Source organism: Labrus bergylta, chromosome 12, assembly GCF_963930695.1.
Source record: "Labrus bergylta chromosome 12, fLabBer1.1, whole genome shotgun sequence".
NCBI lineage: Eukaryota > Metazoa > Chordata > Actinopteri > Labriformes > Labridae > Labrus > Labrus bergylta.
This window is the reverse complement of record NC_089206.1, coordinates 9382304-9523319: the sequence shown is the minus strand read 5'-3', so window position 1 is coordinate 9523319 and position 141016 is coordinate 9382304. Positions and strand designations below refer to the sequence as shown.

The window sequence follows — 141016 nt, the reverse complement described above, 5'->3', positions numbered from 1 at the left end:
TTTCAAGAGACCTTGAGTGATTCAGTGGAAAAAGAACCGGATTGAGGTTTGGGGGGGGGGGAATAAGGTTTAGATAGAGAAGGTAAATTGGGAGAAAAAAAACAGAAAAATAATATAAGTAAGGTCAAAGCGTTATCATAAATAAGGCCATAAAAACTTTAAATTGGTTTGATCTGTATCTGTGCATCATACTAAAATGTAATCAACACCAAAGACACCCTCTTGAGCACATGTTAGAATCAATTGTATTTATTTTAATTGATAAAATCCAAACAGATATGAATAGGCCAACACATACTTGTTCTAACCGAACAACATTTGTAAAAATGATCTAGAAGGTCTTATTTTGGCAACCAAAGAGTAGACAAAGCCTCTCCAGGTTGAGAGTTAATGATCCAGACAATGTGGGTTTGATGATTAAAAAATCTCAAAAGGAATTCAACTCATCAAGTTTGTCTGACATCACGGATAGAATCAGTGTGGGGTTTTTTTTTCTTCTGAGTAAAACAGAATGTAAACACAGTTTTTGTTTTCAGGGAGACCCTGATTAGGAAAGCAGATTTGTGATGCACAGCTACAGGGCAAACATGTGTAAATACATAATGATGATAGTGCTGTTCAGTGAATAAATACTTCTGTGTTATGTAACACACTTAATGACATATGAAAATAAACAGTGAAGCAATATGGCAGAGCAGACTTAAAAACTTTTGTGAAATGTACTCTATTCCTTTTTTTTTAAACTCAGTCTGCTGTCATTCTTACCGATAGTCAAATGATCCCTCCTGATCTTTGTCATCCATCGGCTCCAGTGAAATGTCTTTCTTGTCTCGAACTGAAATTGAAACAAGCAAATATAAAATATACAATGTGGTGCTTTTGGACATCATTGACTATGAGTAAACAGAAATGTACCTGGGTATTTCCCCCCTCTGCTCCTCTTAATGAAGCACACTATGAGTAGGATGAGCACAATGAGAGCCACAGCACACATAATCCCGATGAACCAGCCCTGAGTGGTGATGTCCACCTGGTCCGTAGCATACGCTGAGATACACACAAGAACATGCGCGCACCTTTTAGTCCACACCGAATCTAAGTCAATGCTTTGATTAATGATAAACTAAGTGTGTTCATTAATGGAAAAGGAGAACATTACTTTCAGTGGTATAGTGAGGTGACTCCTCAGTATGCCACTCTCCTATCCCGAGCCGAGTCCGAGCAGCCACAGAGAATCTGTATCGAGTGTAGCGGTCGTATCGCCGCATTGAGAAACTTGTAACATTTGGAGGAAAGTCCTCCACCCGCAGCTCTTCTCCCCTGGTGGCATTTACTGTGGAGAAAGTAGAAATTACAGAGCGTTAAGGAGGAGCACTCTTAATGCTGGTAGAGTGCACACAGTTGAGCTATTAAGTACCTTACTTGTTCAGAAAGAGCCTACATAAGTGTTCATTACACCTTCAAGTACACGCTTCAGTGCTACTTAAGTCTTTGAGTGCATATTAAAGTCTGCCATTATATACTGCAGGGATGTGGACCCAAGTCTCATGTGAAAACCTTTTTATATCTTTGGTAAAATAAATCATTTCTTCTTCAGTTTCTCCTTGGACTGAAGAACACATACGTTATGCTTTGAAAATGAAGTGTGTGATGACAGAAAAATCTCATGGGGGATTGGAGTGTTTCAGATGTAGGGATGGCGTACCGGTCTGGTACTTGAGGGAATATCCAGTCACAACACCATTGGGTTCAGCTGGCAGCTCCCAGTCAACATAAATGCTGTCTAAATGCCGCTGCTGGATCCGGAAGGATTTTGGAGCAGATGGTACTACGGACAGAAATGCAGCAGGAGACAACAAATATTAATTTGTGATCCGATAGAGGGCATGATCCCTTGTTATTGGATGGTCATTATGTGACTTAATTACCTCCTTCAGGTGTTGAGAAGTGTATGTAATTACTGGGCGGACCTTCGTATCGATTGTTCGTTACCACTATATACATCTTGTAGTTGCTGTAGGGTATGATTCCTGTGAGGACGCCAGAAGGCTCTGGGCCATTCTCTGGAAATGATTTGGACTTCATAGCTCTGTTGACCCTTAGCCACCTCAGCTGGCTGCTGTCCCTCCAGTAGTACACCTGAGAGATGACAACAACACACACAGTATTTCAACAGTCTGGGAACAATAGATTGATATTTTTATGATAACTTAAAAGAGATTACTTTTCCAAAGCAGCACAGTATATCCCCATTTCTTGTTATTTATCAACACAAAATTAATTTCCATTACCAATATTTGTGTCACAATAAACTCACCTTGTATTCCTTCAGTTCTCCCATCATAGAGTTCCGTTTCACTGGGTCCCAGTGCACGGTCACCTGGGTGCTCTCGATGTCAGACACTCTCAGGTTCAAGGGTGCAGTTACAGGACCTGAGGAAGACAGGAAACAATCAGCACTATCAGTGACAGTTTGTCTAGCAATAACAATACTGCTATGCATGTCATAACATAAGGAGAAAAAGTGTATGAAAATACAAGTAAGAGCACAAACATACAAAATTTTGCATGTGAAGATAGATGTATGCAGAAAATACACACAAAAATAAGAAACCTATAGTCTTTTGGAAAATATAATAACTTGGAAAAAAAACTCTCTCTACTATGAGAGACTATACTGTAAATAAAAGAGCTGACGATAAAGAAAACTTGTTTTTTCCTTTTTTTTATTAAATTGTGTGGCTTTTACTGCATTTATCTTAATGTAATTAAACAAAACAAAATATTAGGAAATGATATGTCTTTTTTTAATTAAAGAATTAATCAAGAACTGGAATGTCCTTCTTTACATTTAAACTGCTCAAAACAAAGTTAAGTGCAAATTAAAACAAGAAATAGAATTACAAAAGAAATACACCTTGATACGCATTTTTATTTGCTCCCATATATCAGTTAATATTTAGGTTAAGATGCTTTGAGAAAAATATTTGGTTTCAAGTACTTTCCATTGCACATATTTCAGCCATCATAAAAATTGTTATTTGTAAGATGTTTGGACAAACAAGTGGAAGTTTTGAGTGTGTAGACGACTAAATAACATTTTATTTGACATTTTATTGGTTTTACTTCCTTTTTAATGATGCAGCAGACTGAGGTACTCACGGTCTTCTCCTGAGTAACCAGTCACAACAGGAGACTCGGGACCCAGCCCAAAGTCATTGACAGCCTGTACTTTTATATCATAAGGAGTGAAGGTATCTGCATCGTAGATGTAATATTTCAGCCATTTGGTGGTTGCATTCTTCCACTCCTCTCGAGAATCTCTCCTTTTCCACCACACCAGATACTTAAGGTGGGGTCCATTCCACTCTCTGTACGTCAGAGGCTGAACAAGGGACCAGCATTGAGTGACATCACAATGGTAAACATTGATTAAATGAAAAGTAAAGACAGATAAGACAGTTTTACAGTTTTAGTCTTTATTACCTCCCAGCTGATCTCCATATTGTTCCTCCATGTGCCAACACCCTTTAGGTTCTTTGGAATAACATCTGGGGCTGTGGGGGAAATAAATATCAGTTTTCAGATCATTGGTTTTAAAGGACTAGACAAGCATTTCAGGAAATATGCTAATTCACTGTATTTTTTTGCATCAGTTATATCTTATAGCTATAGCCAGAAGATATAAGCGTTCCTAACATAAAAACTGGAGCAAAGCTACATTTCCCCCACTAGCGTACTTTTAGGATTTTTGCGAGGCTATATTAACCATCTCCTCCAAAGCTTCTTTAACATTACGATGTGAGAGTGGAATTGACTTTCAAATACAACTCTCAATTGTAAATCGAACCCTGTTTAGGAAAAATAATCCGCTAAACTATCTGCTGCTCCATTCCTTTTGTCACTATGCTTTGCTAAGCTAAGCTAAGCAAACTGTCTTCTTACGAGCATAACTATAAGCGTACAGACATGGGAGTGAAAATGATTTTCTCATTCAACTCTCAACTTTTAATCAAAATAGTCAAACATTTCAAACAGTTCCTCTAGATTGTGCCAAAACTTAGCTTTTTGCTAGCTTAAACCTGTGTCTGACAAAAATAAATGTATTTAAGAACCAAACCCACGTGCACCGCTGCTCTGAAAGCGCTTAGATGGACGACTGGGGCGACTCATCCCGATTTCATTGATAGCGATGACCCTGAACTCGTAGTAGGTGAAAGGGGTAAGATGCAGGATGACCGAGTTAAGGTTCCCCGGGTACGTTGAGAGGTTCCTCCACTTCCCAGGTAGCCAATCATCATCGTCATATTGTACTAAGTACTCTGTAACAGGGTGGTACATGGAGAAATGTCTGAAATAATATAACTCACAAAATGTTTTAATCTTTGTAAGTTTCTGTAGTTGAATGGCTCTGACCTGTAACAGGGTTGTGGTTGCTGGCTCCAGGAATCCAACTGAGTCTTACACTACGTTCATATGGATCTGATAACTCCAAGTTAGTGGGAGGTTCTGGACGGTCTGAACACAAACGAAATGAACAATTAAAAAGCTAACGTGCTGTATGATTGATGAAATGTCGCTCTTTTTAAGCATGTCATACCCATCACCATTAGGCGTGCTGAGGCAGACTTCTGGTCCAGTTCACTCTTGATGATACAGGTGTAATTTCCCTCATCGCCTCTGTTCACATTTGTGATGACCAAATTTGATTCATCCAGAGAGATCCTGAAGATTGATTAGATGGAGGCAAAAACTCAAAATCAGAACGCTCATTGGTTCAAAATATATAAAAGAAGGGGTCTGTGTCAAAAAAAATAAATCTGCATGACTGCTAATGGCCAGCAAGAGGCATCTGTTTAGATTTACGAAACCAGATATGAAAATGAGCCTACTTATTCCATATTATTTATTATACCGTATAAATATATCATCTCAATGACTAGTTTCCAGTTTTTTTCAATACTTATATGTAAATCTTGGTCCCATTTTGATTAAATTTGAATGAAAGCAGGGTGCGCTTTAAGGAGTTGCAACCTGTGATTGACAAGGTCATAAATCCGGGTAATAGATATAGCAATATGTATTTACCCCATTTTTACTCCTTGCTCCAAAGACTTGGAAGGCCAATATGTGACAAACCAAAAGAAATGTTCACAAACCAATGTGTAATGTCACCAAGGCTACATCCACTTCTTATATCCAGTCTGTGGTTCTTACTGGAGCATTAATTTAATTTAAATTGTTTAGAACCATTGCATGAATCTTAAAAGTCATACCTCCAGCCATATGTTACCATCCTTTTGTCTTTCATCCATGAGGTGGTGACAGGAGTCGTGAGATCTGCTTTTACACCACACTCGAAGCGCACATCAGTTCCTCTGATGACTTTCATACTCTGTGGTCTGGTTACAATTAAAGTAGGCTCTGAGAAGAATTGAAGAAAAACATGATGGACCCAACAATCAAGAAGTTTAAGGGCAAGATTTTTGGTAATAAACGGTATCCCCCACACCTTTGACCTCTACTCGGATCTGACTCTCATCTCTTCCTGCCAGGTTGCTGACTATGCACAGGTACGTTCCCTGGTCCTCTATCCGTATGTGTCTGATCTCCAGAGTCCCGTTACTGTGGGTGTTGAAACGATTTCCTTCAAGATTCCCTTGTCCATATTTGGACCTTGGTGAGCAAAAGCACACAAAAAACACTTAGGTCACAAACACTTTGAGCTAATGGCTTAACTCTCTCTTTTACATGCAAGTATTAAAACAGCACAAACTCACCATCGCAAGTCAGGTACTGGTGAACCAAAGTAGCGGCAGTCTAAGAAGGTATGACTGCCCTCTATAACCTTGATGAGTTCATTCCTTGGCCCAATAATACGAGGCGTTGCATCTACAAAACACATTTAAAACCAATCATTTATTTCATTATAAAATATGAAGCCTTTACTGTATTGTTTTTGTAACCTTTTTCCGTTAATCTTGTAGACCAAGGACTGCATAGACTAAAACATAAAAATGCTTAAAGCGCCTGTGAGGAGTTTTTATCTGGTTATGAAACAGGCTGGTATCAATGTCAATGCCTCTTTATGAGCTACAAAAGCAAACGAGAACATCAGCACAAAGATTGACTTTTCTATTGATGCCTGAAACAATTGCTGGGGGTTTGGTGTCAAACAAAGTGATTAACAGCACACTGCTGGAACAGCCTTTTTTATTAACCCTTTTTTGACAGCAAAAATTCTCAATGAACAATGTGTTTGACTGTTCAAAATAAGCAGTTTGAGCTTTAAAATATTCCTGAGAATAGATAGTTTTAGGGATTTTTATTTGCAGATTCCTTGGTAAAGCTCTAAAAGTCTTTCACTACGTATGACTGTGAAACACAAGCTTTTACACTGTAGAAATCATGGATTACAGAGTGGTAACGTACGTAGCACGTTGACGAAAGCATTGGCCAACAGGTAGCCATACTGATTGGAAGCATTGCACTGATAGACGGCATTGTTTGCAGCCGTCACACCACGCAGAATCAGCGTGTCTCCTGACACCTGTCTATTAGGCTGTGGTGTAGAAGCTGTGAAACAAATCAAAAAAGTAAAAAATACAGTGATACATAGATGATATTATCTACATGAACTTAGACTGCTAGGGGGCCTGAGCTCCATGAACTTACTTTCAATTGGTTCCCCGTTAATGAACCAGCTGATTGTGGGACGAGGAATCCCATCAGAACGACATACCAAGTGTCCATTTTCCTCAGGAGCCAAAACTAAATCTGTGGGCTTCTCCAACCAGAATGGAGCAGCTGAGAAATAAAAGTATGTTTCTTGTTTTCAAATTATTAAAGAAAAAAAAAAAAAAAAAAAAAGAGAGAACATGGTTCTGAACATGCCTTACCTTTGACCTTGACCATTATCGTGTGTTCAATGTATCCAATCTTATTGGTGGCAGTGCAGACGTATTCTCCAATATCATCAAAGTCTGCCTTTGGGATCTGAATCATCTTGTTAAAGTTTTTCACTTTCATTCTCGGTGTCACTACCAGGTCCTCACCATCTTTGGTCCACGTAATACGAGGAGTCGGCCTTGATGGTGATAAAAGGGTCAACAGGATTACTCTCATGAAATCACAGAAACTTTACCGAACAGAAAAAACATTTGTCACATCATTTTTATATCTTTTTGAATTATTGTTAAAAAGTAGTAACAGTGCATATTATTATTTTGGTTTCATACTCACACTCCTGCAGCGATACACTCCAGTAGTAGCTCCTCCCCTTGCAGGACCAGGATGGAGCTGGACGAACCTGTGGGAGACAGCCAGGTGGGGGCAGCCTCAGCCACTGTACGAGCTGTTTGGTAACACAGCAGAAGACAGCAGTCACCCACTTTTCAATAATCCACTAATTCCAAACAGTGCAAGCAAACTATAACACAGGAGAGGAAAGCTGCAGCAGAGCACACACACACTCACCACAATTAGTAAGTTTAGTTGCAGGACATGATGATTCTTTTTAGAGTGTGGTCTAAAATAAAATAAAATGGTTAAATACAGTCAGAAGACAGAAAGTTATTGCAATACTTTAGAAGTCATTGTTGTAAGTGAATCTATTTAATAAGTTAAAGTCAGGTTAGTACAGCTAACAGAAATGTAAGTGCAATTACAGTTTAAAAGTAATAATGGTAGGATTAATATTATAATAGTGGTCAAAACTCCTTGACCTTAACTTAGCATGTGTCCAACATAATATTTACTTCATCTTGTGCATTATGATGTAAACATGTATCAACACATGGAACTAAAAGTTATTCTTTTTCCCTTTATTACATAGGACAGCTGAAGAGGGACAGGAAATGTTGGGAGGAGACAGTGGAGGGATGGAATGCAGCAAAGAGCCGAGGTCAGATTTGAACCCTTCTGCGAAGAGGACTACAGCTTCTGTACATGAGGCGTGCGGTATAACCGCTGGGCTATCGGTGCTCCCATTTTCAATCTATTTTAAGCTAATTTGGCGAAATATTTCATAGAAATATATATTTAACTGTGTCTGGCCTAGAATGGCTAGAGAGTGGATTTTCTTTTCTTTTGCTTTGACTGGCCTTTTGGGACTCATATATACTGGTTCATGTGACCCACAAAAGGCTATAAAAACAGTGACACACACCAACACTGCTTTGATTATGTTTGTCCTTCCATGTATTTCAGAATTGACAAGTAAATTGTATGTGGGGTCTTCAAACATTATCGCAGCAAAATAAGGCAAGTATACAAAACTAGACCTAACAGCAGTTGTATAATCATACTTACTGGTAAGTACTTTTACAACCACAGGCATCTTCTGCTGGATGACATTCTTGTATGGGAAGCGAGCATTACAGCAGTAATCAGAATCAGAGTCATTGAACAAGACGTTTGAGAAGTACAAGTCTCCATTTACTCCCATGGACACCCTGCGGTCCGGCCGCACAGGCTGCATGGTGGGGAACGCCGTCTGAATTGGCCAGTTGAAAGGTCTCGCGTAAGAGCCTGTATTTAATCATACAATTTAAAAAGCAATCAGTTTACAGAAGAAAAAACATACAGCTAGAAGGTTTTGTTAGCAGTTTATCCTTAAAACGATTGATATATATCTTTAAAGTAATTGTTGAGAGACACTAACAGCTGGACATCCAGTAGGTTTCAGGTTTAGGCGGGCCAGGTGGAGGGTCACACGAGAGGACCAAAGGCAGGCCCACGCTGACCACCACGGGCTCCAGGATCTCTCGTGGCCACACAGGAGCTCCTACACAAACATAGCAAGTCATATGGTTTTCAGTGTCTGAAGGAAGGTGGTCCTAAATAAGTAGATTATCTCTAAGGGCAAGTCTGCTTTTACTCTATGTTGTTGTAATTGTTAATAAATCTCACGTTGAGACAAAAACTATCAATGAATCTATTAACTTGTATAAATCACCTTTGTATCTAAAGACTGATATTATGTATTAATCTGTGCTTAGAGCTACAGTTTGACAAAACTCCCAGTGCGCCATGGTAGCACTGGGAGCCATGTTACTACTTAATGATAGGCCCACCTGAACCTTCATTCTGCTGCTGTCATGAAAACAAATATGTGGCTTACAATAGTCCTTAACCAGTGCAATACTTACTCCTTTTTTATGTTTCCTTAAAACTGCAAAACCCAGCTATTTTAAGAGACTACTGAACTGAAAAAACAACATGTAGACGGATCACTTACGTCTCCAAAGATCTAACGCTGCTGTAGGAACTAGTGCGGCTTGTAGAGGAACATCGATAGAGTGGAAGAGTTTGATGGTGGTGAGAGTCAAACCGACACTTTTTTGAAAATTCAGTCTTTCACAAGTTATACAAATTCTAAAATATAGAATTTATAGAAGTTGTCAGGTGTGTTTCTTTATTGTCCTCTGTTGAGGGGAGTCGTATTGTTTGTCTTCAACACTTTTATGTGGGACTACAGATGGAAATAAGCAACTCGCTAAATCCGTTGCAACCATCTTTTCATTCTTTGTATAAATGATCAATGTTAATTAGCAATTTACAAAATGTCCATATGCAGTATGTCAGTAGTAAATCAGTGGTTGATATTTTGTACACATCACAGTGATCTTACTGTAGAGTCGTAGTCTGATCTTGTTGGAGTATGCAGACCCATATTCATTGGAGGCAATGCACTGGTACTCTGCCTCATACTGTTCTGGATTGTTCCAGGCGTAGATGTCCAGCGTCCCCGAGCGCCTGCGCACTGATGCTTGAGGGTCGCGTGCTACATTGAAGTACTTCCCATTACGCCTCCATGAGAAACTTCATGATGGACATGAGAGAACAGACAGAAATCAGGTTGAGGTGTCTTGTAGATAATGTCAGATTTAATACACCGGGTGTCATCAGCTCTTACATGGGATGAGGGTTTCCTTTGGCTTCACATTCTATGACCATGGTGTCTTTGGGGTCAACAATGTGATCCTTCATGGACTGCTTTATGATGGTCGGAGGCTGTCTGACTGCAGGCAGAGAGATACTGTACATCAATTTGGAAAATGTGAAACTTAAATAAAAATACAAGAAAGAAAATAAAAATAACAACATGAAGATTCACTCACTTTCCAGAGGGATGTCCAAGCTCCAAACACTCTGCCATAAAAGTAGCAGCAGCGCCGGTGAGAACAGTGTCCCCATCTTTGCAGTGCATGGAATCCAGCTACGCTTTCCTTCACCAACTATCCTGTTCAATGAAGAGTAATAGAAGACTGAACAACACATGCATTCGATTGAGTTAAACCCAGGACTTTTAAATGTTTGTAAAAGGTTTGTTTTAGGAGGAATAATGACGGAGTTGATGCTGATTAAAGTATTCATGATGTAGGTGATTTTGGTGATGCAGCTGTTGATGTTGTTGATGATGATAATTGGAAAAAAAAAACACTATTCTATTCACCCTGTGCACTGCCTGTCAGCACATGTGTCCAATCAGACTTAAAGCTGTTGGTTGGCACTTACTGATTCCGTCTTTCTAATTCTGCTTGTGTTGTGCTCACTCGCAGTTGTATATTGTTCTTGACAAAAGTGTCGGCTAAATGAAGTTGTAGAATTTCAGAACTGTTGGAGCAACTTTCTCCAATCTATTCTTTTTTCCCATCTTTGTGTGAACACAGATGCATAAGTGAAGTAACCCTCCCCCAACAAAGGTTGGGAACATCCAGATCAAAATATTACAATGTTATTATCATTATAATGAGTAACCTTATTTGTCCCAGTGGGCAGTTGTTTTTTTTGCAGCAGGATGTATTCACTTAGAACACAAATAACACAGGGCACATGAACACCAAGGCCAGAAAAAAATAAACATGATTTACAGAAAAACTTAAATTAAAACACTTTGTTAATGGACATAAAACATTTTCTTTCTTTCCAGAGGTCAAAGTGGAAATGGGAGAGAGGGTGAGGAGGTTAGATCTATAAGCTCTAGTCCATGAAAGTCTCTTTTTTATTAACCTTGCACAAAAAAAAAAGGAAAAAGAAAACTTTGTGGTTTCAAGGATAAATATCATCAATTTAAAAGAATCTCAAATGCCTCAGAACTTTACAAAAGTACAGCGCTTGAGTCATTTTATTTAGTTATTAGAAACAGAGACACATTCATTACTCTCTGAATCTGATTATCAAACACTATAATTTATCGTCATCAAACTGAGTGAAAATGTTTCCCCCTGATATGTAATGAACCTTGAAGTCATGCTTCTATGAACAGAACAAAAGGTTGTCAGTACTTACCTCTCTCATGTTAAAGTCCAATCAGGGCGCTCTCCACCTCATCTCTGCAGCTTTCCCCCAATGCACCAATAATCCCCGCAAAATTATTCCTGTTTGTGCAGTTTACCAAAATAATTTCTCAGACCTTCAAATATCAGGTCAAGAACCCTCGAGGAGTTCATTCACTTCAGTAATAGAGTTTCTGTCTGTCGCTGCCACTTACACTCTGCCCACCCATCTCATGAATAATGAATGAGCGTCATACACCGCCTACTCCTCACCCACTTCAGTGCGCTGTTCTGACCGGCCTCTCATAACTCTGAACAAACAATCTCAATCAGAAATAATAAGTTTGAGATCTTTAAACATATTAAAGGTTTATCAGCACAGTAAACAACCAAGAGTACAAAAAATGATAACAAATGTTTGGTTTATTGCTCTTAACTTGAGAATTTTCTGACTTTACATAAAAAAAAATCTGCAAGCCTCGTGCCTGAATAATGATTGCTTTGACCTGGTTCAGTTTAGCTAAATCAGATTGCTTTGGCCGAGTGAAAGCACAAAACAATTTGCATTCCTGCTGGTTTGATGACATCAAAATGAAGGCTTTATTGTTGACTGAAGAGAGCTGGGGAACAGAGGATGAAAGCAATGTTTGTTTCTTTCGTATGAATTTTACATGTGGCAAATCTCAAGTCTGATGACTCCCAGACCAAAATATCCAACATTTAGAATTTTCCCACGACAAATGCCGTTATTTAAAAATCTTAAACTCCCTCCAAAAACCTCATCCTGTATTTTCCAGTTCCTCACATCTCCTGTAATAATATTCAGAAGGTTTCCTCTGTTTTTCTTCAGACAGACATTTTGACAATAACTCAATAACTCGCCTGTCCTCTTGCCTGGAAAAGGTCATTTCCATTCAGCTAAAATAATCCTACAGAGTCAAGGAAGGTTTTTTTGAAACATTGCCAAACACACAGGAGGAGCTGTATTTGTGTTAAACAAAAGCCATCTTAACACCGTTGACAGAGTCCTGACCTGTGTAGGCTTTCAGGCATCCACACAGGACTGAGTATACAAACCAGCATTGACTGGCTAAACAAAAGCCTGGTGTTGGGGATGGTGTGGGTACAATAAGGTAAAGAAAATGTTGTCATTTTAGTTTGAGTAAATCTACCGCTCTTTTATTAAAGATTTGACATCCTTCATTTTTATTTTTAGTGTAAGAGCAGCTACAATAAGGACTTTATATTATTACAGCGCTGATGCCCTGCCTTCTCTGGCCCTGTTCCTGTCCTCTGTGCTCACAAGCAGAAAAAAACTTGACTTGCCTCACATGGTGAACAAGGCAAAAAGTGGTATGTAGAGCTTCTTGGCTCTCTGAATGGACTTTTTCCAGCCTATACATTGAACTGAAGCAGGCCTGGCAGTGAGCAGTGATCAGTGCCATGCACCAGATTGCACAGTGAAGAGGCAGAGAGATGGACAGAGGCAGCTCAGTGACGACAACAAGGTCTCTATGCTCCCAGGGTCTCCTTTGGCACGTGTCGACCAGGGCTTGGGTGAGAGCAGATGGCATGTGGGAGCGCTCAACACTGCACAGGCTGCCTGTTCAGTATCCGAGCACCTATCATATGCAATTTGACGTCACCGCATCAGGGAAAGCACAAGAGGAGGCCAGAGAGAAATATGCCTCTGACACATTAAGTCATCCCAACTGTGCAGTAAACCTTCAACTTCAACTGCAACCAAAAGACATTTCCAAGAGCTGAATCCACAGCCTTGCTAGCACCTGAATGCTAATTTCCCTCTGGAATCATGCTGAGAATAACATTGCTGACATACAAATGAAAATCAGTTATGTTCTTAGTTCACATATCACGCTTACATCTACCAATTAGCATGAAACACAAAGAACAGTTAGAATTTTGTAGAAATTGAGGTTTTGACAAAATAATTGTGCTATTTGAAATGTTAACCGAGAATTAAAATCACAGAGTGTCTACTGAAAGAAACATGAATGTTCTTCTGAATTCCATGGCAATTCAACAAGTACCTCAAATTCAAAATACAAATCGTTCCAACTTAAGGCTAATGCAAGGTCGCAGAGTTGTCCTGCTTTATGTTGGGCAGGCAGGCGCCAAACATTGGCAGTTAGATTGTGCTAGCGTGCGGTAGCTTGCAGTGTAGGTACTAGAAGTAAAAATCCTCCCTACATCCTTATTTATGTCCAAGTGTTAATTTCTCTGATTTTTTTTTTTTTTTTTGACAAATTGGGCTCCTGCCGCAATCTTTACCACATTAGTGGAGTAGAGGAGGAAAGAGTCAATACGAGTCCTTAGACTTTCTATAACCAGAGTGCCTGCTTCAAATCGGCACAATATTTTGTTGTGCCGTACCAACCTAAGGGAAATAATATATCAGGTAGGTTAAAGGAAGAATGTGTGACCAGCACTAAACCAAAACAAACTGCTGTTTCCTGTGGCATCCCTCTAACCCCTCTCCACTCAAGTTTGCACGGAGGAGTTATCAATCAGAACGCATCGTAAAAGCACAATTAAGAGCAAGCCGCAGACAAAATTGTCCTTTGCTTGAGCTGCAATTGCGTGTGGCTTGCGTTGTTGTGTTAGCAGGCTAATGTTAGCACACTTTGGTTAACTCACATCTTCATAAATTGACACGGAATGACCGTAATCTAAAGACACTTATGTGACATCCACATAAGCAGTGAGTAGGCTATGTTATTCTACTTTTCTCTCGTCCTTGACTTAAACAGCTTTATAGGCAAGGCCGTCCCGTCCATGTAAACATGATGTAAACAAGGCTCTGACAACAGTGCAGCTGGCGGGACTCATGCTTCTCACTCATTGTAGACAATCATGACTAAGAGAGACATTTATAACGGGCACTAATATGTCAGAGCCCATTATTTAGTATTTTGTCTCCAGTTTTGTACAACAGAAAGAGATAGAGACGCATTGTCTTTGTTTATATCCAGTTAATGGTCCAAACCAAAGAGGTGGAAAAAACTGTCAGTGCAATTGTGACACTGCTAGCATAGCTAAGTTATTTTCCTACCGTTAGATTGTAAGATAAAACAGTTCATAATGTACACACCGGTTGTCGGAATATTGACTAATAAAAAATGTGATGTAAAGTCATCTAAATGGCAGGTATAGCAGAACAACGTGTAGTTCCAACTCAAAAATCTGATGAAGCAGTTTTAGATCCGTCCCACTTCTCAACTCAGACAATGACATCATTCAAACCTTGACTTCCATTGATAAGCATCTTGAACTACAGCTTCAGGGATTAAAGCACCCCTTCATGGGTTGATACACTCTACAGTGCTTTTCTTAAGTGTCTTTCTTCACTTTATTACTGTGCACTTTATAAACAAAACCACATATTTAGAATTGGCTAAAAACCTTTGTACCTACCTTTGTGTAGTTTAAGTGTCGTCTCTTCTCTTTGCTCCCCCTTTTCCCCTCGTTGCAGCGAAAGCAAACTCTTACTTTCTTCTCATCTTCTTTCCCAGTGGATTGACAACATCACCCTCTCAGTCAGCTTCACTTTTCCAGAAGCATCCAGTTGTGATGTTGTCACTTTTTATTCCTAAAGCAGATGTCAGGCAAGATAACCGTTGCCCATGTTGCCCACCAGGATGGCTTCCCTGAGTTTTGGTCACAGGGTCTGTTATAATAAATCCATTGTGAAATCCACAAACACATATAACGTCATCTTCATTGTGATGGGAGAATAATACAGAACGCATATGTCTAGAACTACCTCATGGATTAGGTTAAAGGTAATTCAACTTGTATCTTGCAACATGACCTACGGCATGCATACAAGTTCAAATAATTCAGAATGTTTCTTGTGTGTTCTGTTGATATTCAGAGTGTTTGACGGGGGTGGGTTACTGACCTTGTATCTTCACTCTGGCTGGCACGAAAGCACGCTCTTTCACACAAGGCCTTTCTGTCTGGAACAAAGTCAGTCTATTGTGGACAGGGGAGGCTCAGCTTCCAGAACACATGGGGGGGATTTAGCCCGTCACATTCAAGTGATTGGATGATTTCTCCTTCATTGATAAAGTCTTACATCATTTGACAAGACCAGATTGACCAAACTGGTCTTTAAGGTGTTTCATAAAGAGGAAGCAGTGTTAATCATAAATATCCATTTATTCAAAACAAATAAAATCAGCCAGTAATGTACACAGCCATTATGTCACATGGAGGTATGATTTAAGCTTGTGCTCAAATTAAAAACACTGAGAAAAGTGACTGATGTCACATGTTAATATTAGTGTACACAAGTGTTTTTAAATAAAGTGCATGAAAAGTGCTTACTTCATCAATCAAATGCTTAATGTAAGTAAAGTACATGACACAAAATGCTACAGAGGCTCAATAAAAAGGTAAATATTGAAGGGACTAACACTTTGGCCTGATGGTGCGATAAAGTGATCAAGATTTTGATCACAAATCATCCTCAGGGGGGCATGAATGTCTGCAACAAGTTTCAGTTAAATTGGTAAAACAATTGAGATGATTTTTGACTACAAATGACAAATGCCATCATGAAACCGTTAAACAATGGTCATGGATCACAGAATTCAAACTGGGTCCATTAAATGCCATTTCATGGCAATCCATTCAATAGTTTTTTGAACAACCCACAGAGGAACCCAACGGAAACCTTAAAGGTCTCAATAATCTCGGAACCCAAGTATCCCATTGGACATTGTCTCACAGCAATATAGCCCCTGGGAGATATGGCCAACTTTTGGAACTCTGGTACTGCCAGCGCTAAGGGACAAGGAATTAACCAGCCAAGATCTCCTTTTCCATGTGTTGTCTTTGTTCTCAGTCCAATCAGCAACTTGTGAAACAACAAAGAAGTTGGGGTTGTGAAGCGACTAAGAGCAGATTGTTAGCTGCACTTTTATGCAGATATCTGTTTAATGTTAAGTCATAAGTGGATGACTGCCAATGGTTTCCAGGATTTAATTTTTGCGGGATTGCATTCTGCCACTTTATCTCTACACACAGGCATTGTTTTCCATCACTCTGCCAGGTCTTACTGTAAAACTAAGGGGCGATAATACTTTAAAGGCAAAAAGAACCAGAACACTTTTTTAAGAAACATTTTCTTAAAAAAGGTTTTCTGGTTCTTTATGTTCTTTTTGTCTTTAAATCTTTAAATGCCAGCAGAGGGACTAGCTGTTGTACTTTAAAGGTGTTTCTTTTCTTTTTGTCATAGTCTGTAAATGTATTCATCTGTGTAGACAAGTCTGATAATGTACCTACTCAAACCCATCTCTGCTTCACCTCCCAGGCCCTCTCACTCATCCAGTCCTTAGTTCTGCTCACAGCTGATCTCTCCGCTCCAAGCACCAAACAGAGCCTGGCCAGTTTGAGCCTGTTTCTCTCAAGGTAGCTCTGGGTGTCACTCTGCAGCTGGTCCAGAGCCCTTGGCCGACTCTCGTCAAGGGATACCAAAGCACTCAACATGGGGTTGAAGCGAAAATACACGTCTGGGGCCAGGAGGTCGTCCAAAAGAGTGTGGACCCCTTCAGTGTCAGTGGCACTGCTGATCAGGTTGCTGATTTTGGCCCTCAGGCTAGTGGAGGTGGCAGGTGTCCTCTTCACGTTGTCAAAGCGACCCGTGCCGAGGGACAGCACACATTGGAAGGGCTGATTGGGCCACAACAGACGACTCTCATGGACAGCCAAGGCACAGGGATTGTTCAGGATAATTCCTCCATCCTAAAAAGACAGACAGAAATGAATCATTAAGTTTGAAAGTTTCTGGCAAGACAGTATGAAAGGAATCGAGACAGCCACAAGGATGTTTGTGGACTAATGATTTGAAGCCTTTTGGCATTTTGGCCTCGGCAATCTCAGATTTTTTTTCTTAGCCAAAGGTGACCATAGTTGGAGAAAGTGTGGATATGCCTTTCAGATTCAGTATTAGGATGACAGCCAAGGTAGTAAATGTATGAGACCAGCTAGCGTTCTCATCAATTTTTACTCTAAATGGGACAGTCATTTTATGAATAAACATCTTCATATATTGAAGAAGACTTTAAAATAGCAAATGAGACACTCAACACCTTGGGGAAATGTTAACTGAGGTTACTTTGAAAAGGATAATTTATTCAGTCTTCTTTTCTCATTTAGTGGAGTCGCCTCCTGTTGGTCATTAGATAAAATGCAGATTCAATGCACTTATTTTATACAGGACCCTACCTGGTGAATGTCACTTTGTAGGGTGAACTCCTGGAAGTATCCCGGTGCAGCTGATGATGCTCGAACTGCCTGCCACATCTGGCAGCCTGAGGCTCCCGCGTAGCGACTGAGAGAGCCTGGTTTGTGGTTGTAGTTGCGAAAGACAAAGGCTTTTGGACTTGTTCCCCAGTTTACTACTGCGCTGACTGCTGAAACCTGAGCGGATACAAACAGCACTCTTTACATTACAAACCCTGTGCCAAATGGGACATGAATGCTGGAAAGGAGGTAATTTAGGAAATACTTTAGCAACTGTAGTCTCAACAAGGGGACACTATTTTATCAGTGCTATGTGCCTTATGATCATTTTGTTGTCAATAAACATTGTGAAAGCCATATTCTTACCTTGGGACTCATCTCATTCCTGGCTGTTTTAATAAGTACTCTATCTCCCAACTTTTCTCTAAACAGAAACAAAAAATGTAGTCACACAAGATTAAAATGCTATGTTATTACATGTTGAGTGTGTTGTTGTAACCTATTTAGGGCTTACTGTAGTATTGTCTCCCAGGTCTCTGTGTTATAGTAAGAGTGACTCCACCCCATCTTCACGGTGCCAACCAGCGGGTTCTGTCGAAACACCTCAGAGCCAAATCGACGATACATGTCAGCACACTCCTCCAGAGAAAAATGGGCCAGACCCAGCATGAAGGCTAGAACGGCACCTTTAACGAACACATGCAGAGACACACAATGAAACTACATATTTAGAGGGAGAAGCACAGGGATTTTATAGACTATATGTCCCGGGTTTATTTGAAAGAACTTGCAGGTCTGTTGTTTCTCACCCGTGCTCACTCCACAGATGTAGTCAAACAGCTGGTGGATCTTTTTGCCCGTCTGAGCTTCCAGTAGCTTTAACAACTGCAGAGGAACTACACCTCTGGATAAGGCAGACAAAAATAAAAAATAAATGTAAAAAGTCTGAGTGGTACACTGGGCTTTAGCCATAGATATAAAATATGGAATTATATATACAATAGCTAAGCACAGTGATCGTCTCAAACATGGTTCAGGGATTTGTTGTTCTAAATGATTAGAAGATAAATTTACTCGGCAGTAAACAGAAAACAATACTGTAGCTAATCATTGGTAGTATTGCTTAATCCTTCAGGTAAAAACTACAATAATTACCTCCTTTCCACCTTTTGAAACTTCTGTCTTATATGACAGTAAGCTATATATATATATTTTGGTTAATAAAGTCAAAAACAATTAAACACCAAAAAAAAATCATGGTTACGTGTACAGCATGAAATCAGAATTGTTAGTGGCATATCATTAACTAATCATCAGTTTTCTTGTTACCTTGTGCCACCACCATCAATGGAGAGCACTCTAATTCCCCGACCTTTGACTGGATCAAGATAACCGATTAGCGCCAAAGTTTCTCTCAAGGCGCTCTGAAGCATCAGGTTATCTCTGTGAGCCCGTCGCTTTCTCAACAGTGTGACTGCTATTTTCTCCTGGAAACAGAGACATCTTTAAGAACTCACTTGGGTTAAATGAGTTGATAAAACCTTTGGAAAGTGTGATTGTTCCACTTCAACAAACCTGCCACATTACAGCTTTGCATGATGGGTAACGGATGAGATGTTCATTCAGTGTGTCCACACAGGCAGTCAGAGCTTCAGGAGTAGAAGCCTGTACCAGAGCGCCAATTAATTGTTGAGTCATTTCCTCTGCCCGCCTGTGACTCAAGAAAAACTGGAAATAAACAACCAGACATTACTCGTAACATCTTGATTTCATTTTATGTGTTAAGCTAACGCTACAAGAAACAGACTGTGTAGCTTTTATGCTAACAAGCAATTCTTTCAATACTTTTAGTTTTTCATATTCTGGTTCAAAGTGATGCTACTCAACATTTTACCTCAACTCACCTTTTTGTTCAATATTCTCTCTGGTGAAGTTCTCGCAGATGTTGACTTGGTCTGGGCCCTTGGGTTAAGATAAGCGCCAAGCAAGTCGGGGATGGCACTTGTCGGGTGGCGAAGGCAGTCCATAAGCGTCACAATCTTCAGTCCCTCTGGGGTAGCAGATCCAGGGTCCAGCTCTAGTAGGAGATCTCTATCAATGTCCTCTTCTGATCCACTTGGACCCTTGAAATACTGATTGATGTGACCTGCCATTTGGAAAAAGTTCTCCCCAAAGTTAGTGTCATTACTGCTGCTGTGGAAAAGGCCTCCACCTTCAGGGACGATAGGTTCATCTTGCTTCTGTTGTGATGAGGGAACTTGAGATTGCGAGTTAGATTTTGTTGAAAGGTGTTTTTTGTAAGTGCTATTATTTTCAACCTGAAGCTGTTCTTTCGTCGTGTGACCAGTAACTTTGGCACCAAAGTATTTATTGATGTGTCTTGCCAACTGAAGATAACCCTCCTCCCAGCTGCTCGAAGGACTGTTGGGCTCCGCAGCTACCTGATTAGCATCAGATGTCCCTTGAGAGATTTCAGCTTCTTTTGAGCTCAGGATGATAGAGTTTGGTACTTTTCTCATTTTTAGCCTCCTCGTAGTCCCTCTAGTGGGAGATAATGTTTCAGATGTCTCCTGTGTTTGAACCATTGCGAAACCTCGAGAGAAGGCTGTGTTAATGTGATTAGCAACGTAGCTGTAGCTTTCACCGAATGTTGTCGCCAAAGAGCTGATGTGAAAAAGCTGCAGTCCTGAATAATTATGTGCTGAAGAAGCTGTTCCAGAGCTCTTCTGTTCCTCCTCGCGCGTCAAAGTTTGCGTTGTCCGTTTGCCCTCAGTTTTTTTGCGCTCCCTTGTTGCCCAATGGCTTTGACTTCGCCTCTGTGACCTGCCAACGTACTCTGGAGTCGCTACAATAAGAGTGGCATTTTCTGGTGACAGTAAAACTTCCCTGTTCTTGAAATAATAGTTAATGTGTCTGGACAATCGGTTAAATGATTGACCAAGACGTGCTCCAAGTGAGCTCAAATTTAAATTGCTCTGAGACTCGTCTAAGATCCCAATTGGAGCTTCAGCTTTGAATGTGTTCCTGTTTGAGGAGGAGTAAAAACGCACAACCTGAAGGTGTTTCACTCCTTTGGTAAAATCTCTGAGGAAGAGGTAAGATGTAGAGCCTCTATCATTTTGATTTAAACTTTTTAGAGTAGCATTTCTTATAAATGTGGAAGGATGACGAGGTGACAGTGGTGAATTTCCGTGCAGGTCCAGACAGAGTGGTGCTTTAGTGAGACGAGGGTGCTTTCTGAGAAGGCTCATTAGGTACCTAATTTTGCAGTATGACCTCCAAGTCTTGTTCAAAGAAATTGAACATGAGTTGGTGCTGAGGTAGCGACCCATGTTTGACCCGATGTTGTGAGCAGCAATCAATCAAAGTCCAAATGTCAATCTTCAGCTTGCATTGATTTAGACCTTAGCAGCCTTTTCATCTAAAATCTAGAAGAGGAAAAAAAAATTATGTGTTAAAACAAATGGACCACAGCCATACTAGCATCTCATTGAATTTGGTTTTGGGACAGTGGTGTCTTCTTGGATTGAATGCTAAATCACAATACAAACATGCTCACAGCAACAATGCGAGCATGCTGATGTTTTAACCTGTATAATGTTTAGCAGGTTCGTCTTAGTTTACAGTGTTAGCCTGTACTGTAAACATGTGTCTGTGAGTATTTAACAATGTTTACCTGATGATAATTGTCATTTTTGTAAAAGACAATTTTGACAATGACATTTTATTCTGTAGTCAATAACACCAGTGGTTATAGAAACACTCAATAAGAACCAACAATGTCAACATGCTGCATGGCGACACAAGAGGAAAGTCAAGAAATCAGTCGGACAGTCGGAGAAGTAACCTGATAACCATGAGTGTGTGTACAAAAATGTATTCCAGTCAAATAAAAAAATATATATGCTGTACTGAACAAGATATGAATTAACCTGTTGGTATCACAAGTGGATAAAGTCCAGAGGATTCCTCAGCAACATGAATAGATGGACCAAATCTCACAATAATCAGTTTAACAATGTGTCAATTTTGCAGTAAGAATGAAGTATGTCATCCATCACAGAAGTCCACAGGATTCACTATCTGGGCACCTTGAATTTCTTTAAGAAGTTACATGACAATCTAAGCAATAGTTGTAAAGGTATGTCTACAAGGCCAACTAACAGCCCAACATGGCATACCTCAAAGCTGCTAGCATGGCTAAAAACATGTATTTCAAGTCCAATGTAGCCTGTCACCTTTCGGAACAGTAAGGACAGACACTCACACACACAAACACACACAAATCAAAGTGTCCAAGAATCAGGTCAGTTTGGTTATTAATATCTTAACTGCATGCCTATGTGGAGCAGGAACACATTGTCACCTCTATAAACATGTAACTATTACTGGAGAGTTCAGAGGGAGCAGATTGTGTTCAAACATTATGTTCCACAACAACCTTTGATTTCCACAGTTTAACTCTGAGGGAAACCTCAGATGTAATACGTCAGTCCAAATAGCTTGTGAATCACTCTGCACATTCTGCCAAGAGAAAGGTATGTCTGCAATGTCGCCTGGAAATGTGAGAATACAGTCAGCTTTGTCCTTAGTTGCTCTTTTATCCTTAACGAATAGAAAAGCGCCGTGTGACTATGTGAAAATATGATGCATCCATTCACCCCTTTTTGTGACTACTTCAGAAAGAGAGGAGTAACAAACGTGGGTATGCAATAACAAAACATCTACTGTGGTTACTTTCCTGGTAAGTGGGGGAAGGTCATGAACCAAAGCAGCTTAAGGCTCCTCTAACCTTGACAGAAAATGTCTAATTAAAACAGTCACTGAAGATTTACCTGTCACCAAACATCTAGTTCTTCTGTGTTCACAATCTTCTTCAGCAAAGCTTCTGTTATTGAAATGCAGACCCCTCTTTTGACAACTGTCAGAAGTACTATTTCCACTGTGTTTTGATACTTCATTCAGTCCTGTTTTCTCCTGCAGTACTCTAATCTCATTGGTTGAGCTGGGCTGGGAGGGGGACAAGCACGGCCAATGCTTTGTTAGGCCACACAAGCTTAAGGTCATGTGCTTCCTCTGCCGAATGCCAGACTGGAAACACTTGTCTAAAATTAGGGGAGGGGGGCGATAACTTAAGGGTCTCAGCGAGCTGGAGTTAGCTTCTTCTTATGTCACAACACTAACACACACACGCGCACACACACACACATCCCTCCAAACCAGAAGGAGCTGTCAAACTGGTCACCTGCTCTGTAATTCTTGGAAGCTGTGGACAGTTTCCAAAAGGTACATGTGATCAAAACAATAACAACTGTGCAAAAAGTTGTCTTTAGAGAGTTTGTTTTGCAAAATGTATACCTTTCTTCTTGTTTTTTAAAAAATAAATTTGTATTGTTTCTATTTATTTAAAAAACAGGTTTGTCATTAGAAAATGAATGATAGAATAAAAAATCATTGTAAATACCAACAAAGGTCTTCATATCCAGTTACATACATAATGTAACCGATATTCATCATACATTTTGTCATTTACATCGCTCTAAAACACAAAGTTATAAATCAGTTTTCCACTTTCTCTTGTGCAAACACTAGGTACAAAGTATTTTATTTTTCTCTATATAAATAATTACCCAGTCGTTTTATTAGGGTGAAATTTCAAGACTTACCTTCATCATTTTGATTGTGCAAAATAAAAAGAGAAATGTAAGAAAAAAGGGGTTGTAAATACATCTAAACAGCCTCTGCAGTGAGGAACAGAGTATGTTTTGTAAATATCACTTGTCCTTAAAGCCCCACAATAATACCTTTAACAAGCACAAGCTGTTCTGCACTGTTGATTACACACGCTCACTTCAGAGCCTCCTCTGAGATGGACACCACCACCGACCTAAATAAGTTACTAATGCAGGGTAAAACTAATGAAAAGTGTCATGAAGTTCAGTCTGCATTTCTCTCAGGTTCCCTTTGTTGTCAGAAAATTGTTTACACGCTGAAAAAAAACCTGGCAACCTCAGGAGACATGGCAACCTTCGATGAACAAAGGCAGTCATTATCTTGTCAGAATGTATGGCTGCCAGTAGAAATAATAATTCCTAAGAACACTTTCACCTTCACAGCTGTTATTATTTCAGACTTAGAATGACATCTAGTGGCAGCTTCCTGACACTTTTGTTCTCAATCTGTTTTTGAAAGAAATCCGATCTGTGTGACGGGAAATTGGCTGCATTTTGCTTCAGCGATTTTCTCTGTATTGTATATTTGTCAAAGCGTGACATGTTTTATACACAGCACATCACAACGCTCGCGCTTTTGGAGTAAAGCTTTTTCACTTATGGTGTGGCTTCAAAACAAAATGTTTCAGTCAAATGTATTTTGTCTGCTCATTTGTCATCTTAAGAGTTGTTGGTAGAAGAAACATACTAATTTATACCAAAATGAGCTTTCTAAATCCGAACAGACATCAATTATAATATTAATGAATGCAATTGGTCCATGATCTGTAAAATAACCTTTGCTATTTGGCAGAGGTGGAAAGAGTACTAAAATATTCTACTCAAGTAAAAGTAGCATTACTTTGATGAAATTTTACTACAAATAAAAATTACAAAAACATACTCAAGTAAAAGTGAAAAGAAGCTTGTTTTTACATAAGTTACTTTGTAAAACAATAGATCTCTCCTGTGTAGGGTAACAGGAGAAGAGGATTTAAATCTCAAACAAGTTGTTTTTAATTAAAGGCAATAACAAAATAAAAGAAGTCGACACAACATTTAAAACCCTTAGGGAGGTATAATGTGTCATTTGAGTTGAGACCCACCATAAAACTTTTTCAAAGTGGATTCTGTAGAATCTCTTTCCTTTCTTTTCTTCACCAACAAACACCAACAACAGATATACTACAAATATACAAAACAAAACTGGTCAAGGTCAGAAGTGTTGTGATTTTCCCTAAATGACCCAAGGAAGACCAAAATCTAAGTACAAGGGGCGTTCGAGATGTTTTAAAACTGCAGTGGTTGTTATTTTTATTCTGTGGTGTTTAGTGGAAGTTGACACTGCAGTTGTTTCTCAGGCAATTTTTTTCCGTTAGTTTTTATTTAGGTCTACATTTTCTTTTTTACCAAGCAACAGATGTGATTTATAATGTACAAACAAATCAAACTTAAGTAACAGTAAAATTGCAGATTTTAAAAAATACTTAATGTACGAGTACACAAAAAAAACTACTCAATTACAGGAATGCGAGTAAATGTAATTTGCTACCATCCACCTCTGCTGTTTGGACATGCTTTCAGGATGTTAATGTTGGAGCTAAAATTTAGCACAATGTTCTTGTTATTATTCAGGGCCGTTTATAGTGGATTGAAGAACCTTGTTCCTTGTGGATTGGAGTTTATCAAAAATAAACAAAGACATTTTTTGAATATTGTTTCAGTAGATGTTTACTCAACAGTCTTTAAGGAGAGAAACTCTGTGTTGAACTGATGGCTTTACAAAAAAAACAGTTAATCATGCAGCAAATATTTCCTTCTGCTAGAAATACTCTTGGACTCTTCTCAGACATATTTATAACACACCTGATGGTTTAACAGGACAAACCATTATGTGGTTCTTATTCACAGTTAAGTGACTTATTAAACAACCTTTTTCTTTCTGTGGGTATGAGTCAGTTTGTTTTCTTTTCACAGCGTCCGGTGGTGCACTCGTCCCCGCGTCCAGTCCACTTTAAGCGGTTTTTGGCAAAGATGGTGTAAGATTTATCCATAAACGGTCTGACAGGAGGCCACATCATGAAGCGGCCCAACCAGCCGAGTCCCACTGCACTGTACATGACTGCAAAGGCCGGGACCCCACAGTGCACCTGACAAAACACAGGAGTTTAGTTGAAAGGCATGTGAAAGCTTTCCTGGGAAAGCTTCCAGAACGACAATTTGATTCACAGAATATTACAGCGCTGGTTCATTAGTTCAGTGGAATACAAGTTTACCTCATTTTTCTCATCAATCACATGCATTTCACCCATGGCCATCTCATAACTGACACCCTTATATTTCTCTCCATCATAGCCTGGCAGGGAGATGTCGATAAAATCTACTTTCCCAGGCTTGTCTCTCTGCAGAAACTGGAGGAACCGGATCTCCGTCACACAAATGGGACACAGCCCATCATACAGCACCTGAAACAGAGAACACACTAACTGACAGATGGCAAACGTTCATTGGAGAAAAACCCTTGAGACATGTAATGACAACCAGCCTTTTCAGAGACTCCATTCATTGTAATTGTATTATGAACAGAAAAAAGTTTTACAGTAACGGTATCTGTTCAAGGTCATTACAGCTGAAATATTCAGCTGAAATAAGAGGAAAAGAAAATCTTGGGGAACGAAAACAGAAAACATAAAGGAAATATATGAATAATTTAAGAAAGTAAGGAAATGGAAATTCCATCCCTTTAAGATTTTATAACCTAACCTAATGTGTTTTATGTGGTTCTTATTCCAGTAGTCCATTTCTACCAGGAAACAAAAATAAAATATAAAAAATATCCTACATGTATGATGAAACAATAAAAGTAGTATGTTAAGTCAAAGCATTACACAATAAGTTGGTTTGCAATGAGACTTAAGTTAAACTGAGATGGTAGGTCATAAATGTCACTTATGTATCAGTAAATAAGTATTTTTTAAGTCATAAAAAGCCTCCACTTCATCATCAAGCTTGACTGATTGGCGTAATATATTCGCCCACTTGTGAGATGACAAACGACTTGCTGTCACTTCTAGTATTTAGAAGTACCTTAAGGATATTCTGTGGATCCAATGGTTCACACAGTTTCCAGTTTCATTCATTCCTGCTAAGCTGAAGTCCGTTTGCGCCGGTGATCCAGAAACAGAGCTTTTAAGGTGAAATACTTTAAATATTTACGCTTGTTTTAAAGTTCGGTCAACTGGATAGACATGTTCAGCCGCTGAATGCAATGCTTTGACAAGTCTCCAACTGGGTTAAGCAACTTCTAGTTGTACATCAGGAAATGCGCGTACACAAAATGTTTACAAATCAATGTAAAACGTTCACTGGTCAGCGCGTCATGGCCGTGACTGACGTACCACTCTGTTATTATTTGCAACAACAAAAATGACAATCACCTAAATAGTTTAATATGACAACGACAGAGTGGGGGTTCTTCGTGTAGCAAAATCTTTGGAAGACACTCAGCTGAGAGCATGTTGTGGTGCATTCACGTGATGTCGGACACGTCGGAAAAATTAATTTCCGAGATGTAAAATGTACATGACTACGTGCTCATGTCGGCACAGCAACTTGGAACTGTCGACTTACCGACAAGACGTCAGAATCGTCATCAAATGCGGGGCAAAAATACGTTTTGTTAATGTTAACATCCTACTTTTTATTAATTCACGTATTGCACATCAACTTTTTGCTCCAATATCAATTTTTTACAGTTAAATTTCACTGATCTTCTTCGTAGCATCGACGCTTGTTTGTGCTGTTGTTACAACATTCAGACTTTCCGAACTGAAATCACAATGAAGTCGGAAGAACGACTTTCCAACTCGGAAAGTTGGACCACCCGAGCAGCACATGAAGAGCAGCGTTACAACGTTATCGGTTTCTATTTCTATAGATGAAAAATTTACCTTGACATCTTCTGACTCGGAGCTGAAAGTCCTGTGCTGGTGTCTGCAGAGGGCAGGTGTCACTCTTATTGCCCTTGAATTTGCAAAAGTGGGCAATCTGACCAAACCTGAGACCAAACCTGCTCTCACGTTGCAAAACATCTGCGAATATTCTGAAATCAACAGAGAAAAAAAAATGTTTATAAAAGAGCCAAGTAGCAAGCTACACTGCTATAAAGAGAAGAAATGTCTGTCTGATTTTATTGTCCCAGCTCGCTTAGGTAGACAAAAACCATACAACTCATGTTACGAAAGCAGTTGAGTAACGTCAACACGTGTAGAGGTCGTTGGCTTATATTGTTCAAGAAATTAGAGACACAAACACCTCTATAGTTACACTTCACATTTCTTGAATTAACACGTTGAACTATTAGTTAGATAAAACCATGCAATCTGTAAAGCAACAATATAATAATAACAGAAGCTGACCAAATGATGTGACGGCAGAGGGCGTGGGAAGTGCTGGCGAGATCTCAAGTGTATAGAGATGTCTCACTCCGTTGTTTTTTTACGAAGCCAAATGTTATCGGAACGATTCTGAAAATGCCATCGATATTTTGCAGAGCTACGGTTTATAATTGTAGAAAAAACAAACATGTAAAGTAACATTACAAAAGTATAAGCATTCAAATTAATACCATAAGTAGGCCGACTCATTATTTAGAATGATCCCATTTGATAAGATTGGACAATATTTTGATGTTGTGGTATTATTTTTATCATCTTTACTGCCTGACAATATACTACATGGCAGCTTGTACTTGTCCCCCAGGGAAAACAGTTCCTCATTATCAAAATACATTAATCAACATTTAATTATTAGTTGACTATTCTATAATGTAGGCCTACAGATTAAATTAAAGACAATATTATTCCATTAAAAGGTGAATTAGATTTAAGTTTGGTAGAAATTTTAAGAAGCACAGAATAGAAATTCTCCAGAAAAGTATAAGCACCTTAAAATTGTACTGAAGCACATGATGGTATGTCATTATGGAATTCCTACAAGATGATAAACTCTGAACTTTGATACTTGTGGTGCAGTGCCATTAATTTGCGGACAATTGCATTATTGCCAGTCTAATTGCATTGCGATTAAAATACTATTTACTCTTACACATAATGTACATAATCGTCTTTTGTCTTCCGCGGCTGCTTTAAGTAAAAGTTGGTGTTTTTTGAAGGAGTTGGTATGGACTCTGCAGATGCTTTATTTCCTTTCTGGCCAACAAACTATAGAAAAAAATGGCACGTTTTGCATTCCATTTTTTATTATTGTGGGTGCAAAAAGGTTTCCTCGATGTCTTTTCACCTCCCAAAGATTTGTTATGTTTCCTATATAATCTTATTGGTGCTTAGTGTTAAGATACTTAGAGTACAGAGAGGTTTTATATTGTAAGTCTGTATTAATGTGCTTTAACAGCTCAATATATTCTCGAAAACTTTCAAAACATGAGTTTTTTCCAGTTGGAAATAAGCTCTGTTTCAATTACCCCAAGCAATGGTTTGGTCCGAATTAGGGCAGGGCCTGAAGATGTTTGAAAAATGATTCAGACATTGTTTGGAGGGAACTGCTGTTGGTGGCAGCTTGGTGATGCTGTTCGTTTCTGTTTTGTATGTTGAGATTTCTTTGCTTTATGTTAACTTCACAAGTTGCCGTTTTTGCTCACTTTGTGCATTTTTTGGTCAACAAAACAAATCTGCTTTTTTCAAAGAGTCTGCCTTTGCACCAACATCTTTTTACTCACCACCAGTGCCAAACAGCCATATTTATATATCCCATTTGAATGTAGAATTACTATCTGTAATGCTGAAGTGTCTTTTAGGGTTCAACAACCACAGCTGGACTTTGCTTGAAAAGAAAGTCATAAAATGAAGTCCTTAATCTCTCACCATTAGCCTCAGCGGAAGCCCCAAAAAGTTTTCCATATTGATGACAGACAATAGCCTGTGGGTTCAGTGATAATAATGATTTTGATGGTGAGGATTCAATGACTACTAACCTCAACAATGACAATGCTAAGTTGTTGGAGGACACTGTGATGCCCAACATGGAGGATGAAGAAGGCAACTGCAGCTGTACAGGCTTCTGTAATATCCTAAGTTAGTGTCATTTACGTCTAGTTCTTCTATGTAGGCCTACTGTTTGCTTATATTTTCTTTGTATATACAGTTAAATAAATAAAAAATAAAAAAAGGCTTACTGTTTGCTTATGACTTGCATTAGCTAATGTTACAGCTAGGTGGTAATAGCTAGCTAGCAGGAGTTGTGTGTTGGTGAGTTCCATTGTTCTATTGGGTGAATCTTTTCCACCATTTCTCGCACAAGCATGTGCCACTTTAGTCTTTGTCCACAGCTGTAAATGTATATTCAGTTGGTTGTATTATCTGATCATTTCCTCATTTAACTAAAAGTTATTGTGGCCGTCTACAAAACATTCTAACAGAAAGCACATTTACTGTAATGGCTGATTAGATTTGAGCACTTTGAATGAAGTTAAAGACGGCTTTGTTTGTTTGCATTGAACCAGTACAGTTCTCATGAGGCCTTACAGTCACCTATTTGCCTCAGTCTAAAGCAATATTGCTGTTGGATGTTTGCGAAATAGTTTTTGTCCTCAACTGATGAGGTGGTATTTTTTGACCAGGGAAGTTGTAGTAACTGATAAACCTGTAACCTTTATGCTAATTTATCTCAGAAGATGAAAAAGCTCTATTGTCTTGACCCAAACTTCAGCTTTCTCTATTGAGAATCACAAAGTAACATTGAAGTGTCTCTATCTATCCTTCCATCCATCTCACTTACGTTACCATACTTGTATGTAAGCTTTCCACAACAAAGTTGTAGTAAACAGTAGCTGGTGACGTTGGTGGTATTTTATCCATTTACACACAATGCAACACTCATACAATGCTGAATGACTTCACCCAATTTATTGTTTGGACAAGGTATTAGTCTTATTTTTGTAATCCTGTTGGATAATTTACCCAGACAGGTCAAATCTATCCAGTGCTAGACACAACAAGCTTAAGTATTACATGTAAAACTGACTCAAGTGTATTAGTAGTTGTAAAAAATGTTACATGTATACTGATGGAGAAAGTCTGCAAAATAGAGGTACATATACCATACTTTAAATTAACTCAACTACAAGCGAGTGTCCTAAAGTACTAAGGTTTGATCTTTTCACAAAGGGCTTCATCAGGACCATAAACCTTTTACACAGACAAATGGGTGTACTTTTACTTGTCAGCCATTGGTACACATGTTTGTCTGGTCATGTTGTTTTTCTAAAGCTTGTCCATTCATAGTTATAGGCTACATATTAATCGCAGGCTGTAGCAGGGCTATGGCTCTGTTTGTGTGTGGTCACTTGTATTTATCGAGCAAGCACACGTGATGAGATCAAAGACCTTGCTGCAGGGTCTTTCTGAGGGAGAGAGTCTCAGCTTAGTACAACTACAGAGTTTGTAGACTTGGCAATACGGTTTCAAGAATTATACAGAGGTGAGTTCTTATTTATCTGTGTCTGATTGAGGTTCTGTGTTATGATATCAGTACCATAGCTTTGAAAATGTGCCGCTGTTTTATACTTCTGTTCCCGTCTTTTACCTGTTCCCACTTCACAGCCGGTGAATAGAAAATGCCCCCCGCCGCAGCAAGCAATCTAGACTACACCCCACCAGATGGAGGTTGGGGCTGGGCTGTCGTCTTTGGTTCTTTCATCTCCATAGGATTCTCCTACGCCTTTCCCAAGTCGCTGACCATCTACTTTAAGGAAATTCAGGAATATTTTTCGGTTTCCTACAGCCAGATTGCCTGGGTGTCCTCTGTCATGCTCGCCTCCATGTATGCAGGAGGTCAGTGTCCATAATACATCTTCAAAGTTTTTACACATCTTGACTGAGAAAGTACTTTTAGCAATATTTTTGTTATTTATTTAACTAATGCAGGTGCAGCCGTAGGAGAGTAAACTTTTAAGGAAATAAGGTACCAAAATAATGAGATGCTCCTCCCCTGTGTACAGGACCTGTGAGCAGTATTCTTGTCAACCGTTATGGCAGCAGACCTGTGGTTATGGTTGGTGGGGTCATGGTCAGTACTGCCATGGTCCTTGCTTCTTTTGGCCGTACAATCATACATCTGTATCTTTGTGTTGGAGTGATTGGAGGTAAATGCTGTTTATGTGTTTTCATTTGTTATTATTTTTAAAAAGTGCACTGTCTATAGATTTATTTGATGAATTTTTCTACTGAGGTTGCTGCTCCTCTCTGAACATTTGCTTTACGTTGCTTGATTGTGACTGGCTGACACAGGAGGATGCCACTAACTCCCATTCATGAGGAGGTTTGTCATTATCAGGGTCAGTCCACTATAACCCTTTGTGCCCCTGTTTGGAGTTAACCAGGGTCACATTGTGCAATGTGTAAATATGTACTCAAATCACTATGAAAAATCCAAGCACTTCAAAGTCATACTAGATTTTGGTAAGCTTTTTATTTTTTCGAAACGTGTGATTGGATCAAATGAATTTAGAAAATCCCTGCATCTTTGGTGCGTTCCAAAGATCACATGATCTTGCTACTAACAGTGAGTAAACAAACTTCTTAGACTTTAAACTGTAAGTGTGTAGAGATGCTCCACCCACTGGGGGTTTATTTGGACCACTGTGCACATAAAACATGAAGTCAGTGTTTGGAATTTGGGCTGCAACAATAATGTACAATCTGCAGATCATGTACTCAACAAAGTGAGTTTTTCCGTCCCCAAGAGTTTCAGCGCAATCTTTAAAAGTTGTCAAAGTTTGCTGAAGTTAAAGTCAAGGATAACCTCAAACCTGCCTCCTGTATCCTGTGTTTAACAGTTGCTTTTGCTTTTGTGTTTGATGACCATTTCATTTTTTTAAATTGCTATTCATATTTTATAATGCTTCTCACACAATTCTTCGATTGCTTATAAATTCAAATCATATTGAATCCATATAGCAACTAAATTGTCATCATCCAACTCCCTCAAGACGGACCTGTTATTTTAGTTGTATGATCCACCTTGAAATTAAAACCAAAATCTTAATTCCTTTCCAAACAATGTAAGCGAATCACTCTTATAAGCTGCTGATGAAGGAGGTTTGTCAATGTTCCCTTTAGGTAACTGTCATTTCTTTTATAGTTTGATTCTGTTAACGATGTAACAGTCTCAGTGTTTCACTATCTGTCTTCAAGTCCTAATGAGACGGCATTACGGTCAAAAGTTTTACAACATTATCATATTAATTTATCAAAATCATTTTTTTGTGTGTTTAACCACTTCTATGTTCCAACAGGTCTTGGCCTTGCCTTCAACCTGCAGCCGGCTCTGACAATCATTGGTACCTACTTCCAGGTCAAAAGGCCAATGGCAAACGGGCTTGCTATGACGGGAAGTCCAGTTGTTCTTTCCACTCTGGCTCCTCTCAATCAGTTTCTGTTTGATTGTTTTGGCTGGAGAGGGAGCTTCCTCATCCTGGGATCCATTGTTTTGAACTGCTGTGTGGCTGGTTCTTTGATGCGACCAGTAAACAAAAATGCCCTACCAAAGCTAAAGGCTGAACCATCGGAGTGTAACGGGCCCGCTGCTGAGGAAGCTGCCAGTGCACCATCAGCTAACCTTTTGACTGAGGAAAATCAAAGTGAGAGCAGGAGTCAGGGCTGTGTGGACAAACTCATTGATGTCTCTCTTTTCCGACACAGGGGCTTCCTCATTTACCTTGTTGGCAATGTGGTAATGTTTTTTGGCTTTTTCGCACCTGTGGTTTTCCTGGCTCCATACGCCAAACATCAAGGGATGGATGATTATTCAGCTGCCTTCTTGCTCTCTATTTTTGCTTTAGTGGACATGTTTATCAGACCAGCAACTGGCCTCCTAGGCAACACTAAGTGGATCAGACCAAGGATCCAATACTTTTTCAGCTTTGCTGTTTCCTACAATGGTGTGTGCCACCTTTTATGTCCACTGGCGGATGGATATGTGGGTCTGGTTGTTTACGCTGTCTTCTTTGGTTTGGCATTTGGGATGGTTTCTGCTCTGCTCTTTGAAGTTCTGATGGACCTTGTTGGGGCTCATCGATTTTCCAGTGCAGTTGGACTCGTCACCATCATAGAATGTGGGCCAGTGCTTCTTGGACCTCCAATTTCAGGTTTGTGAATAAAAATATAAAAAAAGAAAATTCAGATTAAAAATGCATGAAAAATGTAGAAAATCACAAAACAACATCTAAATCAGTTTGCATCTTCTCTTTCAGGAGCTCTGGTTGATATATATGGGGACTATAAATACATGTACTATGCGTGTGGAGTGTTTATGCTGGTGCCTGGCATATTTTTCTTCATCATGCATTACTACAACTACAAGAAGCTGGACGAGGAGCGGAGGCAGGCAGTGGCTGTGGATATGAGGACTTGTGAAGAGGCAGTGGAACTTAAAACAAGCCAGGATGAGAAAACAACGCATGAAACGGATGGATAAACTTGCTGACTCTGATTCCATTATAAGTGGAAGATGACCCCACAGAGGCCTTGCAGCAGGGCATACAGTATATGGGGTATTATTGATAAAAATATATATTTTCTACTTTGGATGAGGTTGTTGGACTCTTTGGACCTTTGTTACATACTTTTAGATCAGCATTTGGTATTTTAATGGGTATTTTATGTGTGTTATTATTATTAGATTATGTGGCAAACATAAACTCTTAAGGGCTTCATTCATAAATCATCAGGCAACACCTCCAGTACAATTATCGTAATGTCTCTATAAACATTTACAATTCCTATTTGTTTCTTTAGTAGCTGAATAAATAGTAATTTTCCTGGGGGACTGATATGAAATAATGAGTCAAAACCTCCATGGAGCCAGTCCACAGCTGTTTATTATCCTACTTTTCCACTAGATGGCACTAGTCACTCTAATGTGAGAACTAAAGGTGCTGCACATGCTTCTCATTAAACTGGAATTTAACAAAGGATATCTTCATTGGTGTTTTGGGTTTTTACAGCATAGCTTTCAAAGTCTGGGTCGTGACCCTCCCATGAGCCTCCAGATCTAATGACTAAGGGTCGCTAAAGGCACAGCAATTAAAAAATGAGAAATGAAATGGCTGTTGTAAAGACTACGGAATATTTCTCTTAGAATACCTGCCCTGAAGCCCCCCTCATACTGCTCATAAATGAAAGTCTCGATTTAAGAGAAAATTCTTCATTCATTCTTAAAGTTTTAGTCAAAAGTAAAATTCATTTTCTATGTCTTGGGGATTTGCATGAGTTGTTTCACTGGGGCATCACTTAAGTACATAATAAAAATTCAGTTTGCAGTTGTGTTTTTGAAACTTTATCAAGTAAGTTTGGGGACCCTACGTGCATTTAATATTCCGGTCGTCTCCGTACAGGAACATTAGGGATTCGATCCCTAGCTCCTGCAGCCACATATCCAATGTGTCCGTGGGCAAGACACTTTACCCCAAGTTGCTCCTGCTGCTTCGGTGGAGGCGTATGAATGTGTACGAATAGGATTAGTTAGTACCGATGGACACTATACATAGCATCCTCTGCCTTCAGTGAGTGAATTGGTGTGAATGGGTAGGTGTGACCTGTGGTGTAAAAGTGCTTTGAGCAGTCAGAAGGTTAGAAATGCACTAAACAATCTCTAGTCCATCTACCATTTCAAAGTAAGACACCATTTGCATGTGAAGGTGAAGGGCTGAAATCTTAAACTTGGCCTCATTGACATATTAAGTATCATACGTAACACATAATGCATTTACCACTTTTTTTCCACTAATTCAAATCGCTTTCTTTAGTGACACTTTCTCGAGTGGAACACATTTGTATTCTGTGCACCGTGAAGAACTCCAAAGATTCTGACTCATCTACCTTAAGAGAATATTCTGACTGCAGATACAATCTGTCATTTTATGCCAGGTCGTCTCATCCTACCACAGGTCAAACTTTATATTCTAAACTTTATATGCAGACATATTGCATGATTACACCCCCTTAGTGTCTGGCCTTGAGCACCTACCACACAAGATACATGGAGGAGCCAAGCAGGAAAAGAACAATGCCATTATTAGAGAGATCTGCTTAAAGGATCCATTTTTATCACGTCCCTGCAAGGTGCTTATTGACTTCCTTTTGTAGATGGACCAAAATTGCTAAAGTGAACAAATCAATATGTTTATTTATAAGCTAAGATAACATTATCTGGAAATGAGATTAACAGTGTAAGCTTGTGGCTTCTGGTTTGGGTTGCCTTCTCTTTGGATCCTGCAATGCTGCTCCTCATGTTTAATGTTACCCAGTGTTCATGTTATCTTTCTATATTACTGTTGGGTTATTTATTTACCTAGACTCAATTGATTTAACATAGCAAAGTCCAGTTTCACCACAGACCTGGAACGCACGTATTCTTGATGTTTAGACATTGAATAGTTAGGCAGTGGTTGAGGAAGAAAAGAGATAAAAGTAACAAAACCACATTTTAAAAATGACATATTTTGAAGTAAAGGTCTTAGAATAAAGGACGTAGGCTGAGTAGAAGTACATAACATCAGAAACATGCAAAGTTTCTTAAGTTAAAACGCAACTGACGAGAAATATGTGAGAGTGTATCATTAGAAAATCATTAGAATATGATGGATTTTGAATGAACTTCCAGTACTTCACCTGACTGCAACTAAAGATCATTCATTAAATATACATGTATGTATTTTCTTGCTCAAACATTTAATTGAGTGGTTTGTAAAATCTAAGACAATGGGTACAAATGCCAAAGAGCCTCAGATAGCATCATCAAATGTTGTTATCAAGGCTGAACTTAAAAATCCTTTTGTGCTACTTCAATACAAGGAATAGTTATCAATGTGTTTAGGAAGATGAAAGTCATTCATTTTCATTTTGGCCATGTACTTTTTTTTTAACAGTAACTTATTGTACTTCTACAACAGGCTTATCAACTGAACAACTGATCTTTAAAGCTAAAGTTTTATTCATTTATGATGGTTAGTTTTGTTTCTATTACAATGGAGCGTTTTTGTAAACTCAAATTTTTGGACTAATTTCTTTTGATAGCTGTTATATAAATCTATTGGAGTAAAAAAATATCAATTTAAACCATAAATAAATAGTGAAATGTAAGTTTAAACCAGCTGGAATAGAGGCAATTGACACCCATATCATTTGAGTGTTTTAAGGGAGATAATGTCTGTATCAATATTATAGTGCCGATATGTGGCACAGTACTACAGCTGTCATTAACTTTAATGGAAGCATTTTCAGGTTAATGAGGAGACACAAAGTGAGAGAGTGAAAACCTCCAATTAATGGCAGCTCCCATAAACTCTGTGTCAACTCCTCTGTGAACAGCTTGAGCATAATCACTGTGATGAACTGTGACTGATGTCACTAAATCTCCCTTTAATTGGGACCAGAAAGATTGAATCCAGGCAGCGATGCGTCCAATCCCCACGTCGACTGCCACCCTATCGAGACGCCATGTTTGAACCGCCCTGCTGGTTCAACCCCGAGTTCTGTTTTAACTGGGATGTCTGTAAAGACGGGAGTGATACTATTTAATCCTACATGTTTGTTAATAATCTCTGTTAATCTTCTTTACCCACAGCGGCAGAACTAATCTGTCTTCACAATGTTTACACTTGGAGGGAGGGCAACGTCATGCAAATAGCAGAGACTTAAGAGTTTATTCATCAGCCCTGTGGACAGAGCTATTAATGACACACCGCTGGTCGAAAATAAACATCCATAGACAGGGCTGCTAACACGGACACACACAGGACGTCTTGATATGTTGCAGATAGGGGTGCGATTGCAGTTTCATTCTATACAAGGAGCTCTCAAGGACTCAATCACACCTTGTGGAGAGTAGAGACACTTTGTCCTGTAGTGTGTCTTAACTGACTGCTGAAACACAAGATTTACTGAGATCATTTGGGGGAAAACGAGGCACAGAGTTCCCTACTCACAAAATCGATAAGCTTTCCAAACAGCCACCATAACAACGATGGAGGTCACCTTGATATTTACATAAGAGTACAATTATCTGTGTTCTCCAGATATTCTTAAAAAATTGAGACAACATCTGAATGTTTTGGGTGAAAAACAGAAGAAGTCGAGATTTAGTTTCACAGTCCTCTGAGCCAGAATCAGAGTGCTACAAAATTCTCAGACAGCTGATAATTCTCATTGTTAATATACATATTGAAGATACATTTGTAAACATATATATATAGTGAGCTGTGTGTACCAGTTTTGGAAAATAACAACAAATATACTTAAGCACAACTAAGAGGTACTTTTAATTTTCTGCAACTTTGCACTTCTCTTTTATGTTACAGAAGATATTTACTTTATTATTCACTTTTTTGCGGAGCATTTTACAAGTGACCTGCAAAGTAGCATTTTACCTAAAAATAAGCCAAAAGCTCATAAAATACTATGCATTATTAAAGATAAAACTAGGGCTGAGACTGATGAATATTTATATGGAATGAATATTTATGAATATTCATCGTTTAGTCTTCAAAATGTCAAAAATCAGTAAAGAATTTCCATGTGTCACATTCAATCATTCTGGACTCGTCGTGTCTTTTTGGCACCACCAACATCCATAGGCCAAAGATATTCAGCCCGCAGTGGTTATAAAACAGCGAGGAGAAGCAAATCCTTAAATTACACCAGCTGAAACCTGTATCTTTAGGGGCACTTATGATCAAATTGTTCATTTCTTTAATGTGAGTTTATTAATCAACAACTTCGGTCCCAAATTACCCAAGAATATCCCATGATTATTTCATACTTAGCTGCAAGCTCAACCTCAATCAAATGCACCATTAAAATGCAGCTTAATCTATCAATCACAACCCAAGAATGTAATATATATTAATATAACAATCAGAAGGGGGCATTATACATAATACGAGTCCATGCTTTGGATACTTTGTGGACATTTTTCTTCTAATACTTTAACTCTAATTTAGTTTGACCTGAACCACAACTGTATTTATTGTGGGGGTTTTTGTTTTGTTTGGCCACATGGGGGCAGCGGTACAGGTTGTGAACCCTACATCGACATAAACTCCTGGGAGAAATATGTTTCCAAAGCTCTACAATGGTTGATCTGCTGGTGGGACTGCTAGTGCCAAAGACAATCACTACAAGAGTGTTGAGAGTGGATTAAAGCAGTAATGGCAGGCCTGACAATTAAAGAATGAACTGAAACTTGATGAAAAGTTTTGTAAAAGCCCAGAATACCTGTAAACTTTAAAAGTGATGCTTTCTATTCGGTGTGCATGCATTGTTATTTAAACAATCTATGGTTATAAAATGTTGTTGTATCTTTATAAAAAATGGACATAGCCACAATGACATTAGCCATTGGTTTGTGCTTTTAATTTGGCATTCTGGCAGTTGTAATCTTTTTTTTTTTGAGTGCAAAGTAACCATTTTTTGGTTGAAATGGGGCAGGGACTGTCAATTAAATATAGCCATGCCCTAAAACAGACCATGCTTTATTGTTAATTTTACTCCAAGTGTAATTTGTGTCTTCCAGAGACCAGGACAGTTTGGTAATACAGACACTCGACCAGGCGGAACTGTGCCGCTGCTGCAGCTGGTCATCAGGCATCCTTGTGGAATACAAATGTGACAAAGCAGATCCCTGATGAACACGGCCATGTTTTAAACTCAGACAAAAGAGGGAACTTAAACCCCTCAAACTACTCAATCATGACTAATGCTTGTAAAAGAAATTGAGTCGCAAAGCAAAGAGACTTAATGAGATTATGTTACACATAATTAACAATCTGTGAAACACATTTCCCAAAACCGAGAACAGTACGTCTTTTTTGTCCGCCGTCAAGCCTAAGAATGTGTGAATTATCGTCCAAACACACATTTAGCCCACTTTTCAGTGTTGACAATGCAGAGCCCCTGACCAATATGCTTAATCTGCCACTCAAAATACATTTAGCCTTTGTGAGAACAAATGTGCACCACTGAAATTCTGGTCGTAGAGACTGTCTGCTGCCTATTAGAACCATTGTTCCTCTTTATCTGGCAAACACAGACAACCACTGAAGCTGGCATGTCGGGGGACGCTGGTGCTGTTTTCTGCATATTACAGGAAGAATAAAAGGATTGTCCTGTGGATTATAATCTATCCTTTGAATACCACACTAAATTCCACTGCTTTATGAACAGTTATGATTGAAGAGCTAAAGGAGTGGATGACAAACTACACACAAGCACAGTAGCAGCTTCACATTGTGCACAAATGCAGGCAGATGCAATCTGTGGCATGTGGATAATAAAAAGTAAATGGCTTGTGTTATCAGTCTATCAGGGCAACACACTTGAGTGACCAATTCGACCAGAGATAACATTGTAAGATTTCATTTAATTCCCCAGTCATGATTTGGAAAATTGTATTGAATCTACGATAGTTCCCAATCTCCGTCTGCAGACGCCCGAGATAGGCATTCCAGCTCGCATATCCTCGGGGATCGACGACCAGGCTGCGGCTGAGACTGAGAGCATGACAGAGAAGACTGGGCATGAAAAAGAGAGAGGAGCAAAAATAATTATAAGAGCAACTGAGGCGTGTCGGCTTGTCCTTGCCTCAAAATGAAAAGCAGGATGAAACATGATGGCACAAATCAACTGCAAGCCCACGTACAGTACCTGATTCACTCCTAACATCTGTGTAATTACACATCTGAAACCTTGTAATACTGGGAATCTGTTGCTAAATTGTGTCATCTGCACATTTCTGGCCAGGACCCAGAATCATTAAGTGTATGATTAGTTTGAACTGAAATTGTTTATGAGCAGGGAGCAGGGAGCAGTGATTACGACATTTGGAAAGTGGGAGGAATAAATGACGAACTTTGATATACAGTGCAGTATGGATTTTGATTGTCAGTGCTGGAAAGGTTCTAAGTATTCCGGCCTTTGTTACCAAGAATGAGCGCTACATTGGCTAAATTGAATCAATGTCAATAGAGGTTCTTTGTGTTTCAAGGACACTCTCTTCTGAGCCTCAGACTGACATGGCGAGGTTGTTGACTGCCACAGCTGCCTCGCTAAGCCCGCCAAAGGTGTGTGATTAAATTCTCATTCTTTTCCAAAAGAGAAGTGAAGCCATTCAGAAACCTATAAACCATATGGACAAGTCAATAAAGCGTCTTTAAAGTAGACCTTATTGGTTCTCTCAGAGGAAAATGACAATAGAAAGTGGATGTCTTTGTGTGCAGCACATACCTATAGAGTGTGTGCACAATGGGAGTTTTTTCTTTTTTAGGCTTTACATATTTGTGAGTATTTGTCAGTTTTAATGGTGTTTTCAGTAGCTACACAGGTGGGGGGAAAGTCATTCAAAGCCTCATTTTCTAGTTTTGTAGATTTCAGAAGTATTTTACGACTATCAACACATGGTGAAGTTCCAATTGTGGGTTTTTTTGGTACATAAAGGACTGGTTAAGGTTTAGTAAAAAGATGTTTTGGGATTATTTAGAATTGGTTACTGAAGGGGGCTTTGGAAACCTGTTGGTGGCAGTCGCCATCCTGGAAATGCTGTCACAAGCTAACTTTCTGTGAACACCAGGCCAAGAGCTGGAGCTGAGCTTAAGCCTCCTGCCAAAACTTAACACTGAGAAGCCCCATCAGTCAGGTCAGCCAAGCACCGCTTATCCTTAAAACTCTTATCCTTCATCTCTGTCCCATCCCCCGAACAGTATGTGCAGATAAAGTCAATATGATATTTAGACCAATTATGTTATTTGAAACAGGCTGTAAACATGTTTATTTCAGCTGTAAAAATGGGCATTTTTAAATCGGTGTGTATGTGACTTCCGGTGCTTCAAGCCGGCCTCAAGTAAGCACTTGATAAGCTGCTGTTTTTTTATACTTTCCCACTGGCTTAATTTTTTAAGATTGGATGTTGCCCCTTGACAGGGGGGTAAGGGAAGGTGGAGTTGGGATGGCATACTGCAGGGAGCTCGAGGCTGCCCGGTCGAGATCTGAGCATCTGAACATAAAGCACAAACTTTATCCTCCAGGGCAAACCTCATGCACAATTTTTGATATGACTTAAATTAACGATCAGATACTATGCAAAATCTATATTGTAAGCTGTCTTCTTAAAGCTTAACATTGACAACTTTTTCGTGATTTAGACCTGTCTCCTTGATAAGTCTCCTGTTAGTTTCACTTATTTGTTGCCCATGAACGTTGCATTAGTCATCCTACTTCACTTACGAAGAGTAGAGCATCATAATTAGATTTTTGTGGCACAGCCTGAGCTGCTGTTGTTAAGGATTCTAAATGAGAACTTCATGAAAAGGTTGGACAAATGTTTTATGCTTTGGTTTATTGATATGGCATTTAAAATTATAGGATATCACCATATTTATGCATGATGCACAGAGGTTGTTCTGGTAGCTTCCTAATACTACTCACATTTCTTTTTTTACCGTTGTATTCTTTTTTGTTGTGTTTTCCCTCTGAATCCGTCCAGTCATTCCTCTTCCTGCCAGGCATTACAAATCAAAGATTAGCCTCAAAAAGAGTACGAGAACATTTGGTTATAAAGTTTCAGTTGCATTACTTGTGAGTAGGCTCTGATAAAGCATTAAGTGAGAATTACAAGTAATTTCTTTTTTCTTTCGTGCAGAAAATGTAATCTGAAAGAGTTATTTGACTTATATTTTCAGAGATTTTTTTGCAAACATTTGCCGCAGTGTCTATAATTGTAACACAGAGGAGAGTTAGAGCTAATGCAACCGAATGACAAACAACATAACTCACAAACTGACTCCTGTGCAGCCAATCAGCTTTAATGTATTGTAATATATTCATAAGGTCGTTCAGTGGTGATGGATTGGCCGAGCCTCAGAAAGAGGGAAGCTAATAAACAAATTTGTTAAGTCTTTATCTTCCGTCACTGGTGCAGCTCAGGATGCAAAGCCACGTGTCCAACTTTAAATATGACACTCAGACACATTTTTAAAATTAAATTATCAAAATATCCAATGTGGCGACTAGCTCTGCACGTGTTGGCATCAAGAGGGCATAAAACCTAAATTATAAAAAAAAAAAGGCCAATGTGATCTAATAATGATTCACAAAAGAATTCGAGAAAACACTCAGCTTGTTCTGCAGTCGAATTTAACTGCTTATATAAACAACAGAATAAGCAAAATATACACAAAAGACTGAAATTAACCTCATCAGGATAGAGTGAAGAGCATGATTGCATGCGCAGGCAGCAGTACACAAAACCACGTTTCCAAAAGCAGCCCTCTCAGCTGTCTAAATAGGATGATTGCTGCTGGTCTGAAGGGTCCTTCAGAGAGAGGAGCTTCAGAGGGAAAAAAGACACAGAGAAAAAAGGAAGCACATGTGGGAGGTGCCATCACTGATTAACTTGTTTAGTACTATGCAGTGGTTCTGATATGCGAGTGTGTTGTAGCCTATATGTAGAGCTATAATTTGTGCACATCCCGATGTCAGAAGATGGCAGCTTTACAAGCACTTTTGCTAACGGGAAATGAGAGATGGCTGAGCCTCTATCCGATTTTTTTTTTTTGCCTTCTCTTTGAACAGCTTCAGTGCTCACAGCCAGGTGAAGGACAGAGTCAAAGGAGGGCATCCTTTGTTGCAAAAGGCTGATTCTTATTATCCTTAACAACATGATGATCTAATTATCTCCCCGTGTAACTGCTGAGAATATTGCTAATAGCAACCATTTATCAGGATGTATTAATTGAAGCAGACTCCTACAATTAATCAGTTGCTCTGGCGGTTTTAATGTCATGTATTACTTTAACACAGCCTTCTTCTTTTTATCAGATCATAGAGGTAATCAGATTTGAATATCTAATTTCCATTCCTTTCACATGATTCAAAGAGGTTTATTAATGCAAATAACTTTTTTCTTCCAGGTTCCACTGCACAGTTTACCTGCGTAATGACAAACGAGAAATCACTCTTGTCTCTGGTTAGCTTCTTGCTCATTACGGCCCACATATATTCAGTTAGACCCACGTAAACTGCTTCATGACCCAAAGTTTAATCGGATGAGCCTTTTTTTTGGGATTCAGCAGGGGAATCAGTCTTTAAAAGTGTGTTTCTTATCTTTTGCCTGTTAGATGTTTCCCGTCAGGAAGGCCTAATGAATGGTTTTATCATCATCATCATCATCATCATCATCATCATCATCATCACCATCATCATCATCATCATTCTTTGAGAGGGTTCAGAGTTGTTGCTTTCTGCTTGTCAATATTTTCTATTTAACAGGTGAAACTCCTCATAAAAAAGCGTTATATAATAAAGTGGGGAAACAAAAGAGAAACTCACCCTACACATCTACTGTATACTGTATGTGTTGTTTTCTAGGGTTGAGTTATGGCGGAAGCACACAATGGATGATAGGACCATAGGCTTATCAATAATGCATAAGATAGTAAGAGAAATGACAGGCACTCTGCTGGTAGGTTCTCTGCAGAAGCAAGCCATAAATTTGCAGGGCAATAATAATGACTCTTCTCAGGGAAATAAAGGCCACCCTCTGCTCCCCGTAGTCATAAACCTGACTCACTCTTCCATTGGTTGCAAGAAAAATGCCTCCTCCCTCAACCACACAGGAGTCATACACAGGAGGTACTTCAAGCAGCCAACTTGATATGCAATCATCTCTCTTTACAGAGGAAAGAATTACAATTTCAGTTTTTATATTAGCTATTTTCCTATTACGCCTGTGGAGGTGGGGAGAAGCGCAAAGCTCACTAATGGTGAAATGAAGTTCACATGAACAGGTCGGGAAAATATTCCAAAAAAGATTCTGAGTAATTTAAGCTTTCAGCCTATTCTAATTATCCTGCTGTATAGTGGATTTATCTATTCTACCCTGGATTTTTATTTTGTTATTATTACAATTACTGATGATAGTTTTTTGGTGGGCAATAAGTTTACAAATTACTTTACAGTTCCTCTATAAAAGTTACAAGAGAAGATCAGTACAAATTTTATACGTACGTCTGCCGCCAGGATGAGTTTAGCTGAGAACAAGATAAAGAGGAAACAGCTTTTTTTTTAAACTTTAAACGTTTAAATGATCAAGTTGTACAGAAAGCCTATTTATTCCCATTTTTGTGCTAAGCTAAGTATAATTGGCTAGTGTTACCTTATATTAACTTCCCTTTTTTTGAAAATTATACATTTGGGTGGACCAATAGTTTTTTTTATATTGGAGAGTAAGTGCTAGTGTGTCTAATAATAGGTCTACCCATTTCCTAGCTTGTCAGCTATAAGCAAAGAGAACTATACAGCCAGGCAAACTAGCTTAAACTAGCTCAAACTAGTACTTTGTGGCAGACATTGGTCGACGTTTTTGCAGGCTTACAACAGATGATGGATTTTTCTTTGTTCCTTTTTCAGAGCATGTGAATTATTAATTTCTGTCAAAAGTCTTAAAAAGTGTATCTGGAGAAAATTACCAACCATGACTTTAAATGGAAACTTGTAAAATAGTCACATTTTACGTGTCAAGTAGCTAGCTAGTTTAGCCTGCTAATGTATGCACTCAGTAGCACTTCAACACTAATATAATGGTCAAATTCAAGTAGTCTATTCCAACCCTGTAAACAAGTAAAAATCACTGCTTCTGGAAAGCTGTCAGGATTCACTGAGCTGTCTTAACTATTCATACCATTACTTGTGAGAGGTCTTAAATTTTTAGATGGCACTTTGACTGAGACTGGTCTGAATACTTTCAAATCTACACCATTTAGCAAGCGTTATATGATTTCTTCATTATACTATTCATGTGGATTTGCTTGAAATATCAACGTTAGAAAAAATATATATTGAAGCTTGAGTTTGGTTGCTTTTTAATTATCTTGAGCAAAAATCATATTCTCCACACAGGATAACAGAATGCCCTTATCATCTGTAGCAGTGTTGCCTTATACTATACAGTATATTCACTTTTGACCCTCCAACCATTAGATTAAAGAAATTGCGTTAATACATATAGAAAGGTTTGCGGTTGACCTCTGCTGCTGAGGTCCCTCCAGCTGTTCACGTCATATTCAGTCAGCAGTGGCCCAGAACAAACATTGTGAGATGGAGAGAGCTGGGTAAGGTCTTCATAATCAGCTCCGGCAAGCTGCCTTTGGAGTTCAAACAGCAGGTATAAAACAGTTTAGGGTCCATTTGTTGTGCTGAGTGCTTTCCACAAAAGGTTGCTGGAGACAATCTGACCTTGTCGCACTGAGATTTGTCCTGAATCCCTTTAAAACTGCGCCTGGGACTGGTAAAGATATGGCATATCTTACCCACGTGTTCCTGAATCATGTACCTTTTAGGTTCTTTACGAAATACAAAACATTACAATTGTCTGTCTCTGATTGAATGTCTAAATGTTTAGAAGGGTCAAACTTCTCCCTGATTAGCCAGTTTGACTGTTTGCAGTAGCAAAAAAAACGTCATCTGGTTGTGCGAGGATCCCTGATGTCAAGCATCTACTGTTACAGGAACATGACTAAATGATTATGTTCATGCCATTCATGTGCTAATGCAAACATCTGAAGGGCCAATGTGGTTTCATCTCAGGAGATGAATGCAGACATCAGAGGAGGACTGGCAGGTTCAATTACAAGAACGACCACAATTTTTTGGGTTGTCATTTGATGTGATAGAGCCAACATGACTTCAATGCGCCATGTCAACTATATGCACACTGAGGACGCACGAAGGGGAAGGGAAAATGATTGATTGTATGGCTTTGTGTCGGAAATGTCTTCCCATAAGATTTCCTCCCCTTTTCACAAATCTCCCGAAGATCTCCCCGTTTGATATTTTTATATCTGATTTGACAATCTTAAAGAAAGGAAATGCAAAAAACGCATATAACGGAGATGGCTGCTGATAGCTGGTGACATTTCTAAAGAGAGAGAAAAAATCCACCTTTTGTGTTTTTTCATCACCTGGATGCCACGAAAGAGAGCAGGTTTTACAGTAGCAAATCTCAGGATGCACAGAGGTGGTTACTGGGATGGAACAGTGAAGCTCAGAGCCAGAAGGCAACAGCATCTGCTCTCTCTGGAGACTGTCATCAGCAGTTTGGGCCAAAAGAACGGCTACTTATGTTGAAATGTCCATGCGCAAGCTCTGTTTTTTCTTTCAGTAGCGTGATTCTCTTTGTTAATTTGAAAATTTCCCAACGTGCATGCAATGACATTTGGCATAATGGCGGGATCAAATAGTGTAGCTCTCAGTAAATGTCAATCGGACTCAGAAAATAAAAAAAATAATAATCCAGTTTTGATTATACGTAAAAAGGAAAAAACAACAGTACCGGGCATGCGTTTGGATAGCAAACTGTTAGGATTTCATCCTGCTTCTCACCTGAGTTTTCTCATATCACACCTCAGGTGTGGAAAGGTTTGTGTCTGGGAAGTTAATGAGCTGCCTCGCCTGAGAGAAATGTGCCCTGCTCTTATCCACAACAAAGATATAATGGAAAAGATTAATATCCTTAAAAGAATCTATTAAATGTTAAGATCAACTGATGTAAAAGGTGAGATACCCAATTTCCATTAAACATGAGGGGCTCAGCGAATGGAAAAACACACCACTCAAGACTTCAGTTATTATAATAGCAGTTCGGGGCTGATTCTACCCGCTAAGACATTAATACTCTACTGAATAAGATTCAAAGGCCAGATTCTCACACTGCCTACTATAAAGATAATCTTATTTCTTACTTGGCTGAACTTGAGAGTTGGCTCATGCAGATAAGGCAGACACCAACCGATTCCCATTGACCTTTCCAGAAAGGAGCGGAGAATGCTTCAGAAAAACAAAAACACTCAATGAAAATGCAAATGAATCACTTGAAAGGCGTCCCTCTCACTCTTTCACTGTAAGTTCTTTACTGGCAGTGATTTATTGATCTCAGAGAAAATATATTTCAGTAGTTAAACAAACACCAAGATGTTATCTTCTTCTATTACTGAGTCTTTGAAGCTGGTGTCGTACCACTTGTGTTTTTGGTGTCACAGCTAGCATCCAAACAGCCTGTGTGAATGAGAGGAGGTTTTTCTTTTTTAATTAAAGCAGAAATGCCTGTAGAAATAAATGACTTTTATCTACAACCCCCCCCCCCCCCCCCCCCCATTCTTCCTTCTCTTTTATTTTTCAAAAGGCATTGCTTGGTGATGCATGACGTGATCTACAGTATGACATGTTCTGTGTCTGGTAGAAACCGGCCTCCTGGGAACAGCGTTGTAATCAACAGTAATATCGTCTTAAAATGTCACATCTTTTTTAGGGCAGCTAAACCTTTAGTGATCCCTGTTATGACAAGAGTCGGCACAGCTGAGGGGGAAGCTAAATGGAAAACTGCTCCATAGTTCTTCCTGAGACATCTCCTGCTCTCCCACCCCGGAGCGAATCATAACGATTTATTGACATTTTTACTCTGCTTAGCCACCCTCAGCATAAAGAAGCGACCAACACCTTATCTCGCAGGCATGCCATTTGGAAAAGGAAATTCGACATGGAATCAGACAGGCGTTAAGAGTACACCAATGCTCCTGCCATTATTGGTAGAATACGTGACTTCATGTTGTCTTTCTGCAGATGTTAGAAGGAGCATGGTGCTGGGGACATGTCTATGGGAATCTCATCACTCTTGGTCCGTAACTTTCTGGCCAAAAGCCTGTGGGTGTGTTTGGCTGTCTGCTTCCTGGCCATATTTGTTCAGTACAGGTAAGATTTAGGGGAAAAAAACTTTTGTGAACATTCTAACAAAACTTGTCTTATTCACAGGGTCACTTTTCAGAAAGCAGCCGTCAGAACCTTTAAGGGAGGATCCATAGAATCAGTAGTGCATGAACCTTCTTCAGACAGAAACTGGTGGTCTCCAGGTAAGGAAGAACATCTTTTTGATTTGTGGTTTCTTGCACTGCAAAGATGATGTGCATGATGTGTATGTCAAGTATTGAAATCCTTTCACAAATAAAGATTGCATTTTGCTATCATGAAAGTGACCAAGAGTCACTAAAGCTAAGAAAACTACGTTGCTATCGAACTTTGTAGACATGTAAGCAGAGAGATGTGTCATAGGAAAGCACGACTTGAACGCAGTCCAACACATTCAAATGTCTGCAAAGATAGAGTTGTTTTTTTACAGTGTTTACCAAGCTTCTGTCAAGAGAGGAAATCACATATCTGTAGAAATATTCCAGCTACCACAAACATTAAACAGAAAAGCAAATGACTTACGTTTGATAGCATCAAGGTAAAGCGACTGTTGGCCCGTAAATAGAATTGAACAACAATATACATATGTTCATTAATACAGCTAAGTGATAGTAGTAATATCATTTGAAAACATATTTAACGTATTTCAGTATGTTTACTTTTATCTGCATGCCTCTTAGTGGCTGGCGGGCTCCGCCATTGGATCGTCTGAGAGCTGCAATGCATTTTGGGGTGTGCTCCCGTATCAAACTTAAAAAAATCAAGCCAACCTAGTTTACTTCCAGACATTTCTCTTATAACAAAATTGCATATTATGATTAAGGAACATACTTCATATTCAATGTGATGTCATTTTAGAAACAGTGCAGCCATCTTGATTGTTTATAAAACTGCCTCAACAGCACTTAAACTCCATAGAAGACGAAAAAGGTTGTGATTGGCTTGACCTAAATCAGGTCGGATGGAAATCTAAGTCTAAACTGGGGGGGCCAGATGCATCTGACAGAACAAATAAAACATGAATTCAAAGATTCGTCTCGTTCTTAGGCTAAAGACCCAATTGACTACACTTTACTGGATAATTTCATTTTCTCCAATTATTGACAATAATTGAGTTTTTCTGTTACATTGTATCTAACTTTTGAAACAAATGTACTGTGTTAACCCAGTCATAGCCACTTATAAATGGTTGTTACACATTTGGAATCAGGAGTTTCTTTCTAAAATGATCAGGAATACTGAAAACTAGGGGCATTGGTAACCTAGCGGTTATGACACATGCCCATGTACAGAAGCTATAGTCCTTGTCGCAGATGCCGTGGGTTTGAATCCGGCCTCGGGCCTTTGCTGGAAGTCATACCCACTCCCTCGTACCCACTCCGAGCATTTCCTGTCAATCTCCAGCTGTCCTATCCTATAAAGGCATGAATCGCCCAAAAATCCTTATTCAAAAGTTAATTTTGAAGATAAATAATCTTTGTTGGATAATAAATTGTTGCAATATTGGATAAAATATTCTACTTTAAAATCTCTCTGTTTCACTTGTTTTTCATTTCCTTTTTGTCAAATTAGTTAAAAAAAACATTGAACTGGAACCCTGCTCTTGATTATCTGCCCTAACAGAAAAAAACCTGAACATAAAATAACCCAGCAACTAGACTTTTCGAGAGATATCAGTATTTGTTTTTCAAGCCAAAAAATAAAATGTTTTTTTCCAAATGAGAGATCACAGATATTATTGATTTTGGACACAAGGCCAGGAGTTCTACATACACCCAAACAAACCTCTATAAAACAGGTAGCTTAAAGGGCATACATTAGATCACTGTACCATTGTATCAAAGCACAGTATCAACATGGGGGAAAGTGCTGAAACAATTAATAAATGTCCCTTCTATGGGATCTATTGTTCCCCTCCAGAACAACTCAGCAATTTATTAAATTTGGCTTCCCACTATATGTTCCAATTCCCCTCTGCACAGAGTTGAAGCCGCCAACGTGTCAGACATTAATGCCGTGTTGTAAAGTGTTCCTACATCTCAAGCAGTGTCTTGCTGTTCCTCTCACTCCGGGTTTTCTTCACTCCTTGCTGAACTGGGAATGCACCCTGTCTTCCTGAGCGAGCATCAAAATAAAAAGTGAAGTCTTTATGCCGTAGAGATGGCAGTTTGAGCTGCAGGCCTTGGGCATGTTCTGCATGCAGGTGATAAAAAAATAAATAAAAAAACTCCAGACACAATGCGAAAGTAGAGCTCACCTCTTAGTGAAGGTGACGGGGAACAGGAAGGATGGAGCTGTGTCCCCACTTTTACAGATCTGAGCTGATTTACACCTAATAACAGCTCTCACCTCCCCCTTCTTTGCTCTGATCACCATTACGTCTCCATCACACTCCCCCATTGTAGGCGAAGATGGCCTTCAGATGAATGGTTATTATTATTTTCTCAGCACAATCCGCTTTCAATTTTCCTTTTCTGCTCAGCTCGTGAAAACACAATCTTTCTTAATCTTCTTTTATGCACCGTCCTCTAACAATACCAAAATATGCTAAGGATCGGGGTGATGATTTTGCCTTCTCCTACTGCATGCTTATATCTGCTATTATAACCTCCTGAATCCTTGGTTTAGTTGATTTGAATAACCTTACATTATTTAAAAGACATGGAGCAAGTTCTTGGCTTTCTTTATGCAAGTAAAAGAAGAACCTGACACCTAAAAATAGGACAGAAATAAAAAGAAATATTACCTTTGATAAACAAGAAACCTTTCTAAATGTAAATAATTGTTGATCATGCGCTGCCAGTTTCCCTGATTTGCATGTCTCTGAAGCATATGATCAGGTGGAGCTCTCACCATGCCATCTAATCCGGAGGCAGTCTGGCTTTAAGACATGTGATACAGTCTTTACACTCAGCCAGCCTGTACGGAAACATTTGTCTCTTAGTGCTCACTGAGGGGGGGACTCAGCGAGCGAGAGCCGCTGCTCAGAGGCTGCCTCTCACTGGAAGGATGCAGACGGTGAGAGAAGAGATTCCACTACAGTTAATTAAGGAGCACTCTGCACGTGCCTATAAATGCGAAGGGGCAAATGAATTCAGTGTCAGTGAGAGCAGCTCCTCGAGGGGAAGCAGTGATATTTCAAAGGTGGAATTGAAAGAGCTGTAAATCTATTTCCTGACTCCGGCTTGACGGTCATTTCTGAATCACTGGACTGTTGCTATCAAAGTGTGGAGCAGGCAGGCAGAGTCAGTGGAGTTTCCTCCCCGAGCCAAATTCAAGACTTATTGGATGGGATAAACATGAGCAGCATTATGGATGGATTTATGTCATTCTGCTGAGATATTTATACACTCATTGTCTGGTTGCTCAGGTAAGATTTTCTTCTTTTTTCTCTGGGCAGAGAATAAATCATGGCAATGTTGAGAGATGAAGCTTTTTGCATGAAAATGGCAAATTGGACTTTTACCATCAAAATCCATTTGAATTCAATTACAAAGTCTAAAATATAAAACTATAACTAAATGGTATATTGTTGTGGGAAAAGAGCATCTTTCTGTACTCTTGTTTCCTGATGTGATTTATTATTGATCATACTAAGAATTATTATTTTGTTTGAGATGTTTAAGAGCCACTTAGCCATTTTCTAAACTATTTTATTGCTACTTTAGATGCCTTGAAGCACAATAAACTTGTGAAAGGAATGAGACGTCTTCAGTTTAACTGTATTATTCATTCATTGAAAAAGGTTCAACTGAAATAATACACACCTGAAATGTTTGATAAAACTTTGCATGCATTTGGAAATCACAAGAGTTATTGACAAGTTTAAAAGTGTTTACATTATATATATATATATATATATATATATATATAACATATATATATATATATATTGATATATATATTGATATATTGATATATTGATATGGTGCATTTGATACAATGGTGAGTAAACTGATTCTTTCAGGCAGTTTTCTGCTGTGAATAAAACTGCTGTGAAATGATTTCAGGGCTGAAACATTTTGTATTTTCTCCTTCATAGATTTCTTTCCCTCTATGACCAGGAGCATTCCTCGCTGTCGTTCTATATCTCTTTTTTTTCATTTCTTATCTAAACAGCATGGTGAAACATTACAAGGTTTTTGATTCCCATTACTGCTGTGTGACTGTCACATTATTCTGACAGATACAGAAAAACCTCGGCAGACAGCTGCTCACAAAATCTTATCTTTCTTCAAGTTTAGATTTTTTCTTTTTTTTTTTTGGTTCTGAGGCAGGAGCACAGCTCAGGAGTTGAAGGGAGTCAGCCTGTCATGGGAAATCTCTGCTGCATGGGGGGAAAAACTCCCCGGGGATCACTACACATTTGCAGCATTGTGGCTCAGGGACAAGACAGGGCAAACTAAGAAGAGAAAATGGGGAAGAACTCATACTTATATAATCATGTAAATGATAAATTCGATGACTAAAACCCCACTGAGGAGCGATAAGGCCAATTATAGGCTTGAATGCTTGTAAAAAATCTTGAAGTCCTTTTTTTTTTGCTCATGACTCCAGAAGTGTGTGTTTGCGTGAATGTGTTGGAGGCATTTGGGGGGCTTAAGGTCATAGGTTGGGAACATTTTTTTACGAGTTGACTCTACCTCTGCCGGTCCTCAGCAGATGTGTCCTGTCATGTCCTGGCTGCTCTGCCTGTGCCTCTGGGTCAGTGTGACGGCCATCCAGCTGTGTCAGGCCACTTTCTACGACACCATCCAGCAACATCATGGGACACGGCCTGGACGAACCACCATCCACCAGATTGGTGAGTCCTTTCAAAGCACTTAAAACCACAAAGCAAAGGTTCTTAATATACTGTTACTGAGGCAATTAAAGGTTTGATTGCTCATCTGTTTAATTAGATGTCACAAGCCTTGTTTTATGTCTCCTTTTTGATTTTATTTAGTCATTATTTTCCCTTGCTTGGGCTGACTAGAAAGGGCATTTTACAGTGTTTTCTTTTTCATTTTGATTTGGCCTTGATAGCGTCAGGGGCGTGTCCATAAGTTTTTGACCAAAGGCCTTGACACACCAAGCAGATGAAAAAAAGAAAGAACTAGTAGCGACGAAGGCTGCCTGTGGCATCGCCTCACGTCTTGGCCAAACTGTTGGTGAACACACCGCAAAGACTACAGACGACGGCCAACCACCACGTGGGTTCTGCGCATGCGTGAGAGGAAATAACTCTCCATGCCCGCAGGCGTCGGTATGATATGAGAAGACCACTTGTAAAATAGCCTACTAATCGATCTTGGTCTTTTAGTGGAAAAAGAAAAGGAGAGGCGGAGGCGACAAATAAGGAGAAACAGCACTAATGGGTGAAAGCATGGATGGACTCCAGCGGCATTCTCAAGGGGCTTTCCCAAACTTGTGTCCTCTCAGCGACCGCGATTCAACATGTCGAATATCGACGGGTAGCGACAGAGCCGGACACACCGCAAAAACTGGGGCAATGACCGCTCACCGACAGTCCAACTAGGACCGACGGCCGACAATCTCCTTGGTGTGTCAGGGCCTTAAGATGGCCAAACTTGGGCAACTAATGTAGGGGTGACATAAGGAAGTTTGCACAGTGGTTACCGTTTATCTCTACTAATCTCGTCTACTTTAACTGCTGATATAAGGTTATCATACTATGTTGCATTCACTTTAATAGATTTATTTTTAATTCAATAAATAGCACACCAGGTTACGTAAAAATCTCTGCTTTTCAATTGTTTCAGGACTTAAACAGTGACGAGTCTAAAATAAGAAACATGGTACTGATGAAAAGAGATGAAAACAAATGGCAGCTTGTGGCAACAAAGCCCAATAAGCTCATCTTTGAATAGTCATCTAGCCAATCATAGTTTATGGGGTGGCACCGGGGGTGGCCAATCAGATTTCAGGGGGCTGATGCCACCCAAGACCACCTTTTTGAAATGCCCCTGGATAGCATGAGAATTTCACTCCTGAAGATCACAAAAGTAGCGAGTGAACGCTGTTGCAGTTTCCTTTTTGAGTTATTCCAGTTGATTTTCATGCTACACTGCTCCTTCTCAATTTGATCTGAGCGATTGTGGTCTCTGTGAAATTACTCTGGATAGAAAATGATGGAAACATTGCTTTTGAACCTTTTTGTTTTTTGTAAGGCGAATGGGAGCTGCGGTTATGGTAAATAATTATGATCTAAGGGTTCGACAGAGGAAAGGAAGCTGAACTTCAAAGGGAGAAGTAGATGCATAAGTGTGTAGGTCCTTGGTGTCTGATATTTCCTGCACATCAGCAAGGGGTCTTTTTCAATACTCTCAATATTGAGAGTCAGAAGACTTCCTGTTCCAACACCTTCATTTCATTATTCCCATCTGGCAGACATGTATTGGAGGAAGAATAAACCTTACCAACAAATAGGTTATCTTGAAGAAAAGTGGTCTCATGTCAACAAAAGGGAAATGGATTTAATATTTCAAATATGCATTCAGGTAACTCTGGAGGAAACAAGTACAAAGCGAACATTTCTAGTCCTTCAGGAGCCTCTGCCACTAAAAGTGTAAATGCCCTGTCATTCCATTTACCATAGCATGGCTAACCCTCACCCTGGATAAATGAGATGCCAGGTTTATGAGAGGAGGATGGGATGCCTGTCTGGATTGATTCTGACACTGGGACATTTGTTGTGCGCTGGGCGTTGTGTGCCTGTTGGATTGGCGGGAGGATTGAGGTTGACGGGTCATGAATTGGTGGCAAGGAGGCCATTGGTTGCAGACCATTCGGCCAATCATTTAAGGCAGCTAAAATGCCACAAGTTCACGGCAAATGGTATTACCAGAGGAAATCGAGATTACAGAGGGCGGCGGATCAGTTGTGTCCTTGCCAATAGAAGTTTAGATCTTTGGGGAGGGATTGTTGTTTTAGAAAAAGCAAGTCAATCATGTGTGTTGACTTTGGGAGCAGCTGAATTGTGACCTGATCTTCGTATCCCTTCAACAAACACAAACTTGAGATAAATTATTGGTTGTAAATAGAAGCACCTGTAGCATGACAAGGGCGTACGCGACAGGAAAATTACAGATTTATCAGCAGCATTGTGTTTCCAGCTCCATATAATAATTTCTTCTGACAGCAAATAAGCAACTGTTCCACTTGTGCTCCGAGTTATTGGCACAGAACGTGTGTCCAGAAGTCCATTAGCCGGATGACCCTTGAATAGCTGCTTGTGTGCGTTCAGTGATTCGGACAAGGCAGCCTGCTTTACAGCCTACAGCTCTACTTACAGATTGCTGCCTGCCACTCTTTCAGATACGCTCTGGGCTTTTCTCTCTCCCTCTCTCCCTCTCCCTCTCTCTGCCTTCCCTGGTGCAGGCGGTGTTGCTCTCTCTGCGGCATGATTCATAAGGTGCTGTATTTATTTGGTGCAAAGAGCATGAACTGTGCACGAAATAGAACAGATTGTGTTTGTCGTGCATCTGTAATGTGGCGAGCAGAGATGCTGCCTTTTTTTTGGGGTCATGCTTTTCTCGACCTCAGAGGAAACTGCGGGAGGATTTTCATTGTCTTAAACACTGACTTGCAGAAGAAAAATGACTTGCATTGTGAACAGATCCTGCCGGAAGCATTAAAATCCACTTTTCATTGTACTTTCCTGCAGCTGTTATCAGACATTTAGTAAAAACTGAAATGAATGCTCACTGCTAAAAGAACAAAGGTGCAGTGAGTGTTTGGAGCAGCTGTCTATTTTCTAGCTGAAGAAACAGTGCCATTGGTGATGCAGAGCGTGATGTGGAGGTGTTAGCAGAGCGTACGACAAAGAGTATAGTGGCTGCCTGAGGTGGGCATGCTCTTCTGTGAACTCACTCCTACCAACAGCCGGCTTTGCAAGGTCAAACTGTTCATAACTGAAAGGTCATTGTATGGAAGCAGCGTGTGCACATCGGCCTCTTACCTTGTAGTTTGTGCAAAATGTGTAGCAGCAAGTGAGTGAATGTGCATAATAAGATGCAGAGAAGCTGAAGTGGGGGATACGGATAGCAGAAGTTATTCACTTGCAAGTATCCACTGTTTATTATAATTTATTCAGACTTGGGTCATAAATACTTAACTCTGTGTGGTATCAATTTTACAGCCTTTCTCTTTCCTTACACTCTAAGATATGATGATCGATCGCTGTATAGTAGCTTTACATACCCTACCTCCTCATCTCTCTTAAAGAAATACCTTCAAGCTAGAATTTACTTTCACTTTTGGTTCCTTTTATTTGAATTATTTTCAATATATGCAGTACACCTGTATTTTTTTTGTTCCTTTTAAAAGCTAAAATGCCACTACAATCCCTCATGTCTTGCTTTCAGGGGCTTTAGAGAAGCACAGGATCAGTGTTTTTTTTTTTTTAATGCGCTCCAACAAAAGAACCCACTCGCTGCTGAAGCTCACAATGCAACAAACATGAAAAATGGATTTTCGCCTGTCACAAACAAAGGTTGCATCCTCTTTGCACTGTTTTAGACAGTGACAATTTAATAGCCTTATATAATGCATCCTGCAGGCACATTATTTTGACATACATCTTCCTCCTCCCCTCCCGTAGTCCTCCTCTCCGCCATGCACTCGCTAGTGTCAGCGTTGCTCCGCTGCAGCGCCAATGGGAAGTGGCGTGCGGCCTCAGCCCGCGGCCCCTCCACATCTGGAGCTTGACGAAGCCACTTTGTTCTGCTGTTGTTAAACATGCCAGTGTGACGTCGAAGGACCCCTGACCACTCTGTTAAACTTGAAAAACAGAGTTCTGTGCTCTTGTAGCTCTGAGAGGCAAAGCTTGTTCAGCCTGTGTAGTATGATATATTTCACAGAAATAAACTATTCATTTCATTTCCTTGTTAAGCCCTGAGAGTAAAATATATACTTAAGTAAATGAATCTAAGGACAATCAAGGCTCTAATTATTACAGTATACACAGCTCACAGCTACAAATAGGTTTTACATATTTCAATATTTCCCATTTATTCTTTCTTCCAGGCTATGAATTATTCATCAGGGAGAGCTCCTCTAAGCTGGTGGATATTTGTTTATACAGCATGTTTAATTGAAGTCTTTCAGCCAATTCTGTGCAGGGGCTATGGTTTGTGGTCACAACGCTTAAATGCAAAATGAATTTCTGTGGCCCACAGCTCAATTAATTAGCCAGCATTCTCTCTCAAGGCTTCAACAGCTGTTTCCCGTCTTTGCCAGTATCCCCGTGTATTAATAACAGGGGTGTTAACAGCAGCTCACTATGTATGGCTGTGTCAGTGTCACAGGTGTTTCTGGTACATTTCTGTCATTTTATTTTAGGAGTGCAGGAGTGAAGCTTTTTCTACCTGGAGGTTATAGGGAGCAATTTACTATTCAACAGAAGTTAAGCTTTGAATTGACATAATGTTGCTTCTACATTTTTCAGATCTTACTAATGACAATCGGAATCCCTGAATGGACACATGCATTAAACCAGTGGTTCTCAACTGGTGGGTCAGGACCCAAACGTGGGTCGCGGAGCTATTTTTAGTGGGTCGCGAATTTGTGCCTGGAAGAAAAATGCTGTCAAAAAGTCTATGAAGCGCTTTTTTTAAACAAGTTTGTTTTATTCCGTTTTTTTTTTTGCTCTATCACGCTTTGTAACGTCTGAGGGTCAATCTGCACAAGTTTTCTTTAAATAAATCTGATTGACCTTTTGCTTTAAACAATGAGTTGATCAACATCATCTTTAGGCACGTCTCCTTTGATAATCCTGAAACAGTTCTCGTGTCTGTGTTTTATTAAACAGTATCAGTTACCAGGGGACAAATAAGGAAGCTCAACATGACCCGCCGTTGCCTGCTTCCTGCATTCCTTAATGAAGATTCATCCAGTAGTTAATCAGATAATTAAACTATTTATATAATACTACATTTGCAAAAGAATATACATGGGGAAAATGTGACTGACTGGATACAAAGCCCAGGTTTTAATTCAACCCTTTGGCTCCTTTCCCGAATGTCATTCCCCACTCTCTCTCTCTCTCTCTCTCTCTCTCTCTCTCTCTCCCTGATTTCCAACACTATCCACTATCATATCTCTCGAATAAAGGCACAAATAAATCTTTGAAAAAAAACATATAGGCCTAGAATTTATAAAGTTAACTGAAAATGAATTGGAAATGGATTTTTTTCAATCTAACAATAAACTATCCACCTGTAGTGATCACAGAATGTGTCCTATTTTGTGTTGTGTTAAGTGCTCAAAACATAAGAAGTGGCCTTTTTTCATTTAAATCAAAACCAATAACATGATCTTCCCTTTCCCTTGCAAATTGATTGTATTGCATTAAAAAACCACAGGCCTTGACATGAGCCCAGGACTCTAGTGTGACAATCCTGCAACTTTAAAGGCCCGCCATGTATCCCAACAACCAACAACCATTGAGTCCAGACCATAACTTTACACTTTTCTTTTTTTTAAGATTTATTTTTGGCTTTTTTGGGGCCTTTATTAGAGAGACAGGGCAGTGGATAGAGTCAGAAATCAGGGAGAGAGAGAGAGAGAGAGTGGGGAATGACATGCGAGAAAAGGGGCCACAGGTCAGATTTGAACCCGGGCTGCCCATTTAGAGGACTGTAGCCTCCATATGTAGCCACCAGCGCCCCAAATTGACATATTTTTGATATATAAATAAAAACTTGGTTCCAATATGCTTAGGAAAGTAGTACTGTAATTTATAGATTTAATTTCAGGAAGACAGGGTTGCACTGAAGCACCATAAGGAGAAGTGAGGGGATCAGAAAAGTCGTTGGGCTTCATTTGTTTGGACCTGTGACTGTCCATACAAACCGAGTTTCATGGCAAGATATCCAGCACATGTTGAGGTTCTTCTGTCTGCACTGACTGCATCCCTACAGAGCATCCTCAATGAATATGCTGTATTAGACCTCGAGTCTGTAAAGAGCTGATGTTTGTGTTTAAAGTGTCATCACTTCATATCAGAACACGAGCTGGGCTAGTCGGTTCATTGCCGTAAATAATTCCACGGTTTTATGGATGGGACTTTGACTTTTAAATAAATGTTCTGCAATTTATGAGATGTAAAATGTAAGGAGGATACCAAGTCTGCAAATGCTTGGACCACAGGATGGAGTGAAATGGATTGTCAAACGTTTATTTTTATGTGAACATAAATGTATGAATTGCGGCCTCGGGCTAATTGTTTCTGCTGAAGAATCCTCATGACTGCACATAAAGCATCGTTGTCATCGGGAGACATTTTCCCTTTAATAACAGCTGAGAATAGAGAAACATGTTTCGCCTCAGACCGGCATTAATAATAGTTGATCGTTTCAAACCACTTTGCCTTTGTTGTGCTGAAGAAGCAGAGCATCCTCTCGGGGTCCTTACCAAGATTTTTAAGACCCCTTGTTTTGTTTTTGTAGTTAGCAGCTTAATATGTTGTTGTGACAGCTGACATCACTAAAGGAGAGTTGACTCTGAAGCCCTGAGTCCTGATAAAAATGTTCAGTCTGCTTTAATCCCGAAATAGTCCAAAAACAAAGCTCAGCTATCACAGATACTCTTCTTCTTTTTGTTGTGCACACAACAGAAAAAAAAATGAAGTCAGGGCGTTTGCTAATATTAAACAAAGCTCTCTGGGAAGATATTGTGCCTGCTGAACATTCAGATTCATCTGCAGCAACAAAATGAATGAGTGGCTTCTTAAGAGAGTTTATGGATTACATTAATGTTTCATATTAGTTAATGTGTAATGATGATGTTAGTAATGAGTGTTAAAGTTTAATTACAGTGAATTATGCATCTGAATTAGTCCAGGGGGCTGGGTTTGGAAACTGGAGATAGACTGGGGAGCAGTTTTAAAGAACTGGGGCAGATTTATAAAATAAGAATGAATGATTTGCAGCTCAAATGTTAAAGCCCTGGTTCTTGGCATTAATACATTGTACATTATTAATGGTTAGGTTGCTTATTCATTAAAATAAATTACACTGACATTTTTTTAATCAATACTAATATCAACAAATTGCTGCTATTTGTAACGCCAAATATCCCACAGCCAAAGACAACATGCACATTTAAAAGGCTTCAATCCCCCCTAGCAGGACACACACTCCCCTTATTACTTCCCGTTATTTCTCTTGTTATTTTGCATCTCTTTTTTTTTTTTGTTCATTTTTCGGTCTGCTCGTAGTTGTTTGACATCTTGTTTTGCACCTCATCTGGCACCTCATCTTGCTCCTCCTTGTGCATGACATTTTGAGTCTCTTTACTGTTCTTCTGAGTCTCTTTGTCCTCGTTTTGCATCTCTCTTTTTTTTTTTGTTCCATTTTGGTTCTTCATCTCTTTGTCGTTTTACTCATCTCTCCTGTGTTTGTTTGGCATGTCTTATCAATGTCCATCTCTTTGTAGTGAGACATCTTTGTTGTCATTTTGCACATCTTTGTTGGTGTTGTGCATCTGGGTTGTCATTTTCCATCTCTTTGTGCACCTCTTTAATGTTGTGAACATGTTGTATCTTTATGACGTCGCCTCTTTGTTGCTGTTTCACAAAATTTCATTTTCAAACACTCTCTGCATCTTGCATCTCTTTTTAGTCATTTTCTACCCCCCCACCCACCCACCCTTCTGTGGTCCTTTTTTTTGTGGTACTTCTACATATTATGCTAGTTGTTGTGCTTCTCTTTGTTTGTTGTTTTGCATCTCTATGTTCAATTCAATTTCATTTGTATAGCACATTTCATACAAACGTAAACTCAATGTGCTTTACGGAAGATAAAGATAAACAAACAATACAAACTTGTTTAAAGAAATGAACAAAAAATGAACAAATGGATTCAAAAGCTCACCTGTTCCTATTGTGTGCACACAGGTTGTCATTTTCCATCTCTTTATCATTTTTTAGCATCTTTTTCAGTCAGTTTCAACACTTTCTTAAGTTGTTAAGCATATGATTCTGATCGGATCCTATCTCCTTTGTGTTCCTTGTTCATCTCTTTGTAGTACTTTTGCATCCTTCTCTAGTGGTCTTCATGTCTTTGTTGTCATTTTGTCAAAGTAGTTGTTTTGGATCTCTATGCAGTGACTGTACTTGTGCCTATTTGTAGTTGCTTGACAAATCTTTGTTATAGTTTTTAAAGTCTTACATTTGTTTGTTTTTGTTTGTTTTTTGTAGTCTATTGCAATTGTAATTATTTCTATGTTGCAGTTTTGTTTCTCTTTGGGGTTTTTCATGTCTCTTCATAGTCGTTTAAGTGAACCCTCTGGCCTGCCTTTGCATTTTCACTGACAAATTCAACACTCCCTACTGAGAATATTATACTCCTACAGCTGGACTCTACATGTTGAGCCTTGGCTTTCTGTACTCAAAGTCACCCCCTCAAACCCACTAAGGTTCAGGATAACAGACTCACAGTTCATGCTGTGTCTCCACAGTGACAGCACTTCCAATTTCTCTTGATTAATAAAATGAAGAAAAAAAAACATCAGTCCAACCTTTTATCTTTTGTTCTCCTGCGAGATAATCAAAACAAGCCCTTACAATGGGAAGGATCCCAGCGTCACCGCTCTCCACAGTAATTGCTGATGTCAGTGGTTGCACAAGCCTGTGTGGGTTCACAAGCAACACGGCTCCTCTTTAATTCAACACTTTCCCCATGTGATAAAAACTACTGTTAAACTAATGATGGCTTCATGTCCCCACTGTTTGTAAATATTAAATGAGAGAATCCAGAACTTTTTTGTCTAATGTGCTATGTGGATTGTCTCAGCAAACTCGCTCCCTGCTACGATAAAAGGCCACCTTGCTGCTTGGTTTTTTTGTTAACCATAACATAATTTTGAGTGAAGCGCTGTAACTAGTTCATCACAGGGTGCCTTTATCTCTCGCTGCCTTTTTTTTTCCCTGTGAAGAATTTTCAAGGTGTGTCAGCCCTCAGGCTCCCATTGCCCTGAAAGGGTTTTTTTTGTCACTTCACTGTTGACCATTTGGAAAGGAATTTAGCAGCGATTTTGATTATTTAGTGACCCAGTTGTGGGACACATCATCTTTTAGAATATTATTAAAAACTGAGTCTGTGTACTCTGAGTAATTTCATGTGACTAACCCCCCTCCGCCCTCCCAAATGGAATCAGCATGAAGTAAAAACCGCCTCTATTAATTCATCCAGAGAATTTGTAGTGAAGAAAAAGGGACCTCATTTAATCTTTTCTTTTCATTTTCTCAATGAAAGAAGAAATACTCCTCGCAAATGGGAAATATGCTTGAGATCATTTCATATTTCAATATCTTTGTGGCTTCACTCGTCCTATTTTAAATGCTTGGCAGGAAGATGAAATGCATTATCATTACTTAGACCTCATTAAACTGAAAAGAAGCATCTCAACTTTCTAATTGGTTCCAAGGGGGAGGGAAAACAGAGAAATAAGCAGAGTAATTAATATTGGGTTTATTGGGCTCTATTGCAGAATTCTGCTCTAGTATCTCCACTGTGTGCCATAAGTCTTCTTGCATATTTACACTGCTGATCCAATTACATTTTTGCTGGGGAAACTGGCGTATGCATACATGGAAAACTGGGACAGCAATGGGAAGATAATTTGGTTTATATGAACATGATGAAAGGGTTGACTGAATCATTTTATTTCCTGCATAGTTAAACTACAACAAAAAGAAGCACGTCATGCTTTTTTACGGTTATGATTTGATATTGTACTTTTATCCGAGCACATTAATTGAAATTTCATCGTTATTGCATTAGGAGGATTTGAAATAAACAGTCTTAAGTCTTAATGTGACGCAATTAATAAGAAAACATGTAAACAAGGAAGACTTTCTGACTCAGCATATGTGCATTTTAACCATTGGATGGGGGCCAATGCTTGGAGTGGAAATTTTATCTTGATGCAGTCAGATGAAGCCTAGGCAAACTCTCTGCTACTCTGAGATTTATCCTTGCCAATTTACTGGTGAAAAAAAACAGCTTTTTGTTGTTTATTTTGGATTCAGGACTTTCTAACTCATGTATTGTGTCAAAGGTGAGTAATAGCAGATAGACATAAAACTTTGAGTTATAGCCAAGTGACAACCCCTGGTGTTAAAAAATGAAGCCTATGCAGAATTGCAGTAAATTAGCTTTCCTTGAGTGACTGCTTGAGGTTGGCTCCAAAAGCCCTTTTCAATGTCAAAATGTCCATTTCCACAGGAGAAATAACCATGATTACTTTGGTGCGTTCCATTTACCTCGGAGCTTGTAATGACATCACAACCGCGGTTGTTGTGAGTTTGCAACAAGTTGGGCGAGCAACATGGACGACTCAAGGAGTACCTTTGTTTTGTTAGCTAATACCTGGTGTTAACAACACTACGTGATAGTTCACGCGCGAAAATAACATGACAACATGTCTACAGATATAACTAGCGCAATAGTTACAGTTTAAACGATCTGTTGATGCACATTGCAACCATGTTGGATTTGAACTTGGACTACTGAAGCTGCTCTGAGTTTCCATGTTGAAATTCCGACTTCAGGAGGGCGTTCCTGATGATGTATCAGATCCGCAACTCTGAATTTACTGACTTTGGAGATCAAATTGAACGCAACAGCCTGGTACGGAGAACAACTTTTGGTCCATTACCTCATGTCTTTATCTGCACACACTTTAAAGGGGTGGGGTGTGTTTTTGTTATTTACAACTGGATTTATTTTTACCCTTTGAAGCATATGAGTATAATGCATAGTTAGGGACATTAGGGTGAAAGCCATCATTGGGCTTCAAAACTGTGCTTCAGAAACCAATGGGTGATGTAACTGACTCTATGTCCAGGTTTATATAGTCGGTAATGTTAATTTACTGAGGCAGTAGGTGAAGAGAAACATCCACAATGTCTCATAGTTGTATTTAAAAGTATCACATGTCATATAGTAACAGAAAAGGAGTAAAACATCTTTTTAAAGATTCTTATTATGATCTGATATTTTGAAGCCATGATTAAATGAGGCAGTCTTGTATATGTGCTGGACTTTATAGCAACAAATGTTCCATACCGTCCTTTTTTTGAAGTGAGATGTAATTAAAATGCTGATCATGTGCCACAATCAGCTCTGTTGTATCAGACTGAATACGTTAAGAACCGTCTGTGCCAATTCCAGCTCCCAGGTGTTGCATAATCACCGCCGTCGACCCTTCGGAGCACATGTCATACAGCATGAAAGGTCATTTAGCCCTTTGTATTATGCATTATTACACAGTTTACATGTTGCAGGCTCATTGGCACACCGCAGCCGGCAGCGAGAAGGGGCCAACAGTCACATCAGAGGCGAAGCAGCTGCTCTCTAAAGACTCTCTGCCTCCTCTCTATCTCTCTGTTTCCCTTTTCTTCCCTTTGAATGTAACTGTTTCATCAGACCAGGCGATCTAAAAATATGTTATACCAGTTCTGGACGTTTGCCAGGCGGGGGGAAAAGGGCTGAAATGACTGACAGGAACAGCGTGACATTTAAAAGTGAATGACATCACACTGACAGAAGACATAATTTAACACCGCAGTTTCTCTGTTTGCCCATTTCTAAAAAAAGAAGGAGGTTAGAGGAGGATAACACAGATAGAGTGACTTTGATTATTTCTGTTTAATTGACATGAAAGCTCTTTTTTTTAAGTGCAAAAGGCTGTCGTGCTCCACAAGCCACACATCTCAACTATAAAAAACAAAACAAATCACCACCGTTGTTTTACATGTGCAGGTCTTACGAAGAGTCTGAGAAGATTTTATGTGCTTGATCAGGTCCTATCTTGAATTGTCATTGAAATGGGTGTGTGTGTGTGTGTGTGTGTGTGTGTGTGTGTGTGTGTGTGTGTGTGTGTGTGTGTGTGTGTGTGTGTGTGTGTGTGTGTGTGTGTGTGTGAGACCACAGAGACAACACACTCTGAGGCTCACATGCAAATGCAAAAAGAAAAAAACCCTTTCCTTTCTATTCCCTGCTTCCTCTGTTCCATGCAGTTTTCATGCATCTTAAAACAACAGCAGCGCTGCTCTGTGACTTGTCATTTTGCATTTCAATAAAGTATCACTTTCTTTCTTTGGATGACTGCACAGGACCAATCTTACGGCCTCCTCGTGTGACACGCTGTCAAAACCCGGCAGCCATATTTCATGAATTTTTCTGCTTTTGTTTGTCATGGTGAGGGCTTTTTTTTTTTTTAAAAAGAAGAAGCAAATGGTAGTTTTGCTTTGTAAATGGTTTCCACTCTTCTCTCCAGTGAGCACATGCACTCATGAGAGTAAACTCAGAAAACACACTTGCTTCAAGGGGGGGAAAAATGGTTTGTTTAATCCTCATGTGTTGACACCTTTAATATCTGAAGCTTTTCCCAAAAACTGCTAATTCCCAAAACATTTCAATTTTTCACAAGCCGTTTTTAATTGTTTACACCGACACAAAAGTCCTCCACATCCTCGTGCTGCCTCAAAACAAATTTGTCTCACAGTTTATCGAGCAAAATGTCACTCACTCTCACCTCGCCATTTATGTCTCGAATAACATCAGTACTACAGGGACTTCAAATGTTTTCGCGGAAGGCGGTGGGGGGAAAGAAAATAGTCACTCAATTTGACACCATGCAGTCACACATCTTTTTGTGCCTCTCACTGTCTTCCATCTGCATTAATTTGACATTCTCTAATCTGCCGCTCCCATTTCCTGTCAGAGGCAGAACTGCTGCACAGCCTGCTGGCTTGGATGTCTGCAGAGAGAGCGAGCATGCACGGAGGAAGTGGGGCCTATTATGGGTCACCTTGGATGCATTTCCCATTAAAAGGTGACAGGCATGCTGCTCTGAAACAAGGACTGCTGCTGGTCTGAAGATCCGGGCCTGCTGTCTCTTGTAAATGACTTTTAGACTTCACAATAATTAAGCCCTGATAATAGGGACTTTGCAGGGACAGGCAAGTGACATGAATTGTGAGCTTGTTGGGAGTTAGTTGAATGTAACGTAGCTATCAGATTATACTACGCAGCTGGGCTGAATACTCAATTCTGAATTTTCTCTACAGTACACTGATGCAATGAATAAGAGAGCACTGCTGGGGAAGTAGCTCTGGTAGACTTTGGGGATTAACTTTAATCATATTAACTTGCAAAAAGAAGTCTGATATATATTTGATGTTGCTCTGTTTACAGTAGGGGAAAAGGGAGAAGAAAAAAGCAAAAGCAGAGATTTCATGAAATACAAAACGCTGTTGGCAAGACAGATAATACGTCTTAATGAAGAAGACACATGAAGTAAAAACGTAATAAAACATGATATGGGATACGACAGTGAATGCTGAATGGAAATTCAATTGTTTACAGGTTTTAACAGTGACAACACAAGAAACCTCAACCAGGTGTGGCAGTGATTCTTGCTGTCCCGTTCTCCTTCTTTTTCTCAATCATTAATGGAAGAGTTTCATTTATTTAATAAATAATATTTATGATGTATAATCCCAGAGGGGAAATTCTAGTTTTTACACTCTGTTATTGAGAGACATGCTTCTCACAAAGAACGGCCCAAAATACGAATTACACACAAGCAAAAGTAGGACCTCAAGGGCACCTCTCCATCAACCAGACCAACTTACATGCTTTAATCTGCACCAGGACGTGAACCAGCGACCCTCTGGTTCCCAACCCAACCCAAGCAGTACCCAAACAGCTGAGTTGACCAAATGTAAGGATGCTACAGAGTTGGCCGCAGCAAATGTAAAGTCAAGGGACTACTTTTCTCAGCGAAAGAAATGAATCTCTTTTGAATCAGTGAAAACATTTCATAGCCAAATTTTGTGTCATTTCATTAACTTCTTTAACAAGTGGTTGTATAATAAGTGAAATAATGTTGAGGGTGAAACAAGCTGCTCTCCCTGTTCTCAGCTTTAATAATTGGCTCACGATACATTTCACTAGCAAAGAACACACCATGTGCATGATGCAATTTGACAATTATTTGTCAGTTGTATTGGAATGACGATGCTGAATCAGGTGATGTTGGACGGTCTGCTGGTGTTGGTTTGGGGAAGTCTCTTCTGGGTTTTGTTGCACAATGAACCCCCTTTAGGCATCTATGGAAAGGGGCAAAGAACGAAAGAGAGAAAAGAGTTGACAGGAAGCGGTGCGGAATGCTTGACCAAAAGTGGAAGAGTGGGTTGGGTTTAAATTTACAGCAACACTGGAAGAGACGCGGCTGAGAGGTGGTCCTGCTCCTGAAACTTTACTGTATACAATCACATAACGCAGCTTCTTAATTAAGAAATCAATAATTTGACAGAAACATTGATTGGTAAATGATTTCATTGATTTAATTGCAAATTTACCTTCCATAGCATGGCGTAACTCTGTCACCTTCTTAAAAGGTTACCACTCACATTAGACTGAACATTAACACCGATGACTTTGAAGTGAGACAAGTTGAACGAGACCACACGTATCATCGCAGCTCCTGATTGATGCTTTTTGTCCTGTCCCTGTCAGAGTCTGTTGACATTTTCTTATCCATTCACCTGTGTCTGAACTCCGCCATATCCCATACCATGTTACAGGTAGTGTTTACCTCATGTGTCATCTTCAATTTAGTAGATTCCTCTCTCGTAGCCTACAGCTTTGTGTATCCTTTAACTTCCACCTGCTGTTTTTTCATAGCAGTGGTCCTCTTTAGAGAAATAGACTGTGCTGTAATTGACCACCCTAGGTCATGTAACAACACACCATAATGACCCGCTCACTGTACATTACACCTTACGTATCGTCACATGGCAATTGAATGTGTGTGTAAGTCAGTAAAGCGTCCACATAGTGCTACTGGCTGCCAATCACTGGAATCCTAAGCCTCAGGAGAGAGACAGGTTACTCACTAAATTGAGTCCCCCAGGCTTTCAGTTTGGTTTGTATATGGAGTGAAAGAGTGACTTCTCTGACTGTTATCGTCTCAGTCATATGCTGCATTCATTAAGCACACATATTTCATTCAGATTAGTTTTCAACAGAATAATAGATTGCTTCAGAATCCCTCTATAAAGTATTTTTTATGTACATATTGTGTCAAACGCCAGAAACAGATGGCAGAGAAGTGTTTCCATTCAGATGGTATACTTTCTATCAGCGTCTCCAGAGACATGCACACAGTCTGGGCTCATTACAGTAGACAGCGAGTCATTGCATACTTATTGCACAGTGACATTTCTATTGAGATAGACTGACCATTCTCCTCGGCGCTATGGCTTTTTCATCATGTTGGAGGAAGCGTTTACTGGTCCCACCTGAACTCTGCTCACATTCATTAGTGCAGACAGAACCGCAGACCCCGCTGAAACACAGAATCAGTACAATACTCGCTCATGTCACGCACGATTTGACAGAATCCGCCTTCATCCAGGCTCGCTGTCCATAACTCAAACTGATTTTTTATGTTACCTTCAGAGTGACTCATTGTGCCGTCGCTCTCCAATCCAGCTACAGAGACACTCATGTTCATGCCAGGTGTTGTCGTTTGTGTAGATAATAGCAGTACAGTCAAGTGCTTTGACAGATTTTTTTCATGTGATAAACAGGAACAAAGCAGTTCTCCCGCTGTGAGACGTCATGTAGAGTGCAGGAGGGTTTGTTAGGTCTCACGAAGCTGTTTTCTTTTCTCTGTTCAACTTATTTCACAGCGACGGTCAACATACTGTTACATCTTTATTTGCAGACATGAAAGTGTCTGCAAATAAAGTGTCTTTATGACTGGCAAAAATAGAATACAATACAATGAAATAGAAAATAAGTCCAAGGCAGACTGAAAAATCTGTCAAAATGAGTCCAGAGCTGATCTTAAGTGAAGTTCTTTTCTATGATTCTTCAAGTGGTAACTAAGTTTGAGCTTAAAAATTTGACCATTATTAAACCATTTATTCTGATTCTCAACGGTAAAAAACATTATTGAAAACATAAGAGAAGTGGAAAAACAGAACAGAAGTAATCGCCATTTAGATTTGTCTTACTCCCCCTTCTCTTGTTTTTGCAAAAGTGTAAAACAATATTGCTGACATTGCTGGAGACGTTGTTTGGAGCCAGAGTCTATGCATCAGCAGGGGGGGACATAGTGTTTTGGTGAGCCGAAGGGGCGGGACATCAATACCGACAAAATGGAAAGGATGTTTGTGTCGGTCTGGAGCAGACATTCAAGGTTACAATATGTTGAGTTAAATAAACATAGTTTCACCTCACTCCTCTTTTCTTGTATACCCGTGCAGAGCTCTGCATGAGCCTCATTTGTTGGAAGGGCTGTCAATCATAATACCTACAGTATTTTGATAGCATCAGATAAAAGATACATCCTGCGGAAGTGTTGGGCTGCATTTTCATAGGTTGTTTGAGGTCTCGCTACATCATACACCCTCCCCTGAGTGATCAAGTCCCGACTTGTGTCCAAGCAGCATCACCCCTTTCATCCACAGCAACCTGGAGCCTTTCTTTGTTGCTTCTGTTGCAGACCATGGCTGGTCTCCTCTTATCCCCAGCCGGGTGTTGAGCCTTATGAGAGAGTGGCCTGCAAAGCCTCTGCAGCCTACTTAAACCTGATAGCAGTGTGCTTTCCACGCCTGCTTCCAGCTATATCTTCGAGAAGTCCCTGGTATTTGGCCAGCTTCTTTTTCGAAAAGCCTCCTCAATACTATCTTTCCAGGGAACAGTCAGTTCTATCAGGGCCTCAGACAAAATGACAATATTTGGTCCCAATGGTGTTGCTGTGAATTGTTCCTGAAACTTGAGTTTCTCGCCAAGCTCCACCGCACTGGACTGGCAAGTCCAGTGCGGTGCAGAGTAAGCCAGCTGCAGAAAAGCTGGCCTATTCTGTAAATGTGTTTTTAGTCAGCTCTCCTGCTTTGATAAAAAATTATCTGCTAAATGGGGAGGCAGTGGGGCCCATTGTTTTGTTTTTTTGTGGCAGAGGAAACACTCAGCAACTATACCTCCAGCAGATGTTCATGGCGCCAATGTTTGCAACCATCCCCCAGGGCCTTCAGGCCGCTGCTCAAGATGTGCTCATCCGTCCCTCTCCCAGAGCAGAGCAGGGGAGGACGATGTATTAGACTTTCCCCATAGCTGGAGGTTTGCTGGGCTAGGTAAGATGTCATAAACAGCTTGGATTAGGTATTTTATTAGCTGGGGCTCAGCTTGCCAGATGTCAGTCCAATTGAGCTTGTGTTCCATCCATTCTTGATCTTGTCTCACCCACTGCTGCACTGACTTCTTCCTGGACAAGCAACCTTTTCTCCTTGCCCTGGACCTTATTGTACCAGAGCAACAGAAATGTGTACAGGCCTGATATTCACACTGCCCCCACCATTGCCTTGCACCAAACAACAACTCTAATCGGCATGAAAAGATCTGACTTTATTGCCAAAGACAAGATTTGAGATACATTTATTTGATGTGTATTTGGATTTAAAAGTTTGACCCATATCCCATCTGTTAATATGGGGGAGGCGGAGCTAACTTCTTAAACCGCAGCCAGTCAACATTGGGCAATCAAGATGTTTTGGCTTCACTTTGGGGGAGCTATCTCATCAGCCATATTTTAATGTCTCTGGTGTATTGTCTATGTATTTGTCCATGGTTTACTTACATGAGGAATCTGCCTTTTTGTTTTCTGTACATGACAGTAAACATACAAATAGAATATAAAAAAAGACAACAGTGTAAACAGCAATATGCCTACTATTAGGAAACTAAATTTAAACTAAATCTATATGTAGATAGAATGGTTTTGTCAGTGCAGGAATTTGACACATTCACATTGTGCAAAAAGAAATCCCCCAAGTTAAACCCGAAGGCAATCAATCCATGAATGTGAAATATGAGAACTTTTTCTAACATTGAAAAAGTGCCAAAGTTGTCAGACAGCTCCAAAGTTAGTAAGACAGGCAATCTTGACAGCTCGCAATAGCTTCAGTTGATGAGAAAATCACGAGACAGACCGACTATTCAGTCTCTAATGACTGGCTCTGAGGTGTGTTATTCATCCTTGACCTTGAAAACAACAGTTGAGTAAATACTCCCACCACAAGGTTTAATTGTACGCCATTCCTCCTTTTTCCTTAGGCTGACTGCTGACTTCTTCTCCTGACTCTGCATTAACAATTCAAATGAGTGTTTTATAAACAGTTAAATATAGCAGTGATGGAGTTATAAAAACCAGCCATGAACACTGGGTCCGCTCAGCTGCTTTGGATCACTTCACATTATTCTCATCAGCAGACGGAGTTAGTCCGTTCATTTGAAATGCAAAGAAAGACAATGTCACATGTTAAAGTCCTGCATTGTAAATCACAGACATTAGGATTTTTACTAAATACATAAAACAAACTGCAAAAAATAAAACCATAAAGGCTGAATCTCAACTACTAGACTAAAATGACTTGACACAATCTGCAGGGAACAAATGAACTCATGATTTAAAATATATATTGTATTTCTATTTTTCATTTTTTCATCATTATTTAACAAATTAAAAGTGCATTCCTCTGTATTGTAGGGGTGTTGAAGTATATTCATTAGGAAACTAAAACAATGATCTGCTTAATCAAGTGAAATTATAAGAAATAAAAGTGCATGTGATGTTTTATTATGATGGGTATTAGATTGTAGTTTGTTATAACTGGTGCTTAAACCTGTAAAAAGGATTTTCATGTTGGGTCGGGTCCAGTGGGAGCGTAAATGAATATCTTATACTCCTAAATGATTTATTCTATGAACATAAATCCTACTTTATAATGCTGATTTTTCTATTTCGTTGTTTTTCTTTGAATATTAAGTCTTTAGTTATGTTAAGCTTATAACCCAGTAACTATAACTAGTAAAGAAGTAGCATTAAATGATAATACACAAGTATCTACCACTTACCTGTATCTAAAGCAGCATGCTGATGATATCATCAGAGTTATAACAATTTGGGCTTCAAAATGTTGAACAGATAGCGTTACCAGCTGGAGGTGTGAAGTTTGAAAGTCAGGAGATTATTTACCACAGAGCATCTAATTAGAGATGCTGTTGAATAGCAATGTAGGAAATGAAAGATTCTACATTGTGGAGTTTTGCCCATATTAGAAACTACAGTGGACAATGTCTAAACTTTTGGGGCACAAATTTGGAACTTAGAAAAAAAAAAACCTGTTGTAAGTCAACTTACATAAGTACATTCTTATCAGAGTGGTTCATGGCCTGATTAAGTGCACATACATAACTTTCCAGAAATGTTACAGAAAAGAAAACTAACTTTTTGTCGTAATTCATTCTTTAATGAACATGTCATCCATGAATTCCATTTATAATCATTTATAAAAAAAATTGGGATGTTATCTATTGAGCCTGTAAAAATTGCACTTGACAGTGAACAGGTTTTTCAATCTACGAGTAAGCCGAGGATGATAACAAGCTCTGATGTAAACGAGAAACGGAAACTTGGAGTGTTGATTGCAGAAACGAAAACCGCAAGAGTTCATTGTTCTCATTAGGAATCTCGTTTTCATTTCAGAGGGCAGAACCGATCAACAACAGCAATACTAGCACAGGAAATAAATCAACTTCACGCACAATATCTTTTTTTTTTTATTCAAAAACACCAGGAACAAATCACCCCAGAAAACATGACAGAATCTCCCAGTTGTGCAGCACAAAGTTCTGAGTTCCCCTGTTCTGAGCTTCTCTCAGCCCTAAAAATAAGCTGTGCCCTGGTCACCTCGTTTCCTGACAGCCTCCGCTCCTAAGCTCACAGTAATGAAGAGACGGGAGCACGGAGCATGGAAACAAAAACAGGGCAGTTCCAGTTGAGACCCTCTGCTTCTGTGTGACTTTTGCCCTTCTGAATGACAATTTCTGTGTGACCCTTGTTCCCTGTCAATCAATATGTTGCTGGAGAAAGAGCACACACGCTGAAAACGCACACACACACACACACACTCTCTCTCTATACACTGCAGCCATTTGTCTTGTGGCCGACTAGCTTTGTTCGTAGTCCCTGATAATGGGGGCGGGGATGGAAATACAGAAAACAATTATACCCTTGTATGGCTCCAGCCTTCACCTGATGAGAGCCTTCATCTCCAACCATGTTGTTCTCCGTCTCCCTCTGAAATATTTATAAGGCAAAGACGGGGTCTCGGAGCGTGCAGCGTGTTGTTCTGGCAGACTGAAACCACGGGTGAACCTGAAGAGTGGTCGTCAGTGTTGCGTAGCTTTTGTTTAAAGGTACCCAGCACACCTGCCAGCTGGAAATACCACACTGATTTGCATTTTTATTTGATTTTAATGTATTCTTCTGAGGTGATGATTTCCAAATATAGAGCATCCCGATTATTTTCCTCTGTTTGCTAGCAACGAGCGATGCAAGTTAATTCTGTTGAGTGGTGTGTTTTTAATAGATCAAAGAGGAAATCTGGGGCTGTCTTATGCAATTAAGGAGACGCATTAGGAAGAACAAACCCCTGTGGGCTGTTGTTTTCAAATGATGCCCCATTGCTTCCACTGGTACATCACGATTAACGTTGTGCAGACATGCCCTTTTGTTGAGTGCATCAGACAGCACAGAAACATTCTCCCAGACCGGCTACAAATTCTGGATATTTTTCAGTAAAACCAAAGGCTGTTGATGTTTTCTGAAATGCAGAGCCTGGAGTCAAGATAAGCCGAGAAACTCCACAGACTTGGCAGGAAGCGGGGAGAGCACAAGCTTTCTTAAGTCTTGCCTCACGCCGGATTAAAAATTGGCTATTAATTTTGTTTCTGAAAACTCACATATCCAATCAACACCCCCCCCCCCCCCCCCGACTATCACGTTCTGTACATTAGAACTTGTTTCTTTAGCTCAGCGGGAAGCAGATTCTACACCAAAACCACCAGGGAGAAACACTGAAGCCTGAATGAAGTGCCTCCGCTTGATCAAAATTTAATTCTAACGTCTCTGGAGGTTTTGATGCACCTACAAGAAGATATTTCTTTCAAAAATGCGATGTGGCAGAAACTAGAGAACGGAGTGTGAGACGAGCCCTCTGATATACTTCTAACCAGCGGGTCAAGTAGGGCTGTGCTGGTAATCCCCACAGGAGCTCACATGATGGCTCAATTATATCCAGAAACTGACACACAACTCTCTCTCTCTCTCTCTCTTTCTCTCTCGCTCTCTCTCTCTGTCACTTTAGAATTTCTGCTGCTTCATGGCTGTATGGCCGCTCTGAGAGATTCTTTGAAACAGAATGATGAAAAACCAAATTGCAAATCTTGAAAGTTATCCCAATAGAAGTGTTGAGATACAGGATGTAAAGCTCAACTACAACAACAACAACAAATACAACGCATTAACAAAACTTAGCGCTGTCTAAATTTAAAGTCGTATCTAGAAATCTAGAAAATAATTAGCAGATTAAGCTAGAATTGTAACTTCTCTTGTGGATTAGCTGGTGCTCAAGCTGTTTATACCTTCTTGATAACAAAGTGTCACATTGCTGTAGGCACCATCACTTTCTACTTATGTGTGACATTACAGGTCACACCTGTTGTGTTCACACCCATTCACACACTGATGGCAGAGGCTGATATGTAAAGTAACTAACATTCATACACATTCATACACATTCATACAAAGCAGCAGGGTTAAGTGTCTTATCCAATGACACATTGGTCATGTGGTTGCAGGATCGAACCCCGACATTACAGACTTTACCAACAGAGCCACAGTCGCTCAACTGAATTAACTGAATACATTAGACAGAATATTGCACTTTATGATAGGGATTATAAAATATAAAATATTTAAATAAATAAATCAAAAAGAATATCAATATAAATCAAATCTTATTTTTTTAAAGTCCTTTGTTTGGTCACCTGCCAATAAAACCTTCACTTAACCTTATTTGTCATTAACAGACAGTATGTATAATCACTAAAAGAGTAATTATCACTCTTTAATGCAGTGGTACAAATCAATAGACCGATCAATACACCATGTTTGTCAGCTTTGCGGGGCTTTAAAGCGGCTTCACCTAAATGAGTTAATTTTTAGAATAATGATAGAACTTAGAAAAGTAAAAAATACTAAATTTAAGAAGTAATAAAAGATACATATTTGGAATTTTGGTAACAGAAATTATGAATTGTTTCACAAAAAAAGAAAGATTTATCCACTTATGACTTATTTACCCATCGCTTCAGTTCACATTTAATATACATCACTGAAGCGTTGTATGTTAAAAGCATAAATAGTTCATACAGCCTCTAGTTTGCCTTCATAGAAGATGTTATAAAGGAGGCACAATAACTACGAAGAAATACACGTGTTTTTATGTGTGCTTGCAACAGTTTTAGAGTGTGTTTTATTCTGCTTACAAATGCTGATGAGCTAATCTTGAAACAGAGACTATTAAGTGTCACAGTTTGCCTTCCTTATTGATTGAGTTATGCCTTCACGCCCTACAGGCATTTGAAGTTGTTTGCTGCTTCTTACTGATGCAGGTTTTCTGTGGAGATAGTGTCCACTCTGCTTTTTCCTTCTTTTCTGCATCAGGGTGGCCTCAAAAAACAAAAAATATTGAAATGTAGACTTGTGATACATGCAAATGAAGACATGACACATTCGACAAACCTACAGCTCATTGTCAAACATGACTTCAAATCACTTTGCCAGCAAAATGCTCGATACCCCCTTCTCTCTCTCTCTCTCTCTCTCTCTCTCTCTCTCTCTCTCTCTCTCTCTCTCTACAACCTCCTTGATCTTGTGTCGTGCTGACGGGTGTAATTGTCAGATGGCCCTTTGCTGCACAGCTCTCATATGTGGAGAGTCTGCGCGCAGTGGGTGGGAGAGGCCAGCGGTTGAGGTGGGTCAAGGTTGTCGGTCTGGTCCTCTCATCCTTTGGGCCATAGCAGCTAGTTTGGTGATAATTGCGCGGTGGAGTTACTGTTCATATTCATGATAGCCCTGAAGCAGGCCTCTCTCCTCCTGCAACTAGATGTCTTTTTTTCTGGCCGCACTCACACATTTCTTCATCTTTATCATTTGAAATTCAACGAGCTGCAGGCCTGCGTTCACTCAGAGCGTGTAAAGGACTATTGTTCTTGTTTATGGGTTACATTTAGCAAATATCTCCTTGTGATCTGCTAGCTGTTGTTGTGTGAGCACTTCCATTAAACAGTCAGATATCAGTATTGTACAATGTATAAAACATGGACGTAGTCCCTGTGATGTCACTCAAAGGTGAAGTAGCCTGATGAAGCCCTACAAAGGCCATTCATTGGCTTCTGCAGCCAGTAGAGCCACAACTAGATTAAAATCTACAGTATCTTGCACTCCCACCTCTGCTTCTTTCTCTTCAGTTCTCAAGGTCACTATTCAAACTGATTCCCAATTCACAATACATTAACTATTTGTTACGAAGGGGGGCTTATTTGAGGATCTATTCCAGTCTGCTGTGCAGGCTGCTAATTACTATTTAACATTTTTAAAACATTTTGAATACTTTCAAGATAAAGCAGTTTTAGTCTAACGTTTTTATCAGCAGATTGCAATAATGTAAAATAAAAAGTAAAAGTAAAAAATACATTTATTTCTAGTGATGTAGACACAAACATGCGATTCAATAAGAACTTATTTATAATTCCCTCTGGGGGAGTTTGATTGGAACAGCTTGTTCACAAAACAGTGACATACAATCAGCAACAACAAAAAAAAGTTGCAGAAGGTCTAATTATGGAGTAGGATCTAAAAATATCACAGACAAATCGGCTGATAAATAATGCAGAAATATTTGTATAGTACAGTACTTGAGTCAATAAACTTGATAACTGTGTTCAGCCTCTCTTTCTCTCCTCACTTTCTCCACACACTGAAATGTTTGGATGTTTAGAGGAAGCAGAATGGGGCTTTTTGAACATAACTTCTGTGTCTTTATTGTCTATTTCTTCTTTTCAGAGGGGGGCACATGTGAAGTGATCGCTGCTCACAGATGCTGTAATAAGAATCGCATTGAGGAACGGTCGCAGACGGTCAAGTGTTCTTGTCTGCCAGGGAAGGTGGCTGGAACAACGAGAAACCGACCTTCATGTGTCGACGGTGAGTGTTTCAGCAGAAGATGAATAAATTCAATACCAGGTCTAACTACAACACTTTCAAATGCTGCATGATGAAAAAAAATTGATTCTGCTTTCATTGAAGGGAAGGAATGTTTTCCATTTTTATATTGATTTCAGCGAGACATGGCCTCTATCACACAATAACAGAAATTCTTCCAGACAAAACAACATTTTTTTTAAGAGATACAGAGATTTGTTCCAATAAAAGCTCAAGACACACATGTAATACCTTGTCCCAGATAAGATTAACATTACCTGGGATAATGTCATGACCAAATTTGGTTGCTGTCAGTGAGCAGAATATATCTGCAGGGGTGGCTTTACTGAAACAGTAGACAAAAAAAAAAGGAATAACAAAGTAAAGGGATGCAGAAGGAAACTGGCTGTTGATTACATGGGATGCTTTTAGGTATTTTATGGTATTTTTTATACGGGCTTTGACAAATGTCTGCTACACCGGCTCAATCCCTTGTAAGAAATGGATTTGGCGCTGGGTTCTGACACAACTAAAGCACATATTGGCTTTAGCTAAACCTCTCACCTGCAGCTTTTATCTTAAATCCTTTTGCAAATATTACTGCAATCTCCGAGCAGACTGGGGGAATTTGAGGTTTTTTCGATGTCAGCCCTGACAGATTCTTTTCCTCAGTCACACATTACAAACCATTTACTGTCTACTTACCCTGTATTTAAGGCAATTTTCTCTCCTGACGGCAGAAATGTGGCGCGCATTAAAGTCAAGTCACAGTCACACCTACCCATCCACTCACTCAATGAAAAGCCTCAGTTCAACCCTCCGTATTCCTGTGTGACTACATGTTACAAAGAAACCACATTAGACCAGGCAACAGTTTTGTATGAACTGTAGATGTGACACATAGAAGTTCATGTCACCTTTAATAAGACACATTTCATAATCAGGATTAGACCCTCACCTTGTTCAAAATATTCACACTCGGCCATTTTTCCTTTGATGTCACACTCCAACTGGGAAGCACATTTTCTGTTATATTAATATTTGTCTGAACTGTAGGTTTATAAATGTAGGGCAGCAAATCATCTTAAATAAATTGCATTGCTTTCCTGCTGCTATTGACTCAATTAAAGACAATTGATAGTAAAATATTGAGGGTACTGATAAACAGCAGCTAAAGTTAACATAGTCACATCCTAGCTTAAACTTTATACAATATTCATTCCCTGTTGTAATATGTAACACTAACAAACAGTAATGTATGCTAACACCCTCTAGCTAGTTCCTGGTATAAGAGAGTAAGTGGCTGAAAGTAACATTAGCTAGGACATGTCTGAATGCTAACCTAGCTGTTGTCTGAACAAATAGATATTCAAATATGGCCAGATTTCCCTTTAGTATTTTCATTGTCACATAAAAATCATTAAAAAAACAACTTCAGTAATTAATACTAAGGGCACTCTCATACAGCCAACATGAAGCATCTTGGTGTGCAAGTGCAGGTGTCGCTCCTATTTTCCACCAATATGGATGTAATTTTTACACCCAGCGCTCATGTTGTTCATTGAGCTAGTTATTGCCCAGGGGTGTGCTTGTTTAAAAAGTTTGCTAGGGACGCAAAGTTGGTGCATTCCCATCTTGAGGACACAGTAAACGACTGCGCCTTAAAACACCTAAAACCTGGTCTAAATCTGGAGGTGCAGTATGGGCTGCTATTTAGAGGATGCATTATCAAGATTAGTACGTTGGAAAGTTCACTATGCACTCCTTCAGAGCTTGTTCCACACACAAGATGCACAACAATACTACTACTCCACATTTTAATGTCAGTGCATAGGCTGATACATTCAGACTGAGTTTTCAATAGGATATAGAAAGAAACCTTTTGTTTCTGTTTCTGATTGTTTCCAAGCTCTCCATGTGGGCTCACTTCAATTTGTGTTCTGTCCAATACATGTAGAAACACACACACACATACACACACACACACACACACACACACACACACACACACACACACTCACAAGCTCTCATGCAACAGAGAGTTGGATGTATAATAGTTCTTGTGCAAAGCTATGAGTGCCGCGGACCATATAGCCCATAGGTATTAATACAGACTGTCCAGTGTTCTGTACACACACATGTTAGACGATGTAGCAAAGGATTCCAGCAGAGAAAATAAGTAAATACATTTTTACAGATCCTGTCCGATCCTGTCAGCCTGTCTGTAGATTTGAATTATTAATAAGGATACACTTTCGTGCCTCATGTGGAAATGTTAAACAGCGTCTTTTTGAATGTTTCTCATGTTGTACTGTAGGAATGCTTCAGCAAAATATATATCTTCAGTCTGCCATCAACATGTTTCATACAGTGTCCTGTATGTGTTCTGTGTGCTCAGGGGAACAGTGAAGCAAGAGCACTTAAATGATCTGGCTAGAGTTCAGTCTATTTCAGAATAGAGAATAAAGTCTGCCATGTATAAACCAATATCTAGCATACCAATATATAATACCAAGCAGATAGCATGCACACACCTGACTCTTAAAGGGAATGAGAGCTGACATTTGGGTTAGTTTGATTAAGGTTACCCCAGAATACACTTATGTATAATCAAGTGACTTCTTCCAACCTCTTTGTGCTCTGTGTTGAGCTTTGTGCAAAGTGTGTGCGCTGTGAAACTAGCTAAATGTAATCAGACACGCCTGAAATCACTTTGCCCTATGTGCTTTAGACATCACACTTAACACTGTCAAAATAGGAGCCTTTTGCCTTTGCTGTGATGGTCCCAGGGGCTTTCTATGCTAACAGGTTATTTATCTTTTAGATATCATTATGAGCCTGAGCGTTTGTTTCATCTTTTATTGCCTCAGTTTTACTTGAGATTGAGACATTTATTTAATTTCCTTTCAGTTGACTGTAAATTTAATGTATGTGTGTATTGTGATTAGTGTCATTAATGGGTACGTTTGATTTGTCACAATGTAAACAACAGCGAACCCATGGAAGATTAGCTATTAGCTTATGCTGAAGCTAATGGGGATCCAAAGAAACGAACTATCAATTATCTGCTGCTGATCAATGGATAAATGGCTGTCTAATGTTTCATCAGATACCCAACATGTGTTCAACACAGCTGGAAAACAGTTTGACTTTATAACTGTATTTGAGCTTGCATCCCGAGGCTGCTTGTTAATGGTCAATGGTCACCATTGTCTAAACTGCCAGACTCAGGTTTCTGGATTTTCACTCTGTTCATGTGAGAGTTACCTGCATCACTATTTCTCTTCTCTTTTATTGCCTGTAGCATCCATAGTAATTGGGAAGTGGTGGTGTGAGATGGAGCCTTGCCTGGAGGGGGAGGAATGCAAGACGCTACCTGACAACTCAGGCTGGATGTGCTACGCCGGCAACAAGATCAAAACCACAAGGGTAAGATAACCTCTCTTGACCGTGGGAAACAAGTCATAACAGCGGAACAGTTGGAGAGAAATATACAGCACTGTGACATCAACAGAACAGCATAGTTATTTAGATTGACTTCTGCTGCACACCGACTTGTAACCAGCGCAGTCTAACCCTATCATTTTCTCCTTTTTCTCATCAGAACACTCAGCCATACACCACATCAACATATTAACACTTTGCAGAAAAGATGCAATGGACCTCTTCTGCTGCAAAGGTTAATCTGCAGGTCAGCCATGTCATTATTCTTGGACTTTTGTAGGCTAATTAATGTCTTTTAACTGATATAATTGGTAAGCTTTGCAAAGGGCAAAACACTCAGTTTGCGTTAATTTCTCTGATATTTACGTTGTCCTTTAAATGCTTTTCCTTCTTGTTTCAGCACTGTCACAGGACCAATTACCACAAAGACAATAAACCTATTGTTGCTCTAAGACATGTGAACACTTCTCAGATTAAAGTGTAAAAAGATGTAGAATACATAAAGCACATCCCTGCTCGAGGCTACTGAAAATACTGACGCTCAGAGATGCCTGCGGGGAACTTCATCATAACCTTATAATGAATAGATTTTCATCATTTCCTTCCAACTTTGAGATGGAAACGAGACTGTCTGCATTTGGATTATTATCTGGAGAGCATCTGACGTCTCCTCCTCAGACATCAGTGAGACAGATGTGCACTATGAAGCAGCAAACAGGAGACAAATACAGCAAAGGAAGCGGGATGAGCAAGTACAGTAGTTGACAGCCCTCAGGATTTGCTTTTTTTATCATTGTAAAATGAAAAATACTGTACATAAATTGTTTGTCTTTTCTTGTGTACATGAGCTTTATTTAAAGTGGTGGTGAAAAACGATCTTTCAAGTCCCCGAATGCGGTCTTGATCTTCCCCTTTCTTCATACCCACACAGCCAAAGTTCAAAGATGCAGTGCTTTGAGGATACAGTGTGAAGAAGACGTATTACAAACACAGCTTGTGTGTCCTGATACTGTACCTTTTACCATTTGTTTGTATGGTACTTGTTTGCCTTTGATCACCTCTTACATGGCTTTACCAGTCGAACTCGGCAACTTGTCAACTACCCTAAAACTGATCGATTCACCAAAATCCTGATACCAGTAGGTTTACTTTGGAAACTTGAAATGCCTTATTTGTGTCAAATCATACAAATGATGATATTGTATATGAAGCCATCTTGAAATGTGCTGATATTTCATTAAAGTCACTGTTCCTGTAACTGATGTGAGTGCTGCTTTTCTTGCAGGTTTCAACAACAAGTTCTACAACCCTTGCACCAATATAAGTTGTTTGTTTTTACCCTCTTTTACACCTACAGGAGTGTTTCCAATATTAGCACCATTACCTACAACAAACAACATGTCTTTATATACATTATGCCAAAAAAAATGGTTTCAACTATGAACGGGGGTAATGATTGAACGGGACTTCCATAAAAGAGGCACTAGAGGCACAGGTCCCCTTCCAATAAGTCATCATTTTTGTTAAGTCAAATGTCATCCAAACAGGCTGTATCATATTTTATATCGATATATTTTTGGGGGACCTAAGTTTGCCATCCAAAGGAGAAGGAGTTGAGACCACCCGTTCGATCTTGATGTGGTTTACCGTCTGTTACCGGTTTAATCATCCAATGCATTCTCATGCTTCTCTGATGGTACCTGATGGTTCCTAAGTTAGGATGTTGTTCTTGTGACTTTGGTCTGTAGGTACTAAGTCTTGATAAAGACACTGTGGGTGCTACAAAGGAGATTTGTTGAATTCTGAAATATTGGTCTGATAAGTCAAAAACTGACTTTCTATTTGATAATTCTTGACACCCTAATCTCAAGTCTAAAGAGGAGAAGGACCACCCAGTTTTTTATCAGTGCACATTTAAAAAAAAAAATAGCATACATGATGGGATGGTGCATTACTGCACCATGGCACAGGTTTCCTGCACGTTTGATAAGGCACCATGAAAGCTGAACCATTTCTAAATGCATCAGAGTGAAATAGGCAACATTTGTTTTAGGGAAAGCATTGCTTATTTCATCAAGACAATGCCTAACTACATGCATGTATAACAACAGCATGTCTCCATAGAAAAAGATTCAGGGGGATAAACTGGCCTGCCTGCAGTTCCAACTTGTCACCCATTGAAGGGGTTTGGGGCTTTATGTAGCATAAATTAAGACAAAGGAGACCCAGAACTGTTGAGCAGCTGAAATCCTGCAGCAGGAAAGAACGGTAAATTCAAATGTGATGAAAATTGGTCTTCCTAAAAGGTTTCAGAGTGCTATTTGCAAGAAGACATGGTGCAACAAGTTGGTAATCATTACCTTTTCCTATCTTTCTTTAAACATGTTGCTAGCATCAAATAGGCTTTAAAAAAAGGAATATAATTTTCCAAAAACAATGACATTTCTAAGTTTCAACATTTGACATGTTGTCTTGGTGCTATTTTCCTTTAAAAATGGGGTTTCAATGCTTTTAAAATCATCCCGTTCTGATTTTTATAATTACAGAGCTTGAAACCTTAACGCCAAATACCATTCTTATGTCTAAATTGTAAACATAAAGTTGGAGACAAAACTACCATAGCTAAAAATGTCTAAGCCTGACACTCGATTATTTACTGCAGTTACTCTTGCTCTTAGCACACACAGGTATATATTGTAGCTTGGAACGATTACACACTTAGATGAATGGGTAACAGGACCAGCTCCGATTTTTACAGCACTTTGATGCAGTATCACAGTGGGATACTGACCAGTGCCTTCACAGCCTCTGCCCAGCAGGATTTATTCTAGGAGAAACTCTGGGTGACTGCTGCTGCTTTCCTGGGTGCCATCCATCTTCTAGAGAAATGAAAGTTCTACCTGGAGCTTGGACTTCATTATTATTCCACTGTCCACCTAAATACCAGTTTCCCATTGATGAGAAATGAAAAGATGCATATGTTTTTATAGTCTTCATGTCACTTGAGAATTATAAAAAAAATAATTAAGTTTCATTATCTGACTTGTTTTCAGGTCTTCTGACCTGGCAATTTTTTAAACAGAAAATACAAATTTTTTCCTTCTTGCTTCGCACAATGTATTTATGCTCTGAACAACTTTGTCTAATACCCTTCTCTGATTGGACAGGTATCTACAATAGCGTTCACAAGTGAAATTTGAGCAACTTTTTGTTTCATCAAGATAATACATTGACTATTTTGGTGGCTTTCAACATTGGCAGCTCGCATGAGTATCTCAAAATCCCCATCCCATTTTTTTTAAACCTCTATTAACTTTGCAAGCCTTTAGGCGTGGAGTTCAAATGTTGATTTTTACCTGCAACACTAAAGCAGGTTCCATCTTCAAATATAATTTTTTGATCTTAGATTTGTCCGCTTGCTGCATGGTCAGATAAAAAGTTTGCTTGTGATGAAACCAATAATCCAATCTAATATCTCCACTAAACTCAACATGCGTTGAGTACTTGGCACAGACCATGGTAATGATTAATGCTGTCTCGGAAATATTGGATTTAACCTTTGGTTATGCCCCCGGCAAATAATTTATCTTTCTGAGCAGACAGTAGAAATCTTTTGGGTCATAACAATCTCTCTGAGGATACAACCTGAAGCAGCAGAAGAAAAAGCCAGTATGTTCACATGGACAACATGCCCAAACCTCTGTTGTACAAAAATGAAGCCAAAATACCCTCCTGATTAGTGCTGAACTATTGAGCAATTAGAGCCCTAGTCTGCTCAGCAGGGATCGGCTGGAAGAGGCGTGTGATTTGGAGACACTCAATGATATGGAAGTTCAATGACTCTTGTTATTGTTTGTTACATTTCCTCTCGCTGTTCATCCTCTTCTCTGCTTGTGTAGTGCACACAGCAGCAGGATACGTCAACACAGCTATCAGTTGTGAGCTTTTACAACTATTTATAGTATCAAATAAAAAAAATAAACTTATCCAAAAAATGAGGACCAGAACACAAATCAGTGTGATAAGAAATAGCTATCATGACAAACACTGTGTATTTGACGTGTATTTTGAGTTTTTATCTCCACCCAGGTCCCATCTGTTAACATGTAGGAGGTAGTTTATGACAAATACTGCAGTCAGTCAGTAGGGGTACCTGTACCTGTATTTTGGCTTCACTTCAGGCAAGGTGTTGGAGCTGAACAGGAAAACAATTTATTGGGCTTTTCCCATGAGATAGCATCATAGATGGTATAAGGAGACACTGCCCCAGGATTCAACTGTTCAGGCAATGTGAAAGTGTCTAAAACCTGCACTCTCACTAACGGCCATTAGGGAGATACTTTGTTGCAAAAAAAAGCCTATTTATGTGGAACCAGCTTCAAAAATCAACCTACTTGTCATTGGTTTTGTAATCTAAATAACCTTTCCTGTTTAGTTTAAACTCTCCATTGCTAGTGTTAGGGTCAACATAACAACTTGCTGTATATACCGGGATACAAATGAAGCAATTTCATCAACCCACCTATAAAATATTCCAACTTCAAGCTCAGAAGAAAAGAAGTTGAAAGTTCAGATATCAAACTCAGGGTTTTAAAATGGTTGTTGATTAAACCAATGAGCGATGTCAGGAGCTCATTCTACTTCTTCTACAGAGTTCAGTTATTTTAGGGTAAGTGACAGTATCAAAGAGTGAATTATTGAGTGCTAACATTACAAATAGGGCCATCAAACCCGAAACCCAATTAAAATGTCATATATTTGATACAACATAAAGTTGAACAGTCTTGTCTTGACTCTAATGGGCAGGGATGGTGGCTCTGAGTAAAAACCACATGCTAATTTTTATGCGCATACCAACTACATTCAACTGACTTGTCATACCAGCAGTTGTCACCTCAATTCATTAACACACACAGTGTTAATTTCAGCCAATTAAGAGCTGTAATGAGGAGAGACAACCATGTTTAGCTGTAATAAGCTGTGGACATTATACTTTCTGAAAATCCAGGTGTGGTTTTGTAAGCGATCACTTGTGAATTAATCTGCATCTGAATGGCTTGTATTCAGTGATGCCCTGCTGAGATTCTGCTTTGAACATGTTGTCTGTTTGGTCCATCTGTGCTGTGGATAGTACAGCACAAACACAGATGCTTAATTACAGCACACTGTCCACCATCCATTGTAGTGAAATTACAGTATTTTTCGCAGCAGCAGCGACTGTCATGCACGGCTATATGAATACATGAAAGTGCTCTTTAGAATTTGGTTTATTTGCTTCAGGCAATCGCACATTTAACTAGTAGCATTTGAAAGATGTTCCCTATCCAACATGGGATTTCTAAGTGGGCATAATATGTGCAAGATGGTAGCAAGCAGCATCCCATTTTCTGTCAGTCTTCAGACTGGCTCTTTGGGCTGCTGCTGTAGGCTCTGATGTCTCACGTCAGGCTCCAGAACAGTGAGAAATAAGACACAAGTGATGATGATGTGCCCTGACTTCTTTTTATGATGCACCAGGGACGTCCTGGGAATTGAGGCTCCCTTGGGTTTATTTTTAAGACACTTTTCATTCAAAACACTCAGACAGTCTAGTCAGGCTCCATTCTCTGCACTTGGAAGTCACTGCTGTGTTTCCATGAATATCAAGGTGTGCATTACAGCAAATGGATATGATGATAGGGTGTGTAAAATAAGTGTAAAATAACTCCCGTCAAGACAAAATCCCCACACACGCCAATAATTACCTGCTTGAGAGTAGATCAATGCTCAAGAAGCCTTTTTTTATTAAAAATGTTTAATATCTACTGCATGGCTTTTTGCCAAAGATCAGAACACTTCCAAGAAGCTGCACATATACGGTACAAAGAGATTCCTGAGGTAAAAGTTCCTATATTCTCACTGCAGTTGTTTTCTAGTATCAAGCAATTGGCAAAATTACAGAGTCTAATCACATCCTGTAACTGAGATCTGTCTGCACTGCCCCTGCAGGATTCTAGGATTTCAAAGTCAAGGTAACGTGGACTAAACTGGATTCTAATTAAAGTTGACATCAGGTGCCTCATGCTCCTTTCTCCCTCCTCCTCAGGCTTTCATCTAAATGATTCATGCAGAGAACCCCGAGCCTTTCATGCCGTTAGGTCCTCACAAAGGAATAACAACTCTTTCGCACAAAGCAAACGGACAGATTTACAATGACACCGGCACAGTTTCTGTTGCACCAGCTTATATCAAGTTATGTCAGAGCGATGCCAAGGCACTCAGTTGACATCTTGTATCTTAGTAGGAGCAATTTAACAGATATTCATGCTGACAACTGTAAGGGAGCAAATCAAATAAGAGGGCTAAAAATGGCTTTCTAATTACCCTGAATCCAATTACATGGCATCATGGTGATAAAATACAACAAAAATTTGTTTGAAACAAAAAGTTTCCAGGTGTGGTAATCTGAGTAAGGTGTGACCTGCTGAGAACCTGAAGTGATTGTTTGGAAATGAATGTGACAAGTTTGTGAGTGTGTGTGTGTGTGTGTGTGTGTGTGTGTGTGTGTGTGTGTGTGTGTGTGTGTGTGTGCAATATCTCAGATGAAACACTGGCACTGTTTGAGCAAGGCCGTGTCCTCTCAGAGCATCACATAAATGCCTCACTGAAACACAAAATAGAACCCTTCTCTGAAATTGCAGAACGATACAGGTAGACTAAACAATGTTGCATACAGAGATGAATACTCGGAGGCTTTTTACCCCCTTCTAAGTGGGAACAGGATTTATCTGTGTGTTAGTACGTCTGCCATGAATTAAAGATGGGCTCCTTCTTTTGCCTTTTGTTGGGCTGCTGTAAAAACGATGGGCATAGCACACAGGTATGCAGAAATCGGTTTGGTGTAATAGTTCAGCTTTGTGGAGAAGCTGAACAGACTTGCTGTGACATGGAGGCACCCCAGGCAGAGTAAATGGGCTGTGTGCTCTTGTTATTGGGATATTGGTATACTGGAATAGCAGGCTGAAAATCTTGTTCTGAAAAGCCTGAAAATGATGTGAAGTTGATGTACTTATCAACACTGACAACTTAAACTGGACTGCCAGTTAGGATTCTTAGCCTGAGAAATAAATTAATAAAAATGGCAGAGAAATAACTATCTTTGACATTCTTATTAGATCAATGAAACAGTAGTGTCTGTTTCTAAGAGACTACATCTTTATTTTTGTTTGTTTTATAGCAGACAATGACACAATGTGAGTGTCATCTGTTAAAGTGACCCTTACTCTTACGTTTGACTTTAACTCAGTTTCCAAGGTTACCTCTTGGTAAAAACTTTTTAAAATTTCACAGGGTGTGTTGGCAAGACTTTTTTTTTCTTGGAGGGGTGTAGTGATTTTCCTACAGTTTCCACTGTTTGCCTGCCTGCCTGCCAACTTCAAGGCATTAACTTAACTCCAGGAGGTCACAAAAGTAGTTGTAAACATGACACTAAAAAAAAACATATTTATTTACACCAAAACCACAGAAATGTAACCTAGCAGTTATGGATAATAATGGCAGTGTGAGATCTATTAGATTTCTTTCATCCTGTGGAATATATAACAATTTATTTTTTGTCTTTTTCAATGTCTCAATCCTTGTTTGGTCATTAAATAGTCTGATTAATCTAGAATGCAGCAATGAGACACAACTGCATATTAGTGAATTACACACAGCTGATAACATTGATATTGTCCAATTAAAGTTTGTTCACTAAATTATAATTGTACAGCTCTCTGTTTTAATTAAGCAAAAAAGTCATCTCTAATATAGACAGTATGTATGCATAATGACAAAGCAAATAGATGAAACCTGTCAGCCATAACCAAACTACTTTCAGTGTATTGCTCTGAGTCGCCTATATAGTTGCCTGCAGTAAAAGGAGTCTAATTTAGTTCACACTCACACGCACACACACACGCACACACACGCGCACACACACACGCACACACACACACACACACACACACACACACACACACACACACACACACACAGTATACACACAAAGGGAGCGACAAGAAGAATTGTGTTTACATTTTTTATTACAAGTGTCAACTCCAGATGAGAAAAAGTTGTTAAAGGGGAACAGAACAGCATTTCCATTATGTTTTCATGTGCCCCAGGACAGTGTATTTTTCTGTTAGTGAACATGAACTACTGTCCCCAGTAGACTATCACAAGAGAGGGAAGGTTTCCTGCCACATATCACCTGCAAACTGATACCAAATAAGCTGCCAGGAATGGGTTATTTGTTACTTTGGTTTGAATTACAAGGTTCAGGCCACAAGAGATGTTCACACCTTTTAAAATATCTACAACTTGAGGTTATTCCTGTCTAATGTTGTGTCTGAAATGAAGAATATTGTGAGTTTACGTAATGTTATGTTAATCTGTCTTGACTCGACGTGTAAGATTCAGGATCCTGTAACTCCTACCTTAATTACCTTCATTTGGCTGCTTTCATTTAGAATTTCGGATATGATTTACCTTTTTAAAAGCCATGCATTATGACAGGCACTCCAAGGGCTTCCTCTCAATTTGCACTGAAAAACAGATGAAGCTCTTTTGACTGGCTTTACTGTGATTCCACAGATAAAAAATAATCATGATGCTCTGCGCAGATTTCCCTAAACTTTGGTGAGAACCTGCCAGAGTGAATCACAGAGTTAATCTAAGACACATCCATAAGTCCCCTAATGAATGTCACAGCAGCAGCTCCTTTGAAAATTAATCACAAGAAGTAAGTTGTGAGTGCTGGAGATATTTTTAGGAATACAGGCACAAATCTGAGGTGGCGTGCTGTCATCATTGACACAAACCCCACTGGGATGTAAAAAGATGTTACCTTATTTCACGGTTTTATTCCAAAAAGTAGGTTGTTAGAAATTTAAAAAAATATCACGTGTGTTAATATTTTGCACATAAAGATGCAGCACATCAAGTTGGGGAAAATATACAGCCATGACAGTAAAATATACAGTACACAAATAAAATATATACATCTCAGTATTTTTGTGGCAGAGTTAACACAGGAGAGAGTCTACGGTTGGTTATAATATGGAAGTCACACATCAACTTTTTCAGTTCAATCCCCTGTGGGTTCATCTTCTTTTTTTTCCTGCAGCTTCTGTTGAGTCGTGAGAAAAAGTAGCTCCTCAAGTTCCTGATCTTTCTAAATCTTTCCTGTGCAGGTCTACTCAAACTTCAAGAGCAGCCTGATGATCACGGGATCTTTAATTTCACGACCTTTACGTGTCTGTACAAATAAGAAAGACAAATGTCGGACTTCTGGAGAACACAAACTATCCTCTGCCTCTAAATGACTGCTATAACTTTTTCATTAAAAAAATCCAGTTTGTAAACCTGATTTACATCAAACAAGTTAAAGTAGCATTCTGTGGCTACTTTAACTTATAACACAAGCTTCAAAATAATTTGATGGTACACTATCTCGTTACTGGGCAATTGCCCAACCTTTCATTCCCACTCCAATTGTCGGGGTATTTTTCTTCCTACTATCTTGAATGCATGACCTGCCCTTCTCTGCCTCTGATTGGCTCATCTTGCTACTCTCACCTTAACCCTCAGCAATCTTATTACTGTATTCAAACCTACTAAGCCCAACCCAGAAAAGCCAACGAGTACATCAGAGGCATTATGGGGGGTGGTGTTTAATAGCTTTGCCACAGTAGGAGTCCTATCATTTTCAAAGTGCATATGATCTCGCTATAGGTAGTGTCAGGCAAACTTCTGATGTTACCAGCCTTAGCTATCTATTCTCAGTATGTACATTCAGGCAAAGGCAGAGATAATGAAGAGTGTGTTTCAAAAGAAGGATAAGAGGAGAAAAAGAGGCAGGGACCAAGCCAGAGACAGGGAAAGACCGACATTCATACTTGATTTTAAATCATCAGTGAAAAAGCAGATTGTAGAGAATTGTAGGGGCACAAAGTACCAAAACGACAACCTTTTTTTCATATTTTATGACGTTTCTTTAAATAAGTCTCTTCAACTACATCTCAATTAAATTGCACCGGATTGTTTTTTGCTTTACTCCAAGTAAAATTGTCAAATCATTAAAATTGTATGGCTGTACTGAACAGTTGTACTCATTATGGATGTATCTGGGAGTCTTGATAGTCGTGATGTACAGACACTTTCAGGGAATCATGAAGAATGATACTCTCCTGACGCCCAAGGTGACGTTTCCAAACTGACTGGCACTCGTTAAACGAGATATTGAGATGAAAATTGACAGACGACAGAAAAGCTGAAAATCCTAACTGAAGAAAGACTGAAAGACATTTTAAATACTTATAATAAGTGTTATTTGTTCTCCAATAATACTGAGTAATTGTGTGTTTTTTAAGCTCAGATTGCAATATGAGGTCATTAACAACTCCCTACCTTTTGTGACCATGTCAGATTGTGTTAATAATACTGCTGTCAGCTTGATTAATAACAGTGGCTACAGTTTGATGTAAAGATGTGAAGGAGACGCTGCTGTTTACAAAGACTAACAATAACTTGTGATCAGCATTCAGTGAGTCTACATAAGGAGGTTCTTCATCCTTTTTTTTTTCATAAGAATTATTTTTATATGAATCTTGAAATTACACGATTTGGCCATTTTGACTACATTCACAGCACTGCTAACATTAAAGTATAATACGAACTTGAATGTTTGCAAAGCCATGCATGAACTGCCTTGGACTACACGACAGCTCAGTGAAGAATCTTGTCAGTACAAAAACAGAAAGGAAAAAAAAAAATCAGGATGCATAATTGCATTAAGTCAATGTTGAGTGCACTGCTCAAAATTCAGCTGCTTTCAAGCAGCACAGCATGTGGCGTTCATACAAGTCTGACGGGATGATTCTCAGTCCCTGTATTTGTATTATTTCAAAATGTCTCTTCACCGGGAAGGTAAAATGCAAAAGACTGCGCTCAGGAGATAAAAGAGAGGGACTCAGGAGGGCTCCATGAGAAATATTATTCATATAAAGAGGACAACTGATGAAGTGGTAACGACAGTAAACATTCTGTTCTGTTAGTGGTTACCACTTGCTTCCAGGCAGAGAATTTCCAATGTTTCCCATCATTACAATGAGCGGAGTTCCCTCCACAGGAGCACTCAGTTTAGAGAGACAAACAAAAGCATGATGTAAATACTCTCCACAGTGAAGGAGCGCCTCTTCTCTTCTCTCTCCCCTTTCTCCTCATGATTAGCATTTCAAACAGTCCTTGTTTTGCATCAGAGCTTCATGCTTGTGTGCGTGCCATCGCAACCTTGCAGGTGGTGGCCTGTCCAACCGAAAAAGCAGCCTTTATGTGTCTGTGTGTCTGTGTCTGTTGGCTTGTTTGTTTGAGTGCCTCGTCGTGGTAAGGAGTAGTCCAAAGGGATGTGACCTCTTTACAAAGCTCACAGTGAGTCTAAGGGACAGCATTGTTGACAAATGCTACATAATCATAAATTTCTCAGTATTTGTGCTTTTCTGCTTTGATCGGCACAGAGAGTCACAAGTCACCAACTGGGTTCACATTCTGCCTCCTGAAAACCCACAAAATCTCTTTTTAAGTGTCTGCCAGCAGGCCCATCCAAACTTTGATTGAGTGCATCACAATGTGCCCAGCATATCAAGCACTGCGACAATGATACACACTTTTGCAGGAGCTGCCTGTTTGGACTGGGAGAACAGAGCTGCCTCATTTTATCCTGAGTCAATTGCTAATAGATTGTCCACTCCACGGGATTAACCCCAACAAAATTGTGTTGCAGCCAAATGAAATTAAAATAATGAGTTTCTGCAGTTTCAGGAGATAGCTAATTAAATCTATATTGTTCTTTGCTCTATCAGATGAGGCGTTCGCTGTCCTCAGAGTCCGGTGTTAGTTGAGGTGACTGCTGCAGGCTTTGACAGTCCGGTTCTGATTAGATGGGACTTTCGCATTGTTACCGAGCAACCTTGAAAGAAGAACACATAAATTACAACATTGACCAACTGTAGTTCCATCATTTCCATCTCAGTGTTTTCAATATGTTTGAACCATTGTATTTCTTTTTTTCTACAGTATAGTGTAAATCCAAACCATCAAGAGTTATGTCACAACCATGCATGTATTATTCAGATCTTTATAGCAATATACCCAAAGGTTGGCACCTATTCAGTCCAATAGGAATTTGTTTTCAAGAGATTTTAACAATGACAGAACCTCCATAAATCAAAACTTTGTGAAAGTCACAAGAGTCATAGTTGACCTTGTTTTTCAATTTAAGATGTCAATCAGTTTTACAGTTGTGTGTTTTTTATTTTATATAACTGTGGTCCTAGAAGAAAATGAAGGAGGATTTCTTTACTGCAAAATTCAAAGCAATCCTGAATGGTAAAACTCTATCTAGGTCAAGGTGGTTCCAAGCCTTTTTCCTTAGACATTATACAAATGAATATCAATTTTAATTGATTATAAACTCAAGTGGGGCTGACTGTGACATTTATGAGCAAGCAAACATTTAGTTTTTACAGTTTTATCTACAGACCTTTGACTAAACTTCTATTAACTATCATCGCAATATCATTTTTGGAAAAACAAAAGCCCTGCAGTAGAGCACTATGCTGCACCTGTATTAACATGTTCTACACGCTGATATGTCACATAGTAAACATAGCGTTAGCCTTAGAGTTAGCAATATGTCATGTATTGTTTAGCTAATATGTACACAAAGGACTGTTACAGAGTACCTGTAAAGTTAGCCAGAAACATCATAGTCAGCCAGTGACTGAATTTGAACTGCTACTTGTGCTAGTCTTGCTAGCTAACAGCTGCTAGCCTATGCACTAGTGCATTTTGTAGTTTCAGCAGACAAAATTCACAGCTGTCTAGAAATAAAAGTGCTTTTTAATCACTTTAATCAAATAGCTACTGTCCTAAAATATTAGTCAGATTGTGAATCTAACCTTGTTTTACTGTAAACATATAATAGCAGGTGTACCAGGTGAGAACAGAAAGCTAAACAAGCAAAAGGTAAAGGTTTAACTTTCCTGTGAAAATAACTACAAATTTTTATCAGGAACTGACATTTGTGAAGTAGTTAAACTTTATCAAGCATTAACAGTTTCTATTATAATATTCCTCTACACCACTATAAATACAAATCAATAACATGTATTTGATAGAATAAGTTACTTGCAGATTTTCCTTGACACTGAAGATATAATTAAGAAGTAAAATGTAAAGAATCATTAACTATTAGTTCAATAAGATGACAAGCTATTAGGCAGTATACGCAGTAATTAAAATAAGCTAAGGGATGCGCTTCAATAAATGTAAACCTGTTGGGTCAAACCTTAGTCTGAAGTTGATCATTCAGCAGGATGAGTATTTCCTTTAGGTTTATTTTGATATTCATGCTTTTGTAGTTCTTGTAAAGGAAACATGTTTGAAAGCATGACCTTTGCTTGTAAGAGATTATTTATTCATACTCTGTGGTATTGCTTCTTTTACTTCTGATTAAAAGATCTTTTTACTTCAACAGCTGTTCTCTCCTGTTAATTCTATTGTTTGATAGTACAATCTGATGGACCACATGACTTCTGGGTATCTTTTGATCACTGGCTGCACGCTTCCCCCTGTTTAACTGTTAAATGTTTCCTTTGGGATCCACACAGCAGAACACAGCTCAACAAAACAGCTTCTTATGAGATAGTGCATTTCTTGATGCAGAGGGGTCTCCTTCGGCCGTCAGATTTAATTACATGGGTTTTAGTGTTCAGAATTAGTTTACAGCTTATTTCATGTTTGTCCTCTTGGCCCCATCATTCAACAGCTTATAGAATTAGGTTTTCTGAGCCCACTGTGCCTGGTGGAGAGCAAGAGGGCTGATATGGCCAATGGGAGCAGTGATTATACTTGATTGTGAAATCCTTCAGCATCAAAGGAGGGCTTACTGAAAGAAAGCTTTATGATGAGCATTCACAAGTCTGTCGGCCCCTGTTTGCATAAGAGAAATGCAATAAAAGAGGAGGAGATTTACTGTACGGATGCACATAAGGGTCTATAAATACCATGTCTTGAACTAAATCCATTTAGTGTTATGTCCTTTGTACAGTGCAGGTGCCGCAGTGACTCAGACTAATGGAGGCCCCCCTCCTCACCTTAGTGGTCTTCACTTTGTTCCCAGAGATGCACGACCAGCCGGTGAGGTCAGGGAGAACTCGGCACTCCTCCCCCTCAAGACAAGGCTCCATTTTACACCACCACTTCTGGCGCACAATGGAGGCTGCAGAAAAACACACCACAGCAGAAGGTCACTTTTTAGACGGAAGCACTCAGAAAAAGTACTTGTTTGGGGGGGAAAAAGGCTCCATTCAGATGTCACACTTTCTGGTCCTTGAAAGCCTCAGTATTTGTTGATAGCGGATGCTGGTAAAACTTACTCACTAGACTCTACGTTAATGATTAGTATTCATATCACAGCAGAATATGCCCAGGGTAAGAGAGTTAGAAGAGGGTCCATGTAATTTTACCTTCAACACAAGAGGGCAGAGCCCTTGTTGTCCCCGCCACCTGTCCTGGAAAGCAAGAGCACTTCACTGTTTGAGAGCGTTCTTCAATCTTGTTCCTATTGCAGCAACGATGAGCTGCAACCACTTCACAAGTCCCTGTCCTCTCCTGTGACGACCCTGTGGAAAGAATTTAGGGGGAAAATATTTTCTTTAACTCTATTTTGCACGTAAGAACTGGCAGTTAGAGGTTCTGCAACCTTTACAAAATGCAGCGTTATGATCAAATTGTAATTATTTCTTGGCTTAATTAGATGCTACAATACATTTAGATGACAAAGAAACCAGAGAAATAACCTCAGTCCTGATTTTTGAGGTTTCTGATGCTACAGCACCACCAAGTGGATGTAAAACAGAATGAGCAGAACTATCTGTCCCACATCTGCATCTTGGACATTTCATTTACAGGCCTGTGTATCCCTGGTAAAGGTCCAAGGGGCCTGCATGGCCCCTTGGACCTTTGCCGGACTGGAAGGTAAATTCATAATTTAAGTTTATTTCAGGCTGCCTGCAATTAAAGCAGAGCTCAGAAATGCAAATACTATTTTGGGGTACTTGTGTTTCCATTTATTCAGATTAGGATTTATTGTGGAAATAAAACAACAACAAAAATGATGATATGATAACACCAGTGATTAAAAACATTTTGATGCCATACAGTAAATAAGCAACTGAATTTATGTTTCAATCCTTCCTTAGAGTCACACTGACCTATATCATGCAAACAACTGTTTTAAACTGTCAATAGATATCAAATGTACTTCAAATGCCTCTTATGAACTAGCGTTGGGCAATCAATCGAGTTAGTCTATTTTTGTTTATTTATTAATTGCCATATTGTTTTTTTAAAGATATTTTTTCACTTATTTATTTGATTTTTTCTACTTGTTTTTCAAAGTGTTACTTATGTTGAAATGACAAGGCAATGACAAGTTGATAAATGCTTGTGATCCTGATTTTGCAAAGTCAAAGATTCATCGTGTTTAATAATCGTGATCTCAATATCAATCAAAATAGTCGAGATGAAGATTTTTGCCATAATCGAGCAGCCCTATGATGCACTGATTTATCAGAACTACAATATCTACAAAATAACGAATGAGCGACAGATGGAGAATAATGAGTACAGATGATGAGCTAATTTTTCTCTCTTTTGAAACTTAAAGGCAATTTGGCTGATTTCACTTCTGTGCATCAAGTTAAGCAGGATATTTTAAATCAGTTATTCTATCTTGTGATGAAACGTAGTTTAGCTGTCACTCTTTCTAAGTTAGTTGTCTGAATACTTCTGTGATAAAACATCCTGCCCCCAAACCTTTTATTTGGTCAACTGTAAATGTTTAGTTTGTTTTATACTGCAGCAACAAGCTAGTATAAATAGATTTAGGTGTTTGAGTGGCAACAGTATAAGTACATCACCATTGCCATATTCCTTTCACAGTAGAAATATTGAGATGTACTGTATCTTTAGGATTAATCTGTCTTATTACGAGGGTTTTTAAGAGGATTTAAAGCTTTATCCTCCACATGAATGTCTGTTTTTCTAATGAGAAGCACTGTGAGTTTCGTTCTTCTCTTGTCTTTACATTTCTCTCTACCTGGGGACCATGCTGGTGACCAGGAGCCATAATGAGTCCCTCAGAGGGTTACGACTGGTCTGGTTTGGTCTGACACCTACCTGTCTGTCCTCGGGAGCTTCGGTTGCCAGAGGACACCATCTGGCTGCAGACGCCTGCTACAAATAGAAGCAGAAGGCCCCAGTGTAATGGTTGAGCCAATATGATCAGCTTCATTTTACCTGTTCAAACATAAGAGTTCATGCACTGCATTAGATCGTTTTCATAAGACCATTACATCTATTTGCAGGAGGCACAAAACCTTGTAAATGCACTTTTTTCATCATAAATCACTTCAATTACTCATATGACAAAGATTATCTGAAGTAAATTACCACTCACTATTAATATTTTCACTTACACCTCATGCTGTTGAAATCTATAAAAGTCCTTGTGGAGGTGTGCGTGGACAAATTAAAGCAATTTAACTTAATACATTTTCCTTTCTGTGTTAATCTAAACTTTGTAATCATACTCAACAACCAATCCATCATATGAAATTCCCAGGGCAACACTTGAAAACATCTTTGAATTTACAATCACGTTAAACTATTAAGAAGCAGCAGCATATCTCAGCTTTAAGGAACTACAGAGATGATAAAGACAGAAATGAACAAAACGGGTGATTAATGTGTTATTGAAACGTAGGCAGCACATTCTGTCCAGCAGCCTAAAGCATTTTCAGTCCTACTCTCAAGTGTGATAAATATTTATATTAAGTGATGAATGGATCGTTCACATACACATCATTTTTTTGTTCTCCCATGAAGTTCTTGTTTTTTTTTTATTGTTTCATGAATATTTGGGTTAAACAGTAGGTGTATGCGAGCTGCATTTTATCATTTATATACACACACTAAAACAGAGCTTTATCATCAAAATCACAACATCAACAGAATAAACAGGCACAGAATGCCCTCAACACATTGAAGTTTAGCTTTGAAGCATTTCCACCACTTACCTCTGCTCAGGTTATTGAGTTAGTCTACATCATGAAACCACCGCTGGAGCATCAACCTGCAGTGTTTGGGATAATACTAAGAAAACTACAAAGCCCAACGAAAGTTTCAGCAAAGATGCAAAAGTGTGGAATAGTTAAGATCCAAAAGTTTTCCAGTTTGTTTTTTTTGACTCAATTTGAACGAGGAAAAAACAAAAATTGCGAGACCCCCCCCCCCCCCCCTGCGTGCTGTTTAATAACAAGCCGAGCTGATCGACATGACAGTCAGTTCAAAGACACATCAGCTCCTCTCCCTGGAGCTACTGTTCCTTTCAGAGAGAGATGTGTTGGTCTGTGAACACAGCCGTCGGGAAAATTAAAACTTAATCAAGACAGAAACCATCTGTCTCGAGGACAATATGCGGCCACTTTCATTAGCGCCATAAGAAGCTTAAAGTGAGTATTGACATCCTGTCACATGGAGGATAAAGCGCCTCTGAAGGCCAAGTGCTGTGGTTTGTTCTGTTCTCACGAGATATTTTATTCAAGGAACAACTTGGAAACAGCCTTTTTATTGATGCTGTCACTCTGCCTAACAGCACAGGTGGGCTTCACGTGTTACTTTGCTCCATCATAGGCTTTTTAAAACTTCAATTACTGCTGCTGAATAACGTACTACATACTGGTATCCAATAATTAAACCTATCCAAAAACTCAAGTGTAACAAATCGTGTATAAATATTCAAAAGGCCATAGCATTCACACTTAATAATCTGTGTAAAGATTCAAAATAATTTTCATTCCAGCACTATAACTTACAAGTGGAAATTCATTTTCTTTAATTACTTTTGGGCAGGTAGTCATCAAACTGCAGTTTTTTGTTTTTTTTTACTGAGCAAGCTACCAGTTAACCCTGCTCTAAGTCTTTATGCTAAGCTAGGCTAATTGGCTGTAGACTGACTTGTCTGTTGCTTTATTATTAACAGACTTCTACGTATAATCTAATCAATGATCTTGAAAGTAAGGAGAATATTACAACACATTTCATTTTATTTGCATGACTACATAACAAAATGAAATGTGTCTCCTAACCTAATCTACTTGAAGTTCATGTGGAGCTTTTAGCTGGAGATGGAACATACTGAATTTTATCTTAACTTTAAGTCAAACAAGACCACATGTGAAAACACTTATTTCTGCTTTCAGTTCATTTTAAAGGTCATATATGCAAAAAGAACATAACCATGGTTTACTAACACTTAAAGGCCTGTCTACAAACCCCCCAATTATGAGAAAAGTTCCTCTTCTCTTTATTTTGCTTGCTCAATCGTTCGTGAAATGTGTGCTCAAACATCATGACATCACAAAGGGAGGCAAACCCTCCCCCAGAGGCTGACACTCCCACAGTTAGGTGTTTGTTCTGCTATCTGAGTCCGCCTTCTCACTGTAAACATTAGGACATAGAGAGAAAGCCCTGGTGCTTTTGATGGACTTAACGTTAAACAGTGAAGACGACCCGTTTCTTCTTATTGAATAATTATGACAAACTAATCTGGTGAAAGACGCTTCCTCTACAAACATGATATAGAAACTTTATTAGAGTACAGTGCACGTCATTATTCTCATAACTACAGGATAAACCAACACAGGACAAATACACAAAGAGGTAAACAATGTTACTAATAGAAAAAACTATGTTTTTAAATGAAGCCATATTTATATGACAGCCAATCCTAGCCCGCATGGGAGACCTTACCCATCTTATTTACATTGTCTCATCAAATGTGCTACTGCAGCATCACAGTAACCTTGTGGTGCAAGACCCCGTTTGCTTTCCGATGCAGTCGGTCTGATCAGTGCTGTGTTGTAATGATCGTGATCAGGTGGTGAAATTGAGCTTGAAGAGGACCGTCTGGGGCGTTGTGACATCAGCAACGGCTAGTTCCTGTCCATCTGACAGACCCAGCTCTGCATCAGAGAGGACAAGGTATATCGAGTAGGTTAAGGTGAATGTCAGCAGGTCACCTTGACCGGACACAGAATGATCAGAGTGCCTTTTTCTTCTTACCTTTCAAAGTTTTGCAGAGGTTTGGCCTGGTTCGCTCTTCTATGGATTTCACTGACTGGAATAAAATCGTATCCATAGTTTCATGGTAGTGTACAATGGCAGGGGACCAAACATCATGCCACATTCTTGTAGTTTAAATTCAGTATATTACCTGCAAATACAGTGTCTTATTCTTCCCTTCCAGAGTGGTGGTGATAGCTGGGGATTTCATTTGTCTGAAAATGATTTATAAACACTTTTAACATTATGACCTTGTATTTTTTTTAAAGGAGCATTACTAAAATTAAAAATTCTGAATACTCACAAAGAGGCGTTTTCTGTGAGGTACTCCAATACCTCCTGTAATTTGGCAGAAGGAGAAAACTGGAGATCCTGAGGCACCTGGCTGCAGGCTGAACAGTTTTCCTGCTCAACAAAAAAAGAGAAAGACTTGTTATTCTTGGTCCAGACTAGAAAAATAGTTGTTTACTGGTGACATTAAGCACACACAACAGACCTTTCGTTCAGCTTCAAAAGTGTAGGTGTACAATCCATCCACGTCATTGAACACCAGGTAATTATTTAACGGGATATATGCACTGCAAAAAAAATACATAATGTTAGGTAATGTTTTATTGAGATATAAGATGATAAAATAAGGGATTGGAGATTCCCCCTCCCCCCCTTTGCTTCTCACCTTGTTGCAATTTTAAAAACTTCAGTGGCACAGGCAGCTATGGAGAACAAAGACAAAATTCAGTCTCATGCATGGTGCTGTCATAAAAAAGGAAAAGGCTGGTCTTGATTTGTTTTCTTGTTTGTTCTTTGCCCTCAACACCTGAAAACCCAAAGGCAAGTGATGGATACAATTCTTTAATATTGTTGTGCAGCTGGTTACTGCCGATGTGATTCTCCCGATACGTATTAGCTTCTGATTGTTGTGATTCGCTACGTCATCTGCTGATGAGTATTGTCAAAAGATCAGACATAGAGGAGGGTAAAGAGAAATGGTGGGAGGCAAAGTAAGGAAGGAAGGGAGGGAAAGCTTGGTGTGTGTGAATAATAGAACAACACGGCACTATTAGGCCTAATGAATAAATTAACGTATTATCAATATATAATATAACGTCATATAAATAGGGTGAAGAATGTCAGTGTTTTCAGTAGAGGGATGCTCGTTGCACGTGCTGGATTGACCTTGCTATGACTAGAACATGCTTTCTTGTTGTTAAAATTGCTATTAAACCATAAGATACTTTGACTTGGACGTGTCCTTAAAGGCTCGGGAATTGATCTGGACTTGTGACCAAAAGACTTTTGACTTGACATGGACTTGCAAAAAGTGACTTGTGCCCATCTCTTGCGTGTCACAAACATTAAAATGCTCAGCAAAAAGCAACCTGCCTATCAAGTGGGTAGTCATATTTATAAATTATAGGTTGCACTGAAAAATGTCCTCATAGGCTACTAAGGGCAGGTTAGTCAAACATCTATTTCTATTGATTTTTGGAGAAAATAAAAACACATTCTAAATAGAACTGTTTAAAAACACACTGAGTTTCATACCAGCAATAACAGCATTAGTTGATGCCACAGCGGGGATGATTCTTTTCACAACTCCTTGAGTGAGTCTGTATGTCACTCCTGTTATGTTGAACTCTGCAGCTCTTTCCTGGGCTCTGTCAAACACCCACTGGATGTGCTCGGGACTGTCCCCATCCAGGCTGTTATCTAAATGAGAAAACGACCCTGCTAGTTAGTCTTTGTAGTGATAACATACATACACTGGCAGATGATATACAATTTATGTGATGGCATTTGTTTAAGAACAAATAAACAGAATGTACTTATTTGAGCTTACCTCCAAATGGCTTTTCTTTGGGCCACTGCAAGATTCTGGCATATTCAATGCAATGCTCTGGTAGCCGAGGCATTGACGCAATGGTGCACATGGGGAAATTAATCTGCGGATGGTGAAACGGAAATTTAAGCATACAGTGAACGTATTTGAAGAGCACCACATGCAGAGGTTATTGAAAAATTCAATCTATTCTACTCTAGTAACTACTTTTCTCTACGCTTTGGTGAGACCTTTGGTTCAAATTTGACTGTTGTGCTGGTGTGTGTCTGGTCTGTATTTGTTCTGTTTCTCGCCAATTAATGAGGCTGTTTTTTTAACACTGCCTATATTTCATGAACAATGTATTTTTTTTCCCCAACAGAAACAGCTGTTACAAATGGAAACACAACTTTGTAAAACAGCATCCCTTGTGCATCACAGAATGTTTTTTTAGACGATTAAAGAGAAGATGAAGAACGGATATGACCGATTTACTTCATGTTCAGAGGTTTATTATGTTATCATTATAACACATTATGGGGCGGCAGTAGCTCAGTCTGTAGGGACTTGGGTTGGGAATCGGAGGGTCGCACGGACCAAGTCTGGTGGGAGCTGGAGAGGTGCCAGTCCACTTCCTGAGAAGTGCTGAGGTGCCCTTGAGCAAGGCACCTAACCCCCCCCCACCAGCTCAGGAGCGCCCACTGTGGGCAGCCCCCCCACTCTGAGACCTCTCCATTGGTGCGTGTCCATAGGATCCTGTTTGTGCATGTGCGTGTATTTCGGCCTATGTTTGTGTAGCATGTTAACTAGACAGAGTTTAGTTACAAATTTCCCCTCGCGGGATCAATAAAGTATATATTATTATTATGTAATAATGTGATAATTGTATTGCATCACTCATAACAAATGAGTAAATTGTATCTATAAACTATAAGGTGCATATCTGTAGGTAAGTGACCTGTGGAGGATAGAGCTCCAATGTGCAGTCGATGCATGCAGTCATGCCGGGCAGAATGACACGAGCGTTTCCTTTAAAGCCCTCGGTCCCTCCATCGATGAGGGGGATGATGGAGCTGGGATCCAGGACTCCGTCTTCATAGGTCAGGAGAGATATCTAGAGAAGGAAGGTAGCATAAGTCACAACTCACCACAGAATACACCTGCAGGCCTCTGATATACGTACATGGGCAAATCAGGCCAAGTGAAAAAGAAAAGAAAAGAAAAAAACGTCTTTCCTACCAGCATCCCGTTCATCCAGCGTCTGGCGATGATGGAGTCCAGTCCACAGACGATGATGTGGAACTCTACAGAGACATGGCTGTGTTAAACCTCAACAGAGTCCTGACTTTATACGCTCTGCTACATCTCATCAGAAAAATACTCACGCCTGTAAAACGAGTCATCAAAGTCTTGTATTTTTTTGAAGTGACTGCATGTTATTGATAAGGAATAGAATCATTGTTAGTCTATAGATATATATGATAAACGTCAAGTAATGTCAACTGTTCAAAAAAAAACATTGCTGCAAAGGATACGGAACAACTTTACATCCGGGGATTCGGCTGTTGACAAAGTCGGCGGCTACATCGGCCTTTGGTCGTCCAACATCTTTGGGCCTGAATAGATGTATATGACTTTTAATATGCAACATAGGAGATGTTGTAATCTGATTCACACGCTGGAATTGTAACAATAGCACAGTCACCTGCAGGAAAATATATGCCCCCTTTTTTTTCATAGATGTTATGTCTTATATCAGACGACAACATCAGATGTAGTAAATATGTACACGAGTGTCTCACACCATGCTGGCAAGTAGTTTTAATTACACAGTACTACTAACTAAAACATTACTTTTCAAAATTTTGAGGAGGAGAATGAAGAACATACCTGAAAAGAAACTGTCTGTTGAGGTTGGAGACGTCGATTGTGTCCATGTCAACGACATGAATAAGGCGAAAACCAGACAGGGCCTACACGAGAACAAGAACACTGTAAGAATGCATCCAAAGATGCAACCAGCGAAGACACTGCTCAGCTTACACAAGCACAATTTAATGTAGGCTACATTTTTGCCCTACCAGATCTTTGAGAAGTTCACATCCAAGTCCTCCTGCACCGATGACCAGAATCTTGCATGTCTCCAACAAGAACTGTAGAGACTTGAGATAAAGGAAACCACGTCAATAAAAATGAAAATGTTGAGATGTGACATATGAGCATCAATGAAGAGTGTCAAGCTACATCTTTATCACACAATGATGGTTCATGTGAAAATGTTCCTTTTAGTTTCCATGGAACCGTTTCATATTCACCTCAGTACTTGGCTCAAAGTCAGGATGGGTGAACGGGCCAGGTCTCTCCAAAAACTTCCTTACGTGATTCCAACGGCCATCCCAGTCGCAACCACCGTCCATCTGTCCACCATCTACAGCCATTCTGGACACACAACACACCAAGACAAGACTGAATTTATAAACGGACTTCAATCGGTACATTTCCTCCTTCTTCCAATACATAATAATACAAAGTCTTCTAATGCATGCAGGGGACATTTCCTCAAAAGATGAATGAAAGGGGCAATGAAAGCAATCAGTTTAGATGCTTTCTCTTTTGGCATTAAAGATGAAATGATAATAAATTGTCCTGTATATACAGTACACAGTAGAAATAACTTAAAACTAGCCTTTTTAACTGCAGTCGACCACGACTCTAATATTGATCTCTCTCTGCTTGAGAATGGACCTATGAGGGCCTATTTTTCACTGACTTTTCTGGTATTTTATTCTTGAGTTTTCTCTGGAAACAGAACCCAAAGAATCAGTGAAAAAGGAAAATGTCTTTACTGTGCACTCAGAGGTCGGACAGTAGAAATGATGTTGTAGTGGTCACATGAACTGAGAGCCACTGCACTAAAAGAAGAGACTTATTGATGGTCAGTGCAGCACATGTATCACTTCATAACGAAATAGCTGAAATGTCATGCTTTACAAGAAATGCATTTTACTGTTTTAATGCAACAGGAAAATGTACAACACACGCCCCGTCAGACATCACTGAATTTCATAGAATTTCACTGACAAGTTCATGTTTTTAAGTTCCGTTTTATTAATATTTTGTGTGTTTTTTTTCTGCAGGGATCGTCCTCCATTTTCATTTTGCCAATTACATGTTGTGACACAAGGGTACAAAATACTCTTAAATCTCATCGTTTAAGTGTTAAATACAATGCAGTACTGAAACTACACACACAAAACCATGTAAGGATCAGTATGAAGTGTGGTACAAAAGATGTGTTGTGGTATTCAGAAACGGGTTTATTATCTTGCAAGGAGGAGACAGGATTGGTTTATTGGATGCGTTATGTTTCAACACTGTGAAATGGATACAAGTAAATCAACACAGTTTTCAAATTAATGAGCTGTCAATTGTTGCCCGTCCAAATGTGTAAAAAAAATAACAAAAAAAAACAGAAATGTCGATTTTCACGTCTCCTGGCCCAGCAAGTCGCCGCTAACAGTGCAACGCAAACCTGCTGCCAGTCTGAGACCTTTATTTAGCATTCGTCACTAACTTCTCAGTCAGGTCCTCTATTCGCCTTCTTTTCTTCTCCCTGGAAGAAGAAAATAAAACGGGGCTTAAACATGCCGGGGTAACAACAAAGGCGAGAGTTTAACTACGTTCAAATTATATATTTTCGTCCATTCAGACTTACGGCTCCTCGGCATCCGCCATACTTTCACGGTCCCATGTCCTCGATTGTAACTGATGTGTTTCCGGGTGTCAAAGCTGCGCTCTGCACTCTGCGGCTGCAACGAGCCATGCAGAGAAATCTGCAAAAAAAAAATATCTATGTTCCTCACCAAAACCACCCAGTATGTTGGAACTGTTTGTAGAACAGTGTATGAGTGTATGTTTCCCCATAAAAAAAAAATATATATATATATATATTGCCATGAGATTACATATAGAGATCAAATGTAACTGAATCCCAGCTAAGCATTGTGTGAAAGCAAGTTTTAAAGGTATAAGAAACCACTGTGTGAATCATTTCTACATTTATTGCCCTTTTTTTTTTTCTCACGATAGAAATGTTTTTTTTGTTTTTTTTTACGTTTGTATTGCAACATATTCAAAGTGACTTTAATAAATATGAATTTATTTACACATCGCCATTAAAAGTCAGGGTTCCCATTGCAATGTTTGGATGTTGTGATTTTTTTGTTGTTGTTGCATTCGATTAATATTTTAATTTGCAAATGTGATACTAGCTGAACAGGCAATAAAACACATACTGTATAATGTTTTAAGCAGTTTATTGTCATTAAATACAGTACAATTTGCGCGTTTTTTCTTTTTCTTTTTTTTTAAGACGTCGAATCTTTAAAAAAAATATATATATCCTGGGTGCAACATAATAATAACAATTTTATAAATAAGTAACCCTAGTGTACTGTTTCTTGTTTTTGTGTTCATATTTCTGCGCATTAAGAACGCAAGTCCAACTCCAAACACCATCGAGGATCTTAACTCTCGCGAGATTACAGCGTCTCGTTCGCCCACCCTCCTCCTCCACGAACACAGTCGACGATCAGCTGACCCGTCAAAATATTACGCAGCGCGGCGTGTGGTGCTTTCTGTTTGTGTTTGTGTGTGTGTGTGTTTGTGTGTACACGTTGAAGTCATGGCAGCTAAGATGGAGCTCGCACCCCTCAGACCGTGGGATGATTTCTTCCCCGGGACGGACCGGTTCGCCAAACCTGAGTTCGGAGATTTGACGAAGTGGAACAACAGAGTGATCAGTAATCTTCTGTACTACCAGACGAATTATTTCGCCGTGGTTCTGGTCGTTTTCGTTATTGTAGGGTAAGTCCTGTTAGCATGGTAGGCAGACTGGCCTGCATACCTTCTCTCCACACCCTTCATGACCACACATGCTATTTCTGTGACTTACAGCGTTGTTGTGAAAACCTTTAATTAATTTCTAGCCTTTGGTATTTTCTAGGCCTATAAGCACTTACACATTGTCTTTCATATATATATATATATATGCATCTAAAAAGTAATGTTACTTATAGTGATTAAAGTGTGTTGAGAATCCATGATACAGGATTTTTCTCAGTATCTCATTTTGCCACATATCACTTCAAATAAGTGTCTGTTATTTTAAATATGATAAGGTGGTTTGATAGTTTCCTTGGAATAGAGGATGATGTAGTGGAAATGATGAGGCCTTACTGCAGGCATATGCCCTCAAATGGCTTACACCAGCTGTCCAGGATGTAAGCAATTGTTCCTGTCACCAGCAGGTTGTGCTATTTGTCAATTAAAATGATGATTAAAATGCATTCAATCAGTTGAGGACTCATTATGTTGTGGTTATTATGTTTTTGTTTTTTGTTTTTATACTCAGGTTCCTGAACCCATTTGGCATGTTTCTGGGAGGACTTGTGGTGACGCTGGTCTTCATGGGTTCAGTGTGGGCAGGAGAGAACAAAGCCATGGTCAAGAACTTTAAAAAGAAGAACCCCACTCTGTTTGTCATCGGCGTCATGGCCACAAGTTACTTTCTCCTGTCACTGTGCGGTGGCGTCATGGTCTTCATTTTTGGAATCACCTTCCCTTTGCTGTGTAAGTTTTCAGTGCTTCCCAGACGCTTTTATTTGTACTTTAATAATCAGATATTGTATACTGTTAAAAAAAAACAAATCATTGGATACAGGATGCATTTCAAACGCTGTTGGATGTGTGCTAAGGTTTTTGATGTGCTGCTGTAGCCGTCTTAATGGGAGCATTCCAGTTTGGAATTTCAGATGCAGCTTCGACAAAAGGGTGGAGTTTACGGAGTGAAGATTGAGCTGTCACTCATTATAGTTTCCTTTTGGTTCTTCTAGCTTGTGACACTCCAACTTGACTTTAAAGATCCACATTTATTGAAGCATTTTTTGAGGTTTGACACAAATAGATCCTTTTTTCATTTGAGCATCAAATACATTCCCTCGTAAACAGCAGCTCTCATTTGCATATGTAGTTTAACAACATTTATACTCAACAGAAACTACACTGTAATTAGACTTTGTCTTTTTCTTTAAAGACACTGCCTTCATTCGATGGAATTTAATCATATGTACCCATCAATGTACTGTAAACAAACGCTAAACCATGAAAACTTTTCAAGGGGCTTCTGAGTCACACAGAAATTCATAACTGAGGTTTTTTGTGCGTGTGAACAAGTTTTTCCAAGCAGCGCACTCTCATTGTGACTCACTGTAGGGCTTGGACACGGCATTGACACAGTTATACTGAAATGTATTCAGTCACGGCACAGATTGTGAAATAAAGTCGGTGTTGTATGAAGAGTGATACAGTAGCTAAGAAGTATTGCTTTGGATTTGTTTGAGCTCTCTAAATACTCTCCGAGTCAGACCGTCAGCAGAATGCTTTAGATAATTGATGGGTGGGATCATTAGAACAAATGTTACCGCTCTAACATCACAGCGGATAGATGAGACAGTTTGATGGCTTCCCAGGAGGCTTGCCCACTGCTGCCTGTGTTGACGGGTTGCTATGGTTTGTTGATTGGGAGAGAACCACATTTACTGGCTGATGTCATGCATTCAGTATCTGTCTGACATCAAAATAAAAGACATGTTGATCCCAGTGCCTGCTTAATATCTGAGATGCAGCAGTATCACGTTTTGTTTTCTTATCTTCCGTCATGTATTTATTTATATTCCCCATTGCACACGCATCTAAATAACTGGCTGTTGTATATCCCCTGCAGTAATTCTGATCCATGCTTCGCTGAGACTGCGCAACATGAAGAACAGACTGGAGAACAAGATTGAGGGTGTTGGGCTGAAGAAAACCCCCATGGGCATCATCATGGACCTCCTGGATCAGCAGGAGGAGAGAATGAACAAGATTCAGGATTTTATTGAGAGCAAACTGAAGGAATAAGGATCCAGCCAAAGGTGTGCTAAGGGAAATGTTATAGATTACGGATTTCAGTTTCCACGTCAAATTTGTATCCCAAGTGTCAAATTTGTAAAGGTACTGATGTTAGCATTCCCATATTTTTTTAATCCATTTCGGTTTACCTGATTAGCTTCTACTTTTGTGTTACTTTCCACTGTCTGAAGATGGATAATAACACCATTTCATGTTTTGCACAATCACAGTGTGGATAGGATGTAGAAAGTCAAAGGGCACCCACGTTTACCAAAGGTTTGAGCATTCCTGCGTCAAAAAAAAAAAAAGATCAACAACCATTGATGTACCTAGTCAACAATGCACTTTGATCCACATCTCAGCAGTCTATGTATCTTACCAAATTGAAAGTAGAATGCTTGAACACAATATCAAATGCAGTTATGAGATACCAATAGTATTGTTCTGCTAAAAGTATAAGATCCTTTTAGTTTGCTACCTCAAAACAAGCATGCTTGATTTTGTTTTCCCTGAATAAAACCACATTAACATATCTGACTAACACCCAGTGAACTGCTTATTAAACAGCAATAACTCCCATCGTGTCACTCCAGGAGCTGAAGGAAAACTGATCCGTGGTCAGTGTGTGTGTCTTGCAGAGACGCTGGCTGTTACATGGCCTGACTAATGGCTATGACTATGTTCCTTGTTCTCAAGAGATTTACAACTCCTGACCATAAAGGCTGGCCTGAGTGTATCCCTTCTGATCACAGCTATGCAATATTGAAAAATGAATGGCAAGTGAAGCTTTACTGTTCAAAAGTTGTGTCATGGTATATATATATATATATATATATATATATATATATATATATATATATATATATATATGCTTGTTGTTTTTGACGTGTTTTTTCTTTATAAAAAATATATAGCATGCAGATATGTATAAAACATCTGCACCACACAACGGATGTCATTTTGGCAATGCGACAAAAAATAATAAATTGATTAACTTTAATTTCTCATTGTTAGCTCTTTTTTTTGGTAGAATACCAGGGACGTAGACGTTTCATATCTTCAAGTTCTTTGTTGGTAATTCATTTTTTCTGCCTTTAAACTACTCTTTAATCTACTTATCCCTGCAGTAAAGCGACAGGAAACTGTTGCCTCTCACACAATCAGGAGTGCAGTTTGTGTATGTTACCCTCGCAAATAGCAGTTCAGAGAGATTGTCTCTTATGTGGATGCTACGTGACTTTTGATCTATGTTTTTATGTGACTTTAATTATAAAAAAAAAAGTGATTATTGAACACACATTTTGAAGTAAAATATAGCTCATGTATAAAATAACTGAACTGAAAATGTGTTTTGGAGATAGCAATTCATGTAAATGATCCAACATTTCAATGGAAATTGAAGACAGACTGTTTTGATATTGAACTCTGGTCTTGTGTATGCCTTTATTTTTACACATCATTAATGAGGATCAAAACAAGTGGAAGAACAACCAGCCAATATCTCTAATATGTAATGAAACTAGAGTTCACTCTTATTAGTGTAGTTCATTTGAATAAATGTAGCATGACTAATACCAAATGTGTATAATAAAAACAAACAGTATAGTGAATAAAATGAACAGCTGAAGTTGGCGCCTTACAGGAGACTGGTTTCACTTGATTCCAGGACCTTAGGGAGCGGCACCTGCAGGCAATTTTGCACAATAAAGAACTTTATTTGTCCCCGGGGGGCAATTCAGATGCACACAGAGCAGTAAATTAACACTAACAGGTAGATGAAACCTCTACATAAATATCTGTGATTGACAAGTCACAACAAGGGCGACCTATCAACCAGGATAAAGATAAAGCAATATATATCCCGGTGTCCAAATGTGGTCACTTCTGAGTCCAAATCACAAAGATGATGATAACCAAAATGCTGAACCAGAAGCGTTAAAACTGGATTTTAAAAACAATTTGGTGACTTGTGACTGTGTTAACTTAAATAAATAGATTCACATAAGAAATAAGAACTTTTAACTGTCATCAGCAACCCTTTTTTATAAAGAACAAAATCCTTCTCATCGCACTATTAAAATTTGATTCAATTCCCAGTACAAACCCTTTGATACTCACAGATTTGAGATAGGCCACACTACTCTTCTTGATCTCTGTTAGGAGCTGATCACGAGGTGTGAGGTCGACTTTCGGTGGCAATCGTCTGCGTGGGACAGGCTTCAAAGTCTTAATGACGTCCGACAGGTTTGCTCTTTCATCCGTGACCCCTTCGCTGCCAGTATCTTTCACTTTGGGAGTTTTCCTCAATTGGAAACTTGCCCTCTCTGGTCTCGAGTTATCCCTCGGGTCCAGGTCCAGAAAAGGGTCCCGTTTCTTAGGAGTCCTCTTCAGCTGGACGTCTCTTAACGAGTTTGATGGTTCGACCCTTTGTGGTTCAGGCGTGCTTTTGTGCTTGGGCTCCTTCTGAGACTCTGGCTTATGGGTCTGGTTCTGTGTTTGAGGTACAGCGCTCAGATCTGATGAGGGTGGAATGAACCCATTCTGCTGAAGGAGCTCCAGGGATGGTATGTACCCAAGCATCTCAAGCAAACCAGGCGGCAGGTTTAGACTGTTCTCATACATTTGCATCATCTCCCTCTGCTCCTTCACCTGCTGCTGCCTCTGCTCCTCCTTCCTCCCCTGCCTCTGACGGTCAAGGTTCCTGGTCAAAATGTTGGTCACCACCATCCTGGGCCCTGGCAGCTCAAAGTGGTAGCCCATCTTCAGGAGTGTGTTGTTGGCTTTGAGCAGACGAGAGATCTCCATCTCTGAGTGGTGGCCCAGCATGTGCCTCTGGTTGTGGAATCGCAGCTCCGTCAGAGTCTCGTTGAATTGGAGGCAACGGATGATTGCGACTATTCCCTTTCCAGTGATAAAGTTGGACTCTATATTCAAAGTGGTAATGCTGCGGTTCTCTCGCAACATGTTGGCCAGGTTGAAAGCAATGTTTTCATCAACACCCGTGTTGGCGATACTGAAAGTTTTTACATGCTTGTTCTTCTTCAAGCCATTGACATAGTCCAAGAGCATTTCTTTGGGAATGTTCTCAATGTTGTTGAGGTTTACCTCGGTGACAGAGGGGTTGTTTTTGCGGATTTTGTCAAGTGTAGAGTCCAGGTTTGTCTCATTTCCTGATGGTCTTGAAGTCATTTTTATGTTGTTAAAGGCCAACTTTGGGATGTTTAATTTGTTAATTTTCCTCTCTTCCTTCTGCGGGAGCTTATCAATAGTTTCTTTTATCTCTGGCGGATCTTCAGCCTCATTGGGAGGTAAAGAGACCGGAGTTTTACTTTTCCCTACCTCTTCAACCTGTGGTGTGCTAAGTTCTGGAACCAAGCTCTCAGTCTTCTCCTTTGAGTCCGAGCAAGACTGATAGTCATCTGTTTTGTTTTCTTGTACTTTTTCTGTGTTGCTGACTGGAGGATCGACTTGTTTGTCTGTATTTTCATGTTCATCAGAAGATTTTTCGTCTTTCTCATCTCGCCTTTCCTCCCGTTCATCACTCTCTTCAGCCTCCTCAACCTCTTCAACAATTTCCTCAATGATCTCTTCTATGATCTCCTCTCCATCTGCACCATCTGTGGCTTCTTCCTCAATAACTTCTTCTATCACTTCATATTCCCCATCTTCTGTATTTTGTTCTTTTTCTTTGTTTTCAGCTTCCTCCCTCAAAGTTTTCTGATAAAACAACAAAACATACCACAGTTAGTGTACTAGTCCAGACACAATGTGTTTCATCCTGTCCATACCACTTCACAACTATTTGATTTATAGTTTTGAATGAAATACTTCCTTCCTAAATGGTTTGTTATGATCTTTTGAGAATTCAACTTCTTACCTCACTTGGTAGCAAAGTAGCAGGGACTCTTTCCTCTTCATGCATTCGTTTGGATTCTTTCTCCCAGTAGAGGTAATCAACCAGGGATCTATGGTCAAACGTCCCTGTTGGAGGCTTCTCTGTCTGGTCCTTCTGTCTTTGTCCAACTGGTACTCTCTCATCTGGGGCAATCATAATATCCATCTCACTCTGGAGCTCCTGAAGCTCCTCGGGTGAAAGCATTGCAAGGATTTCATCCTCATCAATTTCCTCCTCATTGAGATCCTCAATGTCTCCGTTGTCTGACATGTTTGCGCTGTGCTATTTTGTGTCTTTCTTCTTCAAAATATTGTTAGGAAGGATAACTTCTGTCCAGTCTGTGACTCAGGACAGAGAAAAGTAGAGAGCCTCTGACTTTGAGCCACAGCTACAAACCTCCTGACTCATGTGGAGTCTAAAATTAAACCTTGTGAACTGTATGGAAGATATTTTAGGGGCTAGCAGGGGGAAAAGACATGCTAGCATTCTTCTCTCAGCCCCTGCTCCCAGCTGGCCCTGCCATCAGGGATCCTTTGGGATGACAGTTGCTTCAGGCAAAGGAACATGTAGGACTGACAGCAGCAGGTGAAACATTTTCACTGTGGGGGGGGGGGGCTAAAAGCTGTACTGCACACTGAGCTCCTCCCAGTCTACCAGAGCTCTTTGGAAGACACAACTCCTTGTGCTACAATAAACAATAAACATGGGATGGAGCCAGAAGAGGTGATATGTCCTTAAGGGAAGGGGTGCCAATGCTCCCTTTTTTCATGGTTTTAATGCTGAGCTAAGCTGACTGGCTGCCAGAGGTTGGAAATATTGAAGTACATTTGCTTCGTTTCTGTCTTTACTAGAGTTCTGGGTATCTGTCCTCAGGTTGAGGATTTATTTTTGACACAAATCTTTACTTTCTGTGTTACTGTACCAATATTGAGGTCCAATTAGCTTTTCATAAAGACAGACATTTCTTTAAAAGGCCAACTTGAGTCTTTTTTTGATTAAAAGAAAGCGTCAATCTTTTTTTACACGAACAGCTGCTCTCCCATTTGAGTAATGTGTGTACTTCTCCCACATTTGCTAGCTGAGGCATTGTAATATATGGCTGGTTATAGGAGTGATTTATAACTCACCTACCTGTTACCATATTTTCAAAAATGGCGAACTACTCCTTTAAGATTTCCTCTCTTACTCAATAACACAACCTGAACCAGTTGTTTACCATGCCTCTCAAAGACATTGACAACAGATTTCTATGCTTCACACATGTATTTATTCACATCCTTGTTCCCAGTGGAAAATATTTAATGACAACATCTAACATAGAACTACACACTGACTGTACAAATGTGTGAGAAAACAAACAGCAAGATATGAATATGCGTCTTACGGCAGTGGTCCTTTGTTGATATAAAAAAGAAGTTCTTATCAAAAAATTAAAATCATTACCATGCATTTTAAAAACACATTACGGCACCAACAAAGAAAAATGGTTCAATAAACAATATTGACAAAGTACATTCTGATTCAAAGTTTAAAGAAAGGAAGAAATGGAAATTCATCATACACACAGTCTGCTCTAATGAATGTTCTTTGTATGCCACATTTTGGACATGTTCAAACGCTGTTTTCATCAAGACTTTATATTGTATCATACTTAACTGAGATGAAAGTGGTGACAATGACTTTTATTCAATAACCTACTGTTTTATATAAGGCAGTAGCTAGTTCCAGTTCAAATACATGGAGTTGGATTTTGTTCAAAAACAAATGTTGCCTCTTTTTCCATCTTTAAAACACAAGAGCGGTTTGATTCCAGTGTGGTTGTGCAACACCTTCAAGTTTCTTGACAACATTCTCATCTGCCCTGTACAATTAATCCAATCCAAGGCACATGGAAAAAGTCATTCATGAGTGTCATCACTGTTTTCGGAGGTTACTTCAACATGAGGACAGTGTACACACAGACTGCCAAAACCCAAACAGAATAAAAGTTTGTGTACTGCCCATGTATCAACTCCATCCCCTTCATGTGCTGCTGGCCATGGCTTTAGTTCTGCCAGAGTTTGGTTTGGTCCTCTTCAGCGAATGCTCATGTAGCTTCCGTCCAGGTGAAATCTGCAAAGGAAGCGACCCAAGAAAATATCAAATCAACTGTAGTTTAACAGTTTCAGAACAAGGAACACACTACACAAACATGCAGGAACAATGAGTGGGAATGGAAGTGTAATAAACCAAAAAGTCCACATCACTTTGTGAAAGTATTTAAAGATATTTCTGCTTCATGGAGTAAATGGAAACGTCTTAGGTTGGCAATGTCATTGAGCCAGTCCACCACTTAAGTCCAAACTAAAATAACTCTATTTACACATAGATTCCCATATTTGTCATTTTTCACATCCACCTGATTCATTGTACCTGGAAGATTAACATCTGGCTGATGCCCTGACTTTTCCTGATATGCCATTGTTTGGGAGCACTGACACCTCATGGTGACACCACCATGAGGTTGAAATAGTCAGTTTTTAGTCAAATGTCAAATGTCATGACAGCTAAAAGATGGATAAGCATACATTTTGAGTATTCACTCTCCCCTCAGGTTATTTATTTTTCAAACTATGGTGATTCCTTGAGTTTTTACCAGGTTACAACTTGGGGTAAAACACACAAGTTGATTCCTCCGGTAGTTCGGTTTATTGCCCAATTCCTACAAAATGAACTAAATTCCTGTCATCCTCAAATGTACTTAATGTTTAGTTAGTGTTAATCAGCCATTTTTAGCATAATAACAAGCAAAACCATGATGGTGAAAAACGGTAAACTGTATAACTAAACTTCTGTCAGCGTGTTAACATTGTTACTGTGAGCATCTTAACATTTTGACACCAGCATTTAGCTCAAAGCTCTGCCTTATGGAATTTCACATCCATTGGCTGATTGTGCTGTCACACTCTTTAAACATGTTTATAACAGTCTTTATAATCATGATAAACATCTCGCAGACATGCCCCTGCCTTGTCAGGTGTCAGGTAAACAAGGTAATGAGTGACATTTTTGTGCCCGAGGGGGAGAAAAAAAACGACAAACCACAAATGAAAGTGTTGATGATTTGATTAAATCGGCTACATTGGAGCGACACACGAATGGAAATGTAGAGTCAAAATGGAGATGACTTGCAACACGACACAAAGATGTCTACTGTGGTCTCACCCTTAAGTGCTAGAATGGTTGTCTGATGGTTCATCTGTACTAGTGGCTTCTGAGCCAACCACCTCAACTGACTCAGATTTTTTAGGCAATTTGTCAGACACTTTGTTGTCTGGAGAACATCTGCACACATAAGCATTACAAAAGTCAAGGCAGGAAGAAGAAAAGGCAGGAAGAAAAAGAGATAAAGATTTCAAGATATCAACCACCATTTTTTAAAAACAACTCTCACATTTAAAACTAAAGAACAACCACCATTGGTCTTTGATCTACTCCAGTCCTGGTGCATCCATAGCTCAGTATGGAGAGTCATTGAAATGAAGACCTCACCTGTGTGTAGGACTGCGGTTGTACGGAGCTCCAGGGTGTGGGTAATGAGGTGTGTCGGGTGAATCGTATTCTGTCAGACCAACTGCCAACTGGTTGCGCCAGTTACCTGAGCTTTCCACTGAAGACACTGCAGCAGACAAAAGCAATCGAGTCAGATTAAATTGGTACTCAGAAATAATAGTTTTGTTAAAACACTCATAAATCCAGCTTTATGGCAACATGTCAAAACATACGACTATACCCTTTGGATTGTATGGCTACGTACTGTTAGTGCCACTTTACAATGAATCTTCACACTTCTGATACAAAAATACAGACTGTTTAATTTCTCTAGACATATTTCTTAAAATTAAACTATACCCTTTAATACATTCCCAATGCAATACAAGAACCAGTTTGTGACTCCTGTTTATCACCATCAGATTAAACTAAAAGGACTTCTGATCCCTTTCCTTAAATTGTCTTCTCCGTCCCTTATACAATCACTACTGATCGGCACAAATGACTTCAGTCACTGCTGAATTTAAGAAACATGAACCACAATTTTGAACCGTTCGTATCACTTTCAATTCAACCATTAAACTCATGCATCTCCGTTTGAAGTTGACACTTTGAGAAGGGAAAATGCAACTTCTCACAGACTTGGAAAATTGGTTCAGGATCATTTTAAATGAACAGCAAACATCATTTTCAGAACCAGATGTTTTCGCAAGTCTTTGCAGATGTTGAAACTACTTTTAGAAGCAGTGATAACAGCTGTTAGAGGCCTTTCTTTCTTTTTTTTCATAGGACAAGAATGCTTTACTTTCTGACGGTTTGATTCTTATATTAATACATTAAAGGCAAAGACTGGAGCAATTTTCTCACAGAATAATTTTCTTGGCAGTCTGCAAAAGTTTTGACACAGCATGTGAAGCTCTCCACTGACACCCGCATCAATCAAATTGTGTTGAGGGGATAAGCAGCCCTTTATTGATTTTCTAATTTAATATTAATGTATATACTTTATTACTCCCTGAGGGGACATTCTGGTTTACACTTTGTTATTGAGAGACACACTACTCACACACATAGGCCTGAAATACACACATGCACAAACAGGACTTGTGGACATGTATTAATGGAGGGAGAGTCAGAGCGGGGCTGCTATAAAGGGAGCGCAACAGAGCTTTTGGGGATTGTTTTTTGGCCCTGCTCATGGGCACCTCGGCAGTGCTGGAGAAGTGACCTGGCACCTCTACAGCAACCAGACCAACTTCCATACTCTTCATTTTGAATTGATTTGAACCGGTTACCCTTCGGTTTCCAACCAAAGTCCCTTCAGTCTGAGCTACTGCCGCCCAAAGGAGGAATTCCAGTTTGATATATTTTATGTGTTAAACAACTTACAGTATAAATATATGTAAATATACCCATCTACCGCAATTGATTATAAGATATTATCTTCAGAGATTTTCTCTCCGATGCATATATGTTTAATTTCACTGTGGACGTTGTCTTCTTACCTGAAGAAAAGGAGGTCGTCCTGCTGGAGTGGCTGAAAGCAGCCGGCATGGTCTGATAGCCCAGGCTGAGTTGAGAGCCGTTATCAAAGTCATATCCAGCCAGCATCCCCCTCCCTCCCTCCCTGGGGCTCTTATTTCTGTGATACCAGCCCTTCAAGTGCTCTGCCACCAGGGCCTTCTGCATGTTTTTGGCCAGCAGCTCATTCCTGGGCCCCTCTCTGTTTCGCGGCGGCCTCACTGTTGCGTAGGGATTCTGGGAAAGACCATCTGCCCGGTCACTGCTGTAATGCCTGAATCTGTCATGTCCGTGGTACCCGTTAACCTGGTAGGAAGGGTTAACGTTGTAGTGGCCTTCTACATCACTCTCATACACGTAGGCACCGTTAGCGTAAGGCTCCATGTCCGGGCAGGGGTATCCGGAGACGTAGTAGGCACTGGGTGTATAGTGTGCTGGGGTCTCACATGAGAAATTACAACCAGAATGGTGTTGGACCAAGTTGGGCATACTCCCAGTATTTCCATAGACCTCCACCTTCCTGTGTAGACGATGCATGGTGGAGTTCCGGGAGTCCAGAGTACTGTAGTGGGAGTTGGCCGCCCCGCAGTAGTCCAGACTGGACTGGCTGGTGTAGGAGGAGCAGTCCTCTAACACCTCTGTGCTGTTGCTGCGATGGGCTGGAGATAAGATAAAGATGGGCTTCTCTGGGTCTGTGTCTTTTCTAATGTGGGGCTGAGACTCCAGACTTCCACTGCGATGCCTGAAGCAGTGAGGGGAGCCCTCCGACCTGTGAACAACAACAACTTTTATACTATCTCCAAAGAAACAAATGTAGTCCTTCGATTATATTTCTGGATTTATTAGTAGGTTATTTGTATTAGAATCAGTAAAAGGTTAGTGGGTTGGAGAGGAGCAGGGATTTAAAGAAAAGAAAAGGGTTGACAACACAGGAATCACACCTGAGCTGGCTGCTGCTGTAGGCATTGCGGGTCATAACCGGGGTGGGCGGCATGCTGCGCGGATCTCGAGGAGGTCTGGGGAGTGTTTTATAGGGACTACTGTGGGTGGAGGAAATCTCTCTTGGATTCTGGTAGCAGTGGGAAGTCTCCTGGCTTTCAAAAGCTAGTCTAAAAGGGTGTGGTATTAGGAGAGGATCACAAAAAAAAAAGAGAAAAGAAAAGAAAAAAAAAGGTTGGGATGTGAGGAAAGGAATGAGGCTGCAAACATGACACAGCAATTATTATGGCCTCTGCCAAAACATGATATCATTGCTTCATTCCAAGAACAGTTTGGCTTTTTAATGAAATCAAAAGTTGTGAAACGAGTTGCACAACAAGAGACTTTGTGGTTACATTAAGACAGGGGGCGGTAAATCTGCTTTCCAACCTGCTGTGGTTCCTGTTATGGTGATTTTCCCTTGGACATCCCGGCCTCTCCACGTCATATTCTGTCCCCAGCGTCCGCATCGGGCTGAGCTGAGGGGAACCTTGGACCGACCGGGACCGAGGCCTCTGACTCGCAGTGTCTGAGTCATCTGAACACAAAGGTAACAATACTGACACTGGCTCTTTAAAAAAGTCGTTGAAATTGCAGCTCATATGGTTTTAATGCACCAGAATGTGTTTTTTAAGACTCACCATCATCCAGTGGGAGACTAGACAGAGAGCTGCAGTCTGAACGGATGAGCTCATCTAGGTTCAAAGAAAATAAAGCCATGTTTTTTCTGAAAGAGAATTTTGTCAAATGATTGTCCAGTAACTCAGATTCACCTGCACCATACCTGCAATAATGACTGACGCCCGCTGAGTTGGCTTTTTGCCCTTCTTGATTCTGTACTGGTTCATCTCATCCTCTATCAGCTGGAGTTTGTGCATGGCATCCAGACAGTTTCTCCTCCTCTTCTTCTTCACCGTTTTGCACAGCTCTGGCTCATTCGCCAGCTTCTTGGCCGCCTCCACAATCTTTTGCTGCAGGGCAAACCTGCTCTCCAGGTTCCTCAGGAAGGGATCCTGCACCAAACACAAGCAGCACAGCGACAGAGGAAACAATAAGTGACAAGACTTCTGCTGCAAGGAGCTCCATCAAATCAAAACTAGCATTGCCAATTGTTTTCCTCATCCATTCAGAAATGTTGATAAAAATAAGGATTTCAAGTTGAGTTAAAATCATGAAGAATAATACTTTTGAATAACCTGCAAACGTATTCATTTCATGTCCTGTGTTTTAGCAGAGATAGCTGCCAGTTCTCTATCGTTTTATTGTCAACCACCTTGAAAAAGCCAAACCAATACTTTTAGACTTCCCTGCAGTGTGAAACTCAGCCTCAAAACCAGTTGGTTTTCCTCCGAGGTTGTAAATCTTTGTGTCATAAATATAATGTTTCCCAGGTGGGAGAAGGCTAGTGACAATTTCCAGCTGTGGCGATGGTGCGCCAGCAAAGAATTTTGGCAGCAGCAAAGCATGACATGTGGGGTGGTTTCGAAATGAACTACAATGCAACTGCTAATTGTAGTGAATGAACATCACTGAGTGCAATGGTGTGGCTCATTTTTGCAGCTGTAAAAGCTTTTAGAAAACATCAGAGCACCGTTGCAAGGAAATCAGATGCATGTTGCAAACAAGAAGGCCTGTTAATAGGACCAGTTCATTGTTGGCGAGATTAAAATACTCTATCAACTAATCTATTCTTAAACTTAAAAAAATGTGGCTTTTAACTGTCCAAACACAAGACACTTCTCCGTGTTGAATACAAACCTCGTTGTAGGGGAAAAGTTCGTCCAGCTTGAAAGCGGTGCCAACTCGTCGCCTGACCTGTGGCGGTCTCTCGCCTGATGAGAGGGGATACTCTTTTGGCAGCTTGCCAATAAGCTCCTGAGAAACACAAAACAACAGGGCCCCCTAAATACATCGTTGAACTGCACAGAAGAAAAACAATAATCTACCTGCTGCCCGGCAACACGGTGAAATAATGGGAGTTTAGCACGCTGCATATGGCCGTTTTCTAAGAAAAGGCATGCAACATAGAGTTCTAGTGCAAGAAGAAGTAGAACATAATGCATTTCTTACCGCCTCTCTCAGGCAAATTTTCTTCAGCTCTTTTGTTTTCTTTGCCAAGATATCTTGGATCTCTTGCTCTTTTTTCCTCAGCTCGAAAAGTTTCTCTTTCTTCTGCTCCTCACTCATTTCAGATTCTGCAGAGCCTGCACAAACAAAATCCAGACTATTGTTTCCACAAGAGCACAGAATACTCACATCTCTAAAAGTTACATCTTTGTCATGATGTGATATTGTCGTGAGACAAAAGTTCAACATGTCACCTTGACTTTTTAATCACAAACAGCTCATTGTGTATCCCACATAGCGTAGTAAGTGGAACCAAGAAACATGTACGGAATAGTTAGCTTCTTAAAGTGAATATTTATAACTAACCTGTAGACACCAGGCTCCCATTGCTGGCTGTTATTAAGTTATTCTTCAGCCCTGCATCTCCCAGTCGGTTTAGTTTTGCTCCTCCATGCTCTGTGAGATCCATGGCTATTTCCTCCAAACTTCTCGATGTTCCTATCTTAACCTAAGAGGGAAAACGTACAAAAGTATAAGATACTAAACGGAGAACTCTGGGTTAAAAATATCGCAGGCGAGTCGGATAGTGGACTTACTTTGCTTTGCTTTCTGTCCAAGTAGAACTGGTGCTGGCTGATCGCCATGACCCAAATGGTTTTGATCAGAGAATGGCTGGCATACCACGTGTGTATGAGTAGGCCCGTCTGTCCGAATGTGCGCTTGGTTACTGCTCGCCTGTTGCAGGAAACGCAGCAGAAAACAAAGCAGAAGTTGAGATAGAGATAACCTTCACAGTAAACGGCAGTTTTCTGAACGCTTTCTTGAGATGAAAGCGTAGGAGAGAAACATACCAGAGACTTAAAAGGCTTAGCGAGAGTTAGCGCAATGAGGTAAAAACAGTGCGCTTTTACCATTTTACAAAGATGAAACTCTCCTGCTGCTCACCTGTGTGGATCATTCACTTCTACAGCAAATTTCTTCTCACGGAAGTACAAGTTTTCCAGCTGCTTCCACTGGTAAAGCTGTGGATAAAAACAAGAGATAACAATAGTCATTGGACATTAGACAATTTTCTCTGCAAATGGACAATAAAGTGTTATCTTATCTTATCTTATTAAGTTCTATCACTCATAACGTCATAAAAGCAAAGATGAGTTTAAAATGAGAAAAATTAAAAAAAGAGAAAAATAATGAATTTGTCTGCGTCACCACGGCCATAAACTGTTAAGAACATTTAAACTGCAGGTGTTTTGGCTTGTCTCTTTCAACCACTGTCATTAAAAAAAAAAAAGCCAGACTGAAATGTGAACTATCATTACAGTGTAAAGCCCCCAAGCATGCCAAGTCTGCAATAATGCAGGTGTTAAAAAAGAAATGAAGGACCGCCACGAGGGGACATTACACAAAGACTCATCGCTGCCGACAACACTCTCCATGGCTCATCACGTCTCTCCACATATCAGGTCCAGGTGCTCGCTGACAGCAGCAATATATGAACAATCTATTTGGGTCAGTGACTCACTGTGTGTCTGGGACACGATCGGGATGAGACATGGACTCACACAGACACAGAAAACGGCATCGCATGTGTTTCCTCTTGGGAGTATTTTCTATCACAAAGCTGCTACTCGGATAACATTTTGTAACAAAAACCCATCGAGTTGTTCTTTTATTAAAAATCAGATGGTAAAGAATGATTAACAAGTAATCGAGTTAGTTATCATAAGAACCAAAGCTTTGTAAACTTGCAGATTTTCTTACATTTGGCCAGACAAAGACATGTAGCATCCAGTCTTACCAGTATGATGGATCTTCTCGATTCAAGTTTCCTAAGTTTAATCCCTTCCTGGCTCTGCTGTCAACACAAACACGCACTCGGTTCCTTCTCCTGTCAGCTCTTGACTCGTCTCCTCAGGTATTCTCAGAACACGCATGATAACGCCCCAAATCCAGCCCCTCTGCCTTTGACATCAGCAGCTCCCTCCTTCTTCTCCTCTCCTCTCCAAAACACACACAACCAGCTGCTTCTCTTGCACAACTTTGGGAGCGCAGAAGACAAAGATGGATTGCACCATGTCGAGAGATTGCCAGACTTGAACAGGATGACTGTGCCAGTAATTAAATGTGCATTGTTCTGAACTTTCCCTCCTCTTCAGTATCAGCAATGCACTGCAGCATTTGCACCCAACTGCAGAGGCAGACACTGGATGGCATAGCTGGCAGATCACTCATATGGGTGTTTCTCCTATCAACTCACGAGCTAAAACAACAGCAATGGAACAAGAAGAGCAGGTTCAAAGTGTACAGTATGTTTCATTCTCGAGGACACAACTCAATAGTCTCATTAAGAAAAACTCTGAGAGCTTTCTTCTGCTCTGCTGCAGAGCTGATTTCGCTCAAACTCGTCAAGTCTGGCCTCGTCTGCAGCAGCTGAAGCCCGGCCTTTGTTGAGGTGAAATGGATGATGCATGACTACGAGCTGGTGAATCACCGTGCTACGTGTGCAGCAGCAGTAATCCATACCAAGAGCTTGCGCTATAATATCCACAGTCTGATTAGAGAGGCGGTAGGAAGTCTTTACCTTTCTGGGTTTTAATTTGTCCTGCAGGTCATACTGGCCGATGCCCTTATAGCTGAGCCCAAGCCACCACGGGATCCCTTGCTTGTCCTGTGGAGAAAGAAAAATAAAAGTTTGATGGTTGACTCACCTTCATGTGCAACAGCTGTCATTTCCAATAAATCACAGCAGAAGACCCACCTTGACTTCATAATAATGCACGCCATACGTGGGCAATGATTCCACCAACGTCAAATACCTAGAACAAAAACAGTTTTTATTAAAACCACCGGCTGCTACCACAGCTGCATGCGGTTTGGCCTTGGAAACATGAAAAAAGATAGAACTGGGAATTTGATCAGTGTGATTCACTGGAACTGCAACTGAAGACGAGATATTGATTTCTATCAGATGATGAGAAAAGGCGTGCCAGAGAGAGAGAGAAAGAGAGAGAAGGGAGGGCTAATAGAGGTGAGAGGAAGATTAATGGATCTAAAGCTTTATATCATTCATTGGCTGATTACTAATGTTAAAACAATTACAGCAAATAGTTCTCCACATTTTTCTTTTCATACTTACTGCACAATGGCCTGTCCTCTGGAGACTCCTTTCAGCTGTTTGTAATATTCAATAACTCGATCCTCACTGCAATGTCACCAACAGAAGAGACTTTTTTTACACTTTAAAAAACAATTAGAAAAAACACATTCTGTGTGTGTTGGCGTGTCAGTTTATGTAGTCCTACCAAACAACTAAATGTAGAACAAGCTTATATAAATTATAACCAAATACATCCATAAAAATACTGTTGGATAAAAAGCGAAAACGTAGCTATCGTCCTACTTTTGACATCCAATCAATGTGATACAAAAACCTAAAGCTTTAAAGCCAAACAGTCTGGGATTATAACCAGCTTTATATCAGCTGTGGCTTACACGTTTGAATGATATTTAAATTTAAAAAATCGAATCATACTTTATGTGTTTGAGCAGCTGTCTGTGTTTAAAATGTTGTAGCATGTAAAAGAAATAGCTCTGTAATCTTACCAGTAAGCAAGAGACGGGTGCTCCTTTAGTACTTTGGTGGGAAGAGTCGGTAGTTTCTTCAGATCAGCTCGGGTGCTTTCATCACTGGCACAGAGCAGAAAAATCGTTTGAGTTTTAGGTGTGAAGCGGTGACATTTAATTAAACTGTTTATTGCTGAGCTCCTTCTTTGTGTAAACCGTCACTTCTCCCGCAGGCAGGACCGGGTCTGGATTAAAGATGTTCTGACAATATGAATCCAAGTAGTCTCCCTAATTTTCCCACCCAAACCCAAGACTCAACAAAACAAAAATGTATTTCAGTAAATATAAAAACATGTTATAGTCAGCTGCACTGTTTTGGGGATTTTTCATAATTTCCCAAGTTCATACAAATGTTGGACTTTAGCCTTACCTTGTTGTACACTCACTCAAGTAGATAGGCCTACAATTTTGAGGTAGCTCTACTCTCGGCTAGCAAACAAATGTTGTTTTTTAAATTTAGAAATCTTTACATCTGTGCATTTGGATGGAAGAAGATTTTTTTTATTTATGTAAGATTTTAAAATATCAGTTAAAGAAATAGTAATGAACAACTGCCTAACAGTATATTAGTAGAAGTGAGTAGTACAATGAGATGTACCTTCTATAGCTGCAACATTTAACCTTAGTGCTCCTGACACATCTAAACGTCTAACCCAAAGATAGCCAAAAATCTAATTCTAAAAACATCTTACTCCAACATTAGCTCATCCTTAACCATCTTCCTTTAGAAATCCAGATAGAAACCTGCACCAAGACCTGCAGCATTCCCCCTGATCACCATACATATATTATAAAAAGGCCGCTTTGTTCAACACACTTGCTATAACTCTCTGCGATGCATAGATGCCTCCGCTCTGCAACACTCTATCGTCTCTATGAGATTCATTAGCTGCCTGGTGCAAGCTCCTCTGCACTCTGTGGTAAGCCTCACATAACACTGCTATGGATTTTTGTTGTCTGCACTCCGGAGAAACAAGTGACCTATTGAATGTCTTCGCCAAAAGCTCACTATTAACTTGTCCTGCTGCTGTTAAATACTTCTTACCCAGCTGATAATTTGCACTCACCTTGTGTAGTCTCCCTTTGCCTCCTAGAGATTAAGACAAAAAAAAATACATCTTATCAGATTACATGCCGTAAATATTTAAAGGGCAGCAATTAATGCATGTAAATGAGACTATTAAAAGCACTAACCTGTAAGGCATTCGCAGCCAATTTGAAGACGTTCTCGCTTTCCACTTCTATAACCTCCTGAGACACACGAGACCAACAAGGATGAAAAAGAAATCAAGGATGTAGAAAATGTGTGGAGAAGGCGTTCAGGATCCAAACATAGAATCTTCTCCGTGTTGCCCTTCAATAACCTCTACATATTCTCAAAATGAACCCATGTTTTCCCTACACTCTTCGACTGTCTACTTTGCATTCCAGCCAACAGAGTGACAAACGCGTGCCCTGCAGCCACTGTCTACTGATCGGAGGGTCTAGAGATAGTGAATCATCAGCAAGCTGCTAAGAAGAAAACACAACTACAGCTCGAGAAAATGATATACCGCTTCAAACCTTGGGAATGCAGGAGCAGAACACTTACATTATAGACAGCAGATTTGGCATTTAGGAAGAATAACTCCACCGTTATGATGTCCTTCAGCTGTGTTATGTTTTCTACATAAAACCTGGAGGATGAAAGCAGATGAGACAAAACAATTTACGGGTTAAAGTACTTATTGGGAATCTTCATTTTGCTCTTTTCTCAGGGTTTTAAAAGCAATGTGTGTTTGAGATTGACAAGTTTATAATGTAAAAGCCCGAGAAAAAAAAAACACCTCACAAAGAACTGTCATATGTTGAAAACAAACTAATTGCTACCCTCTGACATTTTTTTTTTGACAGCCAGCTGCTTTACTCCATGTCAACAACGTAGCACTCCCTGCTGGACAAGCTTGTGATTTGCATGAGAAGAAATATGAATTATTACCTGACCAGGAAGTTCAGAGCAACGGTCCCGGACTTCTTGGAAAAGTCGTGTTCGAGAACCCTGCGGTCCATCTGCAACCATTTACGCTGACCACTGCGGAGAGCAAGCAGACTGAAGCTTCACAATGCCGTATTTTTTGTTAATTCACACACACACACACAAAGACACACATGTTTAAACATCTGTAAATGTTTAAATCACTCAAAGGTATTAAACTTAACGATTTACATACTTGTCGTCGAAAAATGCGAGACCGAAGAATTCCTTCTCTTTGAGGTTGAAGTGGGAGGAAACCAAGTCAAGGAGTTCATACGACAGCAGCTTGGGCTGTGGAAGACGATTTACATTCAGTTCCATCACTACTTTAATTCAAAACCAAATTGAAACGATTCAAACATTTCACTCGATAAATGTGTAACAAGAACTTTTGGAAGTAACTTTTTTTTTTCTGTTGCCTCTTTCTCTCCAAAGAGAGTAAGACTGACAGGTCAACAAAAAGAGCAGAGAGAAACACTGGAGTGAGGATTTAGTAATGGGCTCCAGGATACAGATACTCAGGAACTAAATCCAGGTCATGTAACCATGGGTCATCTTTCTTCTCAATAAATTATCATTGCCAAGACATACATTCTGTACAGTCCATCCGGCCTCACCAAGAAGAGACGAGCTTTAACCCTAACAGGCTTCTCACCTCTCATCTCATCTCTCCACAGACTCTTCTCTCTTCTTTTACCTCGTGTTCTTTTTGCTTTTTCATATGAAACGTTGGAAACAGGAATAGTTCTGCGAGTACCTCATGATGGGCAGTAAAAGGTAGCATAGAGGGGGATGACTCTCGGGGGCCGGAGCTAAGTCTTGAGCCTTCCTGAGGTGATGTGGGCCTAACTTGACGAAACACCAGGAGAGTAGAGGATGCCGACTTTTATACCCAGTTATGTGTTGGCTCTCGCTGTCCATCACTTTTCATGGTAGAGTTGTGGGGTTCATTGATCACCATGTGGTAGGGTAGAGAGTAGCTCGCATGTAAGAAGCCTGGGTCTGTTCAAGATTCATTTACGTGATCTCCCATTCTTTGAAGGCAGGGTAGGTAATCCTGGAAAGCTAGGGAATTTAGAAAGTAACATCTACTAAGCCTGAGGGCTCCATCCAAACCCAGCCCCTCCCCTCAGGGCTCCTTCAAAGGCCATGCCCCCCCCCCCCCAAACACATGCAGGAGCTCCGCTGGATGACCCCTGCCCTCAGTTGTCGCCATCGCTGATAGCTTTATGATTGCTGAGTCTGGTTTGGTCTCTCTCTTCACCTAAACTCTTTTTCATCGCAGCCTTCTCTGCTTCCATCTTTCTTTGTCGTGCCCTGTTTAGCGGGACGAGAGATTACTAGGAACTGTGGCCTAAGTCATTTGAGCTGAGCTTTCTCTGCCATCCTCTGGTAGATCGAAGTAATGTGGATGCTGAACTGTTCTTTACGCGTTACATTAACGCCCACTGGACTTTAAAAATGTATCTTTCATACATGCACTCTGTGAGTAGTTACAAACACTAAGATTTTTTCTCATAGTCCACTGCACAGCTCCTACATTGCACCTTTTGTAGATTTTGTTTTTTTTATTTTGTATATTTTACATTTTATATATTGTAATAGCTTCTTATACTGTATTATTTAAGCTAGTTCTGCTTTATTTCCCTGTTAATTGTTTAGCACCAATACACCAAGCCAAATTCCTTGTATGTGTAAATGTACTTGGCAATAAACCCAGATTCTGATTCTGATTCTGATGTGGAATACCTCCAGCGGCAGTGAAGCGCGTTGAGTGCTGGTGCACAGTAAGGGTAGAGTACGTACAGGGAGCCTGCGGGGCATTTGATTCCGGGTAATTTACATCCGGACCTCACAGCAGTGATAGGTACAGGATTACAGCAGCTAGAGATGACGGCTCTTGCTCAGTCCTCTTCCAGTGCACGAGTTATTGATCGATGTCAGGGTTTAAAGACCATTCTAATGTAGAATATGTAACAAATAGTATAATCTGGGTAAAATGACCAACCCTACATTTAACTGTCTATCAGTGATTTCTTGTCTGCACAAAAGCATTTGGTAAGTCAAGAAAGTTGAGAACAAAAAAGCCTGCATGGAGTGGAGGTCAAGGCTGACGGATGGGTCATTTAAATCGTGAATTTGCATCAAGGTTATAATATAATAATAATTCAAAGTTGAATTATTAAACTGACTGAAGATAGTTCATGTACCTTCTTTTATATCATTTTTCCTGAAGCACTGTCTTTAAACTGAGACCCCAAGATTTTTTTCTTGGCCTATAAACGAAAAGTTTTGGTCCCTTATCCTAACCAAACAATAGTTTCTCAATGTGGACGGCCGCACCTTTAGACATTGTGAAACAGTTAGTGATCAGTCAGGCACTGTGGGTTCATCATCACTAGAAAATTGCTTTGTGTTACACAAAGACATTTCATCCGAGTCTGTAATAAAATCGATTGATTATTATAGCCAATTGAAGTGAAGAGTATTCATACCTGAACCAGCAGCTCCAGCTTCCTGTCATCCAGCAGCTGCACTTGGCACAGTCTGCCCTCAGTCATCTGCAGGGAGAACAAGGCAGGAGTTTCAAGGCTGTGGCAAAGACAGCAAGCTATTCATCATCACAAGGCACAATGATGTATCGTTTCATTGGAAATACTTTCACAATTCTGGCAGGACAATTAAACATCTATGAATTTAAAATGAAGACAGTGGAGACAAAGCTGTGTTTAAATCATGTTTTACTATGTGTAACCAAACTCCACAAAGGCCTCACAAGTAAACACAGGGGGAGGAGAAAAAAAAACAACTCACGCTGTGATTTACAATAAAGCCATTGTCTCAAGGATTTGTTGCCATAGCAACCAGAAGAAGGATTTGAAGTCCCGTTTTGAACCTTTCAATTATCTTTCAGCCTTTTCAGAACACGAGTAAAGAAATAGCCAGTCGTGAAATGTGAAACAGGGCAGGGACTCTACTTGAGTGTGATTAAGACTTTCTTTTCTTTTATCAAAATATAAAGTTGGTGTCAATAAATACTAGCTGCAACCGTAGAATGCATTTCAGATATAAAAGCAAGCGTATAATGAGAACAAAATGATATTGAAGGTTGTAATTTCCTGCATGAGTAATTGCTTAAAACACTTTAAGGAAATGTGTCACAAAAACACCCTTGTTAAAGTGCTGTAACGTTACTTCTGACACCTCCTCTAATTTCCTATAAAACTTTTCACCCTGGTTAATTAAACAGCTAGCATCAAGTTCCAGCCAACATGCAACCACAGACTCGTATCAGATTCTGATTCAACTCTGGACCCTTTTAAATCCAGCCCTCTGGTTCTTAGTCCCACATCTTAAAAAAGAAAGTCATGTTTGCTTGATCAAGATCATTTGCCCCTCAAACAATGCTCCTGATCGCTAAATCAGGCTGACCTACAAAGAGACACAGAACGCGCTGAACACTTGATAAATCAAATAGCCAGTAAAAATGACAGATTGGGGTTGAAAAAAAACCTAAATAAAAAAAAAAAAAAATCACATTTCAGACGAGTCTCTTTATCTGACAGAATGAGGCTGAACTTCTAACACTGTGCGTGAACAAAGCTTATGCTTGAAGTACCTGGTAAACCTCTCCGGAGAGAGCGCAGGTGTAGATGCATCCTTGACCGGACCCCATCCTTTCATAATTAGAGTCTCCTCTTGGATGCAGACCATTCAAACTGTTAGCTCCTCCAGAGCAGCATGCAACAGACTATCGAATTGAACCGGAAACGTGTTCCATCCACGTGACTGACCGGTGCCTTAACTGTGTGTGCGGTGATGGCTTACAGTGTGCAGCCAGTTTATGAGAAATCAACAGCTGACTGAGCGAGAGATCAGGCTGGATCAGACTCCTGACCACACTTCAAGTATTACTGCCTCTTAATACAAACAATCGAGGGTCAAACAGGACGCACAAGTGGTCAATCAAGGTGGTTAAGCATGTTGATTAAGTCTGCTAATAATGTTGAATTGCCTTTCTGTGGATGAATGAGTTTAAATGTCAATAACACATTGCTCTGTCTTAATTTTCCTTTACATTTTAATTGTTTTATTCTATTTGATAAATGGATGCAGTGGAGATTCCCCAGTTGAGAGACTAACACAGCTCACACGTAAAGGCATTACCTCACACTCTCTTCTTTTCTCACATTGCACTAATAAATGATTAAACAAATGGCCCTGCTTCCTGAATGGGGTGACGCACACAGCTTCTACTGTAAATTACACCATCTGTACCGTTCAGACGAGCACTTTGTCAATTACAGCCTCTGAATAATGCGTCTTTCAGACATAAATCCTCTCTCATGATCCAAATTAAAAGTGCACATTCAATAAAGTCAATTCGACCTCAATGTGGCTGCTTGTGACAACCAGCAGGAGTATCATTCCATTGATCTGAGCTCGAGTTAGTTATGACTGCATCATGCTGAGATCATACAATTTGTCTCGGTGACTACAGTATAGCATGAAATTTCTCCTGGTTGGCATGTACAGTAAAGGCATCGGCCACTAGATGGTGCTTTTTTTTTTCATCTGTGTGCAGAAGTAGTTCATGTGGAGAAAATGGCCTCTTGAGGAATTTTTTCCGAGGCAGTTATTAGCTCACAGTTGTAATTCAGCCGGGATCGCTCATCTTAATGCAATATAGATGAAGTGAGCGAGAGGAGGAGGAGCCCAGGTTTTTTAGGAATCCAAACCATAAATCATCTGAGAGCTGTAATCACTACGAGAGCTGCTATTTATATCTGACGGAGCAACCCAGCAACCCTGAAGAACCCGGCAGTATCTGTGTCACAACACACAGAAGAGACTCCTCAAGCACAACTGGCAACAAGTTGGACATTTGAGATCACATACCAATACATTCTAGCTGTTTTTAAGAATTTATAGAATAATGATTTTTAGTTTTAGTTGATTTTTGTTTAGTTTCTCAACAGATGGAGTACTACAAGTTTTTTTTTTAATTTGAGATGTTCTGTGTCTTTAAATTGAAAGCCTCTATTATCACTGTATGAAAAAATACCACATTAAGAGAACCACTCCTGGTTGGTGCATGAAAATTAAAGGATCCTCAAGATCGTTGCCGTTTTATCGGCCAGGCCTACACTCTGGCATACGGTATTAATTGTGCTTTTAACAGGATCTAGAGATGTAAACACACAGACAAAGCTCCCACCATGAGAAAGAAACACATTCATGTAGAAGAAATTAATACATGAAGGAACAAATAGCAAGGACATGCTAAGTTCCAGATCAGAATGCTGTCGCACAATAAAAAGCTGAGGTTTCATTAAAGTAAAGTCGTTCACTATCACAGTCCATGGGAGTCATTGTACAGCAAAAGAAATCCCTTTCATGAACCAACCTAATTGGCAATAAACCCAGGCTTTGGTTCTCATTTTGATTCTAGAAACTGCAGTGATGAACAATTATTTTTAAGAAAATTTGAGTTGAAAATCCTCATCTTATGATCTGCTGGAATCCAACTCTAAACCTTCTCATCACTAGCTAACAGTCCAAACCTCTTCAGATATTTGAGTTTACACTCCCATAAGACAAAGAAGAGCAGCCTATCCTCATTTTGTAGAATCTGAAACCAGCTACTATTTGGCTTTTTTGCTTGAAAAGTGACTTAAATGATTATATCATTGTCAAAATAGTTGAAGATTAATTTTCTGTCAGTTGATCAATGGCTCAATCATTGAAGCACCTTAGGATAACCTTGGCATATCTAATATCTGATTAGGTCTGTTACAGACATTTTATAATTTTTTGTGTCGAGCTAGATTTTAGGTTTAGATTTGATGGGGTTCAAATGTTCCTGGTAGTCCCTCCTTCGAAATGTCACTGGAACGCTGTAAGACTCCCACTCTCCATTTTCTTACACATTTGACCATGAAAAACAAATCCGAGCTGGTCCAACAGGTAACTCTTCTGCCGATTAATAAAAACTCTTCCCTGAACCAGCAGTAAGGTATACTTGCTTGGCAGCATGACATTGATGCACAGATACACATTCCACATTACTTCCTGATGTCTATCAACAGGGCCAACGTCAGCTGATACTGATGTTTAACCCATCAGTTCATCCCTGAGTAACTGGTTTCCAAAGTTAAAATAAAACCTTGAAAAAGACTGAAATAGCTGGATTTGCACATTGCTACTACAAACCACGGCACTAATATTATAAATCTATGTCTCATGATGTACCTGTATTGTTCACAGTGCAGCAGACAGCTCTGTCTAGTCAGCCAAACACAACCTGTATAAAAGGCCAACCTGAGTCTCTGTGGGCTTAAAACAAGTGTGGAACCGTTATGCAAAGAAAGACAGAGGGAAGAGATAAAAGAACAATCAGTCTTAGTGTTAGTCTCTCTAGAGACTGGACAGGCGCTGGTTGAGTATTGAGCTGCAGGGTTTATGTTTGTCTCTATAGTTTGAAGCCTGAGGTTAGCATATAGACAGCTTCAGCTTGTTATAGTGTGCTACTGTGAAACATCCCAGTGGAGACTCTGGAAGGCTGCAGATGTTGCCTCTGTAACAGAAACAAAGAACAACTGTGTAGAGAATGAAAGTATTTCATGATTAGCTGTTGTACTTGTTTTACTGTGACAAATAACTCCATGTCTTGCTTCCAATTTCTATGATACACTAACAGAATAAATTCGGTGTCTCCTGAGTAAACTGGCTGTCAGAGTTAAATACGTCACGCTGGTTAAATGTCATGTCCAGACTGACGCCCGTCTTATCTCGGTTTCCCGTTTTCATGCATTATTGATGAAGGCTGGTATCACATAAGATTCTGATGATCTCTGTGCTTACATGTTCTCTTGAAGTCACCTGCTACAGCTAAATAACACCAAAAATTATCATTGTTTTCACATACTCTGTTCTGGGTTCAAATGTGTATAAATAACAACAAGGTTCAGTCAAAAATATTGACTTTTGACTGGATCTGCCACTAAACACTACACCAAGATGTACAAGAAGTCCTTCATAAAACTTCATAAAAAATGAATTTTTATTCAAGAGGCATGAGGTTGTACAGTTCCCCTGTAATGGACAATCTTCTATTAGTAAAATAAATTCTCTGTAGCTGATGTACCAGGCCTCTGACCCCTGACCCCGACAGGTAATGACACAATGGCCTGCAATATAAATGGTGACTTCCCTCTAATTCAAAAGGTTATTTTTGATGGTTTATTTTTTTCTGGATGGGGATTGGTTTTAAATGAAGTCGATAATGGCTAAGCCCTTCAGAATAAGACCAACTACGTGCGTTGGCACTATACAAAATGATGAATTAAATACTCCAGGTAAAATTACTCCAGACAGTCTGAGTAAACAGAAAGATGCCCTGGTTTTAGTGGCTGCAGCCTACAGCACAGGACTATCTCAAACATCATCCGATATATCTCATCATGACTCATTTTGTCAGCGGTCAAAAGGTATCTGTCTACATCATCTCCCAAAGAGAACCAGTCTGGCTCTTTGTGATATCCGGGAAATTCATGAACACAATGAAGCTCAGGATATTACAGAAAAATTAGACGCTAAAAGAAATATTAATGCTGGTCGTCTGAAACAGTGTCTCTTTGATTTAACAAGAGCAGACTGCATCACAGAGGAGTGATTCATGTGAATGATGTCATCATGCAGTACAAGTTCCTATTCCTATTCCCAGCCCGATAAAGGACGTCTGGACATTGGGATATATTTTCTTGTGGCTGTCCTTCAAATACAAATAGAATCAAGTGACATTTTTACTAGCGGTCATCGCGATAGGAGTGGCTGAATCTGCTTCCATCAGTCCCTGTGGGATTGTAACGCAAGCAATAGTTTCGTTGAATACCCACACATTTTTATGTCTTTTCTCCAGAGCTCCAGTGTTTGAACACACACACTTTCAGCTGCTGTCGTAAGAACTGACCTTGAGTGATTGTTACACTTTTAAAAAGAAGAAACACCAACAAACCAAACAAAGGGATCTGCAATTTCATTTAACCTGTTCGTTTCAAATATTCATTTCAACCCTTCTTCATTTATGTGGCTTCCCAACAAATCATACGCAAATAAATTGAAAGTGGTAATACCAATAGTTCAAACAGTAAAACAAAGGGGTTATCTGATTTTGAAAAAAAATATATAGAGAGAGAGTGCACAGGCTACCTGAAGGATCCATGTGGGCACAGCAATATTTTGAGCTAATCGCTAAATCCAGAATGCTAACATGCTCACATTGACAGTGCTAAGTAGTATCAGGGAAAATGTTTACCATGTTAGCAATAGTGGTTAAGCCTATTTGCATGCCTAAACATGTGAATCAGCACTAAAAACAAAGCAGCGCAGAGGCTCTTGAGAATCCATTAAAGTAATTCAAACAAATGTTTGGGACAAATGTCAATACAAGTAGACGATGGCTCTAGAGTAAATGTCCAAGGGTCACCAAGGTCTTTAACTTATCCTCAGAGGGACCAAAATATCTGTATCGTTTCATCCGATAGTTGTCAAATTGTTGAGAAGAGAGACGGTCAGGTGAACAATGCATTATTTGGATACAGCCTCTATGGGAACCCTCCTTAAAAGCCCCCCTGCCATTCTCCAACCTGCCACTAGATGCCACTGGACTCCCCACCCACCTTCTCACCTGTCTCCAATTCACTTTTTAGTCTCACTCCATATAAACTGGACTATTGCCATTGTTTGTTTTCCAGACAAACTTATTTTTCATTTGTCTCCTTACCAGTTTGTTTACCTGCGTTTTCTTGCCTAATCTATACTGAAATAAGCAAATTCACAATAATTGAAGCACTCTCTAATCCTCTGCACTCAGCTCCTATACCTTCCTGCCTGCACAACCAATCGTGGCCTTCACATAGCTTATTATCCAGGGATGGGATCATTAAACAAAAACACACCCTTTGTGGTTTGATATGTCATTGGCACATATACACATAATAATTACTAATGCACATTGTGTAATTTTTCTACCTGAAAGTAGAGAGGGAACAATGACATGCCATGACTAAATATCACATTGTCATCATCTGGAAAGCATTATGTTGATATCTGTTGAGACATCTTGAACTTCAAATACACTCAAACTTCTTTGGGGTGAAGTCTCGAGTTGGCCTTCCCCCAAATCAAGTTCTGGATGGACAAAGTTGGATCAGCGGTATGTCTTTCAAAAACAAAATGATTATAAATGTAGGTGCCTATTTTTCTATTTTAACCTCTTTGTCTAGGTTAAATGTGTCCTCTAAATCCAGGAATTAAAGCATAAAACTGATTCCACACACACACACAAACACACACACCGACAGACTTCTCTAAAAGCAGTAAGCTCTTGTTCTGAAAGCTTTGCCACCAGTTGCCCTCATTCTCTGCATGTGCTTCCAGCTGTCCCCACTGGCACTCCTGATATCAAACTGCAGAGTTTTGTTGGAGAGAACTGCAGTGACTTTCTGCAGAGCTCAGGGACGAAGCACTGAGGCACGGACGTGAAGGGGTGGAGAAAAATGGAACATGACCAAATTGCTTGATGTGGACCAACGACCAGAGTGTCTGCAGCGAGTGGAAACCCTCACTGCAACACTTGCAGGGATGCAATCATATTAGATTTACTGTCTTTACCTTAATCCAGCGTGGATCAGCTGACATGTTGGGGCTGGAATATATTAGGGTTTTTTTTTTTCTGGACAGTTGGGTCTAACCCCAAATCCTCACGTGCCAACCTGTTTCACTTCAGTGCAGCTGCTTCAGCTTTCACTTTATTATATCAGCCTTAATCCCACTGTGGAGAGTGTATGACTATAAGATTACTCGTCCAAAAATAGATCCTCTCTCTCTGTCTTTAGCACATTTCTCAGAAAGTCTCAGAAGCTTTGATTCCTAAATGGAAGGTTTCCAACCGAGCGCTGAGACATTTCTCAGCCGGATCAAGCAGAGAGAGAAACATCTCCGCCTTGTTAGGCTCTCTCACTGACAAGTGAGAATGTACATGGAGAAATATATTGAATTCGGTGTCGAGTTTTCACTCTAATGAATCGGAGGATTAAAACCAAACCCGGGCGCTCTGTAAAAGAGTTTGAAAAGCCTTCATAAAGCTGACATGTGTGATTAATGACACAGGACATCCTCCTTTCCAACACAGAGGAAGAGCGACAAAGTTTCACGCTGCACACGTGTGTCATACAGACGCAGGCATCACAACAACAATTCCTGTTTACAATATCATGAGGCTTTAAATACACCCAAGGCCTGTCTCTTCCTTTAACGCTGAGATAAAGCCAGCAGGTCACTGTCAACCTTCACAGTAATCCCTCTTTATTTGTTACCAGCGGTCTAAAAGCAGGGAAGGTGCCAGAACGATTAGCTTAAAAGAAGAAAATCAGGAGGTGGCAAGGTGGGTATAGGCCTACCTGCACTAATGATGTCCTCATAAGACATTTATAAAAATGCTTTCAATCAACAACACATACACAAATCACAACCACTGTCAAAAATGCACACACACCCTCCCCTTCCAGAAAAAACATTAAAATGAGCCCACTTGGTAATTTTATTTGGACAGACAGGATTGACAGAGCTGCAAAAGGGTGAAGATGATGATTCATCCAGCATTTTTTAATATTCAGCCTACCAAGTCACACTGGCTAAATCAGCCTGCTTCTTCAGATCACACCTAATCAGTGGCATACATATCTTCTAAACTACTTTAAAATAAATAAATAACACATATCAAAATAGCCTCTCTTATTTTGGCACAGTTGCCCACAATGAGACTAGCCCACCTCAGGGCCAGTTTCCACAGTGCAGGGAGAACAATGAATGAGCTACTGTGGGGCTACACTGTATACTGAACATGGGTGGTTTCCACCTGAGCCCCATGTCTACACTAATGTGTCAAATACATCCACTCTGCTCCCTTTTTTTTTTTTTTTTTTTTACCAGTGAGGAAACACGCTGCACACACGCACAGACAAACCCATGCTGCTGTAATTTCATTGATGCTCTCTCTCCTTGGATCACACGCGACCATGGCTACTTTGTCTACACACAGCTACCACAAACCGGCTTCCATCAGCTCCATCGTATCATACACAGCCTTACCTTTGCACTCCTGATATATCCCGCTTGAGTTCTTTTTAATATTATCTATGAATAAGGCAATTTCTTCCCCTGCATATCGATCCTGCCCGTTCAGCTTTCTCCCCGGCTGCTTTCACCAGGGAGGAGAGCCGCCGTGCAGCCGCTGTCCGCGTTCATCCTCCGGTACAACTGGAGCGCACACACCCGCCTCGTATCGAGCCACACTCACCACGCCTTCACCCGCCGGCTATTATGTGAACAAGCCCCGCATCCCCTCCCTCCTCTCTCCTCCTCCTCCTCCTCCTCCCTCCTCTGCTGCCTCCTCTCTCTCCCTCTCTCTCATCCAGCAGCTGCCGGCCGGCCTGCTTCACACCGAGTCTCCACAATAATGAGGTGTGATAGCCTGGAGGCCGTGTGCTGCATCTCTCACTGTCCTCAGCATTTATCTTCATATCATATTATACCTTGGATTTGCATCAAACATAGCCTACTTTATGTTAGACGTTTTATGTTATGTCTTATTGGGAATGTATTTGTTCCCTGCTCTCATGACAACAACCAGACTACTGTTCCTGGGGTCAGTAATTGAATAATCAACAAAAAGTTAGACTTCACTGGGCTATGAAACACTTCTTCAAGTGTCACCATGAGTCTTATCCCAATGGTGATATAGAAACCAGACATTCACTTTAGAAAAGGAGATGATGACTACTTTGGATAACAGAGTTTTTACAAGTTGTAGGCTATAATATGTTTTTAAAAAATGTGTTAAAATATAAATATTTGAGTGTTTTCAGTGTACTGATGAGGCTACATTTGAATAATGTGATTGGTACAATATTATAATAACCAAACATGAACAGTAACAGTGTAATTGTGTTCCAGTTAAATGGAAAGTGTGTCCCTCTACGAACTTATACAGACTATGTGACTTTATGCATGACTGTATTATTCATTGCATCAGTCTTCAGTTGAGGCATTATAATAAGACCTCTCCTCATCTGCCTTTTTCAATAACTGTTGTACTTCAGAGAATAATATAACCTCATTTGTTTAACATGAAGTATTTTGTTTTAGCACCTTTCTTGTAAAAGATTACTCAGTTCGTAAATTAGACTAAAGTGAATTCACAAACAGCCTGTCAACAGTTTGTTTTGTGTATTTGTAAGCCTGCTGGGATGCTCTGTATTTGCACAAAGGATTTTTTTTTTTTTTTTCAGGCAGGATCTAAGTCATGAAAACTAACATGCTTAGGACCTTGTTAGCATATGAGACAACTGACAAAGCACAGTTTAAACATCTTTCTTTTCTTTTTTTTATTACAATGAGTGTTTACAGCAGCGAGGAACAAGAAACCGAATGCCATACCTGCACTTGTTACAGTAAACTTTTTTTTCACAGTGTGTTCAGTGTTGCACAGGACATACTGTATACAAACTGTGTAACCAGATTACTGGTGTGTGTTTCACATGTGACATCCACTCTGCTCAGGAGTGACGCTGCCTCTGAAATATTCATAACTGTCTTTACATTTGCTCCACTGGAACATTTTCAAAAGAATCACGCACATGCAGCTGCCTCTTTAATATCCCAAAAATACATTTGGATACATACAACAATGAAGCACTTGATCATGGAAACACTTACAAACTGCATTTCCACGATTAAATGATTCATGAAGGAACATTTTTCTGCTTCTGAATGTCCTCACAATCTACAGTAAACGCTGCACCCTGTAAGACAAGCCGGGCTTCCCAACCCCCACCCCTCTTCCTCCATGCTCTTGGATTTCTGACATCAGACATGAATAAGTATCTCATTAAGATCCCCCCAAAACCATCTGCCCAGTGAGTCTCCTCCTTGCAGGATGATGCTCTCATAGACAATAGAGTGGGAATCCCTCATTACCCTCGTTACTGTCTGTACTTTAATTCCTCCTTCAATGGCAGGCTGGACTTTTAATACATTCAGGGGACTGGGATGCATCTCAAACAATGTTGTTGTTGTTTTTTTTCTTCGAATAACTGACAAGTTAAACTCTTACCAGATCTAGAAACATCAACTGTCAGCATATTTTTTTTACACAAGTTTAATGTGATTCATTTTAGGGGACTTTGATCTTGAATGGCACAATTATAAAAAAAAATGCAATATCTACTTTACAACTGCGACATGCAATGATGTGTATATTTTATTCGTCGGCCCTAATTTAATTTGCATGCAATTACTTGTCAGTGTCCATTTAAGCATAGTCAAATGCTACATGGCAGATGCTTTATGCAAATGCACTCACACCCATAATAACAATAGAATTTGAGGGAGCTGAACAACAACCTCAGCTATACAGAAATACGTTCAATGTTTTCATTACAAGAGAGATTTAAATGAAGGGCCCCTGGTTTAACATTTCTCAAACAATAAAAAGAAGCATCCTTTTTAAACACGGATCATTCTAAACATCTGATTATAAACCAAGGGAAACAGAACTCTCTCACCTACTTTCTTTTTTCTTTCAGTAAAACAAAACCTATTGGAAGATGGAGAGTCAAAATGAAATTGAATAAATATGTTGGAACATCAGGACGCCTGTGTCTCCAGCGAACAGGATGTGCTGTGTGCTAAATGGCTGCAGGTCACTGCTGATTGGCCGACAGGTGTCTTCCATGAAATAGAAAACAAAGTGAAAACAATAAAACAACTGTGTTTTCACACCTGGGCTGAGGCGTTTCTCTGCTATTGTTGGCCCTCATTACCAACAGTTCATGCTGTGTGCTATTTGCCAGCCATGTTTGCATTGACTGTCACAGCTTATTAAATCTGCACAACACTGTGTCAACTCTGCTGTATTCTCTTGTGTAATTATGTCCCATGTGTTATCTCATGGCCAACCGCCAGTGTGTCACTGGACTTGTGCCGTCAGTTTTCAACACAAGCGTGTGTATGTGTGTGTTTATTTGTAAGTGTGTGTCTGTCGGTATATATGCGCAGCGTTCATGCAAATGTTGTGTGTGTGAAAGGGGGGATGTCAGACACTTTGGTTCATGAGTTGAAAAGTCACAATAGTTATCTGTTAACAGTAACTGGGTAAAGTCTTGGAGATTTTTGAGAATATCCACTTCTATTTTTTTGCTAGATTTTCTAAAAAGAAAACACACACAGAAAGCACTTTTATGCATTTAGACTGATTAAAAAAAAAAAAGGTGGTACATTTGTTACTTCCATCCTAATCGGGCAGAACAATTTTCACTCAAGTATGAAATATGTTGCCTATACATTACACCCACGTGAAGGAATGACAAAGGACATTGTAGTCTGCAAACTCTTGGGGCCTCACTCAGCTGGATGCCCTGGGTAATCAGTGCTGCCATTCACCACACAACAACACCCAGAATAATATGTGTTGTCTAGTCTATTGTTCGTCCAACTCTGTCCTCTTCGGAGGAATGTGAAGCTCTGCAGGTCCTGCATCACATCTCCTGCTCTGAATGTAACTGAGTGGAGAAATACTAGAAATCAATTTGATTATGTTCCCGATCATATGAATGCCTGCTGTCAGTTATCATATTATTAGAGGCTTCATTTTCATAGGTTGCTTTTAAGTCTGTGCTTTCCAGTTGCACACTTGCCTTAT

At 39.7% G+C, this 141016-nt stretch overlaps 10 protein-coding genes across 23 annotated transcripts in view; 3 read left to right on the top strand and 7 right to left on the bottom strand.

Annotated features, from left to right (window-relative positions):
• nfascb (neurofascin homolog (chicken) b) overlaps positions 1-15262 on the bottom strand; it is a 16667-nt gene extending 1405 nt beyond the window's left edge. Inside the window, exons 1-26 of one of the 6 annotated variants that reach the window (XM_065961046.1) lie at positions 15202-15262; positions 14715-14967; positions 10122-10243; positions 9917-10039; positions 9632-9822; positions 8663-8785; positions 8311-8529; positions 7243-7354; positions 6900-7087; positions 6676-6807; positions 6433-6576; positions 5781-5892; positions 5513-5676; positions 5277-5424; positions 4601-4725; positions 4417-4518; positions 4125-4322; positions 3487-3557; positions 3163-3385; positions 2318-2433; positions 1929-2139; positions 1706-1828; positions 1160-1333; positions 916-1047; positions 766-835; positions 1-11 (exon numbers count right to left, since the gene is read on the bottom strand). The exon at positions 1-11 is cut by the window's left edge and continues 1 nt beyond it. In XM_065961046.1, the coding sequence (XP_065817118.1) occupies positions 1-11; positions 766-835; positions 916-1047; positions 1160-1333; positions 1706-1828; positions 1929-2139; positions 2318-2433; positions 3163-3385; positions 3487-3557; positions 4125-4322; positions 4417-4518; positions 4601-4725; positions 5277-5424; positions 5513-5676; positions 5781-5892; positions 6433-6576; positions 6676-6807; positions 6900-7087; positions 7243-7354; positions 8311-8529; positions 8663-8785; positions 9632-9822; positions 9917-10039; positions 10122-10210 (3301 nt within the window). In that variant the 5' untranslated portion in view covers positions 10211-10243; positions 14715-14967; positions 15202-15262. Of the gene's footprint in view, positions 12-765; positions 836-915; positions 1048-1159; positions 1334-1705; positions 1829-1928; positions 2140-2317; positions 2434-3162; positions 3386-3486; positions 3558-4124; positions 4323-4416; positions 4519-4600; positions 4726-5276; positions 5425-5512; positions 5677-5780; positions 5893-6432; positions 6577-6675; positions 6808-6899; positions 7088-7242; positions 7355-8310; positions 8530-8662; positions 8786-9631; positions 9823-9916; positions 10040-10121; positions 10244-11292; positions 11466-14714; positions 15143-15201 lie in introns of those variants that run through there. The other 5 variants (XM_065961045.1, XM_020655182.2, XM_065961047.1 and 2 more) reach the window with 5 other exon arrangements.
• A 180-nt stretch (positions 15263-15442) lies between these two features.
• Positions 15443-22543, bottom strand: LOC109999988 (calcium-independent phospholipase A2-gamma-like). Of its 2 annotated transcripts, XM_020655186.3 has the most exons (9): positions 22385-22543; positions 19454-20977; positions 19125-19277; positions 18879-19036; positions 18359-18453; positions 18064-18235; positions 17916-17973; positions 17532-17726; positions 15443-17048 (listed from the first exon to the last, which is right to left on the bottom strand). In XM_020655186.3, the coding sequence occupies exons 2-9, from the start codon at positions 20879-20881 to the stop codon at positions 16590-16592; spliced, it is 2718 nt and encodes a 905-aa protein (XP_020510842.1). In that variant the 5' UTR covers positions 20882-20977; positions 22385-22543; the 3' UTR covers positions 15443-16589. The 2 variants fall into 2 exon arrangements, with proteins under 2 accessions (XP_020510842.1, XP_065817122.1); XM_065961050.1 differs by lacking the exon at positions 22385-22543 and having other exon boundaries at positions 19125-19260; positions 19454-19594.
• A 2430-nt stretch (positions 22544-24973) lies between these two features.
• On the bottom strand, positions 24974-27749 carry LOC109999984 (uncharacterized). Its single transcript, XM_020655180.3, has 4 exons — positions 27679-27749; positions 27211-27362; positions 25537-25725; positions 24974-25410 (listed from the first exon to the last, which is right to left on the bottom strand). Exons 2-4 carry the CDS (start codon positions 27349-27351, stop codon positions 25216-25218), a joined length of 525 nt encoding a protein of 174 aa, XP_020510836.2. The 5' UTR covers positions 27352-27362; positions 27679-27749; the 3' UTR covers positions 24974-25215.
• Positions 25867-34602, top strand: LOC109999995 (monocarboxylate transporter 2-like). 3 transcript variants are annotated; one of them, XM_065961570.1, is made up of 5 exons: positions 25867-25978; positions 30880-31110; positions 31278-31421; positions 32574-33425; positions 33531-34602. In XM_065961570.1, exons 2-5 carry the CDS (start codon positions 30894-30896, stop codon positions 33752-33754), a joined length of 1437 nt encoding a protein of 478 aa, XP_065817642.1. In that variant the 5' UTR covers positions 25867-25978; positions 30880-30893; the 3' UTR covers positions 33755-34602. The 3 variants fall into 3 exon arrangements, with proteins under 3 accessions (XP_065817642.1, XP_065817641.1, XP_020510852.1); XM_065961569.1 differs by lacking the exon at positions 25867-25978 and adding an exon at positions 26315-26454; XM_020655196.3 differs by lacking the exon at positions 25867-25978 and adding an exon at positions 30609-30757.
• Positions 34603-51001: 16399 nt separating this feature from the next.
• LOC109999991 (chemokine-like protein TAFA-1) lies at positions 51002-81908 on the top strand. Of its 2 annotated transcripts, none has more exons than XM_065961468.1 (6): positions 51002-51439; positions 52729-52873; positions 77065-77205; positions 80507-80631; positions 80807-80893; positions 81047-81908. In XM_065961468.1, the coding sequence occupies exons 2-5, from the start codon at positions 52732-52734 to the stop codon at positions 80837-80839; spliced, it is 441 nt and encodes a 146-aa protein (XP_065817540.1). In that variant the 5' UTR covers positions 51002-51439; positions 52729-52731; the 3' UTR covers positions 80840-80893; positions 81047-81908. The 2 variants fall into 2 exon arrangements, with proteins under 2 accessions (XP_065817540.1, XP_020510846.1); XM_020655190.3 differs by having other exon boundaries at positions 51006-51439; positions 52732-52873.
• Positions 81909-88697: 6789 nt separating this feature from the next.
• Positions 88698-98143, bottom strand: LOC109999992 (chemokine-like protein TAFA-4). The gene is made up of 5 exons (XM_065961470.1): positions 97806-98143; positions 96907-97026; positions 95193-95348; positions 94821-94945; positions 88698-92632 (listed from the first exon to the last, which is right to left on the bottom strand). The coding sequence occupies exons 2-5, from the start codon at positions 97019-97021 to the stop codon at positions 92621-92623; spliced, it is 408 nt and encodes a 135-aa protein (XP_065817542.1). The 5' UTR covers positions 97022-97026; positions 97806-98143; the 3' UTR covers positions 88698-92620.
• A 1219-nt stretch (positions 98144-99362) lies between these two features.
• Positions 99363-105501, bottom strand: LOC109999996 (NEDD8-activating enzyme E1 catalytic subunit). Of its 3 annotated transcripts, none has more exons than XM_065961466.1 (17): positions 105387-105501; positions 105246-105284; positions 103987-104110; positions 103753-103833; positions 103562-103644; positions 103207-103287; positions 103057-103100; positions 102911-102975; positions 102630-102785; positions 101693-101795; positions 101398-101562; positions 100529-100565; positions 100349-100430; positions 100157-100257; positions 100004-100067; positions 99853-99907; positions 99363-99752 (listed from the first exon to the last, which is right to left on the bottom strand). In XM_065961466.1, the coding sequence occupies exons 1-17, from the start codon at positions 105404-105406 to the stop codon at positions 99664-99666; spliced, it is 1389 nt and encodes a 462-aa protein (XP_065817538.1). In that variant the 5' UTR covers positions 105407-105501; the 3' UTR covers positions 99363-99663. The 3 variants fall into 3 exon arrangements, with proteins under 3 accessions (XP_065817538.1, XP_065817537.1, XP_065817539.1); XM_065961465.1 differs by having other exon boundaries at positions 103987-104119; positions 105387-105421; XM_065961467.1 differs by lacking the exon at positions 105246-105284 and having other exon boundaries at positions 105387-105448.
• Positions 105502-106254: 753 nt separating this feature from the next.
• LOC109999990 (PRA1 family protein 3) lies at positions 106255-109622 on the top strand. The gene is made up of 3 exons (XM_020655189.3): positions 106255-106537; positions 107085-107302; positions 108456-109622. The coding sequence occupies exons 1-3, from the start codon at positions 106356-106358 to the stop codon at positions 108629-108631; spliced, it is 576 nt and encodes a 191-aa protein (XP_020510845.1). The 5' UTR covers positions 106255-106355; the 3' UTR covers positions 108632-109622.
• Positions 109623-110046: 424 nt separating this feature from the next.
• Positions 110047-113010, bottom strand: lmod3 (leiomodin 3 (fetal)). The gene is made up of 3 exons (XM_020655188.3): positions 112500-113010; positions 110741-112339; positions 110047-110306 (listed from the first exon to the last, which is right to left on the bottom strand). Exons 1-3 carry the CDS (start codon positions 112785-112787, stop codon positions 110259-110261), a joined length of 1935 nt encoding a protein of 644 aa, XP_020510844.2. The 5' UTR covers positions 112788-113010; the 3' UTR covers positions 110047-110258.
• Positions 113011-113748: 738 nt separating this feature from the next.
• frmd4bb (FERM domain containing 4Bb) lies at positions 113749-137626 on the bottom strand. Of its 3 annotated transcripts, XM_020655193.3 has the most exons (24): positions 137407-137624; positions 128748-128813; positions 126449-126543; positions 126217-126309; positions 125830-125914; positions 125433-125489; positions 125306-125328; positions 124218-124301; positions 123751-123816; positions 123373-123430; positions 123196-123282; positions 121560-121636; positions 121211-121349; positions 120981-121122; positions 120618-120751; positions 120306-120422; positions 119332-119560; positions 119189-119242; positions 118938-119085; positions 118511-118678; positions 117554-118338; positions 116049-116175; positions 115722-115841; positions 113749-114629 (listed from the first exon to the last, which is right to left on the bottom strand). In XM_020655193.3, exons 2-23 carry the CDS (start codon positions 128811-128813, stop codon positions 115724-115726), a joined length of 2952 nt encoding a protein of 983 aa, XP_020510849.1. In that variant the 5' UTR covers positions 137407-137624; the 3' UTR covers positions 113749-114629; positions 115722-115723. The 3 variants fall into 3 exon arrangements, with proteins under 3 accessions (XP_020510849.1, XP_020510851.1, XP_020510850.1); XM_020655195.3 differs by lacking the exon at positions 118511-118678 and having other exon boundaries at positions 137407-137626; XM_020655194.3 differs by lacking the exon at positions 115722-115841 and having other exon boundaries at positions 137407-137625.
• Positions 137627-141016: the final 3390 nt, after the last annotated feature.

Coding starts and splice junctions, on each gene's coding strand:
- LOC109999996 (XM_065961465.1), bottom strand. CDS start 105,406: ATGGCGGATGCCGAGGAGCC. Junction 100,068..100,156: donor CTCACAGAAAACGCCTCTTT/GTGAGTATTCAG, acceptor AATCATTTTCAG/ACAAATGAAATCCCCAGCTA. Junction 99,908..100,003: donor ATAAGACACTGTATTTGCAG/GTAATATACTGA, acceptor ATTTTATTCCAG/TCAGTGAAATCCATAGAAGA.
- LOC109999990 (XM_020655189.3), top strand. CDS start 106,356: ATGGCAGCTAAGATGGAGCTCGCACCCCTCAGACCGTGGGATGATTTC. Junction 106,538..107,084: donor GTCGTTTTCGTTATTGTAGG/GTAAGTCCTGTT, acceptor TTTTATACTCAG/GTTCCTGAACCCATTTGGCA. Junction 107,303..108,455: donor AATCACCTTCCCTTTGCTGT/GTAAGTTTTCAG, acceptor TATCCCCTGCAG/TAATTCTGATCCATGCTTCG.
- LOC109999991 (XM_065961468.1), top strand. CDS start 52,732: ATGTGTCCTGTCATGTCCTGGCTGCTCTGCCTGTGCCTCTGGGTCAGT. Junction 52,874..77,064: donor AACCACCATCCACCAGATTG/GTGAGTCCTTTC, acceptor TCTTCTTTTCAG/AGGGGGGCACATGTGAAGTG. Junction 77,206..80,506: donor CCGACCTTCATGTGTCGACG/GTGAGTGTTTCA, acceptor TATTGCCTGTAG/CATCCATAGTAATTGGGAAG.
- LOC109999988 (XM_020655186.3), bottom strand. CDS start 20,881: ATGGGTCGCTACCTCAGCACCAACTCATGTTCAATTTCTTTGAACAAG. Junction 19,037..19,124: donor GCAAAGCTGTAATGTGGCAG/GTTTGTTGAAGT, acceptor CTCTGTTTCCAG/GAGAAAATAGCAGTCACACT. Junction 17,974..18,063: donor ACCTGGGAGACAATACTACA/GTAAGCCCTAAA, acceptor GTTTCTGTTTAG/AGAAAAGTTGGGAGATAGAG.
- LOC109999992 (XM_065961470.1), bottom strand. CDS start 97,021: ATGAAGCTGATCATATTGGCTCAACCATTACACTGGGGCCTTCTGCTT. Junction 95,349..96,906: donor AAGCTCCCGAGGACAGACAG/GTAGGTGTCAGA, acceptor TTCTTTCCACAG/GGTCGTCACAGGAGAGGACA. Junction 94,946..95,192: donor TCTGCCCTCTTGTGTTGAAG/GTAAAATTACAT, acceptor GTTTTTCTGCAG/CCTCCATTGTGCGCCAGAAG.
- lmod3 (XM_020655188.3), bottom strand. CDS start 112,787: ATGTCAGACAACGGAGACATTGAGGATCTCAATGAGGAGGAAATTGAT. Junction 112,340..112,499: donor CTACTTTGCTACCAAGTGAG/GTAAGAAGTTGA, acceptor TTGTTTTATCAG/AAAACTTTGAGGGAGGAAGC. Junction 110,307..110,740: donor GTGTGGCCTATCTCAAATCT/GTGAGTATCAAA, acceptor AATTGCCTGCAG/GTGCCGCTCCCTAAGGTCCT.
- frmd4bb (XM_020655193.3), bottom strand. CDS start 128,813: ATGACTGAGGGCAGACTGTGCCAAGTGCAGCTGCTGGATGACAGGAAG. Junction 123,817..124,217: donor CACCCGTCTCTTGCTTACTG/GTAAGATTACAG, acceptor GTGACATTGCAG/TGAGGATCGAGTTATTGAAT. Junction 115,842..116,048: donor AACCGCAGTCCTACACACAG/GTGAGGTCTTCA, acceptor TTATGTGTGCAG/ATGTTCTCCAGACAACAAAG.
- LOC109999984 (XM_020655180.3), bottom strand. CDS start 27,351: ATGTTTTGCAACGTGAGAGCAGGTTTGGTCTCAGGTTTGGTCAGATTG. Junction 25,726..27,210: donor CCGAGTCAGAAGATGTCAAG/GTAAATTTTTCA, acceptor TCTCTGTTTCAG/GTGCTGTATGATGGGCTGTG. Junction 25,411..25,536: donor TGATTGATGAGAAAAATGAG/GTAAACTTGTAT, acceptor GTGTTTTGTCAG/GTGCACTGTGGGGTCCCGGC.
- LOC109999995 (XM_065961570.1), top strand. CDS start 30,894: ATGCCCCCCGCCGCAGCAAGCAATCTAGACTACACCCCACCAGATGGA. Junction 31,111..31,277: donor CGCCTCCATGTATGCAGGAG/GTCAGTGTCCAT, acceptor CCCTGTGTACAG/GACCTGTGAGCAGTATTCTT. Junction 33,426..33,530: donor TCTTGGACCTCCAATTTCAG/GTTTGTGAATAA, acceptor CTTCTCTTTCAG/GAGCTCTGGTTGATATATAT.